Raw genomic sequence first — 144,179 nt, 5'->3', positions numbered from 1 at the left:
AGAAAGAAGAAAAAATATAAACTTGTTTGTATACACTTAATATTACTAAAACGAATGTATTATTAATTCCATTACATCTTGGAACAAACAGTTAACATGTGTAGTGTTATATCAATATTATGTAATTATATCTGGTAATTTGAATAAGATTTTTGAAGATAAGTATACAAAAAGTAAAATAATTTATGTTCATTCCACCTTGTTTTGAAACCCTGTTATTGTTTTGGTCACTTTAGTATGGTTATTTATCTGACTTTTGCTTATTTTGCTTAAACTTTACTGTTTGGATTCATTTTTCCCTCTAATACAAAAAGAATAGATGGACATATACAGGCTAACATGTACTTCAATTAGTGAGTTTACAATAATTGATTTTAGTATGTGTGATGGTATGTACAGCTATGATGAAGAAAATGAGACATCATGGTAGTCATTTCTGATTTCCTATCATTTGTTTTGAAGTCCAATAATGATTTTATTCTTGGTTTTGATTGGTTTTTGACTATTGTCAGCTACATGACTTAAATTTCTGTGAAGCTATGGACAGCTATTTGCAAGAAAACAAGAGATATCATGGTAACCATTATTGATTTGTTCGTGTCTGTTTTTGAAGACACATATGGTTCTCATTCTTTTGTTTTGATTGTTTTTATCCTATGCTGTTTTGTATTAACTTGCTGTGTGTGAAGGTATGAACAACTATTTTGAAGAAAAAAGAGACATTATGGTAGGCACTCTGGATTTCCTGTTGCTTTGCCTCAAAGCACTGCTTTACATTGCTTTATATTGATCTGTTTTATTTTGTTATTTTTAAAATAAAATTAAATATATAAAAATAATTGAAAACATTTTTGTCAAAATGAAAATTTGAATGTGTTAATAAAATGCCATCATCATTATCATGATACACCAATATGTATGGCTTCTTTATTCAATTTTTTGTATAACTATACAAATACAAACTTGTAACATTCGACAGGTACAAAACTACTAGTTTATCCAAGCTTTGTAGAAAAAATATTATGGTATATTATATTGCATGATGCTGCATTTTAAGATAAACTTATTACAGTTAACAGTTCTCATTACAAAGTAGTGGCAGAAACCTTCTCTTCTGCATAGTCAGCATCTGATTTAGAGACCAAAAGCTAGAAAGATAGATGGGGCAGGAGGATAGCCAGTATTCTGGCTCTAGTACTCGGAGGTCAGTGAGGATCCAATGCATGACAGAATCATGGTTGTGATATCATATACCTACATTCGACTCTGGTCTTCTGGCCAAGGAGATTGTTGAAACACCAAGGAAAAAAATTGAGGGTGCATTTTGTGCTTAAGAAGAGTTACTAGGAGCCAAATGTTTATCAAATGTGCAAAAAAATCAGGTTGGTCATGCAATGATTGTGACTCATCCAGATGGTTGACACTGACAGAAGATAAAAGAGGTGCTGTACGTGGTCCTGAAGTAAATTCTTTAGAGACTTAGCTGACGTTGATAACAAAAACTTAATTAATACAGTTTTCACTTTAATTTGATCTTGAACATTCAGCAGAAAAGTCTAACCATGAATGTGTAAAATAATGCCATTTTGGTATGTTAAAAGAAGAAGAAACTCAAATCATTAATACATTCTGACAATTACCAGCTATACTGATAAATGAATATTCTTGTGAGGCAACAGACTTTAAAGAGTTACACTGCTGAATGGAGGGTCCTATAGATTTTGGGCCTGGAATCTTTGGCCTAAACAAGTAAATGCACTCAGAATGAAAAGAGCTGAAAAGGAGAAGGTGTTCTGCAAGATTCTTGAAACATAGGTCTTCCAACTTCTATAAACCACCCACTATTTGAAGGCACAAAACAGGAAATGGAGAGAGTTAGGGAGTGGCTGAAGCTGGAAACTGATCACATGTGTGGTGCTAAATCAAACCTAGAGATAAAGACATAGAGTGTCAGAAGTGAGATGCATGAATAAGTTATTCCACCACCAAGAATGGGAAATGCACAAAGCAAGCTAACCAAAAAAGTTGCTAGGCAGATGGATTTCTGCTGACAGTAGCATTCTCACTGTATCCATAAGTGTGCTATTTTCAAAAAGTGGTTACTTCTCTCCACCAAGAGATGAGGCTTCACCTGGTCTCAGTTTTCTTCACCTTTTAATTTGTTCATTCTCCAACATCTCCACTCCAGAGTTGTAATTGCTAATACAGATGCTGGACCTCAGAGTTGGTATACCAAGACGAACAAAGGGTAGAATTATGTCACTTTGGATAAAGTGGTGCAATGAAAAATATCAACAGCATCAGACACAGCCCCAAAAATGACAAGTGAGGTAAACCCTAATTTGTCACTTTTAAATATGTGGAATAGATACTTTGTCATGCAACAAAATCGAAAATGAAAAAAAAATGCATGTAGTGAATAAGCCCTCAATTTACTGAATATATCATAAGGAGAGAAAATTCTTAAATGGTTTGTCATACAATAGAGAAATAGAAGAAGAGGAAGAAATCAGAAAAAAATGCTAAAGGATGAAGAAAAAACATGCAAAAATTGGTAAAGATGTTAAGAAGACAGGAGAGCAAGAGAGAGGAAAAAATATGAAGAAGAGCACATCAGGATAGAGACAAGTAATAGAAATAATGTTCATACTCATATAAAGACAAGAACAAATATAAGGCATCAAAAGCCAAAAAAGAAAGACAAAAAGAAAGAAAGAAAGAAAGAAAGAAAGGATTAAAGAAACTCTACTTCATGGTATGCTTCTATTGTCACATGGAAAGAATGTGGACTGACGTGCCCTGATCCAAGTTAGAAACATCTGCAAACAAACCGTAAATCAGTTGAATCATGTAAGTTTCCTTTCAGTTAAACATGACTATGTTAGTAACTTCTGTTGAGTATCTTACTGTCTGTTATTTATTTATTTATATTTTGAACGTGGTAAAACACAACAAAACAAGACAGGACAATACCAATCACGACAGTGCAATGAGATTGATATATAACTTCAGAGCAGTATACAGGGATAACAGTAATAGGTACCATAGTATATCTTGTTATTTTCATAATAGTTATACATTCAATTATGTATAACATAATAAAACCAAAAAAACCCTGCAAAACCTATCAAAACAGAATATTGAATAGAACAAAACAATTAATAAGAATGAAGCAAAATCAGTGTAACCAACATTTGCCTTCAAAGAAAAGACAGAAGGAAATCCCTCATAGTTGCTATATTTCATATAGTCATCCTCCCAAGAGATGCTCAAACCTCTGGCTCTAGGTCAGCATAATCAATGCAACAATACAAACATTTCGTTGCTTTATGTACCTTAGTTGCTATCAATTGCAGCTGTCCTGAACACCATCCAGTTGCTAAATGGGGGTGGTGGATGGAACATTTGATTCTGTGCTCATGCACACATAGGTTCACAGGAGATGCTGACTTGTTCTCTAACTGGCTCACCCACTGCTTTCTCATGCCATGGTTGCTTACCAGGATGGAAGGCATGTGGCTTTCTTGCTCAGATCACAAACTTCCCACATGCCTGGATCTCAGGAGATGCTGACTTGTTGTCTTCCTGCATCGCCCACTGCTGTTTGGGCCATGACTGCTTACAGGAAAGAGGACATGTTGATTTCTTGCTCAGCCCACTAAGTTCCAACATGGCTGGATCTTAGGAGACACTGACTTTTCTCTTCCTGGCTTGCTGGCTGTTTCCTCCTGCTTTGGCCACTTACCCTACTTTCTGTAATTTAAAGTAATAAGCACTAGGTTAATGACACAGATTCCCTGAATTTAGGAACCACGAAGTTGATCCACTGTCAAGCTCCTACTGAAATTCCTAATTGAGGGGATAGGTTGCAGAGAACTACTCTGAATTTTCCAAAGTGGTATATTGTGATTGTAATAGAAGTTTGAATTGTGATTATTACTTCATATTGAAATGATGTCAGGGCTTTCTGGTGAATTTAAGAGTTTCTGGATTCTGTTACTAGCAATTTTATATCAAATTAGTTCTAGTTCAATGACTATCCTGAGTACTTGTCATTTCATACATATAAGGAGCTGCAAATCTTGTGTGACAGGCACCTGGTTACTTGTGCAGAGAAAGTAGAAATGATTTTATGTCTTAATATTGGACATAATTTTCAAATGCTAATAAAGTAATACAGTTTCATACTATAAAATAAGATTAGGTTGGAGAATTAGGTTGGTAAATCTTCCCTCTTTCATATTTAGGTTTAAATTTCTAAGTTTTGTAGATGCTTTTGCTCCAGTGGGTCACTGGTCATCTAGATGGGGTAAAAAGTAATGTACATCTTCAGGATGGACAGAGAAAACCTCTCTGTAATAGTGACTGACCCTCTTAGCACATGTGGAGACCCCTCACCAACCCCATTCCTTTTCTGTGTGGTTGTCTTTTTCCACTTCTGTCCCCCATGAATTCTCGTTGTTGTGGCGATCCTAAGGTGAACAATCATCATATGCTTTTTGGCCTTCTTTTTTTTTTATAAAATGACATGGAAATTCGAGTAAATTTCACATCATTAGAGCCTGTTTTGTTTCTTCTGTGTCAAGGGTAATAGTTTCCAGTTTCTGAATATTGATCCTTCACATTTTTTTTTGCATTTCCTAAGGAGTTTAAGGCAGAAAGATAATTCTGCTTCCTAATACACAGCATGGATGAAAGCAGAAATCTGTATGCCCAGTTGTAGATAAATGAAATAAAGTTTCCAAACACAAAACTAAATTTTGAAAACATCAAATTATACTGAAAATTTTTCTCACTGTTTTTAAGGAAAACCGAGGACATTTTTACCCTGCACAATATGGAATAAATCTGTTGACAAATTTCTAAGTACCATTCCCCATGGTTTCTGTGTTAGTCTCTGGGCTTCATTGTTAATAAAGTATTATTTTTCAGTATTGTTTTTTACTTGATTATCTCTTCTTAGCTTAAAAGAAACTCCTCTATTATTTTTCTGATCAAATTTACACTTTGATTCTTTGGATTTTATTGCATTCCATGGCTTCACTGTGAAGAAAAAATAAGAACTTATACTTTTATTGTTCTTTATTTTCTCTTTCAGTTATTTTATCTTACATTGCTGCATTTAATAATTGAGAAATTATTTTGAAATGTATAGAAAAATTGAGCAAAATTTTTATAAACACCTATTAACTCACTGTACCTACAGAGTTTACTTTTCCTTTAATATTAATAATTGCCATTGATATAAATATTTTATGATTGATTAACCAACATTGATATATTATTATTAATTAAAGACCTTAAGATTCATATTTTCTGCAGGACTTTGATAAACATATGTAATATATCAACTAGTGCATAACTACACAGAATTGTTCCTCTGGGATATTCTTTATTCTACTTATTCAACTCTGTCTCAATACACCTGAATTCCTGACAACCTATAGTGTTTTCTAATAAATTAAGTTTTGATGTTTTAGAAATCTAACTTTTGGAGTCATATGTACTTCCTTTTTCATAATCACATATAAATTATTCTGTGTTTTCATAATATGAGAGCTCTTTTGATTTGTTGTTGTGCTATTGATTCAGTTTGCTTGTATTTTATTGGAGATTTTTCTATCAATTGTCAACCTAAATATTTGCCTGTATTTTACTTGGAATGAAGTTGTCTGACTGTGTGTCAACTTCTGGTTGAGCCCAAAAACAGTTTGAAATCAAAGCAATCGTTGCAAAATTTTGGCAGAGTTTGAGAGATATTGTAGTTGTTCTTTAAAGATAATATAGACTGAAAATGTCTCAAGTCCTTAATTTTCCTTAATTAGAGACTTTATTATTCACTCATTCATCTGGTTTTCTGGATTCCTTGCCTTGCCTTTCCATCTCATTTTCTCCCTTTTTTTTCCTTTCTTTTTCTTTTTTTTTTTTTTTTTTCAGACAAGGTCTTGCTAAAGAATTCAGGTTTCCCTAGATTCCACCATAAAGCAGAGGCTGGAATCTAACTCAGGATAATCCTCACCATTTCTGGAATTAATTCTCACAGCCTCACCAGTTCTGGAATTAAGGCATGAACTATGATGCCTGGATCAGCTTATTAAATTCCACTTCACAGTTGAAATTGAAGAATAAGTTAGACTAATTTTACAGATGAAGGATAATGACAGTACAGCATTCCTGAATTTATGGGACAAAATCAAAGCAGTCTTAAGAGGGAAATTTATAACACTAAATGCCCATATCAGGAAAACAGGACAAACACATATAAACAACTTAATGTGAAACCTCAAACTTCAAGAGAAAGAAAAGCAGGCTAAACCAAAATCTCATACAATGGAAAAATTATAAAGATCAAAACAAACACCCTGGAGACTAAAAAAGCAATAAAAAGAAAGAAAGAATCAAAGAGTTGGTTCTATTAAAGATTAAATAAAATTGACAAACCCTTTGTCAACCTTATCAAAAAAAGGAAAGAACAGACCCGTGTCCACACAATTATAAATGAAAAAGGCAAAATCAAAACTAACTCTGCAGAAATCCAGGAAGTATATAGATCTACTTTGAAAATTTACATTCTAATAAGGTGGAAAACACAAAAGAAATGGTCATACTCTAAGTTACATGTGGCGGGCTGGAGTTTTAGCTCAGCGGCATAAGCATCTGCCGTGCAAGCAGGCAGTCATGAGTTTGATCCCTGGTACCGATAAAAAGAGAAAAAAAAATTCTAAGTTACATATGAATTACCACAGCTGAATCAAGAAGATATAAAAATTAATATCAATAAATAAAATCAAAGATGTAATTAAAACCTATTAATAAAGAAAATCCCAAGCCTTGATGGATTCATTGCTGAATTGTACAAGAAATCTGTTAAAAACCTAAGACCAATACGTCTAAATTTTTTAATTAAATTGCTAAGGAATCAGGACTCCCAAATTCATTTAAGGAAGCAAGTATGATTCTACAACCACAAAAGGAATTAACTAAGAAAACAAATTATAGGCTAATCTTCCTTATGACCATTGATGCAAAAATACTCAATACTATACTGGAAAATGGACTGCAGTAAACCATCAAAAAGATTGTGCAACATGATCAAGTGGCATTCATCCCAGGGACACAGGGGTTATTTAACATACATAAATCCATAAATGTAATACATAATGTTAACAGAACCAAGCACAAAATTTATATGATCATCTTGATAGAAGCAGAAAAAACATTGAAAAGTCCAGCACCCATTCATGATAAAAACTCTACAGAAAAATTGCAATAGATGGTTGAAATCTCAATCTGATAAAGACTATCTATGACAAACCAGCAGCCAACATCATATTAAATGGACAAAAATGGAAAGCTTTCACTCTTAAAATCAGGAACAAGACAAGGATGTCCTCTATCTCCACTTTTATTCAATATAGTCTTGGAAAATTTAGTTGAAGGCATTACAAAAGAGAAAGAAATAAAATGAAGAATGATAAGGAAAGAAGCATATTTGTAGATGATGTGATACTCTACTTAGGGGATCCCCAAAACAACCAAAAGACATATAGATTTAACAAGCAAATTAAATACCATAGCTGCTTACAAAGTCAAGACTCAAAAATCAATAGCCTTCTTGTAAAGCAATAACACACCCACTGAGAGAGAAGTCAGAGATTCAATAACTTTTACTATAGCATCAAAAAAGACCAATACCTAGTAATCAGTCTAACAAAGGATGCAAAAGACCTTTATATTAAAAACCATAACACTCTGAAAAAGGGAACTGAACAGCATATTAGAAAATGGAGAGATATCACATGCTCTTATGTAGGAAGAACCAATATAGTGAAAATGGCCCTACTTCCAAAACTGATATACCAATTCAATGTAATCCCGATTAAAATTCCAAGAGCATGTCTCACAGAATTACAGAAAACAATCTTAAAACTCATCTGCAACCAGATGCCACCCAAAATAGCAAAGGCAGTCCTGGGCAACAAAGAAAAGACAGGGAACAACACAATCCTTTACTTAAAAATAAAAAAAAGGAGAGAACCAAAAATCAATGGAATAAACTAGAAGATGCAGAAACAACTTCAGACATGCTAAGCCACCACATCTTTGAGAAAGATGCCAAACACTTCCATGGGAAGAAAGCCTGTCTAATAAGTGTCTTTGGAAAACCTGGGTCTACACATGCCAAAGATTAAAACTGGACCCATACCTTTCACCATGTATTATGTTAGATAAAAGTGGATCAAAGAACTTAATATAAAACAGAAACAATAAATCTTATTGAAGATAGAGTAAGTAAAACTCTTGAAGGCATTCATGTGGTCAAAGATTTATAAACAAAACCCAGAGAGTACAGGAACTATCACAAAGAATTAACACATGGGGTCTCATCCTACTGAAAAGTTTTTGTACAGCCAGAGAAACCGTGAATAGAGTGAAGAGACAACACATAAATATGTGAAAAATTTTTCAACATCATGGATCATTCAAGAGATGCAAATAAAAACAACACTGAGACTTCACTTCATTTCAGAAAAAATGTCTATTATCAAGAAATCAACCAATAACAAATGCGGGAGGCACTGTGTGGAAATAGGAACTCTTTTGCACTCTTGGTGGGAAAGCAGATGGATACAACAGCTATGGAAATCTGTGTGGAATTTTCTCAAAAATTAAGTTTAGTGGTCCCATTCAAACCAACTATTCCCCTTCTGGCTATCTTTCCAAAAGAATGAAAAATATGTTTTCGGCATGACATGATATATGTGTACCCATTTTATAACAGCACAATTTGAAATAGCCAGACATTGGATCCAAACTACATGTCTATCTACTGAGTGATGGATAAAAATGATGCGGTATTTTTATGCAATGGAGTATGACTCAGCCATAAAAATGATAAAGAGGACACTTTTATAGGTAATTGTATGCACCTTAAGAATATAATTATTAGTGATATAAATAAGACATGCATATGCAGACATCATATTATTTCATTAGCACGGCAAGCTGAAAGTAAAAGCATATGTGTGTGTGTGTGTGTGTGTGTGTGTGTGTGTGTGTGTGTGTGTGTATGTAATCGTTATACTACTGATTTCACTGAGCTCACTGAATAGAAATATTTTTACTGGTATTTTTCAACAACAGAAGATAGATGTCTTGTTCCCTGAGTGAATGATTTGGGGATGACAATGCACTTTGTATGTACTGTTGTTATCCCTGACTGGACCCATATCTTTCACTTTAAAATTTATGTTGTGGTTTTCTTTTTTTACTTGTATCTTTGAATATAATGTATTTGGAAAGAAAGAGAAAGAAAGAAAGAAAGAAAGAAAGAAAGAAAGAAAGAAAGAAAGAAAGAAAGAAAGAAAGAAAGAGAGAGAGATGAAAGAAAGAAAGAAAGAGAGATAAAGAAAAGAAAGAGAAAGAAAGAGGAAAGAAAAGGAAGATTTTAAGTGGACAAAAACAAAGAGGTCACTGAGCAAAATGAATGGCAACTTTTTCCAGGACAAAATGACTTTATTGCTTAGTCCTTGGACCTTTATGTAACACAAGACCTACCTACTGTACTCATTTGGGAAAGACATTCACATGGTTGTTATTTCCTTGTGCAAAGACTTTGGGTTTTGTGTGATTTAGTGATGGCTCTTTGTGCAAATGGTGTCTGTAATAACATGACTTCCCAGCCTCTACAGCAACCAAGTATCTGAAAGGAACAGAGTTTGTCTTTTGAAGATATTGAGGCTGACTTTAGTGAACTAAAACACGTGGGTGGAAACAAAAGATACCTTCAAGACTTGGTCTTTACCTGCTTGGGTTAAGTAGAAGCAGTTCCCACAAGAGACTTCTAGAAACATTATTGGAGCTATGATGGACTTGATTACAGCCCAGTATTGGCCCTCCATAATAGTGAGTTCAGAAAAGTAACCCTGTTTTGAGGGTCTAGTAATGCAAGGACTTTCAAAGACCTTAGGGCTTGTCTAGAAGCTACTTATGGCCTATCAACCTCAGAGTTTAGTTCAGGTGCAGAGACAAAACTGGACTCTAAAGAACACTTGAAAAACTGCCAAGATACAGGAATTAATTGGGCATATTGATTTCTATTGCACTCCTATCAACACAGTGCACCCCATACAGGCATGGCTCACTGGTTTGAGATTAGGTGTGGGAAGCAAGCCCTTTTCACTGATGCCAGTGCTTGAAGGACTACAGGAGATTAGACATTTAAAGTTATGGCAGCAAAGAAAAGCCTTGCTTAAAACTTTAAAGGATTATAAGCAAAATGTGCTGCAGTGACACTCTATTATTTTACAATCTCCTGTCCATGTGTTCAAACGTGGCACCAAGGCCTTAGTTAAATCCTGGAAAGAGGAGTACTTTAACCATGGTGGGAGGTCCCTAATGATGTCAGAGTAATCACATCCACTCCTTTAAGACTTGCAGGTTGCTTGCAGTTGGTTTGGTTTAGCAGTGTGGGGTTAAAATGTGGACACCTGGAATACAGAAAATTACTGACTCACTATTGCCACTCAGAACATAGCCACCACTCATCCTGTCTACTGTGATGATCTCAGAGACTGCAGGACATGAAGAAGGGGATGTGCCCCACTAAAGAATGAAAAACCTATCACAATGTTATGGACTAAAAACTGATGGTAAATTTAATGCCAGATGAATTAAATAGCATTTTGCTGAGCATAGATGTTCCATGTACAGAAAGTTGCTAGCATAAATAGAGTTGGGGCAAGAGTAGTGAAGCATTTTCAATTCTCCTATTTGTTTCTGTTTGAGCCACTGGTTATCCTGGAGCACATCATCTTAACTGGCTTCTAGTGTGAGTTCAACCATCGTAATCAGAGGAGCTTGGGACCTTGTTGTTAATAGTGACTGTGGTTCCTTTTGGGGGAACTCTAGTCCTTACACCAAGAATGGCTTTCTTGCTCTGGAGGGAAAGAGATGTGCCATTTAATTTCCAGGACAAAATTGTCATGCTGCCTTTCTGGCATGTATTCAACTGTTCTTATCATCAGAGGATCTCAGAACCTCCATGTTGCTGAGGATGACTGTGGCACTTTTCAGGATAGTTCTGGTCTTTGTTTTCGGCATGACATCTTGGCTCCAGCACAGAACCTACCAACACAGTTCCTTGATACCACTGTCATAGTCTTTCCAGCTTCCAGCACTGACCTTTGGGCCTTACTAGTGAGGATCCATAAAAGAGATTAGTGTGAGTCCTTTGTGTGGGATCCAGACCTCCAGTTGTGTGAGGCACACAGACACATGGAAATCATTGTAATGATCTCATGCATGATATTGCTGTGGTATACAGGCCCTTGACTGAATATTCTGCATCATTAGTGTTGTGGATAGGTTTCTTGCACCTTTTTCTCTTAACTCTGGGTGATCCTATAAATAATATTATAAATCCCATGTTCTGATGATAATGGCTCTCCTTGAAATCCATTACTACAATACGCCGTGAAACAGATCCCCTAAAGAACACACTGAGGTGACAATATATCCAAAGTCCCACACTCGGCACCTCAGAAGCTGATGAGTCAATAAACAGATGAAGATTGAGCAGACACTGTACACTACACTGTAGTTATCTTCAAAGTCTTACTATCCAATTGGGTTCTTGATCCTTTTCCTCCTGGTAGCATGGTGTTTGATATTGACCTTGAAACTGAGTCCCCAAAGGAGTGAGGAATTGCAGAGGAGATTGCTTTTGTTCCTTTATATCTAGTTGTCTTTATTAAATATTCAACTGTTTAAAATGATTTTCCTAGTGCTAAATGATTAAGACTTATGGGATTACACTTGAGAAAACAAACCCAGGTTTCACCTGTCCTACTCTTTATCCTGAAAGAGAAGTTTCATGACATAATTTTACAGATAAAAACTGATGATTTTGGATACATCCCTGTGAATACAGCATTGTGTCCCGACAAGTAAACAATATTGGACTTAACCAGGCTATAAGAGCAGGATGCTTCTCTATTATGTTTGTTATGCCCAAGGGCTATATTTTGCATCCCAACCAAAGGCAGAGCAGAAGGTCTATAGAAGGCTTCCCTGCATGTAAGGTACCAAAAATACACTGAAGCATAATTTAGGTGACATAAACCTGGTGATTTATGGATTATATGTGAATCCTAAGATGAAGCAGAATTGTAAAAATGAAAGAAGAACATACTCTCCAAGCCTGGGTTGTAGGACCATAGGATTCTGGGTATTGCAGTATGGTAGGTCACACCTTACAATTAGAAAAAAAAAATGACTAAAATCCACTGACCCAGTGGTGGGCTCCGAATAACAAGTTCTATCATGTATATGGAGAAAAATGAGAATGTCGCAGAACTGGATAGTCAGACACGTTCTGTTTGCAGGTTTGAACCACACTCAAGGGTATTAAAAATCCAATTTGAGCAGGGATCATTCAAATGTATATGTAAATATAGGGGAGGGGACAGACCAATGAATTCTTACTTGCATACCAAGAACTGAAATATTATTCCTAAACCCTGCTGCCTTTATTCTGGCACTCTCCTGAAAGTTGCATGTTTGTGAAAGCCTGATGCCAAAAGTATTACCTAAGGCACCCTAAAAAGTCATACCATATCCCTGGTAGATATTCAGGTTGATCTAGAAAAAACAAATGCAAGATTTAGGATGTACTTATTTGGACTAATAAACGTCTAAAAATGTCACACCCACCAGAGTAAATAGCTGTTAGATATTTAGTGGACCAAGTTCACCCTTTTATGAAGCTATAGCTTCCTTAACCACAGTTTTACCCTTCTGTTCCCTAGAAGATTTAGAACCCATAATTTTAGTCATGATAGAGACTGTTTATGGACATGGGTTTTGTGTGGGACAGGGCAAGAACCAGGTTACATGAAACCAGACTAGGTCTCAGGATTCCATCTACTGGGAGCCTCAAGAGTTCTGGTTTTCTCTACTAACGGAATGTTCAAATGTGTCAGCCATAGACAAAACTTTACTATGACACTACCTTGCCTTTTAAGAAAGCTCATTCACAGAGTGACAGCTGTACATAGAGGAGCCCAGGACTGATGAGTTTTGGTTAACCACCAGACATGACAAAGGGACACTGCTATATTGCCAGTAATTGAAAGGGCAAGCATACTGGGACACTTGAAGGAAGGCAGGAGCATTAGCCCATTGTGAAACAAGACTCTGGAGGCTTCACTGAATAACCTACTGCACACAATAGAGCTTGGTGCGGGTGAGGTCAGTAGTTAAACTGCTTCATAACCAGGTGAACTACCTGGCAAATGCAGTTTTACGCAAATTTAGAAGAGGACTTAGGCTTCTTGTAATGGAACCAGCAGGGCTTTCTCCTTAATAAGAGAAACCACAGTTTCTATGCAAACAATTCATTGATAAATGTAGAAACTTTAGACAAATAGTAGAGAATCAAAGTGGAAAAATTGTACAATGACACTCATGGAAAATATGATAAACTGTTCAATTGAATTGTGTGGCTAGACTCAATCCTAGCAGGAATCACAGGGGCATTGTTTAATATGAAAGTTGTCCTCAAATTTTGGTCATGCCTAAATTTAACTGGATAACAGACAGGATTGAAAGTAGTATAAAATCAGGCACATATGATGATATTGGAAGACTGTCTTACCAGTCAGTCCAACTTGTAACCACACCTCATGAAGGACTTTGTATATCCAAGAAAAACATATCTTTGAGTGGAGAAGCTGAGGGCATTCACATCCCTCACTATTACTTACCTTTTTCTGCTTTTCCACTGGAAATATCACCAACCTTGGTCTTCAAAATTTCTGGTTTTTTTGTGTGTGGTTTATATAAATATCTAGTTAGCAGTTAGAACTCAAATACTTAGTGAACTTCAGCAAAATCCCCAGAACAGCTCCTCTGCATTAATTGGTCATAAAAGCATTGGTAAAGGAAAAACATGCATTCATCTCAAGCCACTGTATGGCCGATTGCCCACATTATGCATTGCTATTAACCAGATATTTAAAAAGCTCTTCTAAGATTCCAAAGCAAAGTTTGTGCTGCATAGGTGGGATTCATGGCAACCCTTTAAACTTGTGGACTTATATAGTGATTTATAACAGAAGTGAAAAAAGCAATCAGCATAGTCTGAAGTCTTAATGGCACATGAGCTGACCTCTGCAGTTAAAATTAAACCTCATCTGTTTCTGGAACTGAGTGTCATACGTGTTAATTTCTTGAAAAGATCACCACAATAAAACACATCCTGTGGAGTATGAAAAAAAGTGAAGCTCTTTTCCCAGAAGAAACTTGCAGAGCCTTATTTTTTTTTGTATCTTGAGTCAGCTGTGTGTTCCTTTTTGATCTGAGAGGCATATCGTACATAAAACAGTCTAAGGGACTTCAGATCTGTTATTTCCAAAAGCTTTTGAACTGCATGATCATATATAGCCACAGCAACAACCCAAATCTTCGGAGACCAAATGTAGGGTTGGGTATTTTCTCCCATGGGTGAGACAATACATCCAATATCTGAAGTAAGAAATCACTATATGCTACTTGCTCAGAGCTCTTAGATCTCCTCCTCACCCTGTTCACTCTTTGGGCCCAATCTGTGGAACTAGTGAGAATTCTGAGTTGCAGGGTGTGGTAGCACACATCTATAATCCCAGCACTCAGGAGACTGAGGTAGGAAAATGACCACATTTTCAAGGATTTGCACTACATAATAACCTGAATCAAAAAAACCTACAAAATGAAAGAGAGGAATGAAAGAAGGAAGGAAGTCCAGCAGAAGAAAGAAAGAAGAAAGGAAGAAAGGTAGAAAGAAAGGAAGGAAGGAAGGCAGGAAGGGAGGAAGGAAGGAAGGAAGGAAGGAAGGAAGGAAGGAAGGAAGGAAGGAAGGAAGGAAGTGAGGAAGGAAGGAAGGAAAGAAGGAAGGAAGGAAGGAAGGAATGATGAAAGGAAGGAAGGGAGGAAGGAGGGAAGAAGAAAGAAAGAAGAAAGTAAGAAAGAGGACCACTTCAGGGATAGATCTCACCTGCTTTCTTCCAAATCTTGTTTTCCGTCAACTTTCACATACTCACATGTGTGCTCCATTTGCTACCAGAGTCATTAGGGTTATATACACTCATGGTCCATTTCTGCTTTCCAATAGAATGCTAAGTCAATGGGGTCATTATGAGTCCATCATTATCGGCAACTACCCCTGTTTTACTGGGACACGTTTGTTTCATCAATTCAAGGCATGAGAACCTGCTAACTTATTCAAAACATTACATAATCCACTATTACTCTTAATCATTATTTTCTGAGTTCAAATTTTAATTTTTTATCTAATCCACATATGGAAATTCATCCACTTCTTATTACTTACATTGAAAACTTATTACTTATTGAAACGGATTACTTATATTGGAGTAGAAGTCATTCCAGTACTTTATACTTGATCGTTAAATAGAATAGTACAAGCAGTAGAAACTGCTTATCAACACCAGTATCTATTCTGCTTTTGGTTTCCTAGTTTAAGCATATAATGCCCAGAGAATTCATACTACCTAAACTTATTGGCCAGAGAGTTTATCATGAGATTATGTTTTATTTGGAGGTATGCAGATGAAAGTGATCGACACAATTTGTGTGGCCTTTCTTAGAGAAGAGTGTTTCCTCATTATCTATTTTTATTGTGGTTTTCAGACATAAGAAGACATCTCAGGGACATCTATCTTTTTTGCCTACCTTATATGTGGAAACAGTCATATACTCAAAGAGTCCTGGTATATTTGCACGTTTTGTGCTAAATACAAAGCTTTGTGAAGCAGTGTAGTTTATGAAGTGATTTTGTCAGCTCATTGCTTTACAGATTTAAGAGAATGGTACAGGCATGGATTGGGCTCTGAGGAGGATCTAGTGGTAGGTGGTATAACAATAGTTATTGCTACTGAATTATTAATGGCCTGGGTTAGCCTCAACTGTGGTGACTCCTTCTTGTGGAGACTAATCCATTTTCATGAAATTTGAAAGTTGCAACTTTCAATTTTCCTAGTATACAAATAGTGTGAACATGGGGAAAAAGCACAAGAGTCAGAGTACAGAAACCTGAGATGATTTGGAGCCTCTTTCCTATGGAAAGTACAATGAATCAGGAGTAGAGAAAGAAGGAGCTGGAAGAAATCACGTAAGGGTTCCATGGGATACAGCAAACATATTTATATAGCTGGGAGATTCAATATCATAAGAAAACTCTCCACCAAAGAGGTTATCCACATAACTTGTCTCAGGCACCCAGTGATTTTGAGATTAGAGCAGCTATCCCTGTGAATCGACTCAGGAAATCTCTGTTTTTCAAAATAGCCTTGCTTTGGCACCACATGTGATGCATTTTTAGCATCACCTGCTATGCTGAGTTACCCGCACTTGCTTTTTCCCTGAGTTTAGTGCTCCAATATCCTAATTAACTTCCAACAGTTTCTAACTCTTAAGGTTTCATTACTTTATCACTGCTACACTATGAACCCAGTTCCCAGAATAACAGTTCCATCCCAGAATAAGAGTTCAGATATGTAGGGGATTTAGCTCAGCAGCATAAAATCCTGCCTTACAAGAAAGTAGTTTTCATTTCCATCTCTGGTATAAAAGAAAAAGAGTTCAAACCATACCCAAATCATGGCAATCTGTAACACATTCAGGCAGCTTTGCAAAATACTGAGGCACTGGTCAGCATTTCCTTGTTGAGACAAACATACTTGACACACATAACCTAAAGCAGGAGAGGGGAAATTTGGTTTGTATACTCAGACTTTGGGTGGTTCCAAAGCACAAACATCATGGAAGAACTTCCTGGTTATGCAAATTTGTTCTTTTCATAGCAACAAGGAAATGATCAAAACAAACTGCAACAAGAGATACTCCCTCACCCCAAGCTCAACCACAACATGCAGGCTCCATGGGGCCCCAAATCTTAACATTACACTCAACTGTGAACATCCATGGATGATTACACTAAGGGTTGCAGTTCCCAAATTAGGAGACTCTTAATCTCATCAAGTTGATGATTTGGATTAAGTGGCACAGGAGTCATGTGACAAGTAATTCCAAAGGTACTTGAAGTGGCAGTGACAGATAAAAATTCTCTGCGGAGATTTTTGGTTTCAGAACTTTAATTCAGGTGTGGCTAAGTAATCCCAGCACCCTGGTAGACTGAGATGGTTTACCAAAAATCGGATTAAGCCTAGGCAACTCAGCAATGTAGTGATATCTTGTTTCCAACTAAACAATGGAAATTGCTGTGAAAGCCCTATTTAATACCCAAAACCATCCTCCTCTAAAAAAAAATACAGCCCTAAAGGATGGTATTATTAAAATCGCTAGGAATTGTTAAATTTTCTACATCTTTAAGTGTTATTGTGCTATTTTCAAACTTATGCTCAGAGCTTTCCTACCTGATATACTACTTTGTATTTAAGCTATATTTTTTATTAAAAATGTTCTTTTTTATCACCATAGGTGTTACTTTGTGTGCCTCCAATGTAGAGTAATTAAATTCTATTTCACAATCTTGCTTAAAATCATAATAACACTGCATTTCATTGAACTGTTTGATCTACTTCCTGTGTCTTGTTTAGGTGACATGCAGTGTGTGTTTGAAATCTGTGTGTGTGTGTGTGTGTGTGTGTGTGTGTAAATGGCTCCCAAATTTTCATACATGTGCAAGACCTTAAGCTATCACTGATATCACCACACCCCCAGTCCCTGAGATAATTATTTTCTACTAGAGGCAATTAGTAGAACAAAGGTAGTTGGACTCACCCAACAGTAAACACTTTTGATGACTTCATAGCATTTCTTCTTTATTTAGGACTGTAACTTCTGGTTCCTTGGCCCTTTCTGTTCCTGACCAGCTCAAGTAGGACTGTAGTTCCCCAGAAGTTTCTCCAAAATGGGGACTTTACACTACAAGCATGCTTTGGCAAAAAGAATTGAGTGTTCATAGGTTTCAGAGTACTCAATTTCTTGTGCTCTTAGTTGGGATTTCAAATCCACTAAGCTTCCTGCAGTGTTGCCTGTTGTTTTCCCATTTTCCTTGGGAGGATTTCTGAGAATTTGTGATGATATGAGATACTTTTTCCTCTCAAGCCTGTCTGAAGTCTTTCTGTGTTTCCTTCACTTCAACATGCATAATTTGATTAGTTTTGAGTCTTTTTTTGTCTTTTTCAGACAGGGTGTAGCTATGTGCTTCACATTGGTCATACACTGGTTAGGATCCTCCTTCCTCAGGCTCTGGATTTCCGAGATTAAAGGCATGTACTACTATGCCTGGATACTCTTGATTCCTGAATAATCAAATTTCAGAAACCTGCCTTAACTCTTTTTAAAATAGAAAATAGAAGAATTAGGCATAGTGGACTTGTCTGAAATTCCAGAATACAACAGTCTCAGGATCACAGAAGGTGTATGGCTGGCTTACACTACATAACAAGACCCTGTTTCAAAAATTTTAACTAAGTAAATGCATGAAAATAAAAAAGAAATTCAGCAGCAGCAAAAGAAATCCTTTTCCTTAAGAAGACAGAAGGTAGGTGGTGTAAGAATTAACTGAATCTGTTAATTTGAGTAAAACTTGCTGAGCTCAGGTAGATTAGAATACTTTGTAAAGATCCACCCTAAGGTGGATCCTTATCTAAGTGGTATAAAAAGGAAGCAAAGAAGGGTGTGTCACATCTGTTGGAGAAGAACTCATGGTGTTTTCAGCACGTCTCTAAGATTTGAACTGAGTTCTTTGTGCCTCCAGCATGCCAGCAGCCTTTCTGACTCTATTGTATGTGACTCTGGTTGCAGCAACCGTAAGTCAATCCTTTAAATATTGTAGATTTGATTACAATTACTAAATCTGTTTACCTAGTAAGCACGATTATTCATTTCATTTTTATGACATTTCTATTACAAAACAACAAGTATACCTATTAGATATCCCCAGCGGAATTAAGATAGCAAGTGAGCGCCAAGATTGGCATGATGTCATTAAGGAAAGTTTCCTTCACTTAGTTGTCCAGAAAATTTCTCCCTTGGCATGGGCAAGCTTGTAATCCCTTAGGCATATATTTTTTTTAGCTGCTAATCTTTCCTTGTGATGACAGACCTGTGTCAGCCAGGCCAAGGGCTAAATGAGGGCTTGATGTGCATTGGGCTGAGGAAAATACGAAACACTGTTTCCTCCCTCAGTGCTTTCATCTGTTCTTCCTGGTGCCCTATCTATTCTCAAATGCAACATGGTCAACTGCAGGGCCTGGAGTGGGGAAGATACCTATCTTGACCACGTTGTGCTCATGTAGGAGAGGAGGATGGTGATTTGATAACCTAGAATTCTGAAAAGAGTTGTGTGAGTCTATTGGCATGCAAGAGGGAGCAAAGGAGAGCAAGAGGGAAGGAGAGACATCTGCTTGCCAAATGAAAACCTCCTATGGCCAGGGAAAGGACAGAGAGGTAGTCACATTTTCAGTCTGATCCTCAGCAAGCTTTTTACCCCATCATACTCCAAACTCTATGTGAAGAAGAATATAGCGCCATAGGTAAAAAATTCAGATAAAAAAGTTGTTAAATTAGGTGTTATCACAACACCATCCATAAATTTTCAGAGAACACCATTTGTTTGAAGCACACTTCAGTTATCCGTGTCACAGCACTGGACTGCTTTGGAAGGTTAACAGAAATGAGAAGGTGTGTTAGACAAACAGGTGACAAAACAGGCATCCTGGTGCACTCTTCCAATCCCAGTATTCCTGGGGAATTAAGTATGAAGGCTCAGAAAGATGAATCCCATCTTTGTAATTCTAGTAAATAAATTGGGCCAAATGTTCTCCCCCAAATAAATAAATGGATGAGAGACATAAATCAGTGGCAAGTCTGTAGGCTCAATCTCCAGTAGCAACAAACAAAACAAAATTGACTGTGTCATAAAATACTACTAACTTAGATTTTTTAGTAAAATATTTGCTACTTGTGGGACTGAATCTGGCTGTGGAGTTCCAGCTTTCCTCGAATGTTTAGCAATTCTCCTTCCTTGGTCTCCAGAGTGGTTCAATTACAGACAAATACCATGAAAACAAACAAAAAGAAACTTCTTAAGTGAGCTTTTTCTTCCAGAAATCAATGAACAACTGAGTAGTGACTGATACACTAGCAAATCTTGGTAACCTAATTCTAATTAAATATTTGGAATCTACAAATTAGGCTGTCTACTTCATGACTGCCATATCTCTCTACTTCTCTAGGATCTGTTGACTGGAGTGACATTTTTAAATCTAGTAAAGAAAGAAATCATTTCTATTTGATGTGGGAAAGCTTGTTTCTCTTTCTTGCTGGTGATAGCATGGGTTCAAGAAATGTCAAGTGGGCCAGTAGCTGAGAAGCAGTACACCACAGAGATCAAAGTAGTGACACTCTCCTTCCTGTGGACCATCAGTAATTTAGCTTTTGCCTAAGGGAAATAGGTCATGACATTGAAAGTTCAACCCTTTCATCTGAATTAAATGATAAACTGAAATGTTGCTTACAAGTATATACAAGAGGGGCTGATGAGGAAAACAAAGATTATCTGTCCCTGTGCCTGTCACTGATCACCTTCCCAAGGAGAAAAGCTTGGGCAAAATTCACATTTTACATTGTGAATGACAAAGGACAGAAAAGCAAAGGTCTATCAAGTCAAGAAATTCATAAGTTTGAGCCAGGAACAGACTCTGGATTCAGAAAATTCATGCTGAGACAATTTCTTTCAGATGAAAGCAATGGGCTTCTCCCAGATGACAAGATGGCTCTCTGGTGTGAGGTGAAAGTGGCACAAGACTCCACCAACATCTGTAGCCAGAATAACTTGAATATGGATGTTCCTAAGTGCTCCCAGACAGATGATCTAGCAGAGCTGTGGAAGAGTTCCCTGATGGCAGACTGTTGCTTGCATGTGGCTGGGCAGGAATTCCATGTTCACAAAGCCATATTAGCAACTCACTCTCCAGTTTTTAGGGCCCTGTTTCAGTACGAAATGCAAGAGAGTAAACACGGTCCAGTTGAAATCAATGATATGGAGCCTGAAGTTTTCAATGAAATAATTGTGTTCTCCTACAATGGAAAGGCACCACACCTGGGCAGAATTGCTTCTGATCTGCTGGCAGCTGTAGATAGGTTTGGTCTGGATCACCTGAAACTCACGTGTGAAAACCAGCTGTGCAGCAACCTCTCTGTGGAGAATGCCCTGGAAATCCTCATCTTGCCTGACCTCCATGGTGCACATCAATTGAAAATTTGGACTCTGGATTTCATCAACTATCATTTTTCTGACATCCTGGAGAAATCCACATGGAAGTGCATGGAGGTGTCTCACCCTCACTTGTTTGCTGAAGCTTACCAGTCTCTGGCTTCCATGCAGTGTGCTTTCCTGGGTCCCCTATGCAAGCATCCAAGGCTGGCATAAGATATCACCTCTCCTTTTACCTTTCCAAACAGTGGTCATAGTTGTTTCCACTGAACCTTTGTTAGATGGGGCAATCTGTGGAGCTATCACTCTAGTAGGAGGAAATACTGAATTGTCCCTCTCTAGGGTTAGATGGAGCACCTTGTCAATTTTAAAGGAAAATAGATCCTTTTGAATTTGGGAGAAGAGTAACTTTTTCAAAGTTCTAAGTATGTAACTTAGAGAGGATAGGAAACCTTGCTTGTATAATGTCTTGTATCCTTATTGTTATAATGTGGATCCCAAACTAAAATCAAAATCTTCAGCGAGGAGACAGAAAATCCAACAGTGTGGAGCTGCCTTAGGAGGAGGGATCATGACCTCACTCCATGAAGGTAGGTTGCCAGGCCTTTTTCCCTATGATCCAGCTCTGGGTCTCACACTCTACAGAGTGTCTTTATATCTCACCCTCCATCTATTCTGTAAATAAAATTTAATCTGTTTTGCACAGTTGTTTGATTCCTCTTCTTTTTTCTACATCTGACTATCAAATGTTTGGCAAAATCTGATGATGATCTGGTGACTATCCCACGTACTGGATAACCCAGATTTATACTGGCGCTAAGCAATTTATTGTATTGTAGAAGAAAATTACCCAGAACGTAGGCATTTGGACCAAAATAATTCCCCGTGATGCTTCTCTTTGCTCCTTTTACCTTGACCGAGGGACACTGGCATGCATTCTAACCACTTGTCTGCACTTCCCAGCAGTGACAGTGCAGAAACTGCCTGCCTCTGAAGGAACAGACCAATCATCAGGCCCCTGCATTAAAGGTAAGGAAAATTGCACAGCTTTAAGAAAATGGAGGAGAAAAAGAAAAAAGAAAGTGCAAGGTCAATTTGTGTATTCCACAAGAATTAATGTTCCGGGAAGCAAATTTTAGTCTTTCCAACTGTTCTAGTAAAATAGTGTTAGTAAGAATGCCTCTTCATTGTACAACATTCAAGAGAGTCCCCACATTATTAGTAATTACTACCTGTAAGAATAGAATATACAGTGTTTTCCTCTCTTGAAAGTGAAGAATGATGGCAAAAAGGAGGAATAGAGAGATTTTTTTCCTGTAGGTGAGTGTTCTGACAAATTTACATTTTACAAAAATCACTATTGTTGCTTTAGAACCACTCTTAAAGTTTCAAAGCTCAAGGGCATGTAAGGACAGGAAACAGTGGGACCGCATTTGTGTTGCTCAGGTGCATAATGAGATAACTTTACTCAACCATGAGTCACTACATGTCCTTCAGTGGCACTCTATGAGAATGGAAATGTGAGATAACACCCTGTATAAATACTAAAGGGGGAAGAGGCTCTCTCTCAGGCTCTCCTGCTGTACTCTTTCCCATGCTTCCTGCAGTTACTGGGTATATACACATGTGTGTTCTTAAATGTGGCAACCTCACTCACACAAATATATCTAGGGCTCCACAAGCAGGATAACAGTGAGTAATACTGAAAAAAATATTTCACTCTGTGTTTGTTTTTCTTTACATGAACTATGGTACTTAAACATAGTGGGAAAAGTTTTGGGCGTTTCCCTGAATTTAGTTCTTTTCCATTTTTTCCCCTTTGCTTTAAACCAAGAAAACACAAAGAAAATCATAAAGAAGAAAAACAGAAATTTTATCACTAAAATATTTTGATAAAAAATAAGTCACTGCCAAGATTCTTCAACTGTCCATGCCTCAGAAGCTGGCTGTGGAGGAGCCAGCCTAGTTTCTCATTAGCCACTCTTCCTGTAAGGCAAAATATCCAAATGTTAATTGTGTTCTTTTTGGAAATATGAATGGTATATTGTAAAGAAAATATCTGCAAATTACAAATTGTAGGGTTCCATAGTTAAAGTTAACTAATAAATAAAATAATAGACAAATGGAAAATTCCCACTGGTGAAATACAGGCAGCAGGTAAGATTATCTAGGACCAGAGCAAGATTTCCCAGCTTTTTAGAGTAAAAATCATTGTCACAGTGACTTAGTTTCAAATGCTTTTGTATAAATGCAAATTAATCCAAAGGACAAAATCTCAAAAATACTTTCACTTCAAAGGTAAAGGGAAGCCAGGTAATGACTGTAGCTTAGATGGTGGGTGGGTGGTCATTGTGATTTGGGATCTAGATTGGCCCTCTTGGGAGAGATGGAGATCATCTGTTTAGGAAAGCGAGAAGCCTGGGTAGTGCTGACCAATTCCTTAGGCTACTGTCATGTTTCTGGAGTCTTTATGAATGAAGAATGGTCTAATAACAGGGAAATAATTGTCTCTGTGTAGTGAGCCTTGTCACATAGAATTCTGTACTTTAAAAGTAGAAAGCAGAAGGTAATATTGAAGGTACTAACTGTTTGATTGCTCATGAATAAAAAAATTCATGGCATAAGATGAACAAGCATTTCTAATCAATTTACATACAGTCTTTTTAAGGAAACAAACCACCAACTGTACTTTGCAAGCCTGTAGTCACAACATCAACCTATCTGTGTAATCCTAAGATGCCTGTCTACTGTCCTTGAGCTACAAGTGGACATATCCTGTTACATTTTTCAACATTTAAATGATTAAAACAAATAAATAAATAAGCTGTTTTCCCAGTATGCCCAAATGTTGTTAGTCTTAGCAGTACAGTGAAAAACAGTGAAGCTGAGGGACCCATTCTCTTTCCTTCATTCAGCTATAAACACAATATCTTGGTTATCTTTGTGTACGCTGAGACACTGAATCATTGACACTAGGGAGAGATGGTATGGGACACCAGAAAACTTAGAGGGGTCTGATTATAATAGGAGACACCTGGAGCCAGAAGCATCTGGCCAGCAGAGCAGGCATCTGGATTAGAGCTGTCTAACCACTATGGAAGCCACCTGAGAGTTTGATTCATTATGTATGTGAAGCCCGAAATATTGAAGGTTCCTGCTTGTCGTTCTCTTCCATTTTCCTGTTTACATTCTGCAGATTTCTGTTGCTATTATCCTATCCACAATAACTTTGAAATATTACTTTGTATGAGGTGTATGGTATGTAATTCTTTTTTAAATTTATTTGTGTTTTGCCCCAGTAACCTAGAATATTTTTGGCTGATTTAACTGTAACATCAGACCTGGTCGTGGGGTAGTTGCAGAAATAGCAGTTTGCCACCATTCATCTGTCATGCCAGAATCCTGACTTACCAAGTTTTCTGCAGACATGTATCACATGGAAAGCTGTTCAAGATTTCTTGCAAGCCTGACATGTACTGCCATGATTGGAGGAGCCTCTACATTGTACCAGATAAAGTCAGTTATTCAATTTTCTGGTTAGGGTACATTTTCCTCCGCTTTGTAATTGAAAATTGGAGGTAATGTGACACAATTTTTTTTAGCTTAACCACACTAAGTTTTATATTAGTTCCTGCGAGGGCACTGGTGCATTACTTAAAAGGAGCTGCACAAAAGAAAACATATTTCACATTATTCAGGATTATTTGTATTGTCCTTTAGCATAAGAAAGTATTTTTGGAGATTGGAAATATCAAGACTTAGAGAACTGAAGTGCAGCTAGTTGAGAAAATTTTAAAGAGTATTTATACCATATATCTAACAAAGGGCAGTAAATATGTAATCTGGGTATTGTACTGATATGGAAGTTACAGTTTATGTTAGTTTTGGATACTAAAACTATGAAAAAATAGGACTGAGGATTCAGTGGTGTAAATGGTTACCTGGCAAGTGTGAGGTTGTGAGTATCATCCAAGTTATAGATATACAAATATATCAGGCCTGCCCTAAGGAATAAACTCTCATGGTTTTCAAACCAACATTAACATAGCAGAGCACTTAAAGTATGCTGAGAACAATATTAGAGATTAATTCACTAGTGGTTGTCTCTGTGAATGAGCCTGTGTTATGTTTTGAGTCTGGAGGCCCACAGAGACTCCTTCAATCATGGAAGAGTGCTTCTACAGTTTGTGAATTACTCATGGTCCAGTGCTGTACCTGTAGATGTAAGTGCTATACCTAACTGTGTGTGGCCCTCTTACAATATAAGGAACACAAAGAATCTCTCTGTGATCTTGTCCTTTTGCTATTGTTGCTTGTGCTGCTTTGTGCTGCTGACATCTGATGTCATCTACCATGTGTCACTCTAACTTGCAGACAGCTGATTATAGAATTAAACTCCAAAGACTGTAAGATAATTAAATCTTTCCATCTCTAATTTTGAAGGTCAGGTGTTTTTTGTCAGAATTGAGAGAAAAGTAACCAACAGAGAATTTGTGACCAGAGAAATGGGTTCTTTGTTGTGACTGTACCTGACCATGTGGTTCAACATTCTTTAGGAATGGCTTGTTGGAAGGATTTGGAAAGATGTGGAGATGTCCTTTGAATGAATAAAACTGGATCACCTTATACTATTTACCATAGGAGATTCTGCTCAGAATACAGAAGACTGGAATATTGAAAAACTCCTGACATTAATGTCCAGGTTCAGGAGCTTGGGCCTCCATAATTGAGTGTTCATAGGATTCCGAGTACTCAATTCCTTCTGCTCTTTTTTTGGGATTTTGAATTTGCAAAGCTTGCACAGTTTTGTCATTTTTTCATTCTTTAATTTGCCTTTGGAAGAGGTACACCATGCAAACTCAATGTTTTCCAGCTAGCCCTGCCATCAAGGATGCAATAGAAGGAGTCCTGAAGCCCAACTCACTGCTTTCCAGATGGCACATTAGAGATGTACTGGAAGTTTTTATTGTATCTATTTCTTTTGCATTTGCTTTATTTTTTTATTTTCTTGTAATATATATTTTCAGGCATATTGTTCACATTCAACATAGAGAATGTGCACCGGTACATAAATGATCAAAATTATGCTTTATGCCCATGTTCCTCTATCTCCCTTCATTCACTCTTCCCCTCACCATTTACAATAATTTCCATTTTATAAATCAATCTTAGTTTCATTTCTTTTCCTCCTCTTATTTTCTTCTCTTTCCCATTTCAAAGAATACTTCTTAATTCTCAACATTTATCCTCAACTGCATTCCTTAATTATACTTGCATGCCTCTAACAAGAGAAATAATATATTTAATCTCTGGTCACCAGCTTCTCTCACTTAGGTGTATTTGTATTGAAAGAGATAAAGGAAGAAGAAAGTAAAATAGAAAAAAGTTCAATAGTAAGGAATTCCAAAAAATTAACACTAAGAAATATCTAGTTGATATGTTACATATTAGTCTATTAGAAATAGTCCTTCAATTTGCAAAATCAAAGCCTAAAATGTTGATAAACACACAAACATTGAGAGTGCAGACCATCTGTTCAATTTTCCAACCAAAATTTAGTAACATGTACACCTATCTTAAACATATGTGTGTATGTGTTTATATAAACAGTTATATCCTTTAGTGCACTTTGCTTCCCTTTCATTATTACAGTATTACAGGATCCATTATCCATTTTGAATCTATTACTTTTTCTTTGTTTTTTTACAATAGAAAGACAATGTGATAAATACTAATGATAGTTTTGTTTATTTCACTTATGAAGGTAGTATCAAGTTGCCTCCATTTGTCTATAAAGCCCTCAATATCATACTTTTATAGCTGAGTAGCATTCCATTGTTTAAAAATACGTCAGCTCTGTAGCTGATGAGCACTTTTGTTGTTTGCAAGATTTTGCTATTACAAATTACGCAGCTATAACCATGGGTTCAAATATATCATGGTGTCACAGTTTTTGATCCCCATGTGTATCCATTTTTCTACAGATGAATCAAGATTATCAGCCTTCCTGCCAGAGTACTATTCTATGGTATAAATATACTTTTTATTTTCTTTATGGAATGCTTATTTCTTCATTTCCTTTCATAAAAGAACCATTCAATGACTCCTAATAGTTTAATCACATTAAAATCTGAGAAGTCTCTATTAATTTTCTTCGTTTGTAAATTTTAATTTAAGATGATTAAGACAAATGGGGACACAACAAAGCAGATAAGAACAGAACAAAGTAAGTAACACAGGGTTTAGTGGACAATAGTGAGTTTATATTCTGCACCTCTGCCCAAGGCAAATGTGAGAATAACAGGCAAAACTACACCAGCTTTGCTTATTCAGGGTCCCAAGTAAGAGCAGAAGGAACTGAATATTCTGATCATTGTAATACTCAATTCTGGTAATCAAACCTCATGAACTGGTCTTTAATGTCAAGATTTCTATCAAAATTCTTGTCTTCTGTGCTCTAAGCAGAATCTCATGTGGAAAACACTATAATGTGATGTAGCTTTATCCATTAGGAGACATCTCCAAAACTTTCCAAAATCTACCAACAAAAAATTCTCAAAGACTCTTGAAATAAATGGACTGGTAGTCAGATCAAGGACTCCATTCATTTGGTGTCAATTTCTCTGTTGCTATTAATGTCTCATTGCTGAAACAAAATATTTGACCTTTAAATTAAGGATCCAAAGATTAATTCAACTTACCATCTTTGGAGTCTTCAGTCTATAATCCACAGTCTGCAAGTCATAGTGAAACATGGCTGATGACATCAGATCTCAGCAGCAGAAAGCAGCACAAGCAACAGCAACAGAAAGAGAGGATCACATAGTGAAGACTCCTTAAGTCACTTATATTTTATGTAGGCCACCCAAAAACTTGAGTGTAGCATTCAAACCTAAGATCCCAGAGTTGGAACATGAGTCATTCAGGCATACTATAAGCCCACCTCCACGATTACATGGGGCTTTGTGGGACCACCAGACTCAAGCCACAACACAGACTGACCCACAGAGACAACAGTTATTGCATTAATCTCTGATAGTCCTCTCAGCATAATCCATATGTACTGCTATATGAATATTGGCATGCAAACTATGACAGATTTGTTTCTTTAGGTACACCTAATATCTCTCTCTCTCTCTCTCTCTCTCTCTCTCTCTCTATATATATATATATATATATATGTATACAGTTACATACATATATATTTACATGCATATATATATATATATATATATATATATATATATATTAGCAGAAGGGTGTGAACTCATAGACCTCACACTTGCCAGGCAAACATGTATGCCAGTGAGTTAAATCAACAGTCCTATTTTTTCATAATTTTAATATCCAAAACTAACATAATTGTTATGTAGCACTAAAATAACAAAAATCAGTACAGTACAAAATTACATATTTTCTGCCCTCCCTTAGACATATTTATTTTCTCAATACTCTTTAAATTATGATGACTTATTCATACTTTAGTTCTGTAAATTTTGACGTTCCCAATCTCCACAGATACTTTCCTATGCCAAATGACACTATGAATACTCCTGAATAAGGTGAAATGAGTTTACTTCTGCCCTGATCTTTTTACACAAATGCACCACCACAATCATAGTCACCCATACACCCAATATGAGTGTTATTAAGCTAATAAAATTCTACCACATCAGCTATCTTTCACTTAAATGGTGGAGGAAATTTTATTCAGAAAATTGAATAAATTTCTTCATTAGGTACACTTGGGAGATTTCTCTTTAGTGGAAATATTTGTCAGTCTTGAAAGAAAAGCTTGAACAGGTTTCCATCTAATACCTTTGTGAAGAAATTCTGGGTAAGCCGGGCTTCCATAATGAGAGATCAATGGTGGGAAACTGTTGGTGCTGCCTCTAACCCACCAGTGGGGCAGCTGTTACAGTCAGTTGGCCCCCAAATTGACCAGGTACCTTTGGCTAAGCTATAAATAAACAAAAAAATTACATAGTATATCTCTCATAAAAATAATATTACTGTGTCTATTGAGACCACAGGATGAGAGTAACAGGAATTGTCAGAATGTAGACAGAAAAAGGAGGAAAAAGAGGAGCCAGAACCTCAATGATTCAGGCTTCATGAATTTTAGGAATCAGACTCAGGTGCCCTCCATAGTGGTCAGACAGCTGTAATCCAACTGCTTTCTCTGGTGACCAGATCCCTCTGGCTGAAGGTGACTCCCACTATGGTGAGACCCTTCTAACTCCTCTGGCATCCCACATCATCTCTCATTAATGTCGATGATTCACTGTCCCAGTTAATTTTACACTGATAATCAAAACATTTTTGTTTATATTTGAATGAAGGAAAGGAAATGGGTCCCTCAGTTTCACTGTTTCACTGTAAGGCCACCACAAACCACAATTAGCCTCCTGGAAAATTTGTTAATCTGTTTGCTTTAGTCATCAAAGTGTTGAAAAATTCAACAAGATGCCTTCTATTGTCCCTCAAGAATGGTAGCCAGGCATCTTTGGATGACACAGATAGGTTGATGAGGTTGCCAAGTGCAGTTGGGGCCTTGTTTCCTTAAAAGGACTGCAAATTGATAAGAAACACTTCATCAACTAGTTTTTATAGCATGAGAAATCAAACAGTTGGTATCTTCACTAAAATCTTTTGCTATTATTAAAACACAGAAATCTTTGTGACTGGGCTTATGATATAGAGAGACAATTCTTTCCTGGGGTACAAATCACTTTTTAGTCAAAAAGATTCTGCAAGAGTGACACCAGCCTAAGGAGTTGATCAGCCATCCCCCAGCCCACTTGCAAATTCTTAACAGCTGACCGCCCTCTCTTGCCCTACTGCCAAACAAACCTCAGATCACAATGACCCTGCCTCCAGCCAACTAAACTGTAGACCTTGCCTGGCTTGATTTACCTTTGCAATTAAAACTATTTCTGTATATTTGTGCTTTAGGTTTAATTTCCATCTCTCCAAAATCATTTGACACTAAGTCATTGTGACACATACTTGCAATCTAGGAATCTCAGAATGTGGCACTGGTCCTGCACAATTGTAGGCTCTAATGCACTCTGCTTCATTTCTTTCAACAAGAGGAACTTTCACTGTGTCAGTTATCTTCTTTGTTAGTTAATTTGAGTTAGAGATGTAACCCTGTAATTTTAATATGCAGATTTATTTCAAAAAATAGCAATAATTTATATTTCCAAAAAGAAAACACTTTGCATTTGGTTGTCCTGATTTGTAAGAAGAGGGTTAATGAGAACATACTAGGATAGCTCCTACACAGGAAGCTATTTTCATATGGGCAGCTGAAGAATCTTGATATTTTAAAATGCATTTAATAGTAAATGTTTATATTTCTTCTCAGTGGCTTTCCTTTGCATTTTCTTGTTTTAAAGAAAAGGGGAGGTGAGAATGTAGGAGAAATACATTCATCAAATTGCTTCAAATACATTTCTGACAATATTTAAAGACCATAGATCTTGTGAAGACAAATGAGTGAAACAGTATTTTAGCATTCATCAAAGTTATGTTGTTGGTGGAGCCCCAGAGAAGGAGAGATTTGTGTGAGTGAGGTTGCAAGGTTGAAGAACACACAGGTGTATGTAACAAACAAGAGCAGGAAGCATGGGAAAGTGCAGAGCAGAAGAGCCACAGGGAGAGCCTCCTGCCTCCTTAGTATTTATATAAGTTGCTATCTCACATTTACATTCTCATAGTGCATAAAAGTGAATGTGTAATTCACGGTTACACAATTTTATCTCACTATGTACCTGTTGAAGACAAGTGAGGTTCTACTCTCATGGTTCCTTAAATGCCCATGAAACTGAAATGTTCAGACTGGTTGCAAAACAACACTAACAATGATTTCTGTGAAAGGTAAAACTGTCAAAACACACATCTCCCAGACAAAACTCATAATTCCTCTTTTATCTTCCATCCCTCACTTTTCAGATAAAAAAAGAATGTTTACTATGTGATTGCAAGCAGTGAGTGTTAACAGTGTGAGGACTTTCTTGAATCTTGTACAATGAGGAGACATGTTTACTGCCACCTTTGTATTGACATAGTTGGATGGAATAAAATTTGCTCCCCTGAATGTGAATTCTTGTGTAATACACAAATTGACTCTACCATTATTTTTCTTTCTTTTTCTTTTTATTAAAATGGAGCACTTTCCCCTTCTTTTGCTCCAGGAACCTGATGTTTGTTCTGTTTCTTCAGAGGCAGGCAGTTCCTTACACTATCACTGCTGTGATGTGCAGACCAGTGCCTAGAATGGATGACAGTATCCCTCAGTCATGGCACGGGAAGCAAAGAGATGTTGCACACATAATTCCTTTGGTCCAAATGTTTAAGTCCTGGGTGTTGTTCTTCTCCCATTCCCTAAGTTGCTTAGTGCCAATATAAATCCGGGGTGTCCAGACATGGGTGCGCCTTGAGTCATCTGGCCACCCACAAATTTCCCCAGACTTTAACTCTCCAATGTAGAAAAAGGAAGAGAACTCACACAACTGTATAACATAAGATTAAACTTTATTCACGGGAAGCAAATGGGGGTGTAGGCCATTACCCTAACTTCTTAGGGCTGATCTACCTCACAGGTGTGTCTGTTTTGCTGCTGAATGCTTTGATTTTACTTTGGGATCAACATTGCAACAATCAGCATGCACTATAATTATAAAAGCCAGGATTCTGATTGCCCCTAAGTTACATTCTAAGGAGTTTTCAAAAGTTACTATTCTAAATTCTAAGTTCCTATCTCCTTGTTATTAAAATTGAAAAGTGGTGCCATCTACCCCTAGAATAAACACAATTCGGTGTTTCCTTGTAGAAGTGTGAAAGCTCCAGATTGTCCTCTCTAGCAAAGGCTGAGTGGTAACCACTGTGAGCACTGTTTAAATCCAATTGAGCTAGGCTTGCTGTACTCAAATTAATAGATTCGGTTAATACTTACACCAGCAGTCTTTTGTCTCCTTACAGAAAAGGATTTCTTGTTGCTACTTTTGAATTCCTTTTTTATTTGTCATTTAATTATTTGCTTGAAGTTTGAAACAGTGTCTTGCTTTATTTTCAAACAAGCCTTACATTTTCCATCATCCTACTGCCTGAGACTGTTGTGTTCTGGGACTGTAAACAAGGCCACTATGTCTTTTTCTTCTATTGCCTAATTTATAATGAGGTAGGGCAGGTTTCTGAAATTTGAGTATTCATGAATCAGGAGCAGCTAGGCGGGGTCTCAACATTTGGCTACACTAAAATTTATTCTGTACATAAATTAGTCTACCACCCTTAATTTCAGCCACAGACCAAGTAATCCAAATGCTAATCTTGAAACATCACTTGTTTTATGAACTATAAATTCTAGTGTAGATAACTAGTTAGCACTTAGATCTCAAGCAACATGTGAACTTTGAATATATCCTAAAAAAATCTTCTCCTCTCACTTAATTGGCCTTAAAAACTACGGAAGGGCAAACAATTGGGTTTATCTCAAGGTATCAAACTGATTGGTGCCCACATTCTGTGTATCAGGTAACAAGAGGTATAAACAGGTCTTGAAATGTTTCAAAGAAATGATAGTGCTACAAAGGTGATGTTCACAGAACCCCCCAAACTTGTAAACTGATACTTCAATTTACTACCAAAAGCAGACAAATGGGGCAGCCAGCATTAAAACTACTCTGTAGTTTTAATGATGCAATGATTGGCAAGTGCAGTTTGAATTAAATCTCACTTGCTTCTGGGACTCACTGACCTGTGGGGTAATTTGTTGTGAATGCTACAACAATAACACTTGTCATGTGCAGTTCAACAACCAATGCAGTCCTACTTTGCAGAAAAATCTTCTGGAGCCTGGTCATGTCTAGCAGGATTTCGATTAGCCATGTGTAATTTTGTGCTGTCATAAAAATCACTTTCAAAGGGTCTAAACTCTTTTACGTCGACTCCTTTAGATATTTCTGAACCCTTCCAAATTCTTCCCAAAAGTCAATTAGAATGATGTTTGAACCACATGATCAGTTATAGTCACAGAACCAAACCTACTCCTCTGCTAAGAAGGATTCTTTTAAATTGTAGAAACAGTGGAGGTTAACAGCAGAAACATTTATTGAGAGAAAGAAAGCTTCCAACTGAGAGAAAGACAGAAGGGGTCCCAAGTCGGTTGCCCAAGAAGTTTTCTCTTGGTTAACTTTCTCTTGTTGAAGAGACAAAAGACCAAAAACCTAAAGTTAAGAAAGTAAATGTTTATTTACCTCACAGTTTATGACTGATTGAGGCTGTAAATAATTCACTCCCAGGCAAAGTACCACATAGTAGAATGCAACATTTCTTGGCAGCAGAAAGCAGTACAAAGAACAAGAGCAAAATGGCTGGAGCATAGAGAGAAGATTCTTTCTGTTCCTTGTTCTGTGCGTGTGCCACACCCCTTGGTTTTAGCACTCACACCCATAATCCCACGATTGGACCATGACTCATTTAAAGCCTCTAGAAGCCTGCTTCTATGATTAGATGAGGATTTGGGGACTATTAAAACTCAAATGCAAGCCTGTCATTTTACGAAAGTTTTAGTATAATTTATTTTCAATTTCCATTCATTTTTCAGTAAAAACTTCTGACTGTAGCAGCTTTTTCAACAAAAAGGACCTGAGGATGTTTGGGCAGGTCATAAATACACTCCTACTTGTTCAGGAAACTGTTTGTGAGTCAAACTCAATTTCTCAGTTATTCTCTTTGCTCTTTTTCCTCTATGTATAATAGGACTTTAAAAAGGTACATTTTTTTTTAGAAACTAAGGTACAGCAGACCTCCATTTCTAGTGCCTGATCTTCAAAGAATGAAGAACAAATCAGAATATGAAGAGGTAATTGGGTAAAGACATATCTGAAAGGAGAACTTACTGTGATCTGTGTCCCTTGTGTGCCTTGTTAGCCATTTTGGAAGCCTATTTCATTCACATCATCACTTCCCCCATGTCCATGGAGGAATTTCACACATATAGCTGTCCACATAGGTTGATTGCTCATCTATCATCTGTCTTTCACTTGAGAGAAGATGAGAGGCAGGGGGAGCAGAAATGCCATCGTGTTGCTATCCTGAGTTGGACAGCACACACTATGTTTATTTTTTTCCTGTGAATTAGAGATGAGCAACCAGGGTACTTTAGGGGAAGAAGTTTCGCTTAGCAGGCACATAGTAAGTAAATACCTGTTGCACAGCGGTGATTTGAAGGTATAGATCTTAGGTTCCACAAGAAATAGGTAGGAAGGAGTATTGTAGGGGAAACTGTTACTGTGTCAAGAGCAAGGGGAAAGATCAAGAGCACGGATTTGGGGCAAGTACAAACACTGAACACTTACAGAAAATCTCTAAACATAAGGTCTAGAATAAGAAAGTTCCATGTGGTGTGTTCGCAAAGCCTTTATCTCTCCCCGGGAACCAGCTCACTCTTCAAGTCACACTTTTGGTACTTGTAACAACCTTGACTCCCTAGGTGTGGTGGAACCCACCTATAATCTCAGCAGTCTGGAGGATGAGGCAAGAATATTATTGCAGTTTTAAAACCACTCTGAGCTACCTAGTAAAATTCTTTCTCAAAACAAAACATAATGAAATAAGAAAAGAACAAAGAAAGGAATAAATATGGCAAAAGCTATAAACAAAGGTAGAAAGAAAGAAAGAAAACCAACCTCAGGGACAGATGTCACATGGATTCTTCCAAAACTGCTTCCGTATCTGCATTCACATATTCATCTCTGTGCTCCATATGCCAACAGGCCCCAAGTAGTAAAAGCCTGCTGGTCTAGCTCTGCTTTTTTGTATTCTTTCTGTTGTGACATTATTCAGCTCTATACTCTTGTTTTAAACATCATAACTCTGTATGAGACTGCAAAATATGACATAATTCTTTTCTACTGTTTAGGTCAGAGAAAGTTTGTGTTTGTGTATATTTGTGGGTATAAGTGGAGCCCAGAAATTCACTCATGTTTAACAATGAACAATACCACCTAACTACCCTCACACCAATTTTATGAGATGAGTATCTCTTTACTAGTGCAGAAATAGATAAATGATAATTGACCTCACTTTAAAGTTCTAGAATCTGCTCTACTGTATTTTTTTTTCATAATATTGTTTCTTTTGGACTGGAACTTTGATTCCTTGTCCCTTTCTGTTCCTAACTTGCTCAGTTAGGATTTTTATTTCACAGCAGTGGCACCTTAGTTGTTGGAATTTGGTGCTAAAAGCACATTGTTGCCAAAAAAATTGAGTGCCATAGGGATCAGAACGCTCTACTCCATCTGTACTTCCTTGGGAATTGCAGTGAGGAAAGCTTTCTCCTGTTGTGCCTGTTAATCTCCCATTTGACTTTAGAGCTTTTCTGAGTTCTGATGATCATATTGATTTAGGGGCCTGACCTACTATATATCCAGAATGAATTCATTTTCTGTAGAAACAAAGAATGAATTTTAGGAACAATAGAGGTTGTTCCTAAATTTTATTAAATTTATTAAATATCCTAAATATTTATAAGGGAAAGGAAGCTTCTATTTGTGAGTGAGACTGAAAGGATCTCATATGACTTACCAAAGATACTGTATTTATAGATTAAAATCATGAGGTGAGGTGGGTCTAAAATTGGGTTAAACTGCAAACTCAGTGTAGATGGAAATGAGGTGGAACAGAGCTATGGTCAACCAATAAGTTTAAACTGTTCAGGTAAAATTGACAAATTCAGGGACAAGTGGGGAAGTGAGTCACATAGCAAATGAACATTCTTTATGGATCAGTGATGGGATGATGGCTCGGCTTTTCAAAGAAATCCCAATTTAATGAATAAGGATTATGCTTAAGGGTGTAGTTGCATTTCTTTTGCCTTCTGTCTTGAGATCTGGCCCTACCTACAGGCCTGTGCCTCCTCCAAGGTCACCAATCAACTGGTCCCCTATGTTAGCTTCTTGGAGGGCCTAAACCTGGTTGACGTCATATAATATTTCTAACTATCACAGCTGGTTGTGACCATATGACTTTTTAAACTGTCCATGTTGCCAGAATCTTTTCTGAAATTTCACTGCTCTATCCTTCATACTTCTGTGCCTATTGATTCCTGTCTTTTCAAATTTCAGACACCTGCCTTGTCTCCTTAGAGACTCAGAAGTACAGGAGCCAGGCATAGTGACCATGTCTATAATCTCAACACACAAAGGCCTAAGGCAGGAGGGTCACTGAAATTTAAAGACTAGCTTGGACTAGATAGCAAGACACTGTATAAAAAAATGTAATAAATGACAAAAAAGTCATTCAGGCATAGCACAGAAGACTGTTTTCTCCAACTCCACAGAAACTACATGCAGTGTGAATATGAATGTGTGCATTTGAGTAAATCATGCCAGGTAAATGGGATTAGAATAGGTGGAAACACCCACCCTAGGGTGTGTCTTCACTTGAGAGCTATAAATGGAAATCCAAGAAGAAAGGATCAGTTTTGTCTCCTCCAGCACTCATCATTACCTGAATCTTGGACTTCATATCCTGGTTTCCAGCACAGACCCTTTGTCTTGAAAGGAACTCACATTGGACTCAACAAGATTTGGATATTTTTACTGGATTCTTTGTGTGCTGAGCTGCAAGACTACACTTTTGACTTTACCACAAGAGACTCTGTGGACAAATACTGTAAGTAAATCTTGTAAATTTTTGAAATTTGTTTGCTTTGCTTTAAATATGTTTCTCTCTTGAGCATTGAGATAGGCAGTTTGTAAAATTTCACCTGGGGAACATGAGACTAGACAATACAGAATCCTGGATTTAAGCTGATTCTATTGTTGGTCCCAATGATAGCTTTCATGACAATTCCCATATGATAGGAGAGTTCAGGATTTAGGAATAGCCAGCAGTCTTGAACAATGCTGCCGGGTGATTTATTAAGTAATTTAAACATCAGCTCCAGAAATCAGATGACCAGGCTCTGAGGATGCAGCTGTAATGTGGCGTGCACAGATCATTTGGGGACAGATGGGGAGATAGGGGATGATAGCAAAGGTGGAGTTAACCCCCTGAGTGGAAAAACCCTTGGGTGGCAAGGCAAGCACACTGAGGGAGCCAGTAAATTTTGGATGGATCAGAGTACTTCTTGGTTTTCTCTGGATGGTATAGAGCAAACCAGGGTCCCACCAACTGACAATAGTGGTGAGTATCCTAAGTTTTCCCCTTTCAAGAGGAATCTCCAATTGCTTAGAACAAAATAAAATGTAGCCTTTATGAGAGTCATATCTAGCTGACAGATTAGGTTCAAGGTTTATTCAGGGGAATAATGTTCCACAAGCTCAAACAGTTTGGTGACAATAATAATAATGGCACAGGCTTGACTTACAGCTAGTTTAGCATCTGTCCATTTAGAGTTCTCTAGACACAAATAGAAGGGAATATTTGGGTCCAACAGGAAAAACCAAGCTGATCTCCATCTTTTAATGGCCCAGACTGGGGGAATTCATGTGTTAAGAAAAGAGCAGTGAATTTAGTGATGTTTTTGGCTGCTCACCCCATAATTAAACAGACAGTGATATTAAGGATGAGATCACCAAGGCTTCTGGTTGAGTTTAGGATTACTCCATCTGAAGTTCTAGTCATAATCCATGTATAAGCTACAGGGTGATGTTCTTTCATGGGAAAGGGATAAGGAATATTATACATATAAGTAGCCTTAGGGTCCACATCATGGGAACTTGACTTGTAAAGGATCTGAAGAATTTATAATACTCACTGAACAGGAGTCTCTTGTCCTTCAGGCTTGAGGTGGGAGTGATGAATTAAATGGCTCTTTCGAGTGACACTGACAGCTGTGGTAGGATTAAAGGTGAATGTATAGAGTCCTTCCCAGTGAGCATGAAGGGATGTGTGCTCTCCCCTTTTCATGTAGATTTGATTGCGAGGTTGAGGTGCCAGTGGGTCATTCGGTGTTTCAGGAAAAGTCTAGCGGCCATGGACCAAGCCGTGGTTGAGTAGAGAAAGAGCTGGGGCACCAGTAAGAACTTAAGTTCCCCCATTACCTACAGTGACAGCTTTTCATCTTGAACACGGGAAATCAAATGGATGGTCATCTGTGCATGAATTCAAAAGGAGTAGTGCCCTGGAGGTAGGGGGTGTATTGTGCACACAGAAAGGCAAGAGGAAGGAGACTTACCCAGTTTTCATCAGTCTCAAGAGCCAGTGTTGAAATAGTTGCCTTTATGGTTCTGTTCATTCTCTCTACTTCCCTTGACCTTTGAGGCCAGCAGGCACAATGTAATTTCCAATTGATTTCTAAAGCTGCAGATAAATTCTCAGTAATCTGAGCTACGAAAGCTGGGTCGTTGTTGGATCCCAGTGAGGTGAGCAAATCAAATTGAGGCACTTATCTCATAAAGGAGTTTCTTAGCTATGATGACAGCTGATTCTTTTCTAGTGGTGAATTCCTCAGTTCACCTGGTGAATGTGTCTATGAGAACTAAGAGATATTTGTTCCTCCATCCACCTGGGCCCATTTCAGTAAAGTCTTTCTCCCATTGGTCTCTAGGGATAAGTACTCTTTGTTTCATTTGAGTATCTGTGGAAGCCAGCAATGTGGGACTTTTGGCTAACCTCTTTAGCCAGGCAATATAATTTGGGGATGAAGTATAGAATAACTTGGATAATTAGGTTTCTCCTAAGTGAGAAGCCTGATAGGTTTCCTGGATGAGTTAAGGTCCTAACAACCATGGGATGAGAATTCACCCATCTGGTGAAGTCTGCCAGCCTTCCGGACAGAGTTGGGCTTCTAAGATCTTGGCTAGTCTCAAGTCTGAATCTGAATAAGATGGCTTGGGTAGCACAGGTGGCAGGAGAGCTGAGAGGAGCATTATAGGCCTCACTGATTTTAGTGCAATGTCTTTGCTTATCTTATTGGTGAGGGTATTTCCTTCAGCTTTTGTGGTGTCTTCTCTTGATGTCCTAAACAGTGAACAATGGCAAACTTTTGTGGCATCCACGTGGCAGCCATGAGGTCTTAGATCTCAGTAACATTCTTGATCTTTGTTTGTGCTGAGGTTAACAGTCCTATTTCTTGATAAATGTCTCTATGAACATGTATGGTAGCAAAAACAAACCAATAATCTGTATAATAATTTGTAGATTTATTTTATCAATGTCTTCAGGCTTGAGTAAGTCTATTGGTTCTGCCTGCTGAGTTGAAATTTCCAACCCTCCAGTTTGGGACCGTATCACCTCAGTTTCAGTGGTCAGCAGCACAGCTCTTGCCTCTTGACTGCCTTGGTGGAGGTAACTGCTACCATCTGTGGAAAGGGTGACTTCAGGCTGGGCAAGCAGACATCTGTCAGGTCAGCTCACAGGCTTGAGACTGAGTCAATAATGTCCACACAATTGCGTGTCAGCATGGAGTGATCATTGTCTGGCAGGAGAGTCACTAAATTGAGGGCAGAAGTAGACAGGAACTCGATGCAGTCAGGATCCAGTAAAAGGGCTTGATATTGGACTGAGTTTTGGAAAGCCATCTTCCAGTGTCCTAGGTACTGGGTTAAGACCCCTTTTGTGATCCCATGACTGTCAGTGACATCCACAAGGGAAGATTTGGCTAAGTCAGAGAGAGCAAGGGCTTGGACATTCAGGAGATCCAATTTTAATTTATTAAAAGCTTTTTCCTCTAGCTTAGTACAGGTTAAAGTCCAGATGGATCCCCTGCAGTAGTGGTGTAGAGTGTGATTCAGTCTAGCAAAACCCCAGATACACATCCATCAGTAAACCAAGGCACCTAGAAATTCTTTAATTTGATGCTTGGTCTTTGAGGAAGGGAATTTTAAGACAGCCTCAGTCCATTTGTCTGACAGTTCATTTTTCACCTTGGAATACATATCCCAGATAAATGATTTTGAACAGGCAGAGCTGTGCCTTTTCGGTAAGGACTGAATAATGCAGTTTGTCTCAGTCTTTCAAGAGGGGTTCTGTGGATCCAGACAAGAGGGCAAACATTCAGGGGCCAGTAGTAAATCATCAACATATTGAAGCACTGTGATGGATGTGTGTTCTTACTGAAAATATTAGAGGTCCCTGCTCAGAGTCTCACTGAATAGAGTTGGTGCAAATTTGCACCCCTGGAGTAAACATGTCCAGGTCCATTGTCCTGATTCTCCAATCTTAATGTCTGTGCATTCAAAGGCAAAGAGGGTTTGGCTCACCAGAATCAGTGGTAGGGAGAAGAAGCCATCCTTCCTGTCCAATGAAGAGTAATAAGTATGCATAGGAGGCAGCAAACAGAGCAAAGTATATGGATTAGGAACAGTGGGGTGCAGAGTCATGAATTTTATTTACCTCTTGGAGGTTTTGGACAAGCCTTTTGTTGGAAGTCTGAGGCTTCTGGATGGGTAGCAAAGGCATGTCCCAGACTGACTTACAACTTATTGGGATATTTGTCTCTTTCAGCTTTTAGTTTTGCATGGAAAATTCTTCCTTGGCCTGCAAGCTGAGTGAATATTGGGGGACAACTATTGAGGTGTTCCCAGGATTAAGGGTGACTACAGTCAGAGTTTGGTTGATTATGAGAACCAGTGCATTGCATTCTTCCCAGACCCTAGGGATCTCCTTTTCCAAGTTTTGTAGGAACAAACTTGGAGGAGTGTCTAGCAGAAGAGAGTCCATCAGGACAAAAATCATCCTTCGACCAGGGGGAAAATAAACAGTATAGCAGGAAGAGGAGAGATAGTCACCTCTGAGCTCACTTCTTTTTGATCTATGCTTTTTCCATGAAACTCAAGAGTCAATGAGATGTCCCTCATAAGTGATTTGAGTCTGCAACTTGCAGGGCAAGTCTTGTCTGATCAGGGAGTAAGGACATTCTGGCATAACAAGAAAAACATGGGTTAGAAACCCTCTGATCAAGTCCATAATACTGGTATGAGTCTATGGGTAAGCCTTTATTTTTCCAGTTGCTCCTTAAATGCTTGTACTGGTCTAGGACAGGGAACACACAGGCTGTTGCAGGACTGAATAACTCATTCAGTGTCAAACAAAAGTTGATCATTTGTCCCCCGCAGTGAAACTGAAGAACGGTTCTTTGGGGCCAAAGGAACACTGATTGACTCAGTCTTGAATTGAGACTTTTGTAGTGGAGGTGGTCTTTTTCTGGAGCTCTGGACAGTGCTTTACCCAGTGGCCCTCTTTCTTATAAAAGGCACGCTGGTTTTTGGCTAGTGGAGCCCTTTTAGACTTAGGATGCTCCCCCTGCTCACATTGAGTCTTGTGATTTTCCTTTTCTCCTAGGGCAGGAAGGACTTGTGCTGCCATTGTTTTCTTTAAGTTCCACGAATCTTCTCAGTTGTTAAAGACATTTGGTCTATCTCCACTATCTCTGAGAGTGACTAACATTCTAAATCTTTCGGGACTTTGAAGATTTTTTCTAATATCTGGGGCCAAGTGGGAGACAAATGTGATATTTAGGGTGTATTTATATCTATGTGCCTCTGGATCAATAGGTGTATAAATATAATACGTCCCTAGGATGCTCTCCAAGAACACAGATGAAGCCTCCTAGGATCCCTATCTTACCTCTGGAAACCTTGACAAATTAATTGGCTTCTGAGCAGCTCCTTTTAAAGGACCAGGAAAGTCTGGCAATGCCATGCATTACTTTGTTCATTGTTAGGTTTCCAAAAGGGATGAGTGAGGAGAAACATGAGGTCCAATCAAGCTGAGTGGAAATTAGAGTGGCCATCTCGTCCTGGGACCAGGCTGCATTCCAGGTTGCAGATGCATTTTCATTCCGCAGAAGTGAAAATAATCTGGAGTAGATGTTGGCAATTGTGTCAAGCGGGCTGATGTATCAAAATGCACAATGAGGGAGATGAGTCCTTGCTGGTTTTGAGAGAATAAGAAATTTTTAGTGTTTCCAGCTCTAAAGATCACTGGTGGAGAAGGAGACACAGAAAAGGTCTGCAGAACCCTCCCCAGAGACAGCCTCACATAGCAGAAATAGAGGAGCCAGGTGTTCAGAAGAGGAGTCTGGAGAAGAGGGTCCTAGGGTGGAAACCCTAGAAAAGGGGTGCCACTATGGATCTGTGATGGACTCAGTAGGTAAGGGGAGTTGAATTCTGCAAAGGCAGAGTGGTAAGGAGAGTGTGCAGAGCAGAAAGAGATTGGGGTGAGGAGTAGGGAGAAGGGGGAATAACTTTGTAAAATTTGGAAAAGGCATGTATTGTGACTGCAACCTTAGCATGGTGTTTGTGATGGTAGAAGGGGACCCACTTGGGATGTCCAGAACCAAGTCAATCCAGGTTTGTATATAAACAAGTTGAGATGTTCAGGTGTCCTAAGATAACCTGATGCAACTGCTGACACAAAGAGAGGTTAAAAGTGCCTTCTGGGGGCCAAGAGAATGGAAAGCAGGCCATTCAAATTCACAAAGAGTTTACCGTAAGAAGAGGTTTTCTGGCCAAATTCCAGAAAACAGGTTAAGTATATATTGCAGGATACAGAAAGCAGAAGCAGACTGACCCACTGACTCATATAACAAACACTAAATCAGTGACAAACAATATTAATGAAACAAAGAGAGAGACTAAGACACTCTGTAAACTGGCACCAGTAACTAATTTGACCCTATGGCTGAAAATTTCCAGACCAATGTCTTGATCTGGGAATGAATCCTGGAGATTTCAATGTTGCATCCAGCAACTCCAAAGATTCCCATGGGGCATCCCAATAATCTTTAACAATTACTGGCAGGCATTTGAATGGCTTGTTCCAAATTTAGCATCCAGGATTTTGGTTTCTCTTTGACACAGATTCCTCAGTGGTGGGGAACTTCCCTCTGCAGGCACCCTGAGGAGTAATTGCAACAAGAGACACTTGGATCATATAAATTCTTAAATTGGAAACCTGAGTGATGCCCAAATTATGTGGCTTTGTGCATAATTCAGGAATCCAAGCAGCCTAATTCACGCATTTGGAATTTTATTAGGTGAGCTCAGCAACAACACACATATAGATTCTGTTTCAGAATCCCATGTAGTGCTGCTGAACGGGAAGGTTACAAAGCTGTTAAAACGAAAAGAACATCCTATTGGAAAGAGCTTAGTTAGAATCCTAAATTAATTTTTGGTTGACATCTTTATCCTACTTCTTGTTGAGCAGTTAATTTTTCTCTTATGGGTGTAGTACATTTGCTTTTCTCATATGATTGTACTCAAAGTAATTATTCCAAGTCTGGAGCAAATAGAGCACACTAATCAAATAAAGGGCACAAGATTGCATCAGTCATGCCAAGCTACGACAATATTCTAGCAAATATTGACAAATAAATTTATAAATAATTGCTTTTTTAATCTATATAACAGGCTCTCCACTTTGTGACTGAAAAACTGCCCTACTCCTCTTGGAGTTGTTGACAGGTGTGAAAACTCTACCATCTGGGGAAGAAAGAAATCTTTGCCTTGTGACTTGTGAAACTTCCTTTCACTTTCACACGACTAATTTCAACGGTTGTTCAGACTCCAGCCCCAGCAGAAATGTCGAGTGGGCCAGTAGTGGACAGCAGACACACCACAGACATCAAAGTAGTGAACTTCTCCTATCAGTGGACCATCAGTAACTTTAGCTTTTGCACAAAGCAAATAGGTAAATGCATTGAAAGTTCAACTTTTTCATCACAGCAAAATGATAAACTGAAATGGGGCTTACGACTGTACCCAAAAGGGATCGATGAAGAAAGCAAAGATTACCTTTCCCTATATCTCAAATTGATCCAAAGTCCAACGAGAGAAGTGCTGGCAAAATTTAAATTTTACATTCTGAATGCCAACGGAGAGAAAACCAAAGAGAAGGCTAGTCACCAACCATATCGATTTGTGCAAGGCAGGTACTGGGGATTCAAACATTTCATTCTTAGGCATTTTATTTTCAATGCAACCACTGACCTTCTCCCTGATGACAGGCTTACTTTCTTTTGTGAGGTTAAAGTGGCACAATATTCCAGCAATATTTCCTGCCAAAATACCATGAATACTCTGAAGGTTCCAGAGTGCTGTTTGGCAGAGGACCTAGGAAGTCTGTGGAAGAGTTCCTGGTTCACAGATTGTTGTGTGTGTGTGGCTGGCCAGGAATTCCAGGCTCACAAAGCCATCTTAGCAGCTCGTTCTCAAGTTTTCCATGCCATGTTTCAACATGAAATGCAAGAGAGCAAAACTAATCGAATAGAAATCAAGGATATGGAACCTGAAGTTTTTAAGGAACTGATGTTCTTCATCTATACTGGAAAGGCACCAAACCTCAGTGCAATGGCACCTGATCTGCTGGCAGCTGCAGACAAGTATGGCCTACATCTCCTGAAGCTCCTATGTGAGATCGACCTCTGCAAAAACTTTCCCAAAGAGAATGCGGTGGAAATCCTCATTTTTGCAGACCTCTATAGTGCACATCTGTTGAAAACCTTTGCAATGCATTTCATTAACTATCATATTTCAGACATCCGGGAGACCTCCAAGTGGAAGGCAATGGTTCAGTCACACCCTCACTTGGTTGCTGAAGTGGATCGCTCTAGGACTTCCATGCAGTGTAATTGCATACACCCCAATGCAATTGTCTGAGGCAGTATTAAGATGCCACCTCGCCCAAGGCTCCATGTATCTTCCCAAACCTGTGGCTTCCTTTGCTAGCTCTTAACCCTGATTACGCCGGGCAATCTGCTGAACTTTCACCTGCTATGAAGAAACACTGAAGTATCCCTCTCTAGGGACAGATGGAACCCCCTCTTATGCTCATCAAAAGGGGGTAAGGCTTTTACATTTTAAGAGAAGTTTAATTTGGCAATGTCCTGAGAGTATAATTTATAGACCATCAGAAATATGTCTTTTATAATACCGTACCCACTGAATGTTTCAATGCTAAATTCAAATTAACACCAAAACACCTAGCAGGCAGATATACAAACATATGGAGTGAAGCTGCACTCAGGGAAGGGATCATAGATACACTCAGAATCAGCTACCGCTGGGCCCTCACTGCTCAAAGTGGCTTTTATCTTTTTGTCTTTTTTCCTAAATAAAATTTCATCTTAGTTTGCACAATTGTTTGACTCCTTGCCCTTTTTCTACATCAGATATTCAAAAGCCTGAGTAGTTTTGGAGGTGGGCTTATGACTCCAATGCCACCCAGGGTTAGAGCACCTTAGGTTTATAATGGCACTAAGCAATTTTTGGGATGGGAGTAAAGAGGACCCAGAACTTGGTCATTGTGACCTTAGGAAAACAGTGATGAATCCCTTTGCTCACTGGCCTGGAACTGGCCTGCCTTTTAAGCACTAGTCTCTACAGCCCAGCAGGGGTAGTGCAAAATACTCTGTCTTAGATGCAGCACAGTAATCATGAAGCTCCTGGAGCAAGAAATAGGGAAAAATGTTCAGATTTAATAAAATGAAAAACAAAGGTGGAAAATGCAGAATCAATGTGTGTATTCCAGGGGATTTCATGTTGAGGGAATCAAATCTCCATCCTTACAACTGTGGTAAATCATGCAAATTTGCAAAGATGCTTCATCGCTTTACAGGTCTCAAAAAAAGCTCTCTCATTGCTTGCACTTACTGTTTGTAAGAACACAAGACACCATAAAATCCTCTCCTGAAAGTTAGGAGTAGAGGAAAAAAGAGGCAGGAGGAGATTGCATTGAAAAGGCTTCACTTCCGAAAATCACTCTTGGTGTTCGTTTGGAGCCACTCAGACACTTTCAAAGATAAGAGGCATCTAAGAGCACCAAGGATATGAATTCACTTGTCCAGACCAAGTGCACAGTGGGATATAGTTATTTAATTCTGACTTAGCACAAGTGAACACTCATTGCTTGGTTATGGCACTGTGTAAGAATGAAAATATGAAAAAAACACCTGTGTAAGAATTATACAGTAAAAATGCAGGAGGTTTTAAGTATCTCTAATGATTTTTGTTTATGCTTTTGTTATTGTAGGACAGGGTTTTGCAGTACCAAGGGCTTGCCAGGTAAGCTTTTGTGCAGCTGAACTAAATTACTGGCTGTTGCCAAGCTTTTACCTACATGTGTCTCTGATCCTTGCAACCTCACTCATGAAAATTTCTGTACAGCCACTCAAGCAGCTTGAAAGTTTTTAAAATGAAAAAATACTTCACTCAGAGTTCATATATCTTGAAAGGAACTATAGTTTTACGTATTGTGGGGAAAAAGTGTTATGTTACTTTCCCCCTTTAGGCTGTATTTTTTTGTACCAGGAATGGAACTCAACAACATGTGTTTTCAAGGTAGGTGCTTATTCTGCTGAGCTAAATCCCTGCCCCCCCCCCTTTAGTTTTATTTCACTTCCATTCTCTCCTCCCCTTAAACAAAACAAAACAAAACAAAAAGTGCAAAATTGGAAATTCTTTATTACATTCTGTGTGAAAAGTAGTACAACACATATTTCTCAGCTCTCCATACCTGACTTACTGCTTGTGGAGGTTCATCCCAGTTTCTTCTGATTAGCTCATCTTCCTACATGAGAAAACACCCAAATTTATTATTTTTCCTTTTTGAAAACATAAATAATAAATATTTTGTAAGAAATGAATCTATAATTTTGAAATTACACATTTCTTCACTAAATCAAATATAAAATAATATTCAAAGTGCAATAAGAAATGTAGCAGAGTGGATTAAAGGCTAAAATATTGCAGAACAAGGATCTAATGCCACAGCTTCTCAGAGTACAAATCTGTCTCACAGTGATTTAGTGTAGGTGAATTTTTGAGATGGAGTTTATATTGAAAGTATAAATTTACAAAAAAACAAAAGTATGTTCGTTAAATTCTAGACAGAAACCAGGCAAGGACAGAAGGTTACGTGGTTGAAGGGTCACATTCAGATATGGGGGCTAAATGGACTCTCTTACAATAATGGGAGGCAAGCTGTTGAGCATCAGCAGATGGGCTGGTGTATATTTGGTCATACACCAGGTCATCAGCCTGATGTCATAGTTCTGGAATGTTTATGGCTGAGGGGCAGACCCATCCCCAGGGAAAAAATACTTCTCTCTGTGTAGTGGTCCCAATCTTAAAAGGATTAATGCCTGTAAAACATTAAGAGAAAATTATTTTGAAAACAACACCTGTTTGTTTGCTCATGTATAACTAACAATATGACAGAAGATGAACAGGCATTTCTCATAATTTATAGTCCTTTAAAGCAAGGAAGTTACCAACTGCACTTGGGAAGCCTCTAATGATCTGATCAAATCCCCTGGAAGTTCCCCTAAAGCCCCAACTTATCTGTGTCATCAAAAGATGCATGCTGCAAATCCTCAAACTCCTAATGAAGACATTCTGTCATATTTTCAACATCTATGTGAATAAGACTATCATATAAACAAATGAACTATGCAGGAGGTCCATGTGTTAGAAGCATTAGCAGTATATTTAGAAACAGACAGATTAAGTGATCCATTCTCTTTCCTTTATCCAACTAAAAACACTACTTGTGTGATTATGTTTATCATTAGTTCATATTTAGTTTACAGTTATAGTCACTGTAAGGTGGCACTTTATTGACAACAATAAGGCATGGTATAGGATCACCCTGGAGTTAGAGGTGTCTGACCACCGTGGGAGACACCTGTGATCAAATGTATCTGGCAACCACAGCAGGCATGTGAATGAGAGGGATCTGACCCTTATGGGAGACAGCTGGATCTGAATTCTTATGTACTGTATGCTGGATACAATGAAGGTTCCATTCCTCTTCCTTCTCCCTTGCACTTTCAATTCAGCCTATTCTTGGTGCTGACATTGTGTGTTCTCAATAAACAACAACTTATTACTAAGCATGTGCATATGCCTGGAAATTCTACACAAGAATCTGAACTTTTTTGGGCCCATTCAAATGAAATACAACCCTAGGTCTGTGTTAGAGGCAAAAGAAATTTCCCACCTTCCATCAGTCATGCCAGAAGCCTGGCTTTCCAGCCATTTCTGCACAAACAGAGTTACATGGAAAACTGTTCAAATTCACCTTCAAGATTGACATTTATTCATTTTTCTGGGTAGTGTAAATTTCCTTCCAACATTAAATTCAACTTTAAATGCAGTGGTTCATTACTGTAAAAAGAGCTATACGGAAGAAACATTTCATGTTGTACATGGTTTCTATTTGTATTTGCCTTGCACAAAAAATTACCTTTGGAATGTTGAAATATCAAAATCTATAGAACCGAAGTATATCTAATAGCTCATATTTGAAGGACTGTCCCAGATCTAAAAATAACTAAGGGCAGGTGGAAAATATGCAACTTGGAGATTGTATTGATATGAAAGTTGAAGATGATGCTGATTGGTGCTATTACAATTATGAAATAAGGTGTTAAGTCTGCTAAAAGAGAACAATTTGGACAGATTTTTTTGTTCTTTCTCTCTCTCTCTCTTTTTTTTTTTTTTTTTTTTTTTTTTTTTTTTGTCTTTTCATTTTCATCGGTACCAGGGATTGAACTCACCACTGCCCGCCTGCAAGGCCGGCGCTTATGGTGCTGAGCTAAATACCCAGCCCCTGGACAGATTTCTTATCATGTCCACATAAATATATCAGGTTTCATGGAATTTGATGAGAACACTGCTGGTGTTTAATATACTGGTCATTATCTCAGTGATAGAGCCTGTAAGATGTCATTATGGTGTGATTTAGAAATATTGACCCATATATCTCTGTGACTCAGAAATAAAGACACTAAACATGCAAATGAAAATGAGATTAAAATACTTGGGGAGCAGTTTTGCATTCACACATATTTATACATTGTGTGTAGGACACTACCATACTTGTCTTTCTGAGCTGAAAATGTAGTCAACTAAGCATTTTCTCCAAAAAAGAGAAAATCCTTCTCTATGCCAGTGCACTCCAGGAGCCCACGCAAGATTTTCAAGGGTGAGGTCACAAGGATAAAGAATTCACATGTGCAGTCTATCTGAAATAAATGTAAGCTGCATGGAACAAAGAAGAGGGCCATAGCAAAAGTCTGCTTTGCATCTTTACAATCTTTATTGTATGACTCTTATAGAGCTTATTATCTTATATTTACATTCTTAATTGTATGATTCTTATACAGCTTCTTATCTTATATTTACATTCTTGCATGCTGCATTAACCAGTGCATGTGTCTTATTCTGTACTATCATTGTTATGTAACTGTATCCCTCTTATCCTGGGCTGCACATCGGAGTTCAAATCCTCAGGTGTCCTTAGATCTCCCCAGCCTTAAAGCAAACTTAGTGGATTCCCCAATCCTTCTCCTCTAAGGTCTGGGTCATATGTATGTAACTTTTGATTTTTAACTGGGCACAATGACCTCCTCATGTTTTCATTAACCAACAAAGAACTATATGGTTTTATGAAACCCCTTCTTTCATTTGAACAGGTACATCCAGAAGCAACAACCTAGGCTGGCACTTAGCATTCAAAAATTGAGCTATATTTTGAGTGAGGACTTCAACCTGGAGGGCTAAGTTTATGGTCCTTGCCCCTGGACAGATGCTTATATCTTCAGAAGTCAGTATTTTTCCTCAGGCATCCCACCACTGTAATGCCTTTGTCCAGGCAACTGTTAAGACCCTTCCCAATGAGAGGCAGGGTTTATGTCTTGATTCTCAATAGCCTAGCCTCAGCTTTTTGGCCATGCTGTCATATGTCTTGCCATATCTTGGCACAACACAAGAGATCATGCCCCATCTATTACTCCTGAGCTTCTGAAGTGTCAGACCACTGCAAATAAAACAAATATATGTGCACAAATGTAGGGAAACTCCTTCATGAATCTCACATGGCCACACTGCCTGAAACTCTTCCCATGGGTTTGAAGTGAGTTTTTTGTTTTTAACTGGAGTGCCTCTGTAATGAACTACACAGTGGCTTCTGCTGGCTGTGGGACTGGGACATGTCTACACCCATTAGGAAATCCTACATTAGCTTTAAGTCTCTCATTCCCTTTTGAATACAGATCAGAAGTCATGTCCTGTAATTCATCGTCCCAGATGAATTCCTGGGCCATGTAAGTTAGAGGGCCCAACACGGTTGACTGTTCAGTTGCCAAGCCACATACCACCCATTTAAGAAGGAGGTGAAGGTCTTTTTCTTTTAAGTCTTTTAAAGTTTTGCATGCCAATCCCAGTCTCCAAAGGGAATCTTTCCCAGTGCTGCAGGGCCCTGCAACCTTCCAAGGAATTGGCTCCAGGTAGCCATAGAAAGCCTGGTGTCACATTTGAAATTAAAGATGGAAAGGTTTATTTAGCTCATAGGTGGTGGAGATTTCAGCCAATCATTAACTATCTCCAAGGCAAAGGGTCAAAGTGTAGAGATCAATGGTAGTGGAAAAGAACACAAGGAACAAGAGCAAAGGAGAGGATCATAGAGAGAAGACCCTTTCTCTCTCTTAATTTTTATATGGCCCACACCCACTTCAGTTTACTCCACACACCCATAAGCCCAGCATTGAACCCTGAGACATTCACAAACTCTGGAAGCTCACATCCATTTGTCTTCACACCCAATTTGTCTTCCAATAGATTTAGTGTTTCTGTTTTAATATTTAGATCTTTGACCCATTTAGATTTATTTTACTACATGGTGATAGGCATGGGTCTAGTTTTAGTTTTCGGCATATGGCGAGCCAGTTTTTCCAGCACCGTTTATTAAAGAGACTGTCGTTCTTCCAGTGAACATGTTCGGCCCCGTTAGCAAAGATAAGGTGGTTGAATGTGTTTGTAGTTGTGGTTGTATCTTCTAATCTATTCCACTTATCTTTGGATCTGTTTTGGTTCCAGTACCATGTTGATTTTTACTACAGTTGCCATGTAGTATAACTTCAAGTCAGGGATTTTGATAACTCCTGTCTTGCCTTTGCTGCTTAGAACTGTCCTTGCTATTGTAAGGCTCTTCTCACTCCAGATGAATTTTAGGAGTGATTTCTCGAGTTCTATGAGCCATTTTGATGGTAATTTTATCGGGATTGCATTGAATCTGTATAAAAGTTCTGGGAGAATGTCAATTTTTCCAATATTTATTCTTCCTACCCATGAGCAAGGGATGTCTTTCCATTTTCTGAGACCATCTTCAATTTCATTTTTCAGTGTATTGTAATTTTCCCTGTATAGGTCATTTACTTATTTTGTGAGAGTAATTCCTGAATATTTCATCTTTTTTTGGTTGCTAGTGTGAAGGTTGTTGCCTCACTTATTTCTCTCTCTGTGACTTTGTTGTTAGTGTATAGGAATGCTATTGATTTTTGAGTATTGATTCTGTATCCAGCTACATTACTGAATTTATTTATTATACCTAGGAGTCTTTTAATGCAGTTTTGGGGATCTTCTATATAGAGGACCATGTCATTTGCAAATAATGATAATTTAACTTCTTCTTTTCCTATCTTTATGCCTTTTATTTCTCTCTCTGTCTAATTGCTCTGGCCAGTATTTCCAGTACTATATTAAATAGGAGTGGTGATAAGGGACATCCTTGACTTGTACCTGATTTTAAAGTAAAGGACTTCAATTTTTGGCCATTTAGTATGATTTTGGCTGTTGGTTTCTCATAGATGGCCTTTATTATATTGAGGCAAAGACCATCTATTCCAATTTTCTGCAAGGTTCTTATCAAAAATGAATGTTGGACCTTATCAAAAGCTTTTTCCACATCTATAGAAATGATCATGTGATTCTTACTTTTGGCTTTATTGATATGGTGGATTACATTTATTGATTTATGTATGTTGAACCATCCCTGCATGCCCGGGATGAATCCCACTTGGTCATGGTGTATAATCTTTTTGATGATTTGCTGCATCCTTTTTGCCAATATTTTATTGAGGATTTTTGCATCTGTGTTCATTAGGGAGATTGGTCTATAGTTCTCTTTTTCAGTTGGGCCCGTCTCTGGTTTTGATGCTAGAGTAATATTTGCTTCTAGGAATGGATTAGGAAAGAGTGCTTCCCTTTCAATTTCATTGAAGAGTTTGAGGAGTGTTGGCCTTAGGTCATCTTTGTATTTCTTGTATTTTTCTGCAGTGAATCTGTCTGGGCCTGGGCTCTTCTATGTATGTAAAGATTTAATTACATTTTCAATTTCATTAATACAAATTAGGTTATTCAGTAGTTCTACATCTTCATGACCTAGCTTTGGTATTTCATATGCTTTTAGGAATCTGTCTATTTCTTCTGTGTTATCAAACCTTTGAGAGTAGAAGTTTTTGAAATACGTGTTGATGATCTTCTGTATTTCTTTTTTTTTTATTTAAGAGGAAAAAGAGAAAAACACAAAATAAAACAAAGCGGTGTAAGGGTACACGTAATACAGAACTACAAAAAAAAAAAAACAGTAAGAAATCACCCATTAATAGATGACATATTATCATCTTAGAAATAGTTGCTCAAATCACGGTATCAAAGAATACAAAGTGGACATCCAAACAGAGAGACTGCAAACAGCTGTGTTCAATGATCCAAAAACATTAATATAGTCAGCTATTTAACACCCCTAAACACACTTGCTGTTATATCCGTTAGAGCTCTTTTTTACAATAAAATTTACACATTTTGGATTTTATTACTCCTTAGTTCTTATTACTTTTTTGGGGGGGAGAGAATACAGTCAAATATGGCAAAAAAAAGCTGTCAGTCAAAACCAAGGATAGACATAGCACATGATGTAGAACAGAGTACAAGGTTATCAACAATGGTTATCAATGTTGTCTCTCGTTTCCTGAAAAAGAATTGTCTATCTCATTAGATATTATAAAGTTGGACAAAACAGGAGAGAACAAGACTAATAAAACTTAGGCATTGTAAACATTACAGGACTTCCAAAGGAGACAATAGTCAAACCAGAATGGGCATCTTAGTGAATCTTATTGCCTTCAAAGTAGTTGCCTATACCCTCAAACTTGATACTATCATACAGAATGGAACAGAGTCTAATCAGTCAAAACAAGATAGTGGGAGTATTACAGGACTTCAAAACAAGTTAATTGGAAATCAAAAAGAGTTACTATTATATATCCTAATTTTTTTAATTTTTCCCCTTTTTAAAACAAGCATAAGAAATGACTACATAATTTTTTTAAAAGAATAAGGGGGAGGTTGAGATAAAACAGGACATAACAATATAAAAATAGAGGTCAAAGCATGATTGTTTCAGCAACCTAGTACTTCACCACCATATAACCCGACTTAATAGTAGTTACCATAGTGTCTGTCTTTTTCCTTGAAATATTTGGATAAAACTTCATATACTCTAGCTTCAAATATTTCCATATCAAGAAGCCCAGAATAAAGCCTTTCTAATTAATGAGTGAAACCTTTATAAGGCTTCAAGTCCACCTAATGGGGAATCATGATTACCACATATTTTTATATATTTGAATCATTACTTACATTAGGGAAACTATTCGGTATTCACACATGCAAGATTGATTTATTTCACTTATGAGTATGGTCTCAAGCTGCGCCCATTTATTGATAAATATCTCAATGTGATCCTTCTTTATAGCTGAATAATACTCCATTGTATAGACATACCACCACTTTTTTATCCATTCCTCAGTTGATGGACACTTGGGTTGTTTCCAAGATCTGGCGATTACAAATTGTGCTGCTATAAACATAGGTGCACATATATCACTGTGGTATGATGCTTTCAGTTCTTCTGGGAATATGCCTAGAAGTGGAATAGCTGGAATAAATGGGACTTCCAATCCCAGCTTTTTGAGAAATCTCCAGACAGATCTCCACAAAGGCTGTACCAGTCTACACTCCCACCAGCAGTGCAGGAGAGTTCCTTTCCCCCCACAGCCTCTCCAGCATTTGTTGTTGTTGGTTTTCTTGATCCTGGCCATTCTTTCAGGAGTGAGATGGTATCTCAGTGTGGTTTTAATTTGCATTTCTCTAATGACCAATGATGATGAGCATTTTTTCATGTATTTATTTGCCATTTGCATTTCTTCATCTGAGAATTGCGTATTCATCTCAGATGCCCATTTTTGGATTGGATCTTTGAATTTTGGAGGTCTGAGTTTCTTTAATTCTTTATATGTTTTAGACAAGAGGCTCTTGTCTGAGAAAGAGTTCACTAAAATCTTTTCCCAGTTTGTGGGTTTTCTTTTCACTATGCTGGAGATTTCTTTTGACATGCAGAAACTTTTTAATAAGAAGTGGTCCCAATTATTGATTCTGGGAAGTATTTCCCATGCGGTTTGAGTCCTGTTCATGAATTCTTTACCTACTCCTATGTCTCCAAGGTTTCTACCTAATTTGTCTTCCAATAGATTTAGTGTTTCTGTTTTAATATTCAGATCTTTGACCCATTTAGATTTTAATTTAGTACATGGTGATAGACATGGGTCTAGCTTTAGTTTTCGGCAAATGGAGAGCCAGTTTTTCCAGCACCATTTATTAAAGAGACTGTCATTCTTCCAGTGAAACTGCTTGGCTCCTTTATCAAAGATAAGGTGGTTGAGTGTGTTTGTAGTTGTGGTTGTATCTTCTAATCTATTCCACTGATCTTTGGCTCTGTTTTGATTCCAATACCATGTTGATTTTACTACTGTTGCTTTGTAGTATAACTTCAAGTCAGGGATTGTGATGCCTCCTGCTTTGTCTTTGCTGCTTAGAATTGCCTTTGCGATTCTAGGTCTCTTCTGGTTCCAGATGAAATTTAGGAGTGATTTCTCTAGATCTATAAGGTATGTTGATGGTATTTCTATTGGGATTGCATTGAATCTATATAACAGTTTTGGGAGAATGGCCATTTTCACAATGTTTGTTCTTCCTATCCATGAGCAAGGTATGTCTTTCCATTTTCTGAGATCATCTTCAATTTCCTTTTTCAGTGTATTATAATTTTCACTGTATAAGTCTTTCACTTCTTTCGTAAGAGTAATTCCTAAATATTTCATTTTTTTGCTTGCTAATGTGAATAGTCCAGTTTCTCTTATTTCCCTCTCTGTAATTTTGTTGTTTGTGTATAGGAATGCTATTGATTTCTGAGTATTGATTTTGTATCCAGCCACATTACTGAATTTATTTATTGTATCTAAGAGTCTTTCAATGGAGTTTAGGGGGTCTTCTATGTAGAGTATCATGTCATCTGCAAACAATGATAATTTAACTTCTTCTTTTCCTATCTTTACCCCTTTTATTTCTCTTTCTTGCCTAATTGCTCTGGCTAGCACTTCCAGTATTATATTAAATAGGAGTGGTGATAAAGGACATCCTTGTCTTGTGCCCGATTTTAAAGTAAAGGCTTTCAATTTTTGGCCATTTAGTATGATGCTGGCTGTTGGTTTCTCATAAATGGCCTTTATTATATTGAAGTAAAGACCATTTATTCCAATTATCTGTAAAGTTCTTATCATGAATAAGTGTTGGACCTTATCGAAGGCTTTTTCTGCATCTATAGAAATGATCATGTGATTCTTATTTTTGGCTTTATTGATATGGTGGATTACATTATTGATTTGTGTATGTTGAACCATCCTTGCATTCCTGGGATGAATCCCACTTGGTCATGGTGTATAATCTTCTTGATGATTTGCTGGATCCTATTTGCCAATATTTTATTGAGGATTTTTGCATCTGTGTTCATTAGGGAGATCGGTCTATAATTCTCTTTTATAGTTGGGTCTTTCTCAGGTTTTGGTACTAGAGTAATATTTGCTTCCAGGAATGACTTAGAAAGGATTGCTTCCCTTTCAATTTGATTGAATAGTTTGAGGAGTGTCGGCATTAGGTCTTCTTTATATTTCTTGTAGAATTCTGCAGTGAATCCATCTGGGCCTGGGATCTTATAGGTGGGTAAGAACTTAATTACATTTTCAATGTCATTAGCAGAGATTGGGTTATTCAACAGTTTTATATCCTCTTGATCTAGCTTTGGTACTTCATATGCTTCTAAGAATCTGTCTATTTCTTCTGTGTTATCATACTTTTGAGAGTAGAGTTTTTCAAAATAGGTGTTGATGATCCTCTGTATTTCTATTGGGTCTGTAGTGATTTCTCCTTTTTCATTTCTTATTGCATGAATTTGAGCTTTTTCTTCCCTTTTTAAAATAAGGTTGGCTAGGGGCTTATCGATTTTATTTATTCTTTCAAAGAACCAACTCTTTGATTCGTTGATTCTTTGGATTGTTTTCTTAGTCTCTATTGCATTGATTTCTGCTCTGATTTTTATAATTTCCTCTCTTCTTTTGGCTTTGGGCTTGACTTGCTCTTCTTTTTCTAGCTGTTTGAGGTGTAGCATCAAGTTATTTATTTGTATTCATTCTGTTTTCCTGATGTGGGAACTCAGTGAAATAAATTTTCCTCTCAGGACGGCTTTCATTGCATCCCACAGATTCCGGTAAGTTGTATCTGCATTTTCATTTTCTTTTAGGTATTAATTTCTTCTTTAATTTCTTCTGTGACCCACTGATTACTCAAGAGTGTGTTATTCAGTTTCCATGTGTTTGTGGAATTTTTGCAGTATCTTTTATCATTAATTTCTAATTTCAGAGCACTATGATCCGATAATATGCAAGGGATGATTTCAACTCTTTTGCATTTGTTTAAATATGTTCTGTGAGCTAATATATGGTCTATTTTAGAAAATGATCCATGTACTGCTGAGAAGAATGTGTATTCTGATGTTGTTGGGTGGAACATTCTGTATATGTCTATCAAGTCCATTTGTTCACAGGTGTGATTCAGTTCTGTTATTTCTTTGCTCATTTTCTGTCTGGTTGATCTGTCCCTTGGTGTCAGTGGTGTATTAAGGTCTCCTGTTACAATTGTGTTACTGATAATTTGAGTTTTCATTTCTGTTAATAATTGTTTTATATAACTGGGTGCTCTGGAGTTTGGTGTGTATATATTTAAGATAGTTATCTCTTCCTCTTGGAGTTTTCCCCTTACGAGTATGTAGTGACCTTCTTTGTCCTTTATGGTCATTGTTGGTTTAAAGTTCACGTTGTCTGCAAACAGAATGGCTACTCCTGCCTTTTTTTGGATTCCTTCTGCATGAAGAATTGTTTTCCATCCTTTGACTTTCAGTTTTGTGAGTATCCTTCTGGGTTAGATGGGTTTCCTGTAAACAGCATATGGTTGGATTTTGTTTCTTGATCCATTCTGCTAGTCTGTTTCTTTTGATTGGTGCATTGAGACCATTTACATTAATGGTTATTACTGTTAAATGCTGGTTAATTGTAGGAATGTTATCACTCTGCTGTTGCATCTTTATCTTTCTGTTCTGTTTAATTACTTGCTTTGCTTAGTGGTTTTTTCCTTTGTGTATCTAAACTGTCTTTCAATATTTTTTGCAGGGTTGGTTTCGTGTTCCTGAAGTTTTTCAGCTGTTCTTTGTCATGGAAGTATCGTATTGCACCATCTATTTTGAATGATAGTTTTGCAGGATATATCAGTCTTGGTTGGAAATCATTTTGCTTTAGGATCTGGAATAATTCACTCCATGCTCTTCTTGACTTTATCGTTTGTGCTGAGAAGTCTGCTGTGATTCTGATAGGTTTTCCTTTATAAGTGATCTGTCTTTTCTCTCTGACAGCTTTTAATAATCTATTCTTGTGTTGGATTTCTGGGATGGTGATTATTATATGTCTGGGTGTAGTTTTATTTTGGTTATGACTGTTTGGAGTTCTATATGCTTCACTGATCCTGATGTCAGTTTCTGATCTCATGCTTGGGAAATTTTCAGCTATTACTTCTCTAAATATCCTCCTGACATCCTTCATGTTGTCTCCCTCTCTTTCATTAATGCCTATCATTCTTATGTTATTCTTCTTTGCATCGTCTTGCAGTTGTTGAATTGTTGCTTCCTGATTCCTTGTTATTTTCAAAAGATCTTTCCTTTCCTGTTCACTAGCTGCAATCCTGTCTTCAAGGTCTGAAATTCTATCTTCACTTTCATTAAGGCGGTTTTTACAACTTTCAGTGGAGTTTTTTTATTTCCTGTATATCTCTGTGCATCTGCATTATGTATTCTGTTTGTTTCTTATATTGCTTGTCTAGGGATTCTATCTTTTTGTTTAGTTCCTCCAATTTTTTATCTGTGTTTTCTTTAGATATATTTAGAATTTCTTGCATTTCTTTTATCATTTCTTCTTTTATCTGGGAGATTATTTCGAGTTTGAATTTCTTTAAAGCTTCCTGGAGTTGCTTGTCAATTTCAGTAGCTATTGTGTCCGATATATGAGGTGGATGGGATATATTTTCTTCTATATACATCGCTCCTAGGGTTTCTTGAGATGGGCTGGGGGTTTGAGGTTGTAATTTGGTCTTTCGTTTTGTCATTTTCCTATATTTCTGTGTTTCAAGTGTTATTTTAAAGCTTCCTCAGGATCTGTTGAAAATCCCCTTCTATGTTTGGAGCTACTGAGACTCTGGCACTGCACTATCCCAAGCCATTGGGCCTACAGAACCAGTGGCCCTCCTCTGCCTGCTCAGAACTCCACAGTTCCAGACAAGCTGGGCCTCAGGGACACTGTGCGCCCACCTGCCCCTTGGAAGGTCCACAGTTCTTCAATCGCAGCCGTGTTAGGGTACTCACCACAGGCTGCGGTGTCTCAGGAACCTGTGGACCCTCCCTGGTTGCAGAGATATCCACAGTTCTCCAGACACATGAAGAGGCCGATGCAGGCACCCCAGATCCGCCCAGCTCCTCCTCTGTACACTGATGGCTAGGCGTGGCCGCAAAACAGCCTGGGCTCGGCTGATAGTGTGGGCCGGCCCACCGGGAGTTCAGCACTTCTCCAAGTGTAACCGGAATGGGGAGGCTGATGTGGAAGCCTCAAACCCACCTCTCCCCTTCACTGCACCTGGAAGCCTGGGGGGACTCCAACAGTCTGGGCGGAGATTGCCAGAGTCCTCCAGACACGCAGAGAGGCCGGTGAGGGTACCCCAGATCTGCCCAGCTCCTCCTCTGCAGACCAATGGCCAGGCATAGCAGCTAAACAGGCTGAGCTAGGCTGATAGTGTGGGCCCGCCCACCTGTCGGGAGCTCAGCAGTTCTCCAAGTGTAACCGGAATGGGGAGGCTGATGTGCATCCACATTTATAACAGCACAATATGTAGTAGTCAAATCTTGGAAACAAGCCAAAAAGCCATCAACTGAAGAATGGATAAAAATCATATTGTATTTGTATACAATGAAGTACTAATCAGCTATAGAGAAGAATCACATTGATGTTTTTATAGGTAAATGAATATGATGAGACAATGCACCAAAGTGAAAAAAATAAATTCACATTTGTAAATACAGTGTTGTCCCTAGTGTAAGACAGTCGGAATAAACAAGATCCAAAATTTTCAAAAACTATTCTGAAAGTGTAAGAACCTGATCAAAGAGGAAACTTAACTTGAATAGCGAAATAGGAAAAGAAGGTAAAGAAAAGGAAAAAAGATATAAATTTGAAAACATACTTAAGACAGCTGACATGATTATACTACTAATTCTATTAATTCTTGGAACAAAACAGTTAACACTGACAGTATTATCAGTTTTTGGGGTATACATATGGTAATCTGAGTAACTCTTTTGAAGATAACTTTACAAAATAACAACCTTTGTGAAGTACTTACCACCTTGTTTTGAAAGCCTATATTGTTATTGCTCTGCAGATTTTTGTTACTGTTGATTATTTGTATCTTTTGTTCCCTGTTTTTCTTTTTTTGTTTCTTCCTTCTAATTAAAATAAAAGCAAAAAGAAAACAGGAAAACAATGAGAAAAAGGCTTGTGCCTGTGAAGTTAGGAGAAGGAACATTCTGTGACTTAACTATCCAGCTTTAGTGGGAAAGTCTAGATATTATTGGCATTCAGAAGGTGAGTAGGCTTTGTTTATTACAGAAAGGATAAAATATTGTCCCTTAGAATCAGGGAAGTGGAGATTGGCTACCTCTTTAGAGGCATGGTTTCCAAAGGCATATCCAGTAGATGTGGAGAAAGTCTCTGACGTTCCCTGCAGGGAAGGACTCAGGCCCTTGTTAGCAATAGGGCAGTCTGAACAAGGACTTTAATGAGGAGGGTATTAATTATTGGTGATCCTCAGAAATTGAGAAATCTCCTTTGTGCCCAAGTGGCAGTGTGGTTATGCAGTATATGGAATGCACATTTTGAATCTATATATATCTTAAATGATAAGTTCTTGGTTAGCATAAAGGGGTGGGTCAGAACATTTAGTTCAGCCTGTTAAGAAGTGGTGGTTGAAGGAGGCCTACAGTTTCTATGATAGTCTTGGAAAACCATTGCAAATACTTGGCAAGGGAGTTGGCAGTACTCTATATGAACTTCCAATGATGAACGTGATGTGATCAAGGTTTGGAAGGATAAAGTATAGACGTGTGGAAGTTGAGATGATGTTAAGTGGCTTAGGGATATATAGTCGTGTGGCTCTGGTCTTTTAATGGGAGGTGGATTAAAGAGTTGAGTGGTCAATTTAAAGGCAGGGCCCAGGGCAATATTAACTGTGGGAGTTTGTATAAAAAGCACACAGAGCTGAAGAAGGCGGAGGAAGATGTGAAAATATAAGAGCTAGAGTGAAGTCATGAGTCCCTGTAGATTACAGGGATAATAAAGATTGAAAGGATCATATATAGTGATCTTCCATACCTTTAAGAACATTAGGGCTGCCACAGCAGCAGCGACATGTGTGAACAGTAGCCAGCCTAAGACAGTGGAGTCAAGCAGATTGGACAGGAATATGATGGGGTGTAGTCTTAGACTCTGTGGCAGAACTTCTACTGCACATTCTATGTTTGGGTCTATGGAGAATGAAGAGTTGAGTGTGATCTGAGAAATGTGAATAAGGGACTGATTTTAGGGCTTAAGATCTCAAAGAAAAGTTCTCATGACCAAAGGACTCAGCAGTACCTGCCTTCCTAATATAAGGCTTTAGTGAGAAGGGTAAATCTGGGAACCCACAAGAAAAAATATTTATTGTGTAAAGAAAGGAGAGGAGCAGTTGTCTGTTACAGCTGGAATTAGTAAGAAAAGTCAAAAAGTTGAGATGTTTGTTTCCAGCATATTTGGAGAGAATGATGCACAAATAAGTGACTGACAGGGAAGAGACTTGGGTCTAAGGAAGGGAGATTTGGTATCCTTTGGAATGTAGTTGCTGCTCTAGTAAGAGGATATCCATACAGTAGGACTAGTACAAAAGTATACAGAGAAGCAGATCATCTACACACTGTATAAGGTGAGAAGAGAGGAGATGAAAGTGAAGTAAATCACAGCTTGGACCTGACTAGAGCAGTGTGAGTCTCTCCCAGAAATCCGGAGACAAAACAGTCCAGGGTAACTGCTAGAACCGGTGAATGTCGGTATCTGTTCAGGTGAATTTATAGAGAAGCTGTAAAAAGGAATGAAAGGCAATAGCAAAGTACCATCTTTCAAATATGAAATAGAGTAACAATTGGTAGATCAGGGGCTAGAAAATAATATGGCATAGGGATTTGGCACCGTAGCAGGTATAGGAAAGACAATCTGGTGGTGTGGAGATTTCGTATTAGCCTAGAAGAACCATGTACCTTTCATACTGGGAGAATTCTGGTGTTAAAAAAGAGCAGTTGACAGGAATTAAAAGACCAAGAGGTAGTAAGCAAGAAATAACAGCCTGTAATATCACAGATCTGGATCAGAAATGTGGTACTGCTTTTGAGCAGGATGGCAGAGGTTGGGCTTGAGAGAGATAGTAAGTGGTTGTTGGAATGAAGCCAGGGTTAGGGTTAGGGTTAGGGTTAGGGTTAGGGTTAGGGTTAGGGTTAGGGAGTTGAGATGAGGAGAAATGATGGCAGTCTCAAGGGTGGGGAGGGAAGCAGAAATTTGGGTTATACTGGGAATTTTGTCCCAGTAATAGTCAGAGTACCTGCCAACTTGGTTAACCTGTCTCCCCCTAAAAGCAGAATGGGACAGTTAGGCAGGATTAAAAATGAGGTGCCATTAAGAGAGCTTTTAAGGGGTTTGAATCTTTAACAATAAAATGCACAATAGAAATGGGCGTATGGGAAGTTAGTGAAATGGAAGGAAAGGCAAAGTGAAATGACAAGGACCTATATTTATAAAGAATGACATAAACTTGCCCTCTTCAGTAAGAGTCACCTGGAGTCTGATGTTTGAAATGTTACTGGGACCTCCATAGGTTTGGGGCCTATTTAGTCTTCAGGGGCTATTATAGATTAAAACTGTTGGTCAACTTAATGCCACAAGAATTAAATTACCATAGTGCTAAGCATAGATGTTTCACTTGAGGATGGTTGCTAGCATAGAGACATGGAGGAGAAGAGAGGCACTGAGGTGTTGAGGCAATGCAAATTCTCCTACCTGCTGCTGTTTTATCCATTGTTTCTCCTGGAGTTCTGTTTCTTGTGTCCAGTATTGCTTCATAGCTCTAGAGGGGAAGATGTGTGCTGCTCAATCTCTAGGATGATCTCATCAAGCTGACTTACTGGTATGTACTTATTGTTAAGGGAGTTCGGGTCTTCTGTGTTGCTGAAGATGACTGTGATTCATTTCAGGACAGCCCTGTTCTTTATTTTGAGTGTGACTTCTTAGCTCCATCATAGAACACTCAACGACCAAAACAGCTCTTCAGTCTGCTGGCATAGACCTTATAGCTTCCACCACTGACCTCTGGACCTTCCCAACACAGATCCATAAAAGAGAGGGGCATGAGTCCTTCTGCTAGGTTCTAGACTTCCAGCTGCACTTGTGGGAGTCATTGTCGTGAATTCTGGACCTTCCTCTGGACTCCTGTAGGACCTTGATGTGGTATTAAGACCCTTGCACAACTATTTTACATCATTAATCTTGTGGATAGATTTCCTACAATTTTGTGTATTAACTCTGGGTGAACATCATAAAATACCATTATGAATTCCATGTCCTGATTTTAATTGTTCTCTTCCCAACCCCTGACCTCAGCAGGGGTCAAGCCAAGAAGATCTGGGAACCAGTTGGAGCAGGAGAGTACCGACTCATCCAGAGACAGCAGGGGTGCTGCCAGCATTGGAAAATCTATCATCCAGAGTGGGTACCCACAAGAAGGACACACCTTACGGGTAATCACAGACTATGGGCATGTCCTAGCCTAGTCACCATTGTTGCAGCACGTGAAACATGGTTCTGAGGGGCAGAAAATGCTTAGAAACACTTTTAGCTCTCAGCTGTGGTTCTGGTATAATCTGAGAGTTTCTAACACTGGAGGCTAACATCAGCAGCTCAGAAATGCAGATTTGAGCACTTTCATATCTATTATTAAAAACTTTGAAAGCCAAATTAATAACTTCCAGGGCTAGGTCTCAGTTTCTGTATCACTGTATTTTTTATACAATTCTCTGGTGCTGATATAATAGTAAAATTCATTTTAGGATAAGTTGTCCCTCTTATCTTTCTTTATGTAAAACAGTACCTTGTCTAAGGGCAGCAATCAAGCCAGTTATAAGCTGAGCTGTGTAGTCATCATTGTTTTATGTGGTTTCATTTGGTTTATTAAAATTACCTTCCTTATCAGTTACCTTGTGAAGTCCTTCTACTAAGAAATGTGATTTTGGATGACTACTTCATGAGGTTCTAACTGTTAGTTTGACTTAGCGTTTTCCCAAGGAACAGCTATAGGAAGATTGGCCTGACGAAGGTGTCATTTATCCAAATGGGACTGAACCAAGATCACTCATTTCTGCTCTTCTAAAGAGTAGAACCAAGGATGTCCTTTAATCACTCCAGATTAGATTATATGATTCAGTTAGGTGTTCAAACTCTTGTATGTATTGGATGGAATCTGAGAAGAAGGAGTTCGTATGCTGTTTCTTTGGGAGAGATCTGTCAAAGAGAAAGTAAAGAGAACTCTCAGAACTCCCTTTGTGTGTGGTAATTTTAGAAGTGAGCCCTAGAGGGCAGGGGGCAAGAATTTGGAGCAAAACTGCAACTGAGGTAAGGTATACTGGTACAAGGTGAAGTTTAGTGGGTGTAGGTTATCAAGCAGGATTACATTCAACAACAACAACAATAAAAAATGCCAGACAAATAGAGAGAAGAAGCACCTGATTGACAGGAGACATCAAAGGACAGAATGGCTGTAGATGACATGGGAAGCTCTTAGTGGGTGGAAAAGCAGTTATAGCATCAGGTGTCCATAAAGGAGGACAGAGGACTGCAGCTGCAGCTGCAGGACTGTGTAACATCCATTAGATGTGTAGTTAGAGAGAAGTCCACATCTCATGAAGATGGTGTAGAGCAGGGGAAAGAAAGATTTTGGAGAGGTCAGATGAGGTGAACAAAATTGGAAAATTAACGGTGTAAACAATGCTTCAATGGAGGGGAATATGAAACATATTTTAGCCCTGAGCAATAATTGTCCCCAAGAATGAAGGGATGAGAGGTATCATTTTTCTGGGTACATTAAATTATTTCCCAGTTTGTACCTGGCCTTGTCGTTTTGCACAGAAAACATTAGAGGTATTGCTTCAGTCTGGGTTGGAGTTGAAGATGTTTTAGATATTCTGAGATAGACTAAAGGGGAGGAAGTAATAGCATGATGGCTTCTCATCAGGAACAGAAGGAGGTTACTGTCACATTTATTTTGGCAAAATAAGAATAGCAACAGGGCATTTAGTGGACATCTTCACTTGTACCCAAGGGCAAAAAGGAGAGTGGGTGAGTAAGCAAAACTGTTGACAAATCAGTTTATCAATTGCTAGTGGAAAGTAGTCTCCCCAGGAAGTGTCTATGACCAGAGCTAGGTTTCAAGGAATGGAGAAGTGGGGCTTTCCTGTGTCCCAAAGGGGTGAGGGGAGAGTCAGAACTAGATAGTAGCTGGCAGCAGAGAGGTCAGGCATACAAATGGTTAAATATGTAGTGGTATTGTGGCATAGGAGGGTGCCAGTGGTGGTAGGATCTTTAACCCATAAGTGAGTGTTACAGGGCCGAAAAGGGATAGAAGTCTGAAGTTGTCAGTGTGCTAGATACTGGGAGCTCCCTCTAGCACCAGAGCAATGTCTGCATACAAGGTCCCCATATGGATTCTGTGGAAAAAGCTTATAGATAGGGTATAGTACCCTCTAAAGAGGGATGCTCTTTATTATCTCATGTTTTGCATATAAAGTTAATTAATGGCATGTGAAGAAATACCCAGTAACTGAGATTATGGCAAACAGTGAATTGAATTCTTAGTTCAGGCAGGCTGAAATTAGAGTTATATTAGCAAGTATGTAAGGAGGCTACATATGGTAGTATTTGGGTTTGGTATGGATACTCCCAAAGAATTTGGATGAAATGTTTGAGGTCAAACCTCCCCGGATGATTAGCATAGGTTTGTGTATAACCCTGTATCATTCATCATCAGGAGGACTGCAGGTCCACTCCCAAATTTCTTCATGGTCTCCAATTCAAATTTGGGGATAGAAGCCTGCATTCCAGTGCTTGTAGAAGGCAGCATGAAAGTCTCTGTCCTTCAGGTCTAACAAAGACAGCAAAAGCAAGCAAGTGAAGACTGCAACTCTTTTTACCCATTAGGTATCATTAAGTTACACAGGACAGGCAACACTGCCTTATTCCTAGTATCCTTGGGCCTAGAATGAATCAATCCTAGCCTCAATCAACCTAAATCCAGCCACCTCTGACAAGGCTCCACCTATGACTTACTGAGGCTCTCAGAGGACATCTAGACAAAAACCATAACATGATGCATGAAATGCCTTCCATTTTTCAATTTTTATTCTATGAATTTCTCTTTGAATTGGGTGAGCTTTTGAATGTAACACATTTCTTAATTTTGCTTTTTCTTTTAGTTAAGTCTGTCACTTTCAGTCTTTTAAGTGGAGGGTTCAGGGTGTTCACATTGAGTGATACTAATATTTTTGTTATCTACTTTCATTGAATTCTTTATCTGTTGGTTTGTGCTTTGGAATTTTTTTTCATGATTTTTTGTTGCTGTATACCTATTGACTTATTAGTATCTTATGTGTGCTTTAGTTACATCTGATTTATTGTTTCTTTCAAAAATATGCTTATTTTCTCTACAGCTGGTTTAGCATGCATATATCTTGTGAGCTGAACATTTTCATGAAAATACCTTATTCCTCCACTTGTTTTAAAGACTAGCTTTTATTGAAAAGCTAACCAGGGGCTAGGGATTTAGCTCAGTACCATAAGTGCCTGCCTTGCAAGTACATGGTCATGAGTTCAATCCCCCTTACAAAAAAAAAAAAAAAAAAAGAAGAAGAAGAGCAGAAAAGCTAACCTAGGTTGGAAGTTTTTGCTATTTTGACTTGAAATAACTCACACAAAGGTCTTCTGGACTTTATGGTTTATGGTAGGCAGTTTGCTGTCCTTCTATTTGGTTCACATTTATATGTAAGTTTTATTTCTCTCTGATTGCTTTTCAAATTCTGTCTTTTGACTTAATATCTGATAATTTAAAAAGGATATACCTTGGTGAGATGCTTTTCTCATCATAATGATTTAACATTCTACCAGATTTGCTAACTTGCATTTTAAACTCATTTCTCATGTTTTGAAATATTCCTTCGAGGATTAATATAAGAATGTTAGTGGACTGAACTGGGTGCTAACCATCTAACATTTAAACCTCCTGCAATTACCGCAAAATTTTTATTCCTTTTATCTAGGAGGTACTGAATCGTCTTCTCACCTTGCTTATTCAAGCATTTAATAATAACTCAATATGTGTTGTCAAAATGAGACAATCTGCCTTTACACTGGTTTTTCTGCAATGTATACATTTTGTGTAATTTTTATTTTCAGGTATTTCTCTTAGTAAAGTAAGATTATTAGTAAAATTTAGTGACATGCAGTAATCACATTCTGAATTGGCTTCAGCTAGGTATTTAATTAGCTGAGCTCACTAATCACCCACATGAACCCATTTCCAAGTGTTACCAAGTGGTCCTGAACTGGAAAATTACAAAGCTTTTAAACACAAAACACACATAAAAACATCCTGTTGGAAACAATTGAGCTTCAATCTCTCATTAACATTTTTTTTGACACCTGTGTCCTGCTTCTTTTGCTGAGCAGGTTAACTTTTTTTCTTATGGGTACAACTCATTTTCCTTTTCTCATGGGATTTATACGCTGAGTAATTTTCCATTTTCCTGTGTCAAATACAGGCACTAGATAAATGCAAGGCTCAAGATGGTATCAGTTACACTTCTTCTCATTATGTACACAGTTATGTTTCCATTGTATAATTTTTCTCATTTATTCTTTCTCTTCCATAACCCTCCAATTTAATTTGCACATTTTTACCAATTTCACAATATCAACAATATATTGTTATTTACTGACTTTCAATTTCTCATAGCACAAAAACAGTTTGAAGTTGACACGTAAGTGTCTGATTTATTTTAATTAAGAATATGGTTTCAAGGTGCATCCTTTTACCCCTAAAAGTCTCAGGGTTTTCCTTCCTTATGGCCAAGAAGTACTGCATCATGAAATAACTGTTTTTAACTCATATCTTGTTTGACGGACTTTTGGGTCATTTCCAAGATTTCACTATTCCAAAACCTGCTGCTATATTTATGTGGTATGTTGTTTTAAATTCACAATATGTACTCAGAAAGGAAATAGCTATGTTTAAAAAGCCTTTAATCCTAGGCCTTTGAGGAATCTTCATGCAGATTTCCAAAATCCCTGCCCTAGTTTACACTACCGCCAACATTGGAGAAGGGTTCTATTTCCCTCACAGTCCCAATAGCTCTTATTATTGAATGATGTGCTGATAAGAGCTCCATTTTCTGTAGATGAAATATCAGTGTTTTAGTTTTCATCTGTTTAATGATCAGTCATTGAACATCCTTTCACATCTTGATTTGTATGTATGTTTCTTTTCAGAAATATCTATTCATTGCAGATGCCAATTTTTATTGCCTGAGTCTTTAAATTTTGGGGCATCTAACTTAATTATTGATTCTTTATGTGAGTTTTGTATTACTTCTTCAGCTGCATCTCAACTGGCTAGGACATTTTCCCACTTTGGTATGTCTTTTCACTCTGTTGGTGACTTCTTTTGCTGTACAGAAGCTTTTAATTAAGGCAAGATCCAAAATGTTAGTTCTTTATATTTTCATATAATCAGGACTAGTTGTCTTGAAGTGTTTGTCTACAACTATATCTCCAGTGGGTCTACCTAGACTCTCTTCCAGCAGACTGAGTGTTTATGCCTTAACATTTAGATTATTGAACCATTATAACATTGGATTAGTCCATAGTGATCGATACAGGTTTGGTTTTAGCCTTTGATATGTGGAAAGCCAGGTTTTACTGATCTATTTATTGTTGTACTCTAACTAAAAAGTGCTGCCATATGTTCAGTATGTGCCATCACCCTGATAACCTGTTTGCTGTGTTAACCTTTGTTCCCTTTGTGAGGGACAATTGTTCCTGCAGTCAACCTCGAGTTACCTATATTCTGTCTCAACATTTGTCCCTCATTGTAAAGGACAGTTGTTTCTGGAATTAGTTGAACACAAGTTGTCAAGTTCCCCTAAAGTAGGAACTAGGTGATCACCTGTGGCAAAGCTTCCCAAAAAGGCAAGTGATTAAGCAAAGAACTCTGTCCCCAGGCCAAATAAGAAAACAAAAGGCTTCTCCACCCTTATCCCTCTCCTACCACTGCTTTGCAGTTTTTCCTTTTATAAGCCTCTCCAAAATCTAATCTAGTTGCACAGCTTTGGAAGTTCCAATGCACTGTGTGTTTTAGGCATAGGGTAATACTTCCAGGACTTACTTTAGTAATATTGCTTTTCTTTCAATTTCATTAAAGAGTTTGGCAGGTAATGGCATTAAATATTTTTCTAAATTTCTTGGGAAGTTCAAAAGTGAATCCATCTGGACCTGGGCTTTTCTTCATGGGCAAGTTTTTAATTGCATTGTGAACTTTCAGCCAGGCCTGGAAGCACATGTCTGTAATCTCAGAACTCTTGGTTCTGAGGCAGGATGATCAATGTTTGAGTACAGGTCAAACACAGCCTGGATTTATCAGACCCTATCTTAAAAAATAAAAACAGAGAAATAGATTGCAATTTCATTGATTAATAGTGTGTCACTCAGCATCTTGATTTTGCTGTGATTGTAAAATTGACAGTATGTTCTCTAGTACATTATATTCCATAAAGTACATAATATAGTTATGAAACAGATTTAATTTTAGATGATTCTACAAAACTGACAATTATTTTGTCTATTCCTAATTAAGACTTAGGCAAGCTGTAGTGTTGATTGCATTATGGGTATCTAATGCATTGTTTACTTATATTTTACTATCATAGGCTTGTAACAACACAATCCTATCAGACTTTAAGCAGCCTTTGTAATAGAAAACACAGTATAAAATACCTCAAAAATATTTCCACATTAAAAGAATTGTAAAAAGTAGGAATACGAAACCAACTGCAACACATGAATACACCTTGCTCAAAATATGTTTGAAAGCATTTGCTATCAACCATACATTAAATATAAAAACACTAAACACTACAGGATGGGGAACCTAGAGTGTGTGGGAGGTGAAACTCAGCACACATGGAAACCTTGGAATGTCGATGCCAGGTGGAAAGACCATGCCCCATATCAAAATCCCCTAAGGAAATACAAGTGGCCCAGGGAGGCCTAATTGGGCAATGCCTAGTGAACTTCAAGCAGCTGGCAGGGGCCCAAATTGAATCCCGGGCCCAGAGCATGTGTAGGTTGAAACCCAGCAGAGGGAGGAAGCCTTAGAACTTCACTTCCAGGTGGTAAGACGATGTCTTCATCTGAAATCACCCAAGGAAGACTGAAACATCCAAGGGGGCCTAACTGGGCCACACCCAGCAAGCTCCAAGCAGCTGGTAAGGGCCCAAATTGAGTCCTAGGCACAGAGCTTACATGGGTTGAAACCCAGCACATGGGGAAGCCTTGGAACTTCGTACTGAGGTGGCAAGACCATGTCCCATGCCTGAAATCACCCAAGGAAACTCAGGAGGTGCAAGGGGCCTAACTGGGCACTGCGCAGCGAAATTCAAGCAGCTGGCAGGGGCCGAAATTGAGTCCCAGGCGCAGAGCTCGCACTGATTGAAACTCAGGACACAAGGAACCCTTGGAACTTTACTCACAGGTGGTAAGACCCACCCCACATCTGAAATCACAGGAGGTCACATGGGAGTCCCCACAGGCCTAATTTGCCCAAGCCCAGTGAACTCCACTACTAGTTGTTGCCTACTGTCGACCCTGGGAGGCAAAATTGGGCCGGATGATTCTCAGCATATGGAGAAACTTTTGAAACATTGCTCAAAACCCAGAAATCCAGGAAAAATGATGAAAGAGCAAAATGCAATCTCAATCTTCCAGCCCAACCCAAGCAAGCCTAGGAGACATGGACACAGATGAAAATACAACCCATACACCCGAAATGCCAGAAATGCTATCACCTGAAATAAGAAAAATCTCAGGGAAGCCATAAAAGAACTCGAATCTAAATAGTCTCCTAAGTAAAAGAAGAAATGATAAACATCATGAAAGAAATCCTGAACACATCTAAAGAAGACATAGTTAAGAAATAAAGCAACAATGCAAAAAGAGAGAAACTTTGAATGAAGAATATAAGAAGCAAACAGAATGCATGAAGCAGACTCAAAGAGATATACAGGAAACCAAAAATTCCATTGAAAGTGAGCAAAATTACCTCAGTGAAAAAGATTTAACTTCAGACCTCAAAGACATGATTGCACATAGCGAACAGAAAAGGAAAGATCCTTTACAAGTAAGAAGGAACCAGGAAATAGCAATTCAACAGCTGCAAGATGATGCAAAAAAACAAACAAACAAAAAAACATAAGATAAGCAGAAAAGAAGGTGACAACACAAATGATATCAAGAGGCTGTTTACAGAAGGAATAGCTGAAAATTTCCCAAAAATGAGAATGGAAACTGACATGCAGATCAATGAAGCTTACAGAACTCCAAATAACCATAACCAAAATAAAACTATGCCTAAACATATAATAATCAACATCCCAGAAATCCAATATAAGAACACAATATTAAAAGATGCTAGAGAGAAGAGACAGATCACCTATAATGGAAAGCCTATTAGAATCACAACAGACTTCTCAACAAAAACAATGAAGTCAAGATGAGCATGTAGTGAAGTATTCCACATCTAAAAGGAAAATGATTTTCAACCTAGAGTGATGTATCCTGAAAAACTGTCCTTCAAAATGGATGGAGAAATAAGATAATTTGATGACAAACAACAGTGGAAGAATTTCATGACAACCAAACCAACCCTGCAAAGAATGCTGAAAGACATTCTAGACAGACATAGGAAATAACCTCTAAGCGAGGTAAACAATTAAACAGAGTGGAAATGTACACAATCAACAGCAGAAAGAGAAAATGTGAGAAGTAAACTAATCTGTATCAGTTATAACCATTAACGTAAATGGCCTAAATTCACCAATTGAAAGATACAGACTGGCAGAATGGATCATGAATCAACATCCAACCATATGCTGCATAAAGGAAATCCATCTGACCCAAAAGGAAGCTCATAGACTGAAAGAAATGGACAGATTACTAGAAACATATGAAATACCAAAGCTGACTCAACAAGAAGTAAAACTTCTGAATAACCCAATTTCAATTAATGATATTGAAAATGTAATTAAATCTTTACCAAAAAAGAAAAGCCTAGTTACACAGACATTCACTGTGGAATTCTACAAGAAATCCAAAGATTTAATGTCAATAACCTTGAAACTCTTCAATGACACTGAAAGGGAAGCAGTGCTCCCTAACTCATTCCTGGAAGAAAACATTATTCTAATTATAAAACCTATGAAAGATCCAAACAAAAAAGAGAACTACAGGCCAATTTCCCTAATGAACATAGATGCAAAAATCCTCATTAAATTTGGCTAAAAGAAGGCAGTAAATCAACAAGAATATTATAAACCATGACCAAGTGAGATTCATGCCAGGAATGAAGGAATTGTTCAACATATTCAAATCAAAAAATCTAATCCACCATATCAAAAGAGTCAAACATAATAACTACATAATAATTTCTACAGATGGAGAAAAAGCTTTTGATATGGTCCAAAACTTATTTATGATAAAACCTTACAGAAAGATGGAAGATAGTCTTTATCTCAATATGATGAAAGCCATATATGACAACCCAACAGCCAGCATCGTATTACATGGCTAGATACTAAAAGCCTTTATCCTAACATCATGAACAAGTCAAGGATGTCCATTAACACCACTGTATTCCATATAGTGCTGGTTATACCAGTGAGAGCAATTAGACAGGAGAGAGAAATAAAAGGACTAAGGATATTAACAGAAGAAGTTAATTTATCACTATTTGTAGATGACATGACAGAAGACCCCTAAAACTCCATTCAAAAATTCCTAGGTATAATAAATAAATTCAGTAATGTAGCTGGATAAAAAGTAAACAACCAAAAATCAATAGCATTTCTATACACTAACAACAAACCTACAGAGAGAGAAATAAGAGAAGCCACACCCTTTATAATAGCATCCAACAAAATAAAATGAAATAGGGAAAAGACCTATTCAGGAAAATTATCATACCCTGGAAAAAGAAATCAAAAAGGACCTCCAAAAATGGAAAGAAATTCCTGTTCATGGATAGGAAGAATAAACATTGTGAAAATGTCCATTCTCCAAAAATTATTACACAAATTTAATGCAATTCCAATCAAAATTCCACTAGTATACTGCAGAGATTTACAGAAATCACTCCTAAACTTCATCTGGAACCAGATGAGAACTAAACAAGCTAAGACATTTCTAAGCAACAAAGACAAGGCAGGAGACATCACAAACCCTGACCTGAAATTATACTATAAAGGTACTGTAATAAAATCAGTATGGTACTAGAATAAAAAGACCTGAAGATCAATGGAACAGAGTAAAAGATACAACTACAATAACATTCATATTCAGCCACATTTTCTTTGATAAAGTGGCCAAACATATCCACTGGAAGATAGACTCTTTAATAAATGTTGATGGAAAATGGGCTCTCCATATGAGTAAAACTAAAATTAGAACCATACCTATCACCGTGTACTAAAGTCAAAATGGATCAAAGATCTAAATATTAAAACAGATACATTAAATTTGTTGGAAGACAAATTAGGTAGAAATCTTAAAGACACAGGGATATGTAGTGAATTCATAAACAAGAATCAAACTGCACACAGAATACTTCACAAAATCATTAATGGGGATTTCATACTGAAAGAAATCTCCACATGGCCAAAAGAAAACCCACAAATTGGAAAATCCTAGTGAATGATCCCTCAGACAAAGGACCTCTGTCTAGAACATATAAAGAATTTTTTAAAAATGAGATCCCCAAAATTCAAAGACCCATTTCAAAAATGGGCATCTGAAATGAATACACAGTTCTCAGATGAAGAAATTCAAATGACAAATTAATACATAAGAAATGTCAAGCATCACTGTTCCTTAAAAAAACACAAAGGTTCCATCTCACTGCAGAAAGAATGGCCAGGATTAAGAAAACTACGAACAAAAACTGCTGGAGAGGTTGAGTGTAAAAAGGAACTCCTCCGCACTGTTTTTGCGAGTGTACAGTGGTGCAACTACTGTGGAGGTCAGTTTGGAGGTTCCTCAAAAAGTTGGGTTAGGAAGTCCCATTTGACCCAGCTCTCCCACTTCTGGGCCTATTCCCAGAACAACTGACAACATTATACCACAATTGTATATGTGCATCCAAGTTTATAACAACACAATTTGTAATAGCCATATCTTGGAAATAATCTAAATGCCCATCAACTGAGGAATGGATTAATGATGTGAAATTTTATAAAATGGAGTACTACTCTGCTATAAAGAATGATAACATTGAAAAGTTCATAAGTAAACAGATGCAAGTAGAGACCATACTCATAAGAGAAATAAATCAAAGTCACATATCTAAATACCTTAGTCTCCCTAGTGTAAGAAATGTTAAGAGTATATAAAATACAAAAATCGGAATGATTACAATGAAAGGAAAACAATATGCTTAAAGGGGAAAATAATGAAAAAGTAAAAAGAAACACACTTAGGATAGCTTACATGACTGCGCTGCAAACACCATAAGTTCTTGGAACAAAATAGTTAACATTCATAGGAATTGGAGATTTGTACATATTATTGTGTAGCTATCTGAGGAACTCTTGAAGATCATCATGTAAAATAAAACCCCTAGTTTTGCCCGTAACACCTTGTTTTTAAGGCCTATACTTGTCAGTGTTCTGGGCTCTTTCCTATTGTTTATGTCTTTTTCATTTCACGTTATTTTGTGAATTTGTTTTGTAGTGTCTGGGTTTGTTTTGCTTTCCCTGTAATACAGAAAAGATAGGTATATGTGTAGAGACTCATGCGTGCATATAACTTCTAAAAAGCTGATGAAAATCTGTAATATAATGCACAATGAAATGAAAGAGCTACTTTGAAGAGACACTAAGACACCCAGTGCTGATTCCATAGCATCATGATGTGAAATCCAGCAATACTATTACCCTTTGTTCAGACTGATTTTATTCTGTTTTATTTCATTTAATTTCAACATACATGAAAGTATGGACATCTATTTTGAAAAGAATGAGAGACATTATGGCAGCCATTGTTGACTTCCTGATTTTTTGGTCTTGAAGACCTAAAATACTTTCATCATCGGGTTCTGATCAGTTCCATACTATTTTGTTTTGTATGAATTCATTCTATGTGAAAATCTGGACAAATATTTGGAAGAATATAAGAGACAATATTATAGACAGTGAAGATCTCCAATTGTCCTGCTTTGGAATCTGTGTTTCTTACATTGTTACTTTGTGATCTGTTTTGTTCTGTTTAATTTTACCCTCTTTAAAAATAAAAAAAAAAAACTATATGATTGACCTTAACAATCGATGAAAAATATCATCATAGAAATGTATCCTAAAATGGTCAAGAACACAGGATAAATAAAAATTTCAGACATTTCTGTTTTTAATGAGTTGATTGATGTATGTGAGGAGTTTCATTTTTCTTGGTGCCAGTATTTTAGCTTCCTATGTAAAAACAATAATTACCAAAAATATTTTGGCATCAGTGCATTACGGAATAGAATAAAGGCATTAATCTCATAATATTCAGTAGTGACCATGCTCCTGAGAAAAGTTCCACAGATGATGAGCATTCCATTCAAAGTGTTGTCATGGTTGATACATCATAATATACATATTCTGGACAGATGACTGTAAATAATGATTTCCTATAAAGACAAGTTATGGTCATGTGGTGAAATGGGACATTGAGATGAATCTTGCTAAAGTTCCCCCCTCTTCTCCTGTAGCTATATGTTGCTGTTTTGCTAGAGGTAAGATTTACAACTATGTACTGTGAAGAATTTGTGTCATCTTGTTCTTACAGGATTCATAAGTTCTGTCTCCTTTCAAGGTTGTTATAAACTGCTCTGATTGTTTCCATGTCCTTGATTGCCCCAGTCAGTTTTCAAAGTCCAATCCCTTAGGTCTGATATCTTGAATTCTCCAACAGTGGGGTTCTGGCAATGAAAAATACTGGGCAGTATGGTTTATGTTTGGTATCTATGTTTAAGAAACTACCAGTGAAACAAATTAAGCCATTGCAATGTAAACAGAAATTTTACAGGAAAAAATAAAACTTCATGGAAATGAATGCATTGAAATAAAAGTACGCAATATATGTACATGATGCAATATACAGTGCTGATGGTATACAAGAAGGAATCTTGTCATTTAAAAAACAAAATTTGCTAATCTACAAGTTGTGTGAACATAATTAACTGTGTCAAAAACTCACGTTGACAAGTCTTTGAAAATAGATATCAATAGAAAATATAGCATCAAAATAAAAATATCATTTTTACATAGAATATAGAAAACCCACACAGTAATTGAAAAGCAAAATAGTGCAAAACTCTAATAGCAAAAGTTATAAAATTAAGATATTTAATAGCCTATTCTTCCCAAACTTAAGGATAAAATGAAAACAGCACAAATCCTAATGGTACTTGACAGTAAAAAAATACAGTTTCATCAACCATGCTTAATTAAGACATTATGGATTAAGCACAGACACTCAGATAAAAATTTCTCATTGTGGCAACTCAATATTTTTAAACACTGTACATTAATAATGTACATATGTGATGCATTATAAACCACATAATGTATGTATTTGGTCATATACTCATCTGGAATTTGATTTATTTGGAACATATCTAAGGCAACACTGACATAAAATACTATGGTATTATTTCTACAGAATTATACCAACTGAAACATCTTAACAGGGTTTTAAAATAGTCTTACACATATAGTTTCTTCCTAGTGATCCTTTTTGATTTGATATAAAATATATATAGCAATGGACTTGTGTGCACTGAATCTTTTTCCACATTGTTTATGGACATAGGGTTTCTCCCTAATGAGTTTTAATGTCTGTTTAATGAAAAAATCATTTTATACACTGCTTGCATCCATAGGGTTTTTACACTGTGGCTTCTTTCATTTATTTTACAATAATTATGTGTACTGAAAGACTTAAAAAATTGCACACGTGTAGTTTCTTTTCATTTTGAGTTTTTTTGTGTCTCTGACAATGACTCTTTCTGCTGAAACCTTCCCCACATTCCTTACATACATAGGATTTCTCTGCAGTATGAGTTCTTTCATATTAATATTTATGTGTGATCAATGGTTTTCTACACTGCTTACATACATAATCTTTCTCACCAGTATAACATCTTTCATGTAGTTTACAATTTCTGTGTACTGAAAGCTTTCCCACATTGCTTACATACATAAAGATTCTCTCTAGTGTGAGATCTTTCATGTATTTACAATAACTCTGTACTGAAAACTTTTCCATATTGCTTACATACATAAGCTTTCTCACCAGCAAGATCTTTCATGTAGTTTATAATACTCCTGTGTATGAAAACTTTCCCTCAATGCTTACGTATATAAGGTTTGTCACCAGTGTGTGTTCTTTCATGTCTTTTACAATTCTTCTGTCTATTGAAAGCTTTCCCACATTGATTACATACATATGGTTTCTCTCCAGTGTGAGATGTTTCATGTAGTTTACAACACCCCTGTGTACTGAAAGCTTTCCCACATTGCTTACATACATAAGGTTTCTCACCAGTGTGACATCTGTCATGTGCTTTACAATTTGACTTTGTAGAGAAAGCTTTCCCACATTGCTTACATACATAAGGTTTCTCTCCAGTGTGAGAGATTTCATGTACTTTACAATACGCCTGTGTACTGAAAGCTTTTCCACATTGCTTACATACATAAGGTTTCTGTTCAGTGTGAGATCTTTCATGTAGTTTACAATACCACTGTGTACTGAAAGCTTTTCCACATTGCTTACATACATATGATTTATCACCAGTGTGAGATGTTTCATGTCTTTTATAACTCCTGTGTGTACTGAAAGCTTTCCCACATTGCTTACATACATAAGGTTTCTCACCAGTGTGACATCTGTCATGTACTTTAAAATTTGCCTGTGTAGTGAAAGCTTTCCCACATTGCTTACATACATAAGGTTTCTCTCCAGTGTGAGTTCTTTCATGTAGTTTACAATGACTCTGTGTGCTGAAACCTTTCCCACATTGCATACATACATAAGGTCTCCCACCAGTGTGAGTTATTTCATGTCTTTTACAACTGCTCTTTATACTGAAAGCTTTTCCACATTGCTTACATATGTAAGGTTTCTCACCAGTGTGAGAGCTTTCATGTAGTTTAAAATAATACTGTGTACTGAAAGCTTTCCCACACTGCTTACATATATAAGGATTCTCACCAGTATGAGATCTTTCGTGTAGTTTACAATAATACTGTGTAGTGAAAGCTTTCCCACATTGCTTACATATATAAGGATTCACACCAGTGTGAGTTCTTTCATGCTTTTGATAATAACAACTTTTCCTGAACCCTTTCCCACATTGCTTACATACATACTTTTTCTCTTCTATATCAATTCTTTCATGTTGTTGAGAAATAGTATGTGTGCTGACAGCTTTCCCATATTGCTTACATGCAGAGGGTGCACCCCAACTGTGATTTGTTTGATAGATCTGAACATCACTGGGCTTCCTGGAGGCATTCATAATTTTTGGACATGCAAATATCTTGTCTCTAAGATGAGTTCTTTCACTAAGACCAGAGGAGGATTTCTCACACTGATCATGTTCACGTGGTTTCTTGCCAGCTTCTGTTCTTGCAGGATTCTGAAAGGACTGCAAATCATCACAGTATTTTCTACTTTCATTACATTTAAACAGCTTCCCTTTGAGTTCAAAATATTCGTCTGTCTTTACTGAGGTGTGAGCTATGATGGGCATGTTTAGTGAAAAAGGCCCAATCAGAAGCTTTCTACAAGTAAGACTTTCAACTGGTTTTAAACCACATGGTTTCATATGCACATTAGCATCCTGAGAGCAAAGAAAGCATTCTTTATGCTGATTCCAACCTTTATATAGATGGTATTTCTCAACATCTTCATATCTGTAAAAATAAAAAAAAAACAAATAAAACACCTTTCCATATCAATGATTTAACAGATAAGAATTTTGATAATGAATTAAAAGAATACATATGAGGGATCTTTGGAGAAAGCTTTTCCCTAAAGACTGTTATATTTTTGGAAATTTTTCAGTTGGTATATTTTATAAGAGTAATTTTAGTTTTATTTTGAGTTACATATATATGCATAACACATGTTTATTAATTTTAACACCATTTCCTATTTACTCTTTCTGCTCTACTTTTATCCCATTTGTCTTTCCCATCTCTAAAATATCACTTTCCTTTATCTATTACCTCTCATCCACAGCTACACAAAACACCTAATAACAACGTCATACATGTTCATGATGTTGACGATAAAGCAACATTTTTTTGTATTACACATGAGACAGTGTCACTTGTATGATTTCACTTATAAATCCATTTCTTATGTTGGAATATTTTTGTGTTTACTTTTCAGACTATACATACTCAAGTTGCATATAGTTTTGGAGAGTATTTGTGAAATTAAAGAAATTTAAAGATGGTGTTGGTTTTTTGATTTTAGTCCTTTTCCTTATGTGGTGTCTTAAGGCTTATACATTTTTCTTGAAAGGACAAATTACCTTAGATTTCTACAGAGGTTACTGCACTCTTCTTCCACTTTCTTGTTACCCAAGAGTCTTCCTGAATTATAGACACAGAAGTATAAGTGGTCACTACATTATTACATAAAAATTAACACATGCCAATTAGATTCATGATATAATATAAGCAGGCCATTTAATTTTTCTAATTGTTTTCACATTCTATTTAATGAAACTGCACTGAAGAGCAAAAAGCCATCTCCTCTAAGTGTATCAATAAGAACAAGGTTTCATTCTTACCTATAGTCATGATGCTCTGAAAGGTTTCCTCCATCACATCTCTGTAGAGCTGCTTTTGGGATGCATTCAGCAAAGTCCACTCCTCACTGGTGAAGGTCACAGTCACATCCTCAAACGTCACTAATTCCTAGAGGATCATAAATATATTTGAGCAAAGTGTGGTGATACACGTCTGTAATCCCAGCACTCAGGAGGCTGAGGCAAAAAGACCATCATTACTACAAAACCATTGTGAGCTACAGAGTGAGTTCAACATCTGCATGATTTACACTGTGAGACTCTGACTGAAAAGAAATGAAATAGAGTAACAAAAAAAGCTGCTTCATGGTCGCTTTTGACAAAAAGGAGTGTATATAACTGCAGTTTGTGCAGTTATCATAGTGTTAGATTCTGCACTCCAATAAAAGCTATATATCACACAACTTATCTCTAATTCAGATACTTATTGAGAGAAAGAAGCCAGCAAGCATGCCTTTCAAAATGGTCACTGCCTATTCCCAACAGTAAAAATTACAAGATTTTGGACACAAAATGTATAATATATTATGCTGAGCAGTATTATAATCATATATTTTTATAAACAACAGGCATTTTTCATAGGGAAATTTCTTGCTCAGAAAATGTTATTGCCTATCACCACCATCCACTGCTTTCCCATGCTGTATGTACTTTCACGTGCTCTTCTAATAACAGAACACCATTCTCCACTTAATTACTGATATGTCTGCAGACCTACAATTGGCTCTTTTCACCTGCTTTTATACTGCTTCTACACTTTGTCCTACCTCATTCAGTGTGTCAGGTTTGTATTTTTGAATCAGGTTTTTCCCTTGTAGATAAGACTGGGCTTGAACTGATAGTGTAGCCCAGGGTAAAACTTTAACATCCAAGAATCCTCTGATATCAACCTCCTGAGTACTAGCAATGCACTCATGTGGCACCACACCCAGCTAGAATTTTCATTTTTTGAAATAATATCTACAAACCATTCATGCACCATCGCAATTATGCAAGAGAACTTGCTTTTTCTACCTTTCCATGCATACACAAAGCATATGCAGATGCCCTACCTCAAGGAGATTCAGTTTGTATTTATATTAACCCCTAATGAAGGTTGTGCTTTTGACATTTTTTTCACCCTTCTTTTTTCCAGTGAAAACGTTATTCCAAATTCATGTCAGATTCTAGGGTGAAAAAATGAGATAACATCTCAGCTGATGCTATGAGACTCAAAAGTAATTATAGCTTTGTAGCAGTAAATGTGCCAGCCTTTCCTACATCAAGTTAGCTCTTGCACCACTAATTGGGGAGCCTCTGTGCCTGGTGCAAGCCATGCCTGTAAAGGTTTCCTTCCATGCACTCTGCTATAATTCATGCTTACCTCTCCAATTAGTACTGATACAACTCTAGGGCATTCAGATTCATGGGCTATTTTCCAGTAAGAACTACTGGTAATCCCAGATCTCTGGGAATGCAGATCTTTCTGTCTTTTTATTTAAATCTCTGGGATAAATTGCTGGATGGGAGAGAGAACACCATTGACAGTTTTCAGTAGGACCCTAAATCTAAACTTTTATAAAATTTAGCATACTATAACTTGGTGGCCTAGTTTCCACACTTTTACTGAGACAAAGTATTAAATACACTCTGAGGAATTTATATTGCCCTACAAGTTCAAAACCTTGTCTGCTGGATCTAAGGACCAAACTAGCTGGCAAAATAGAAAGGTGAAAGCAAAGTATTTAAGTCATGGCAGTGTTCATAGAGGGAAAGTTGGTACGATCTGCAAACAAGAGTATAAACTTTTTTCATGCCCTGTTCTTTGTGATAGGACTCCAAAAATTCCCCATTTCCTAACACCACATTCTAATACTGAAATCAACAGTGAGTGAATTCACTGAAGAGGAGAGGGCCCATTCAAACCAATCAACTTGCAAGGTCATGTGATATTTAGAAGGCATTGTAGATATGAAACACAGTAACTGGTCTGCTGCTGGGAGAAAAATCAAGGCACAAAATGCAGCAGTATCACCCCCACTGAAACCTCGCACATGCATCATGAGTCTCAATCACTGCACTCACTGCATGATGAGGAATGGGACTTTACATGCACAACCCTTGTTTATTGTTTCTCATTTGCTATCATCTGCATATATAGTGTGTTTGAGACCCAACTGATCTTTTATGGTCTATAGAAAGAAAGGCTAACAAGCTAACTGGCCTGGAGTGCACCAACCAGCAAAAGTTATTTTTAGAAACATTACCCAAATCAGAAAACCATTTGGCAATGAGACAAAGATTGCCGTCGTACAATCCAGTTTGTTGCTAAGACAGCATTTGTCCTGCATTCGGCATACAATAAATAAACTTTGACACACATTACTTTAATCCTAACTTTCTGATATTCTACTAGATGCATTGGTGTTGAGACAAGGGCAGTGCTTCTGCCTCATTTCTTCATTTCTTCACTGCAGAGAGAATAAAGGATCCAGAGAAAGGCAGGAGAACCAACAATAGTACAGCAAGATGAACCAGTTTGTGTGTCCCTTGGATTACTACCTGAGTTAGAAGGAAAATTAGAATGGCTCTGATTCATGCAGCATTACTCTTCCCTCTCTTATCACACTATTGGTACTACATAGCCTGTAGTCCAACACTCCAAGTTAATTATAGTCTTTTCATCAGACAAGAATTCATAACTCTTCTGCACTTGGCCATTTAATTTCTCCTTAACCTTCCTAGTGAAAAAGCCCACTGGAAATGTTTTTCTTATCAGCAATGGTTCAAGCAGGTTTTTCAGATAGACAAGAAAATATATTCTCACATATGGTCAACTTTTGGGGCAAGAGTTTAGAATCTATGCCTCAGTCTGCTGACTAGTTCCAATGGTAGAGCTTTTAGGGTGAAGAATTCTCAGTTCAGGGAATAGGGGACACATCATATTATTGATAGCTTAACTTCTACTTATCAATTGCAGGTCCAGAAAAATCTTTATTTGTGTGTTTATTAACTTTGAATTTGGTACTGTCACTAGCTTCTCTCCTGATTTACTTCCAAGACACTCACCCTAAACACTAACACCTTTATTAGGAGTTTCAGGACACCCCTTAGAACACTTCTGTAAGCCTATGACCTGTTCCTGTGTTGAAGTACATTTCAGCCACACATTTCTTAGAATTCCTGAAATCTCTACTGCACTTTTGTGGAGACATTCTTGTGCAAGCCCTGGAGAACTCCTGTTCTCACTAGAACAGAGGCTATCTAATGTTTCCCTTGTTAGGATTAGAAATCCTAGAGAGATGATTTGGAACAGGACTGTCATTCCTAACTGGATTTATTGAAAAATCCTTCCCACTTCTTATCTTCATCATCAAGAGCTTCAAGATGGACTAAGAAATGTTATCCAGAGACCTGTAATAATGAGGCCTCTTAGCAAAAAATATCAGTTTTTATACCAATTATATTATTAGGGTAACAAAAGTTCCAAGCCTAAGGTAATTGGTACAGGACTTCCATCATTAATATAATGTTATAACTTATTCATCCTAATCCCAGCTTCTTACAAAAGGTTCTCTATCACAGATATCAAAGACCCAAAATCCTTTTAAGTTTAGGGAAGTTAAATTGTACTCTAGGAGGATATCTGCTGTCTTTCAGCAGTCGACCCTTCAGATGGCAGCCAAAACAAAGACACAGGAAAACACAAGGACAACTAAAGAGTGAGGAAATCTGATACACAGTGTGGAACATTTCTTTTCATTACAATTCAACCTTAATTTCTTTTTTGATTTTTTTATTTTAAAGAGAGCACAAAAAGCAGAATGAATCAAAGCAAACAGAACAGGAAAATGCAAGCCACACAGCACTTCACAACAAGACAACTGGACATCAATAGTAGCTAACATAAGGTCTCTTTTTTTTGAAATAGTGATTCAACCTTAATTTCAAATTGTGGCAGAGATGCAATCTTCAGCTGCATTTAGATTCACATAAGTCCACATGAACCACTACTAGTGTCATCAAGATGCTATAACTGAAAAATTGTATCTCCAACAACTTTATCAGTATTGCTAGACAATTCACAATGCCCACAATTTAAAAGGGAATAAGGTGCTTTGCTCCAAATTTTATAGAACTTTCAGTCCAGAGGGTCTGGGAAGATGGAGGGACAGTGAGCAGCAGAGTAAACAATCTTACTGACAGAAACAGTACAGATGCTGGTATAAAGCATTGTTGGGGAAGCAAGAAGGAAGGAAGTAGGTCCCCTTGACCCAGGAAGACCCTAAAGTCAAAATTGAAGCCCAAAGAGAGAATAAAAAAAGAAAAACTTAAAGAGCAGAAGGCCATAGGTGGGAGCACACTCACCGGGAGCCAGAACCACCATGTGAGAAAAGCTATTGAAACCAGAGGATGCACAGTCACAGTTAGTGTGATGGTTCACAAACAAAAGCAGCACTACATGGAGATGTGACTACAGAGGGGAGCAGCAGACTGGAGAATTGCACTGGCTGGCACTGAGTGTTGGGTCTCAGTTCTCTTGCACAAGTTGGCAATCCACCAGGGACCATTTAGAAGTTTGGCAGGGAAAGTCTGGAGCCAGAATGGCAGCTGGTTTCATTCAGACACTCTTAGCTCAGAGCAGACTGGTGGAAATTGCGTGGAATTGAGTCCTATCCATGTATACAAATTTCAACAGCCATCACTAGGGTTTCCTAAAATTATCTGCAACTAGCTCTGCATACCTATGTGTACTATGTGTAGTGAGGACTTCCGGCTGTAACCAGCCTGGGAGGAAGGAACAGACTTCCCCACCTTGTTTGCTCTCCAGCAGCCACTTGTAAGCCACAGCATTTTCGTAAAAATAGCAAACAGACCTAAAGATACTAGCATACCCAATGGTCACCATCAATACACCTAGCCTTCATGGGCTGGAAAAAGCAAATAGCCTTGCTTCAGAGAAATTGTACACAACACAGGAAGAGCCAGGGACCCTACTACCCACTTTTACAGAAGAAACCAGGAACATGAGAAAAGGAAGAAACAAAAGGCAGCCTCTGGCCTCCCACCCAAGCAGTACTGGTCAAGGAGATGTAAACACAGAAGAGACAGGGAGTAACACTCCTAAAGTTTCTGAAGTAGCAATAACTGAATAAACAATCAACTTCAAGAGACTACAAAATAAATTAGAACAGAAATACTATCTCAAGGAAAGAAAAAAGGAGAAATGTAATAAAAGAAATGCTAAACACATCTAAAGAAGACACAGATGCAAGAGTAGAGGAGAATAGGAAAATGAGGGAAAACTTCAATAAAGAATATAAAAAAGACAGGATACATGAAACAGATTCAAAGAGCTAATCAGAAAATTAAAAGCTGGCAAATTGCCTGAAAGTAACTAAAAATAGACTATCAAACCCTGAAGACAGATTTTCAGCTTGTGATCTTGAAAGGAAAGATCTTTTCAAAATAACAAAGAATCAGAAAGTAGCAATACAAAGGCTACAGGATGACACAAAGATGTATAATTTAAGAAAAAATGTGAAGGAAAATGCAGGTGTACACACAAATGAAATACAAATCCTTTTTACACCAATAATTAAAGGAAACTACTAAAGTATAGGAAAAGGAAATGATATTCAAATAAGTGAGACATACAAAACTCCAGCAAACTATAATCTAAAGAAATCTATAGCCAGATATACAATAATCAAGATTCCAGAAATTCAACACAAGAACACAATATTAAAGACCATCAGAAAAAAAGAAACAGATCATATAAAAAGGAAAACCCATAGGATTTATGACAGACTTCTCAACACATACCATCAAAGCAAGAAGAGCTGGGAATAAAGTATTCTAAGTCCTGAAAGAAAATAATGTCCAACACAGGTGGATGTACCCTGCAAAATTATCTTTCAAAATTAATGGAGAAACAAGATACTCCCACAACAAAGAATAACTAAAAGAATTCATGACCAGCAAACCAACCCTACAAAAAATAATGAAGGACATTCATTCTAGAGAGAGAAAAAATAGGCCAGGAATTCAGGAACAGTGATGAGGGTACTCACTGAATGGACAGACAGTGGAATATTTGGAAAAAGTAGACAACCATTGGCAGAAAAACAGCATGCCAGAGATGAGGCAAAAAAGGTTGGCCTTAATTACTAATATAGATGGCCTCAATTCACCAATAAAAACAAACCCAGGCATAGCAGATCTGGAGACATGACACATCGATGTGCTTTATATAAGAAATACACTTATCAAAAAAGGGAGTTTATAGACTGAAAGTTGAAGATGAGAAATGTTTATACAATGGGAAACTATTCAGCCATAAAGAAAGACAACCTTGTGGCTCTTGTAAGTAAATGGATACAACTTGGGATCATGATCAGTGGTAAAAAGTTTTGTAATCACTTAGGTGAATAGTAGGTTACACCCCTCATACAAAAATTAAAGGTGTTAGTGGAATCCAAAATGAATAATACACCCTGTGAAATTGGAAGGGAAGGAATTGTCTAAAAAGGGAAGGCAGTGGCCACTGTTAATCTATTATCATGATCTGAAACATATTGTTTTCATTGCTCAGTTTAATTTGGTTTTATTTTGTTTCAGTTTGCTACTTTTATTAGATTTGATAGCATGGATAGTTGTTCCATAGATAGCAGGATAGATTATGATAACCATTTTTGATTTCCTATCAGCTTCATTTGAAAACCTGAATTGCTTTCATTTTTTTGCGTTGATTGATTTTACTCTATTCTGTTTTATTTGATAGTACCAAGCATAGGCAACTACTTTGAAGACAAGATACACTATGATACCATCTTTATTTGACTATCTTCTGTTGAAGTCCTATAATGTCTCCTTTGTTTTGTTTTAATTGGTTTTGTTCTGTATTGTTTTGTTTATTATGCTTGATGATACAGGCAATTCTTTGAAAGACAAAAAGAGGCATTACAGTAGCCATTATAGATAAGCTTGTTTTTCATTTTTAAGTCATGTACTATGTCCATTCTACTGTTTTGATTGACCCTATTTTATTTTGTCTCATTTCCTTTTATTCTCTTCAAAAGAAAAATGAAGAATTTTCAGTCCATAGCTTGCTAAATCCAAGGAAGGGTGGCTGGGTAGAAGGGAATGGAAAACAGGATACTTGTGCATGGCATGGCACAGGGAAGGAAAAGGTCATCAAAGGAGCAGGAGAGATATACGTACACTCATATAGTTCATATCCACAGTGACTCACCTCTTTCTGTTACCTCCTAAAATCATACACAGCTATGGAATAATCAAACATCATATATCCATGACATCCAAGAGTTGGTCACCTCCCAAAATTCCCATCTGTGAGTGCATGGGATTTTCATAGAACGGCTATATGCCAGTATAAAGACACAATACAATCATGATTACAAGTGCAAGGGCACAGACTTTAACACAGGGAATGCAAAGTTAAAGACAGTGGGCTGAATCCATAACCATCAATACAGTTGACTGTATGAAAATGTGCAGAATATGCAATTAGTGTATGCCACACATGTGACACAGTTGTAGGAGCAGAGCAGGTTGAAAGTGTTTCATTATCACATTGAACACAATTTCTGAGGTACAAAAACTATACAGTAGGCACAAAATGTGTGTAGCATACATTTACTCTACACAGTGCCTTCATTAGCAGTGTGAACATGAACATCAGAAGTGTAGCACCAGGAACACTGGCTGGAGCTGCCACAAGAAAGCCAAAGAAAATTAACTGTGGTTGGGTATAGTATGTCTAAACAAGTGTGACTGTGGTGGTTGCTGAGATCTAAAATGGAATGAAGAAGCACAAGTGAGAACTTTGGCTGCTGGGTCAGCTCGAATGGCATCCTAGCATAAGGTGTTACAACTTAAGAGTCTTTCAAAACATCTATTTACAAATAAATTTCCTAACATTTCCCATGGCAATAGAGGATATTAAAACTGAAGCCTACATTTAGCAACTAGGTGCATTTTATTAATAGGGAAATGAAGTTTTAGAGTCATTCCCAATAGGAATTGATGAACAGGGATGATAAATACCACAGTGCACATATTCCAGGAATATTTGAAAACATTTATAAAATGCATTGCAAAAAAGTCTGTCTTATCTCAGTAATTTAGAATGCAGACATTTACATTTTTAAATTCTCATTTTTTGTTACTCACAAAAAACAGCAAGCTTCTTATAGTGTAGGAAATGTAAACATCTAGGAAAGATACTACACATTTGCAAATGTTGTTCATCAAAGATAAGCATGTCTCACTATTAGAAACTTATCTTAATATTAATTACAAAAAACAACAAACAAAACCCTCATCTGATTATTTGAATATGAGTATAAATGTTATTTTCTATAATTCAATTTCTATTCATTATTTCTGCAAGGTTTCTACAGAAGAGAATTTAAATGAAATGTCCTAATCAGATAAAGTACAAAGATCCTATAACAAACACATGGTCTCCAAATCTGAAATGAGGACCTTCTCCGGAATGGGAACCCAGAAACTCAGCTGGTGGCTGTGGTGAGTCCCTGTGCCATCCAGAGCCCGGGAGACTGTGTTAAGATCATCGCTTCCCAGAGCTCAAGGGCCTGTCCAGAGTCCAGACACACTAGGCTGCGCTCACCTGGCAGGTTTCAGGCCTGAACAGGATACGCCCAGCAACCTTTCTCTGGAACCAGGAACTGGGAAACTCAGCTGTTGGCTGGGGTGAGTCCACGTGCCATCCCGAGCCCAGGACACTGTGTTAAGATTGCTGCTCCGAGAGCTCAAGGATTTGCCCATAGCCCACCCACACTAGACTGGCCTTGGGAGGTTTTGTAGCCTGAGTAGATTACCCCCAGTGGCCTTCTTCAATTACAGGAGATGAGAACAGGTGAAGTGAGCTTCAGGGAATTGGTCTTTGCCCAGGGAGAGCTTTAGCCCATCATCCACAATGGGTAGGTGCCTGACCAGCTACCTGGAACACTGAAGGTAGCACAGGAGGGCATGAGGGCCTGACCGGACCATGCACAGCAACCTCCTTTCAGTCCTAGGGCCTAGGGCATAGGAGACAACGTCCAGCACATCCAGGGGAAGCCTTAGAAAAACACTTGAAACACAGAAATATAGGAAAATGGCAAAACAGAAGTCCAAAATGCAATTGAAAACCTCCAGCCCATCCCAAGAAAGCCTACTAGCCATGTACATAGAAGAAAATATATGCCATATGCCTGAAATGCCTGTAATAGCAACTGAAATAAAGCAACTCCAGGAATCTTTAAAGGAATTCAAACTAGAAATAATCTCCCAGTTAGAAGAAGAAATGATAAAAGTAATGAAAGAGATGCTGAACACATCTAAAGACACAGTTAAAAAATTAGAGGAACACAACAAAAAGATAGAATCCTTAGATGAACAATTTAAGAAACAAACCCAATACATGAAGCAGATTCAAAGTCATACACAGGAAATCAAAAATTCCATCGAAAGTTTTCAAAAACCAACTGAAAGAAAGTAAAGAAAGAATTTCAGACCTCAAAGACAAGATGGCAGCTAGTGAGCAGGAAAGGCAAGATCTTTTAAAAATAACAAGAAATCAGGAAATAATTTGACAGCTGTAAGATGCTGCAAAGAAAAACAACGTAAGATTAACAGGAATAAATGAAAAAGAAGGAAACAACACAAATGATATCAAAAGGCTATTCAAAGAATTCATAGCTGAAAATTTCTCAAACATGAGAATAGAAACTGAAATTAAGATTAGTGAAGCATGTAGAACTCCAAATAGGCATAACAAAAATAAAACTACACCCAGCCATTTAAAAATCACCATCCCAAAAATCCAACATAAGAATAAAATACTAAAAGCTATCAGAGACAAAAGACAGATCACATATAAAGAAAAGTCTATCAGAATCACAGCAGACTTTTCAACACAAACAATGAAGTCAAGAAGAGTATGGAGTGAAGTATTCCAGATCTAAAGGAAAATCATTTCCAACCTAGACTGATGTACCCTAAAAAACTGTCCTTCAAAATTGATGGAGAAATAAGATACTTCTATGACAAAGAACAGCTGAAGAACGGAATGATTAGTAAGCCAACCCCGCAAATAATACTGAAAGACAGTTTAGATATACATAGGATAAAACACTAAGCAAGGCACACAGTTAAACAGAATGGAAAGATAAAGATGCAGCAGCAGAAGGATAAAACGTAAACAATAAACCAATATATAACAGTTAAAACCATTAATGTAAAAGGTATCAATTCACCAATTAAAAGAAACAGACTGGCAGAATAGATCAAGAAACAACATCCAACCATATGCTGTCTGCAAGAAACCTATTTAACCCAAAAGGAAACTCACACACTAAAAGTCAAAGGATGGAAAACAATATTTCATGCAACGGGAACTGAAAAAAAAGTGGGGATAGCTATTTTGCTTGCAGATAATATGAACTTCAAACCAAGAATGATCCTAAGAGAAAAAGATGGTCACTGCATACTGGTTAGGGGGAAACTTCAAGAGGAAGAGATAACAAACTTAACTATGTATGCACCAAATTCCAGAGCAAGCAGCTATACAAAGCAAGTATTAATAGAAATGAAAAATCAAATTATCAATAACACAATTGTAAGTGGAGACATTAACACACCACTGACACTAAAGGATAGATCAACCATACAGAAAATCAGCCAAGAAATAACAGAACTGAATCACACCTGTGAACAAATAGACTTGGTAGACATATACAGAGTGTTCCATCTAACAACATCAGAATATACATTTTCCTTAGCAGCACATGGGACATTCATTAAAACAGACCATCTACCAGCTCACAGAATATATCTAAATCAATGCAAAAGAATTCAAAATATCCCATGCCATGTTATCAGTTCATAGTGCCACAAAACTAGAAATTGATGATAAAAGAAACTGCAAAAACCCCACAGACACATGGAAAATGAATAATACACACTTGAGCAATCAGTGGTTCACAGAGGAAATTAAAGAAGAAATTAAACAATACCAACAAGCAAATGAAAATACAAATACAACTTACCTGAATATGTGGGATACAATGAAAGCAGTCCTCAGAGGAAACTTTACTGCACTAAGTTCCCACATCAGGAAAACAGAATGAATACAAATAAACAACCTGTTGCTACACCTCAAGCATCCAGAAAAACAAGAGCAAGTCAAGCCCAAAGCCAAAAGAAGGGAGGAAATTATAAAAATAAGAGCAGAAATTAATACAACAGAGACTAAGAAAACAATCCAAAAATATCAATGAATCAGAGTTAGTTCTTTAAAAGAATAAATAAAATTGATAAGCCCATACCCAATCTTATTAAAAAGAGGAAAGAAACAGCTCAAATTCATGCAATAAGGAATAGTAAAGACAAAATCACTGCAGACTCTGTGGAAATACAGAAGATCATCAACACCTATTTCAAAAACTTCTACTCTCATAGGTTCACTAACAGAAAAAAATGGACAACTTTCTAGAAACATACAACGTACCAAAGCTTGTTCAAGATGTAAAACTGCTGAATAACCCAACTTCTGTTTATGAACTTGACAATGTAATGAAGTCCTTACCTACTAAGAGCCCAGGCAAGACGAATTCACTGCATTATTCTACAAGGAATACAAAGAAGACTTACTGCCGACACACCTCAAAATCTTTAATGAAATTGAAAGGGAAGCAATACTTCCTAAGACATTCCTGGAAGCAAATATTACTTTAGTACCAAAACCTGAGAAACACCCAACAAAAAAGAGAAGTACAGACGAATCTCCCTAATTAACATAGATGCAAAAATCCTCAATAAAATATTGGCAAACAGTATGTAGCAAATCATCAAGAATATTATACACTATGACCAAGTGGGATCCATCCCAGGAATGCAGGGATGATTCAACCATGTAAGTCAATAAATGTAATCTACCATATCAATAAAGCCAAAAGTAAGCATCACATGATCATCTCTATAAATGCAGAAAAAGTTTTTGATAAGGCCCAATACTCATTTGTAATAAGAATCTTATAGAAAATTGGAACAGATGGTCTTTACCTCAATATGATGAAGGCCATCTATGAAGCTATGCTTAACTATTTCAAAGAAAGAGACACTATGGTAGTTAAATATGGGTTGTCTTGTGGTGAAAGGCTGTGTTACTTGCATTGTTCTGATCTGATCTGCTTTGTTATGCTGTCTTTTGTCTTCACCTCTTTAAAATTTAAAAATTTAAAAAATTAAACTTTGAAATGTGTGTATTCATTGTCTCCACAGTTGAGTCACATTAAACCAACAGTTATATGACTTGTTGCACAGATAATCATACAAATTAATGACATGACTGTCAAGGTGAAAGTGACAAAATCACCTCTAAAAAAGGAAAACCAAAGTTTGCATTTTGACATTTATCACACGAAACAAATCAAATGTATACTCATGAGAAATAATACATGAGAAGAGGAAATGATGAATCTTAAAGGAAAAAGTGCATTGAACAAAGTAGAATTCAAATAGGCAGTACATAACTACACAAAGCCAACCAGGCCATTATTTTAATAATGCAAATGTGGTGGAAATAACTACAGAGAAAGATCTTAAAGGCAAACATTTCTATATAATCATATCTGCAAAGATGTAAACATTAAAAGGCAATACCAAGGCTATCCAACCCCAGGGAAAAGTACAAGAATCAATCTTTTGGCACAGATTCTATTGTGAAAAAAGGAAACTATCCTCAAACTGATGTTTACCATGGGTGACATAAACAGTACGTAAGTTGTGAATCTACTAACATACAAAACTATCTCTGAAGCAATAGGACATTTGAAACAGGCTTGAGATTAGTGTAACATCTATGGCTAACACTCTTATGAAAGAGCTACCACACAAAGCATGTCATTGCTCCAAAACTTTCTACACACTCACCAACAATGTAATGATAATGTGAGACACGGCACCCATGTCTCTTTAAAAACATAGTCAAATAACACAATTGTGTCTATTTCCTTGTGGATATTTACATTTACTTGAAAGAGAGCATCAGTTACCACCTAATATGCAGTTCCTTTTGGAAAGCTGCCATTTGCAAGATTATTTCCTTTCTTTCTTCCTAACACAGTAATTCTTCCAAATTTCATGGCATTCTAAACATTGGATCTAAACATTCTAATGGAAAGTTTTTTTAGTTTTACTTCTTTCAGTATTGTTGATTTCACCACGAAATTTTACAAGCTTAGAAATTGCTCAAAAGCTAAGACATATTGCTATTGGTATTTCTAAAGTTTTTCAGAGATCATAGATGTTATCAACATCACACAGGGATTTTAAAGTGTAAAAAAAGACCCCATACACTTATGCCCTGATGATCTTGCTGGGGCATTAGGGGCTTAACAGAGACTGGTTGAGCTGCCCTGTGCTAACGTAGTCACTTTGCTACTCATGGTTGCCAAGTGATTGAACTAAAGTTAGTAGTCTGCACTGAGAAGTGTTGCATGTGTAAAATATAGTACACACCAGCTTTACAAGTTCATCTAGGTAAGTGTACAACAGCTCAGTAAAACTTGCTGCCTGAGATTCTCAAGAAGATGGAATAGTGGCAAACAACAGAGAAAGAACATCTCTGAGAGTGGCTGTCCACACACTGGAACAAAGCAAACAAGGAAGACAAGAAAAGGGAAGTGGGTTGCCGCCACTCTGGAAGGATATGAAGTTAGAAATGGAGCCCACAGATAAGAGTGAAAAGAGAAACTTCAGTCAGCAATGCTCCATACTGTAAGGCCATTCTCCAGCCAGCTCTCCTGTCAATATGGGTGGCTGAGGTTTATTTTAAAGGACACCAGGATTTTCAGATCCCATAGGCAGTAGAAACAGCTTTGCAGATAAAACCACCAAGGAGGCGGCTGATCTCTCCTCCCACACTACAAAAGGCATACACTTTGCCCTTCTCTGCTTCACTCTAGCCTGCTCACCTTCTGGTCATCAATAACACCAAAAGAACTCCCAAAAGACAACTGATTCCTAGCTCAGGGAAGATCCCTGTTCCCTGCCTCACATACCTACTCTATCTCTTCATCTGTCTATGAGATTTTTCATTATCATAAAATGGTTTATGATGATGATCGCCCCCTTCTGAATATTACAGCTCAATGCTTTGTCTGAAAGGTAACTGTGATTCAGAGTTCCCTGAGTACCTCTTCTTTTCCCACACTTCAAGCACAAGACCTTTCCCAACCCAACATTGCCAGACTGATTTCATCCACATGCCCTGGAATCAAACTTGATATAACTTTGGGGTTGACATCTTTCCTGATTTGTTAGAGGCTTTCCTTACAGTTCAAAGGAAGATTCAGCACTCATGGATTGTCTCCCAGCTGATATACTCTCCTGACTTGCTCTCCTCACCTGCATTCAATCACAAACTGGCCTGCTTGCTTTAGTCAGATTATCAGATGTGTCACTTGACATACAAAAGATACTTAACACTCCCTAACTGCCTCAATAATCTTGAGAGTTAAAAAGAACTAACTGCCACCTCAAATTGGCACAAGGATTTGTTCCCTCTGCCCAATAAATTTTCTCAGAATTCAAGCCGCTCCTGCAAGATCCTCTTGGTAAAATCTATTTGAGCTTGTGACTAGACCAGAATTCAGCAATTACGTCTGTGCTGTTAGAGATTATCTCCCAAGTTTATATTAGATCAAAAAAGAAATGCAATGTGCTGTTAATCTTTTCCTGCCTTCTGACACTTGCCTTACCATGATAACCAGGCTAATAAACTGACTTTGATTAACTCCTGATCTCTGCAGGCAAACAGGTAGGGACCTTTCAGAGTCTTCTGTTATAGTCCAATGGTAGGTTGGACTGCCTGCAGTGCAACACTGCCTGCAGTGTATTCACCATTGCAGATTAAAACTGTGTCCAGCTAAAAACCCCCCGATCTCTCCCCTTCATGGAAGGTGCAAGTAATTTCCCCAACAATTTTCAAACTGACCAAAATTCCAGAAAACACCTTCCTGCCCTATGCCTGAAAATTGTGCTATCTGATTTATTGTTTGGTCAGTTTATTCTGGTTTGATTTGGTTTCCCCATCAATCTCTGACTCTCCACTCTTTGTAAACCTAGATAGATGATAGCCTTTTCCAGGTTACAATGTGTCATTTCTCTTCACAGGAAGTCACATTATTTTTCTCTTTTTTCCCCTTCTCCTGTTTGCTACTCTAGGTGGGGCCCATGACAAATAAGACAGAACCCAGACACTCTCTGTTCTTACTAGGCCTCTTCCTGTGAGTTCTCCTTACTATTCTGTTAGTACTGTAACTCAGTTGCTTCTTGTCTACAGGATGGAATCACGTCCTATATACACAATCATATTCAACAGTGTAATCCTCCTATTCCCCACAGATGCTTCACTGGGTGTGTTCTCCCCAAGCAAGTACAATTATTTCCATATCTAATTAGCACAAATCCAACAGTGATCAAAAAACCTGATGCACTAGAAAAGGGAAAGTTGCTATGGAACATGAAAAAAAGTAGCTCGAAACTAATCACTACAACAAAAAGATGACATTTTTTTCTTCAGAAGTGCTTGAGATAGACAATCAAATTCCCCAGGCAAAGTTAAAAGCAACACTGATAGCAGCTAAATCAGTTTGAAACAAAGGAATGTGGAAATCCTAAGCTTGGAGAGAACCCTCCATTAAATACTGTCTGAATGTAGACCATAATGGGGCAGAAAGTCTCTGAGAAATTTAATCCATTTTTGCCTCTACGAGCCCTGTACATGGTTTCAGCATCATTTAGAGGTTGATGGAAGATTCTAGGTGGAATAAGCAGAGATTTTACTTCAAGAATTGTAAATTTCAGATACTTCTATACCACTCTGCTAATGAATTTTTGATGAAATAAACAGAGTCTCAAGTATATATCCGGACAGAAGCAAAAATCTGTCAAAGACTCAAAAGTGAGTCGCAAACTATTGGTTAATAAAAACCAAGATTGCTTCAATGAGCTCACACTTTACTGATAATCCAGGTGCAGAGGCTGGACTGCAAAAGCATCAGTCTTTCAGGCTCTGGTATGGAGTTCAGGTGGTATTAGGCCCATATCATTGTGGCTCCTTGTATATCTAATTCTTTCCTCCATGAAAACCAGAGTATAATGATTTGCTATTGATGGAGAATTTCAACAATCTTCTAAATCAACTTCTTTTTGTTTTTCATAGGCTTCACTATATGAAAAGTAAGTGATAACATTAGGCTGCAGAAAAAACTTGATTAGGTCTCAAGAGAGACACAACATTTATTTTTGCAACAAAGTATCAGTTTGGTTCTTCAGAAACTTTGATCGAAAGAAAGACCTAATATCATCTTATATCAAACAGTAGTTATTTGGTCAACCTCACACAACTGTAGAAAAACCTGAGGCTTATTAACAGGATATGATCGGACACAAGAGACAATACAGTTCTCACATTTTCCTGGACAGCAACTCTGATTTGAAAGAAATACGTGAGCATTTTTTTTTAAATGTTGCATGCCACAGTGTCCTCATTTATGGGCATCAGCATCAATCAGGAGACACTTGTGCATTTGGAAAGCAACACATATGCTATGCATCACTTCTGACATGGTAAAATATTCAGAACGTGAACACATCAAGCAGGGTTACATACAGGACAAAAATCTCTCAAGAGAAATCATTTTTCTCTCCATGACTGTCCATTTCCACTAACTTTGATACAACATTCAAGCATTTATTTTACAACATTTACTGTTGGTATTACCTCAGAAAGCTTTCATGGGTTACAGAAAGAAGCTAGAGAGTTGTCTTACTTTTAACATTTTAATGAAAAGACACAAGGATACAGTCAAAGGTGCCACATAATGGCTGCCAGAATAAAGGTATGAATAAATGGTAAACATAATAAAATCAAAATATACATACAATTAGATCATGATTGTAGGATACAATATGGTTTGAAAACAATGACCTCAATTAAATATACATGTTGAAAAAATGTAATTAAGAAGACGTCTTATCAAAAGAATTCAAAAAAGAATTAATAAAATAAAACAGTGTATTGGAAAAGATAAAAACAGTAACAACACAGGAACAATTATGAAAGTATAGATATATTAATATTAGCGATATGGGCTTGCTATGTGAAACACACTGGCCATCAGTATTTGATCCTCAGGGCCCAGTGAAACAACTCAGTGGCACAGTGCCTGCTAGCAAGTGCAGGTACTGAGGTCCATTCCAAGTGCAAAAACAAAAACAAAAACAAAATATTTTGATTCTCTTGGATCAGCTACGTGAATGGTGCATTACAGATGTTTTTGGATCAGCTACCTGAATGGTAGATACAGATGTCTAACACTATGCCTGGATAATTGAGGTTATTTTAAAAGAAATAAGAATTATAACAGAATTGTCATCTCATAATTTTAGATAGCAGATAAATACAAATACACAAAATTAAAAATATGAAAATAGAATTGGCAGCTGAGGGGGTTAAGAAATAAACTATCAAGCAACTCAACTGGAAATGAGAATTTTTTTCTTATAAATGGGTAGATCAGTAAAAACCTACTTTGAAACTTTTGGGACACAGATGAAGATGCCATTTGTGTATGTACTCATTACCCAGGATGAATATATTTATTATGTGTAGCAAATATATACAAATAAGAATGTTGGAATGAGAAATTATAGACTCATCTGGCCACAATCTGAAATGTAGTCTTGGTAATACAAAAATGGGTAAGAAATCTCTGCAGTTTACCTCACCAGGTTGTTGCAATCTTTACCTAAGTCCAGACAACATGTCTTTAACCAAAGTCAAATATATGGACATAGAGAGTTTCAAAGCCAGGATAGAACGTTGCTTAGCAAAACCTCATCTTTTCATGTAACACACTGGTAGCATGGTTTCCAGGCTTGAAATTCCCGAGCTCAACCTAAACACCACACACCACAAAAATGTGACAATATTATAATTAAGCTGTTTGTTCATTATTGCAATTTATCAAAGCAGTTTGTTCAATTCTTCAATTTATCAGACCACAGATAATACGATTTACCATAAAAGAAAAATTCATGTATCATATTAAAAAGCAAGACAAACAAAAAGTGAAGAGAGAATGAAAATGACAGTGATAAAATTTCTGTGCATAAATGATAAGAAACAAGAGGTAAAAACTGAGAAAAAAGACAGGGGCACATATGTTGCCAAAGACAAGATTCACTGGAAAATAGTGTTTTGCATAATTTTATTGCTAATTAAAATCAACTCAATATAATAAAGCTACATTATATCAAACAAGAATAGAAACAGTAAATAGCACTCAAGGTCAGCACACACAAAATGTATGAAGAAAGCTGCGTATGTATTATAAAGTAATTTGCAGAAGAACTGGAAAAAATGAATGCCTAAAACTGGAGGCTTAAAATAGCAATTAAGAGCAACTATCTCTAAGACGATAATGTGTAATCTATTAACTGGTGATTTCTTACTGGTTTTTTTGGTAGTTCTGTATTACTTGTACCCTTACACCGCTTTGTTTTGTTTTTTCTCTTTTTCCTTTTAAATAAAATTTAAAAAGAATAAACAAATAAAATAAAATAGCAATTAAATTTCATTATGAATCCATGAAACTTGTTAAATTAGAAAAGATCCAGTTTGACTGTGATAAGAAATAGAAACTAAGGCCCACTGGCAGTGGTAGTGTGGATAGTGCATAGTAAGATTTTAAACAATATAATCTTATGCACCAGTAAGGAGGCTTCTGAGCATTCAGGACATTTTCTCAAATCTTGCTTCCATGGAAGCAAGTCTGAGAATGTTCTTTGTGGCACCTGTAACAGTGACATCAGTGGAGAAAGCTGCACTCCCATAACTGTGCAAAGGCAAGTAAAATGTTATGGAAACAAACAGGGGAGTCTCTGTGATGAATTACATCTACACACAGCAGTGTGAAAATGCAAAAAGTAATATTCAAAGAATTAAAATACAAGATGAACAATCTAAAACATTCTAATTTGACCACTAAAATATATACATGAGATTGGAGTGCAACTCAATAGTAGAGCACATGTAGAGGGCTTATTCGTATCTATGGTCTACAGCCAGGACAAAAATGTGCATGAATCTATGGGGTATATTTTAATCAAGATGATAAGTGGTACAATATGGAAAGAAAATTTTTCTGCAGCAGGTTCCCCAAGCACAGCACTAGTGATACTTAAGCCCAAGATTTCCTTCGAAAAAGGTCTATATTTCTTCTGTGACACAGTTCAGCATGTTTGACTGCCACTCCTAAGATGCTTCCAAATATCCCTCATGACCTATGTCATGATTACAAGAAAAAAGTTGAGACATATTTATAGGTTTTCTCAGGTGCAGAATTAGCAATGATGAAAATGACTGATGCAGATGCATTGGACATAGCTCCTGAATGACTAGTTACAAGAATGACCAAAGAGACAAGACCTAACACATTTCTACTTCTGCACCCCAAAAATACGCTCAATGAGTCTGTCCAAAGTACGCTCTGCTTTTTCTTGCATGCCCTCCTCTTGTCCTTATCATCTGCACTACACATCAGATGTCACTAGTGTGAAAAGCTACAACAGCCTCCACTGTTTCATGCTTTACGATAACACCCACAGGAATTTTCAGAAAGACTAAACTCTGCCATGAACTGAAACTGGTGCTGTATCTCAGCTGTGTGACACATCCTTCCTATAGCCACGTACAGTATACCCATATAGGGTGGGCAGGCAAGAGAATTCAGGGGAATTTCAGAGACTGCAGTCTCTTTTGACTTATGGAACATGTAACTAGGGCTCCTGGTCATCTTTTCCCCTAGACATTTATGTCACTGCTCAGGGGAGAGAGCCTTGGATGTCATGGGACTGGACAGACATGCCTTCAGCCCATGAATGTTATAGAAACGAAAGTGGGCTAACATGAACAGGTAAACTGGCATGGCAAGGCAGTTTACCCAAAGTTAAAACACTTAGAAATGTTTCCAAAACCAGCATGACTTAGAACTCATAAAGTGTTTATCTTCAGCCAGACACATGGTTGGTGGTTTCTGTTCAAACTGCTCAGGCTCATGTCTGATCACTGAAAATCTCTACTCTGTCCCCTTGTTAGGGTCATGTAAGCCAGACAGTGTGAAAAGAGTGGGGAATCTCATAAGGATCAATATCATGAAAACCACTCAAAGCAAAGAAAACAACCAAAATTCACAATGTTACTTTTTCCAAATACTACTCATGTTATTCTTCTGATTCAGTTGCTTTTGGAGAGCCCAATTAACACAGCACTCAAAGACAGAAACCACAAGTTAAGTATCATGTTCTACAGAGGACTTTAAGAGGAATTCAAAGTATAAATCTAGTGACAGTACTGGAGTTAGAAAGAATGTGATGTTAGAAAGAAATGATATTTAAAATGAAATGTGTTGAATGTGCAAGAATATACCCAATTGAGCAAACAGTACTTCTATACACTGGATGCTTTAAATCTGCTCAACACATATGCTTAATCTGAGTTTGGGGATATATAGATAACTTTATCCAAATTTCATAATAAAATACTAAATTCTCACCAACTTTACTGAATATAGCCCACTGCCATCACTAGTTGTTCAGCATCAGTATCCTGTTGCTGAAGAGCAGTGATTCATCATTGCTGTCCTCCATCATGAGCAAGTATTATACCATGCATCACTAGTGCACAAAAACAATAAAACTGAAACAAAGTAAAATTTCCATTAAATAATTTTCCTTATTTTTCAGAAAAGTTTTTAGTGGGCCTAGGAGATATTAAACAAGTTACTATCTATTGGAAATAAATCTCAATATTCATATTTTGTATTGAAAGAGGGTAACTGGCTTCATTCTGAAAATTTTTGTGCTCTTCCCATCTGTTAATTTTCAGCTAAGAAAATGAATATTTGCCCCCCAAAAGGAAAACAATACATTAGCATTAAATCATAGCAATAGTTTCTTAAAGAGAAACAATGAAAAAAAGCAAACATTTCACCTCCTCCATACAAAGTTGCTGCTCATCCAGAGTCTACGCCCACCCCATTTATTTCTGAAAATAAGCATATTGGACACTTGAGAGTTAGAAGTGCAGTTGCACTGCTCATCCACTGAACTATATCATTGTGGTGAGCAGGAAAAAATAAGAACATACGACTGTAATTTTCTCATGCTCTGTAGTGTTCTCCTCACAAATTAAAATTTGTCTCTTTCAAGAAATTAATATTCTTAGAAGGAACATATTCCCTGGAGTCATGTGATAGTTTTGTTAACTCATTTAGCTTAAGAGATGCATAGAATATTAAAAGAGCACACTTTTATGTGTGTCTGTTGAGGTAATGTGAGTTTGGTATGACCCACTAACTCTGGGCCCTGGATCCCTTTTCTTTTTTTTTTTTTTTTTTTTTTGGCTCCATCTATAGTTTGGCTCCTGAGGCTCATAAAGTAGGTTCCAATTTTTGTTTCTATTTGGCAAGATGTTTCTACATTGGAAACAGCCTAAAACAAATTGCTTCCTGAAATAAGGAGACAAAATGAACCTCTAAATCTTAAATTCTGAGTCTCATGTAGTTCATCCCTGTAGGTAAGTAACTAAGTATGTAAATAAAAATAAAATTCAGTTTGGTGCTGCTAAATAACCTTCCAAAGGCATCAGTTACTTTGATAACTTAGTTGAGTGACTGATGCCTTCTAACATATCATCAATATAAAAAAGACATCATGGGAGGTATGCTCTAGCACAGGGGGTACCATTTATAACCCTGTGCTTGTCACTGCTACCCATGTCATGAAGTACCCAGCTTGCTACTAGTCCAACATTGTGTAATTTCAATTTTAGGTAACTCAATTTTAATTCAGTTCAAATACTTTTAATTATTTCAGTCTTTCCTTTTTGCTTACTTTTTCTTGGTTTTTGGCACATGGACTCAGATACCATTAGGTTTCACTGAATCCTACTTTGTAGACTCTTCTACAAAATATTCAGGAATAGAAAAAAACCTTGCAAAACATTGAAATGTACAATAATATTAGCAAACAGCATTGTAGATGATCTAAATACAGAATGAATAATAACCCTTGCATGTGATGATATATGAAATAATATGAATACTTCAATTTATATATTCAGTATGCACAGCCCTTCTGAAGAGAGTAAGATATTATGGCAGCCGATGTTGATTTTCCTATTATCTGGCTTTGAAGGATTGTAATGCTTTCATTATCCTGTTTTGATCAGTTTTCTACTATTTCGCTTTGTTTGAATTCATTGTGTGTGAGGACATGGATAACTATTCAAAGTAAAGAAGAGACATTATGGTAGCCACTGTTGAGCACCTACTTGGTTTGAAATTCGGTGTCACTTGCATCGTTTTCTTTTGATCTGCTTTATTCTGTTAATTATGTTTTGTTTTACCCTCTTTAAAATTATATAATCAATATAATTTTGTTTCTTAAGAATAAATCCATTGAAATTGGACAAAAATTCTTCTAAGTTCTTAGTGATAAACAGAGGATAATACTATATTACAAAAACTTTAGATAAAAGAAGTAAGGAAAGGAGACATTTCCTCTGCCTAATTCCTAGCTCCCATTAAGAATCAGTTATTTAAATTGTAATCTGGAGCAATAGGCATGTATATTAAACTTAAAAGAAGAATTGAGAAATACTTCTGCTATATTCAAAACCAAACGTTGATAAGACTGCTAATACAAATGCGAAGAAACAGACTATTAATTATTTCATTATGGGTAAAAAGAACTGCTTATTCTTAGGACAAGTACATTTCATTTCTAATGTACATACAAGGAAATAATCAATGCAGGCAGATTCAGGGCAAAATATGAAATATAAATCTGGTAACTATATAAAATATATCAGGGAAACAACTTTCTAATCTACAATTAAGAAAATTTTCAAATACAATGTTGCAAATCTACAAAACATAAGGTGGTTTTAAATATATATACATATAGGCTTTATGCACACCAAACATTATAATATTTGAAATTTGCTTTCATGGGGAAAATGTCCTAGAGTAAAGATGGCATATCTAGAGCAGGTCAAAAATCAGTTTTGTCAAAAAATAAAAATCTTCACTACAAAAACCAACAGAAGATATGAGAAAATTTTTTAGGAATGTTGATGCATGAAAATAACAAGCAAAAGATTAAGGAAGACAGGTACATGAAAATGAGCAATGGAATTTAATTTTCTATTTAGAGGTCATCAGATTAGAAAACAGTCAGGGTATCTAGGCTACAAATAGACATTATCACTCACTACCAGCAAAGAGTAGGAGTGTGAATTAAAAATACCATGTTGGATACTTTTATCACACACCTGTAATGTGAGCTGTTGAGAAACCCGCGGGCATGAGGATCACATGTTCCAGCTGAGTCTGAGCCATGTAGTGACATCTTGTTTTGAAAAAAATACACATATATTTAAGTTTTTAATTGCATACACACTCTGTAGACCTGTACACATATTCAAAAATGTTTGTGAAATTTTTTCATATCATCTAGGTTGCCACAAAAAAGATGTCTGCAGAATTTATTTAAATGAGAGAACAGGAAAAGGCTGCTTTCTCATTGCTGGGGAGGATACATAAAAGATATCATGAAGACAACAAGTAGTAACCTTGGCAAGAGTGATGTTTACAGAGAGTAAAGCAAATAAAGAGGTAAATGAAATGAATTGAGAAAAGGCTTCACTACTTCAATTTGGATGGATTAAAAATTTGAAACTGGATTTCTCAGTAAAAGCACACCTCAGCACACCTCATTGCAACAGCTTCTTCTCCATGTCTCTATTTAGTCTCAAAATTTTCCTCAGGTGGAACATCTATGCTAAGCACCATAGTTATATAATCCAGCTGGCATTAAGTTGATCGCAGTTTTTAATCCACAGCACCACTTCTCTGAATTCTCTAGGTTCAATAGGCAACATGATAAAACTACATGAAGCAATGGCCTATAATCTGATAATGATGAAATGGGGTTGATCACAGAATGAAGACTCTCATGCAACAGTGTTCCTAGTGACATGGGGGCCAATATTTATTTAGAATAGAGGTATGCAATCTTTGCACAATACTGAGCATCATACATAACCCCACCACCACCATAAGATGCTATGGGGAATCAGGCCAAGAGTCCCAATTGTCAATATCTGAAACCAAGCAAAGAGTCTCAGTTGTCAGTCTCAAGAATGAGGTGAGGAAAATAAAGTAAAATACAGAGAAAATCATATTGTTCCAACAATGGCTGGCAAGTCAATATCTCTGGATCCACCTTCCTCACTCCCAAAGAAGCCACATTAATTTGGTGTATCCAGTAACAGGTGGGGCTCATAAAGGATCACAATTCATCCTAAAAGTCAGACTCAAGAATGTGTAGATACAGAAATATCTTGAGCATAAATTTAATCCTGAGATGACTTGTGGACGTTGAGATGATTTTTCGCTCAGAAGAGTCAATGGGAAATCTCAGATGGGTGGCACCAATAATCCAAATTCTTATCCCATAGCAAAATAGGTAAAATTTGCCATTCTGAATTTGTGATCCCGAACACGATGCCAGTAAAATTCACTCATAATCTGACATCACAGCAAAAAATACTGAAAAATGAACATGGTTTCTAAGATTATGACTAGTCACTTGTTGTAGTTAGGGTTGTTTAGAGAACAATTAGAATCAGAATACAGAACATATAATATTGTTTTATGATAGTCAGCCACAGTTAACACAATGAAATGCAGAAAATTTTCCATATCACCAAATACATAGAATATTTAGCCAAGGTCGTGAATCCCACAGCAGTGTCCCACATGAGTCCAGATAAAGACCCAGAGCTCATGACAATGCCTCCCATGAGTCCAACTAGAGGTCTAGATCCCACAAGAAGGATTTATGCCAGTATCTTTTATGGATCTGTTATGGGAAGATCCAAAAATCAGCAGCGGAAGCTAGAAAGTCTATGCCAGGAGGGTGACGAGCTGTGCTGGTAGGTTGAGGGAGCTGAGAAGTCACACTCACAACAAAGATCAGGGTTGGCCTGAAAAGTACCACAGTCATTGTCAACAACACACAGGCCCCGAGCGTCTTGAACAACAAGCACAGTCGAGTACATGTCAAGAAGCCAGCATGAGGAGTTCATCCTAGAGACCAAGGGGCTTATGTCTTCCCCTTTAGAGCAAGGAAGCAATGGTCGATGTGAGGACCAAAGCTTCTCCAGGAGAACCTAATGGCTCAAGCAGCAACATGTAGAAGAACCCACAAACACACCTCAGCACACCTCATTGCAACAGCTTCTTCTCCATGTCTCTATTTAGTCTCGAAATTTTCCTCAGGTGGAACATCTATGCTCAGCACCATAGTTATATAATCCAGCTGGCATTAAGTTGATCACAGTTTTTAATCCACAGCACCACTGAAATTCACTGACTTACCAATCTTTCTGGAAAATTAACCTGTCTATTGAACAGTTATTTGACAAGGGCAAACTAAGACCTCTGAGTTCTGCCTTCCTGTGAGAAGCTCTGCAACTGAATTACAAGGTATAAGAGCCTGCCACTTTGTCTTGCACCCTCTCTTTCCTAGTTCCTCACCTTCTGGGCTGCCCAACATTAGCAAAGTAAAAGAGGCTTCACTGAGTAATACTGGGAGTTGAGACATGTTGCAAGCTGTGCAGGGATTTCTAAGAGGTTCCTTAAACTGAAGATTCATCATTTATTCCTGATATCCCTTTCTGTATAAAATACTGCCATTGTTTCTACCAAGGTACCAACAGGGCAGGGATCTCCTCAGACTATGGTAAATACAGGAGGTCTCTGTTATTATATAACACATTGAAAAGCTTTATGCATAACTCTTTACTGTACTGTCTTAGATCCTGTTCTCTTATTGCTGCAACAAAATACATGAAATGCAAAATTAAAGAAGGAAAGCTTTATTTAGCTCAGAGTTTGTGGAGATTTCAGTGCATAATCAGTTGTATTAATGCAGGATGGAATGACATGCAAAAACACCTCGTTGGCAGAAGACAAATGCAACAAGAGTAAAATATTGGATGGGGGATTCAAACTTCATTTCATCCTGTATATGGTAAGAAGGCCAGCCCTCCCTATGGTGAGTGTAGCTTTCACACAATGTCCATGCCTTCCTGCTGTACAGGATGAGGATGCGTACATACTAAGGACCCCTCATTTCTAGGTTGCTTAGCTAAACTTTTAAACTTCTCAAATTGACACAATATATCAACAATTACAGCAATTCTCCAGCAGAAAATTGAGGCAAAAATTTTAATTCATACACAGGAGTTATACAGTGCTAAGAAGTTCAGAGCCCAGTTGTAGTACTGTACTGTTTGAAGCATGGGCTGTGGTTTTTCATTACCATCCTAAAGATCTCAAGGAGTGGCACACCAAATCACCCAATTAACAACAATAAATATGCTGCCTCCTTAATAGCCGATGGTGAGAAGGAATGGCCTTTCCCGCTGCTGAGGAAATTAAGATCATCTGAGAAACTGTTCAAAACCCAAGGGGAAAGAAGTACATTTCAAAAACTGCAAGCCACAAATAAATAATCTCAAATTTATAAATACTTATGTAACACAGAAGAATCCAAGAATGCCTTTCAGGATCGCCCGCATGCATTCTTAAAAGACACAAATTTTAAAATTTCTTGACATGTAAACCATTCATGAAGTTGAATTTGTGAACATTGAGTATAAGAATGAGTATAAAATCCTCACCCTATCTTGGCTTGGAAATCCGTATCTCTGATCTCATCACTCTGACCGGCAGAGGCAATAGGCTCTCAATTTCCATGAGCTCCAATGTTAACATTTAAAATAACAAAAGTGAATGTCTGTTTCTGTTGCCAGTACAAATAATACACAGGATTTCAAAACAGGAGAGGAGGAAATCAATAGTGGCTACCATATTTTCTCTTGTTTTCTTTGAAAACAGTCATAAAAAGCCCTGAAATCTAAAGTCAAACATATAACCAGACATAGGGAGCAGACTAGATGCCAAAAGCCCCATACTTGATCCATTTAGTCACTATCCAGTGATGCAACAGAGACACATAAGGACTTGAAATGGTAAGCTCTGCATTCCTAAAAGACTTTTCCTCAGTCACTGGAATTCTCTGGATTCAACACAAGTATTCCTGAAGGAAAAATAATGTGGAGTCATTTGATACTATCATTTACAATGGGTAATGTAAAAAAATGTATTGGATATTTATTTTTATTTTTATTTTGAAGGTAGTAAAATACAAAGAAAAAGACAGAATAAAGCCAACTGAGACAGTGTAATGAAATTGGTACAGAACTTCACAGCAGGTTACTGGGATAACAGTAATAGGCATCACAGGGTATCTTGTTATCTTTACAATAGTTGTTCTTTCATTATGTGTATCAAAATAAAATGGCATACAGAACATTGAAGAACTTATCAAAACAGAATGTTGAATAGACCAGTATCATTAATCAGAATAAAGCAAACCAGTAATAAAAATATTTGCCTCCAAACAGATGGAGTGAAATCCCCCTTATTTGCCATGGTCAACCTCCCAAGAGATGCTCAGATCTTTGGTTCCCATTTGCTAATGGGAGGCAGGGGAAGAGGGTTAGGAGAAGTGGGATGTTTGACTCACAGCCCATGCACCAGGAGGATCACTATTGCTTTGCATGAAGGCAGGCTGGTTGCTTGGTTTCCCAGCATCCTAAGATCCAACATGGCACAGATTTCAGGAGACTGGTGGTTCTCCCCCTGGAGAGGCCACAGCCTGCCACACCCCAGCCACTTACCAGGGAGGGGAACTGCTTGCTTGGTTTTCCAGGGTCCTAAGTTCCAACATGTGGTGGATCTCAGGAGACACTGGTGGTGCCTGCCCAGAGGTGACCACAGTCTGCCACACTACAGCCATTTACCAGGGAGGCGAGCTGCTTGCTTGGTTTCCAGGGTCCTAAGTTCCAACATGGTGCAGACCTCAGGAGAAGCAGGTGCTTCTCCCCCGGAGGGGCTGCAGCCTGAACAGGATAACTGTTAAATCCACTTACAAATGTGGGGTTGAGTCATGCTAATGTGACCTCAAAAATGAAATTTGTCCCCTTCCTTTCATGCTGCTTCTCTAAACTTTCCAATTCCTGCTTCTCATAAATTAGATACTCTTTTCCTTGAATGTACCATGTTTCTGCATTAGGAAAAAAAAATGTACTTCAATGCTTTTTCAGAATAAAAGCCCTAGTATTAATGAATGTGTTTACATGACAAAAAAAAATCATGACAGATTCCTCTGCATGCACATAAAAATTCATGCAGTCTCTTTTATCTGGAAAGTATTTTTCTACGTTTTTTCTTCACCTGCATGAAAAATATACATGTTTCAGATCTCATTTAAGCATTCCACTTCTACACACCTCAAATATTACTGAACATCTAAGGACACCTGGCTTATATTTATCACACTTTAACGTGTCACATTCAATATGGCAGAATTTCTCTGCTAAAGGCAGAGAAGAGCTTTGTTCATAATCATAGAGAGCTAGGCAGAAACAATATTTCCATTCAATTGAGCACAAAACTCACAGTAGTCAAAAATGATGACTAGAAAAGGAGAAGTTGTGGGTACATGAAAGAAAGAAGTGAAAAATAACAGCTTCAAAGAAAGGGTGGCATTGTGTTCAGAAGTGCTTGAAACACACAGGAATTCCCAAGGCAGTGTTAAAACCAACACCATTCACAAAGAAATCTGTTTAAAACAAAGGCATGAGGGAATCCTGAGCATGGAAAGAAGCCATCATTAAATACTGCATGAATGTTGACCATGAAGGAGCAGAAAGTCTCAGAAATTTAAACCTTTTGTGCCTGTAGGAGCCCTGTAAAAGTTATCAACACCATTTAGGTGGAGGGGACATTACAGGTGGAATAACGTGAATTTTACTTCAATTCTTACAAATTTGTGATACTTCTATACTGCTCTGCTAATGCATGTTTGGTGAAACAAAATGTGTCTCATGAATACTTCCTGACAGAAGCAAAACGTGTTAAGGACACTAGAGTCAGTTGCAAACTGGTGGTCAGGAACAACAAGTAATATACATGAGCTCACACTTTATTGACAATCCAGGTGTAGAGACCAGACTGCAAAAGCATCAGTGTTTCAGGCTCTAGAATAGAGTTCAGATAGTATGAGGCCATATCATGGAGCCTCGCAGGATACCTAAATCTTTTCCTCTATAAAAAACAGAGTGTAATGATTTTTTATTGATGCAGAATCTAAAAAATCTTCAAAATCAACATTTTTTGTTTTCCTTAGTCTTCACTCTATGTGAAAAGTAATTGGTAGCATTAGGCTGGATATAAAATTTGGTCAGATCTTAAGACAACTTGTCTTTTTCCATCAAACTAGGAGTTTAGTTCTTTGAACACTTAAAATCCAAAAAAAGACCTAAAATCATCTCATACCTGATAGTAGTACTTTGGTCAACCTCACACAACACTATAAAAATCTGAGGCTAATTAGCAACGAAGGATGAGACACGAGATGTAATACAGTCCTCACATTTTCTGGGACAGCACCTCTGACTAGGAAGAACTATGAGAGCTTTCTTTCATCTGCATGCCATAGTGACCTCATGTATAGGCATAAACATGAATCAGGAGACAGCTTTGTGCACTGGAAAGCAATGTATATGGTAGGCATCAATTTTGACATTGTAAAATATTCAGAACATGAATACATCAAGCGGGGTTGTATACAGGCCAAGAGGAAAGTATCACATCACTGCTCTACCAAAAGAAACCATTTTTCCCCAGTATTGTTCATTTCTATTAACTTTGATATAACACTCCTGCATTCATTCTACAATATTTACGATGATCCTATCTCAGACAGCTTTCATTGTTTACGGAAATAAGATAGAAATTACTCTTAAGCTTTCAATGCAAAGACAGAAGACTATACAAAGGTACCTTATAGTAGGTACCTTTAATTTAGGTTTGAGTAGACTGTCAACATAAAAAAATCAAACAATAAATGGTTTTTCTCTAGGAAATAACTAGAGCTATAGTGAAAGATCAAACCACAAAGGAGTGATTCAAGTGATGGGATCCTAGCCTGTAAAAGGTCAAACAGGGGCCAAAGATAGTAGAATTACAGGCAAATGCTTCAGTAAAAAGAATATTGAGAGACACTGAATACAATGCACACTACACTTCCTGAAATATTGTTCTACAAAATATTTTATCCTACCAAAGGGTTAATAAAGATGCAACAACTGAAACTGCAGTGTATTCATATTCCATGAGAGTGCACTTCAGAATGTTTAAAGCTCTTTGTAGTCACTCATTAAAGTAGACTTTTTGATAATGCGGAAAGCACTGTTACCTGGTGTATACTGGCTCTTTCATTCAAGCATTCCTAGGAGCAATTCTCAGTAGTGAAAGACTCTCACTCCATCACTTTAAGGTGAGCATTAAACATTTTATAAATGGAAAATCATGAGCCTAAAATTTCATTTTTGCACCACTGAGAATTACCAGGTAGGTCAAATTCAGTGCCAAGTACAAATAAGCTAACCAAAGTGTAGATTGCAGGTGAAATCATGTGCTGTAGTGTTTCTCATGAGTCATCATCTTGAAGGAATTTAGGAATAACACACTGACTCACACTATTAATCAAAATGAAGATATAGCCCTGAGCAGAATCATGATAAGAGGATTGACATTGTTAGTACTCAGAAAATTAAAAGTCTTAAATCACTGTTCCAGAATTTGCAAGAAAAATGTTTCAAAAATAAATTATGTGATACACAAATAAATTTCAAATGTACATAATCATATCTATAGCAAAATGATTCCAAGTACAGCTTTCAGAATGGCCCTATCATATATGCAATACAAACCAATTGCAACTTTCTTGATATGAAAACTAACAGTTGATTTTTAATTTAATTAAAATATCCCCATTCTGTTGGATTTGTTGACCCATACCTGTAATAATAACATTCTGAATGCCTGGGGCAAGCAGATTCCCAAGATCTATACCAGTCTGGGCATCAGAGTGGAACCAAGTCTCCACATGTAATAAACATAAGCATTTTGTAAAGTTCTCATATAACTGAGAAAGAATATCCTGGTTTCAGTAACCAACACAACATACAGACACAAAGATATACATCTGTGATCTTTTCTGAAGTTTGATCTGTTAAATCCTGTGTTTCAAGGTGCCAATCACCTGAAGTGATGGACACATTAGGGACTAATCAGATCATAAGTTCAAGGCCATCAGTATGATATGATTGCAATTACAAGAAATGAAAACACTTCCTACCTTTAGGGACCATAATGAGAACACACCAAGTCTAAACCATGTCTTCCTGCACAATGAAGCTGTGAGTGCTTTGATCTTGAATTTACAAGTCTTCACAACTCTGAAAACTCATAGTTTGTAATAAGTGAATAAAACACTGTCAATTAAGGACACCAGAAATGCACTGATATAGTGACTACAATTATTTGCTTACTTAGTCCATGATATACTGGTACACTATGATACTGGTACACTGGCCAGATAGTCAAAATAAAAGGTGCACTTGCTCTTTCAACCTGAGTAATATTAATAGCCAGGTGAAGATGTTTTCCAACTTTCTCCCTTCACTAAATCACATAATTACTGGCAGGAGTAATCAATTAAATTTCAATGGATTCCTCTTTCTCTTCACCAGGGTCAAAATATTTAGATGAAGGCTGTCACAAAAACAAGTCCAAAAAAGCAATTCCAAACTAAAGTACCAAGAGACACACAGGTATCTCTATATAATAGTGTGAAAATGTCTGTATAAAAATCTTTAGTAAATTGAAAAGAGCTTACAATACTTCCCTAAATGAAAATACTTAAACCTCAAACTTTGTAGAACATTGTCTATACTGACTGTCATGGATGGAAAGCCCTGATGACATAATGTCAATTATTTCCCAAGTTATATCCTGCAAGCAATTCTTTTACATTTCTAATAAATGAATTATAAATTTTAGTAACATATCCTAATATTTGTCAGAAATTAAAATAGGGAAGAACTATTCTCTCTGAAGTAAAGTGCTGAATTAGACATATCATGTTACCATGGTCATTTTAACTTTAACTTGATAACTTTTATTTCACTTGATTGAAACATAATGGTAAGTGCAACTGCATATATTTCAAAAGTACAATTAGATGTTTCAAAATATGTCTATGTGGGCAACGATTCCTACAATCTCTTTATTGTGTATATATTTCATATAACAAAATTAATTACCTTGAGAATGTGAAAACTCAATTTCAACCCTATTTGTGATGCTGTAACATTTAGCACAGTCGTCAAGGAATTGCTACATTCTGTTTGTACTATAAAGAGAAAAATCAACAGTTTTCATTAACATCTCCCTTTTCACAACCCCAACATCAACTATCATTAAATTTTCTATTTTATCAAATTACCGCAGATGCTAAGTATGAATGTGCTCATGCAATATTTTTTTCTGACAGAATATTCCTCTTTATGATCTTCAGGTTAGTTCAAGCTGGAATGAATGGCAGGCAAGGTATCCATTTTTGAGACCATACACTATTCCAGTCACATAATCCTATTCTTGGACACTTAAACACTGCTACGGAGGCAAAGGCCCTCTAAGTGCCATATTCTGTACATTTTCTTACTGGGTGATTTGCTATCCGAAGATCATCATGCCGATTCTCTTAAGGAGATCAACATTGATGTTTAGAAGAAGGTCACTGGGACATACTCTAGAATGATATATACACTGGCACATAATCTAGAATGATACATTCCTCTTTGTTTTCTCTCACTCTCTGTCTCTCATTCTCGAATGGGTGAAATGAAAGTGACAAGAGTTCTTCATGATATGCACATGTAGTATTTCTTCCTTGCAGCAAGATGACCTCTGAAACTGATATATATTAAAATTTTTTCCTTTTACATTCTGTCAGTTATTTTGTACTGCAATGAAAATCTCTGTAACCAAGCCATTACAGTGGATTTATGTTGTTTCCACAAAAATCTCTGATTTTTAAATTTTGTGTTTTAAAAATATTAAGATTAAAAAAAAGAGGACATAACAGAGCAGGTCAGAACAGAACAATTTAAGCAACACAGTATTTCAGCACAAGACAACCCGATATAATAGTAGCTACCACAGTGTTTCTTTACTTGAAATAGTTGAGTATGCCTACATACACAATAGTATCAAACATAACAAAATAGTATAAAACCATTCTAGAGAAAGAAAGTATTACAGGGCATTCAGAACCAAAAAACAGAAAGTGTACAATGGTTACTGTATTATCTCACTATCCATAAACAATTTGTTTATACTGTCACACATAATACAGTCCAATAAGATACAACATGATAGAATCAATGGAAACAGAAGAACAAATCATGGTAGGACTTCAGAGTAAGATGATATTACATCAGCACTGGCTATTATAATATCTTGTTTTCTTCAAAATAATTCTTCATACCATCACAGATAATAAAATCAAACAATCCAAGTTACAATCATTTCAACTAATGAATGGAAACATTACAAAGCTTCAAAGCATTGTAATGGAGAATCATGATTACCACAAACTTTTGTATACTCTTACCATTTCTTACACTAGGGGGACTATATGGTATTTATTCAAGTGAGTTTCATATATTTCGCTTATGAATATGGTCTCAAGTTGCAACCACTTATTTATAAATATGTCAAGGTGATCATTCTTTAGAGATGAGTAGTATTTCATTGTATAAAAATACCACAAATTTTTTTATCCATTCCTCAATTGATGGACACTTAGGTTGTTTCCAAGATCTGGCTATTACAAATTGTGCTGCTATAAACATGGTTGCACATATATCATGGTTGTATGATGTTTTCAGTTCTTCTGGGAACATGCCTAGAAGTGAAATAGCTGGGTCAAACGGGACTTCCAATCCCAAGGTTTTTGAGGAATCTCCAGACTGACCTCTACAGTGGTTGCACCAGACTACACCCACCAACAGTGCAGGAGAGTTCCTTTTTCCCCATAGTCTCTCCAGCATTTGTTATTGGTAGTTTTCTTGATCCTGGCCATTCTTTCTGGAGTGAGACAGAATCTCAGTGTGGTTTTAAGTTGCATTTCTCTAATGATTAATAATGAACATTTTTTCATGCATTTATTTGCCATTTGTATTAATTCATCTGAGAATTGTGTATTCATCTCAGATGCCCAATTTTGGATTGATTCCTTGAATTTCATGGGTCTGATCTTTTTTAAATTCTTTATATGTTTTAAACAGAAGTCCTTTGTCTGAGGGACAGTTCACTAAGGTTTTTTCCCAGTTTGTGGGTTTTCTTTTCACTATGCTGGAGATTTCTTTTGACATGCAGAAACTTTTTAATAAGATGAGATGTCAGCTATTGATTCTAGGAAGAAGTTTGGGTGTAGTCTGATTCCTGTTCATGAATTCTCTACCTACACCTAAGTCGTCAAGATTTTTATCTGCTTTGTCTTACAACAGATTTCATGTTTTGTTTTAGTATTCAGATCTTTGATCCATTTACATTTTAGTTTAGTATATGGTGATAGGTATGGGTCTAGTTTTAGTTTTTGGCATATGGAGAGCCAGTTTTTCCAACACCATTTATTAAAGAGACTGTCATTCTTCCAGTGAACATGTTTGGCCCCTTTATCGAAGGAGGTTGAGTGTATTATGTAGTTGTGGTTGTATCTTTTTTTTTTTTTTAAGGCTGCCTTATTGTTTTTTTAATTATTATTTAAAGAGAAAAAAAGGAAATAAAATAAAAAACAAACAAAGCAGTAAAAGGCTATCTTCTAATCCATTCCATTGATCTTCAGATCTGTTTTTCTTCCAGTACCATGTTCATTTTATTACAGTAGCTTTGTAGTATAACTTCAAGTCAGGGATTGTGATGCCCTGCTGCCTTGCTTTGCTGCTTAGAATTGCCTTTGCTTTCTAGGTCTCTTCTGGTTCCAGGAAGAATTTTAGGAGTGATTTCTCTAGATCTATGAGGTATGTTGGTATTTTCATTGGGGTTGCATTGAATCTGTATAACAGTTTTGGCAAAATGGCCATTTTCACAATATTTATCCTTCCTATCCATGAGCAAGGGATGTCTTTCCATTTTCTGAGATCCTCTTCAATTTCCTTTTTCAGGGTATTATAATTTTCCCTGTATACATCTTTTACTTTTGTGAGATTAATTCCTAAGTATTTCACTTTTTTTTTGCATGCTAGTGTGAAGATTGTTGCTTCTCTTATTTCTCTCTCAGTGATTTTTTGGTTAGTGTATAGGAATCTATTGATTTTTGAGCATTGATTTTGTATCCAGCTACACTCCTGAATTTACTTATTATATCTAGGAGTATTTCAAGGGAGTTAGGGGGGCTTCTATATAGAGTATCATCTCATCTGCAAATAATGATAACAACTTCCTGTTTTCCTATTTTTATCCCTTTTATTTCTCTGTCTTGTATAATTTTTCTAGCTAGTATTTCCAGTACTATAATGAATAAGGGTGGTGATAAGAGATATCCTTATCTTGTGCCTGATTTTAAGGTAAAGGCCTTCAGTTTTTGGCCACTGAATGTGATGCTGGCTGTTGGCTTGTCATAGACGTTCTTTATCATACTGAAGTAAAGACCATGTATTCTAATTTTCTATAAGGTTCTTATCATGAATGAATGTTGGACCTTATCAAAAGCTTTTTCTGCATCTATGGAAATGATCACGTGATTCTCACTTTTGGATTTATTGATATGATAGATTACATTAATTGATTTATGTATGTTGAATCACTCCTGTATACCTGGGATGAATCCAACTTGGTCCTGGTGTATAGTATTCTTGATGATTTGCTGCATCTTATTTGCCGGTATTTTATTGAGGATTTTTCATCTGTGTTCATTAGGGCAATTGGCCTGTAGTTCTCTTTTTTAGTTGGGTCTTTCTCAAGTTTCGGTACTAGAGTAATATTTGCTTCCAATAGTGCCAAACATATTCACTGGAAAGAAAACCTGTTGAATAAATGGTGCTGGAAAAACTGGCTTTGCACAAGCCAGGGATAAAATTGGACACATATTTCTCATCAAACACTAATGTAAATTTGAGGTGGATTAAAGATCTAAATAGTAAAACAGAAACACTGAATCTGCTGGAATATACAAATGGTAAATTTCTTGAAGACAATGCTATAGGTAAAGACTTTAAGAATAAAACTGATTGCAGAACTATCACAAAGAATCCAAAAACTAGGATTTTATTTTTGTAAAAAGCTTTTTCACAGCAAGAGAAACAATTAACCTAGGTTGCCAAAAGATAACCCAGAATCTGTGAAAAAAAAAAAAAAAATTTCCAAGCTGTTCCTTAGACAAAGGATTACTAGTGAGGATATACAAAGAACTGAAAAGCCAGACTTCTAGATTTGAGTGATCCAATCTAAAACTGGGGATTTGAAATGATTACACACTTCTCAGAAGAGCAAATACAAAGAGCAACCAATTACAAATGGCCTGCCAATCTCTGGGTACTCAAGAGATAAGAATTAAAACAATACTGAGATCCCATCTCAGCACAGAAATATTGCCTATTAAAATAAGTCATTTAACTATCAATGCTGGAATGGCTGTGTGGTAAAAGGAATCCTTATTCACTGTTGGTGAAACTGTAGACAAGTGCAACCATTGTGTTAATCAGAATGGAGATATTTCAAAAAAGTAGTGTTAGTGGTCCCGTTTTACCCAATTATTCCTCTTATGGATATTTCCCCAGAACAATTAATAACATCTTTCCATAGTGAAACATGTGTACTCATGCTTGCAGCAGCACAGTTCGTAATAGTAGAATCTGGAAATAAGTCAAATGCCCATCAACTAACTAATGGATAAAGAAGGTTGTTTTTTAACAATGAAATATTATTAAGCCATGAAATAGGGTAAATTGCAAATTTTTGTGAATTACTAGATGCAACTCTATTCCACAGATATAAGTGAAATAAAGCTTTCTGATATGCTTTTTAATGATATATCCTGAATCTTCTTTCCAATTATGACAATCTTTTTGAAGGTGTGTTTTGAGTTCTTTCTTTCAGCCTTAGAGATCAGGAGATCCAGCTCATGACACATTTCTTGATGAGCCATCAGGGGAAAGTAAAGAGGACACATCATTTGAGGTTCAAAGGCGAGGTCTTCAAGGTGTGAAATGCACCTTTCTGGAGCATGTGTGGCTTGGAGTCTTTCCCCAAAGCATAACCTTTAGGATGTATTATGGGCAATTGGGACCATTTTAAAGGGGAGGATTTAAGGATCAGAAATGGATGATTGTTCTTTGCAGCTCACAGTGAGGTAAGTATGAGTTAGAATGTGGAAAGACATGGGATCTGAATGGCAACATGGCTTCGCTACAGTATTTGAGCTTGATCTATTTTGTAAGATGAAGGAAGTAAGAACAGAAATACCATGTGTCTAGATCTTTGGGGCTTTAGGTCAAGACACAGAATTACATGGACCTTGTACAATAAGTTGTGCGCATGTATAAATGGTGCCAGATAAAAACAACCAGACCCTAATAGATTCATGGATCAATTTCAGGCTTTTGTTATAATATGGGCTCTATCTTAAATACATCATCTTTTTTTTTTTTTTTTGTCTTTTTCTTTTTCTTTTTTATCAGTACCAGGGATCGAACTCACAACTGCCTGTTTGCAAGACAGGTGCTTATGTCACTGAGCTAAATCTCCAGCCCAAACAGATCTTCTTGTACTGTTTTCTAATGGCTGCAGCCCTAAAAAGATGGCCTCCATATGAGGCACAACACATACTATGGCCACCAAAATGCATGTGTGAAATAATGCCAGGAATAAGGGTAAAGTAGCAGTGCATCATAGGGAACATGATTGACAATATCAGACTGGAGATAAGAACAATGAAACACAAGGAAGTGATTATTCATTTAATTGATGGAAGCAGAAGGCATATCAGTGGGTCAATCAATTGGAAAAAGATTATAGAGAAATTTAACAGGACAAGAAGAAAGTCAGTCTTTATTTCTGCAGTGCTTAACTGAGGCCCTCCACAGATATACTAAAGTTAAGCCCAATGCACAGACCAAAGATGTTTTATTAGGAAAGAACTTTGTTGGCCAGTATGCCTCAGCTATTCACAGACAACTGCAAGGGCTTTTCCCCTCTTATGGGCCCTCAATCAGCAATACCCTATATTTTAAGGCCATCCTCCAAACAGCTCTTCTGCCAACAAGAATGGCTGTGCTTAACTGTCGAGGTCACCAAGGACTTTCAGATCCCATAGCCATTGGAAATGTCTTTGCAGATAAAACCACCAAGGTCCAACTAATCTCTCCTAGCAAACTATGAAAGGCAAACACTTGGCCCTTTCCTGCTTCACTCTAGCCTGCTCACCCTCTGATCATCAACAATACCAAAACAACCCAGCAAGGAACAAGTGGTTCACAGCTCAAGGAAGATCCTCCTTTCTTCCCTCACAGATCTACTCTATCTCTTCATCTCTCCTTGATAGTTTTCATTATCATAAAATTAGGTTACAAACCTAGAGTCTGTCTACTTTAGCCACTGATTTCCTTCCCTTCCTGGAAGACCTCCATTATGACTGCTTGTCTGCAAGGTAACTATGACTTAAGAGTTCCCAAAGGCCTATTCCTTTTTCCACACTCATTTCTCCTTTTTCCACAACGTTTCTCCAAACCTAGAACTGGCAGATCGATTTCACCTATATGCCCTTGTCCAAAAGTTGAGATATAATTTCCTGTTGGTTGACATCTTCCGTGGGTGGGTACAAACTTTTCTACAAGTTCCAAAAAAAAAAAAAAAAAAAAAAAAAAAAAAAAAGCTTTAGCACTCACTGATTGTTTCCTAACTAATATACTCCTCTGACTTGGTCTCCCACCTCCATTCAATCAGACAGTGGCCCAGCTTGCATTAGTCAGATTACACAGAAAGAGTACAGATCACTTGGTACACAAAGGATATTTCACACTCCATGTCTCCCTCAGTCATCTGAAAATGTAGAAAGAAGTATTGGCTTCATTACAGCTTCAAAAGGACTGGTATCCTCTGCCCAATAACTTTCCTCAGAATTCAAGCTACTACTTTAGGATCTACTGGGCATGACTCATTGGAGCTTTTATACTCTGCAGTTTTCTGATTGGGCAGGATCTCAGACCAGAGGTCTACGCTATTGGAGATTATCTCTCAGGTTTACAAGAAATCCAAAAAGAATTAAAATGTGCTTCAAACCTTCTCCTGCCCTCTGACACTTGCCTTACCCTGATAACCTTGCTAACAAACTAACTTTGATTAAACACCTGATCCCTGCAAGCAAACAGAAAGAGACCTTTCAGAGTCCTCTATAGCACTCCAATGTTGGTCCAGGTGCAATAGTACCTACAGTGGATTCACCATTCCAGAATAAAACTGTGTCCAGCTGAAAACTGACCTGACTTCTCCCCTTTATGGAAGGTGCAAGTAATCTCCCCAACATCCATCATGCTGGCCAAAATTCCAGAAAACTTTTAATTCCCTGTTCTTGTACATCATTGCATTTCATCAAATTTTGTTTGATCAGTTAATACTGGTTAGACATGGTTTCAACATCAGGCTCCTACTCTCCCATCTTTACACAGTAGACAAAGGATCTCCTTTGCCAGGATACACTGTGTGATTTCTCCTCAGAGGAAGTAACATTACTTTTCTCCTTTCTTTCCCTTCTCCTTTTTGATACTCTATGTGAAGGCCCATGACAAATAAGACACAGCCCAGACACCCTCTGTTCTTCCAAGGCCTCTTCCTGTGGGTTCTCCCTTCCCATTCTCTTAGTACTGTAACTCAGTTGCTTCTTGCCTGCAGGATGGAATCACTCCCTATGTATACAATCATATTCACCGGTATCATCCCCATATTCTCCACAGATGCTCACAGACCAGTCTCCCCACCAAAGTCCAAATGTTTGTACACAAGAGAACATCTTGCTCACACCTTACTCCACTGGTCTAGCCCATCTCTGCCTAAGGATTGTTGGCTTGGGGTCTGTACATGTGCTATCTCTTGTGGGACCACATGTATTTTGTCTCAGGTATGAGCAAGCAAAAAGCTCATCAGCACTGCTTACAATAGGGTTCTCTAATTATACATAATAGCATTTGGGAGATTTGACCCTCCTTTTATCCTTGTGATATACCCTCATGATGCAGTTCAAAGAGTTAACACACCGGCTGAACAATCTAGCTATTACAAACTTACTTGTCATGTCTCATTCCTTATAAGGACTCAAATAAAACTACAGATAGCTTAATAACCAATAAATCTGATCTAACTTTTCAAACCCCCCTTTTACTCAGTGCAATGTCTTCCAGATCTTTATTTGGACACCTTCCCTCTAACAGTGTAATTTTATGCTAATCTTGTTAGCTTCCACTATTAATGTTAATCACTGAACAACCTAAAAACTCTCATTCACTCAACTCCTTTGCTTCTCAGCCTCTCCCCAGATTGTCACTGCTTCACTGATTAACAAACACTCTGATGTCTGCAATGGCTGTCATTTCCCCTATGCAGAGATGCATCAAGGGAAGGCCTTCACTCAGACTCTTATCCACTCTCACTACCTCTTTGTGCTCAGTTTCAATCATTCCTCTGAGTAGCTGATAGGCATCAAGAGGATTTTCCTCCACTGGAAAAAGCAAACCACAGCTGACCCTCAGAATCCTCTAACCAGAAGGCATATTCAATCACTTACAGGTGCTGTATTGTCAGGTAAATGAAACATTTGAATAACTAAGGAGATTTAAATATCTTTTTATCATTCATAATTAATTTTGATCACCAAGTCATAGAACCTTCTTCTGTTGTGTGACCTCCACCACTCTGTGCCTTCCCACCAACAGGACTTAGCCATATACACTGGTATATGATACAGCACATTTAGGTATAGATCTGGGAAACCAGAGCCTGCCTGTTACAGTAAAGGCCCAGGTTCAACAGTGCAATGTGATTTAGCTAATCTCTTTTCCTCCTGGCATGAGAAACACTGCTGGAATCAGAACAGGAATAGCTGCACTGGCAACATGTCTCTGGTCTATCACTCCTTATTTAAAGATCTATCAGAACCTTAAGGAGATAATCCAAACCACTGTGAGTCTACAGTCACAAACTGATTCTTTAGAATCAGTCACTGCAAAACCAAAGAAGCTTACACCTCTTTACATTAGAAAAATGTGGCCTATTCATCGTCCAAGAAAAGTGTGCCATTTTTACACAAACCAATTTGGCATAGTACAAGATGCAACCAAAAGGCTTAATGGAAGGGCCTGAGTAATCAGACAATATTAAAAAAATTTAGACAATATATGCTTGTCTCCTGGACTAATGTCTGGGGATGGATCTCATGGCTTCGTCTGTTGGTCTGTATAATCCACCTCTTCTCTTGGCTGCTGTGTTTCCAGATACGTGTTACAATTCATACAACGCCACATCAGGCAATCAGTGATTAGCAGCTATTGTGCTTCCCCTCCATCCAGTATGAAATGGTTCCCCAAGGCTTTCCTTCCCCCTGGGATGCCCACTAAGACCATGTGCCATGCAGAAAACTGTCATGAGAAACAGCATCCATCTATCTTTTACTTCTTCTTTTTCCTTTTTGTTTATAAGAACTAAAAGGCAGGAATATAAGGCTCCATTTGTACATGACTCTTTCATAGACAACCTGTCTGCTAGCAGAGGCATGGTTCTCATTGCAGAACCAGTGCTGCCAGCAAACACAGGATGATAAAAATGATGAGATGGAATGCAAGCAGCTGGATATCCGAAGACACCCAAGTACTCACACAAGATGCCTTAAGGACTCTGTCTAATGAAGGATGAAACGGCCAGAGAACTTTGCCCACTGACATTTACTGAGCTCTTCAACCGAATGTCCCTTACCTTCTTTGAAGCCCTGTAAAGAAGACCCATTTATTCTGTTTCCTGCAGTTGGCATTTTTTACCCTAAGTCTACCTGTGTCCAGGTGCCAAACCATATGTTTCCTTGCTTTCACACACACTGCTGAGTTGACCCTTACACTTTGAATATTATCTGGCAAGAAAATGGGTTTCAGTGCCTGAGATCTAAATGATCATTTTAAATATATGGAGTAACTTGAGGCAGGTGATATTAAGCAATGGAGCAATTATTGTGCCCTGGTTATCTGTAATCAGCTCTAGCTTGAATAGCCACATGGTCACTCACTCATTATGGTTCCAAGGAATTGGAGAGTAGTATTCGTGTTTCCTTTAATAAAACTTTCCTAATATTCTCCTTTCATTTGTGAACTAATCCCAAATTATTGTGAGGAAACAATCTCCACTTTTCTTACTGTAAGTAGAAGTAGGACAGAAATCGTTAAGGTGACAATATTTTGGTTTGCTGAGTATGGAATGCAGGAGGAGTTCACTGAATAATTGAGAAAAGCACCTCATTCAAGTCAGATGACCTAAGATGTTAAAGCTGTCTTTGAATTCTCATTGTACTTTTATAAGTTTAAAAATGGGGCAACATGTTGGAAACTTGGGAATTCACCATGAGTATAAAAAGGCAGAGTTTTGAGAGGAGTTGTGGATGGAAGACCCTGCACTGCAGACATTTATCAATGTCAGAGACTCCATGTCTGCTGCTGAAAGGAAGCAGACCAGGGTTATAGCACAAGCTCCTACACACACCTGAGTTAGAGTTAGTACCACCACTCTCACTACACTGGTATACATAGCTTGGTGGGTTGGTAGTGAGTGTCACAGCTGGGACAGGATGCAGGAAACTCAGAACACTGACACAGACAAAGGAACAGGGGACAGAAGGAAGAAAAGCAGGAGAACTTCAGAGTCTGACCCTAGCAAGGGAGGCTGTATATCCCTGTAAATAGTTCTGGTTACTTCATATCAGACCTCATTTCAATGCCATACCACTCTGCTTTTGTCACACAACATCACCACTGCATGACCAGGGTCTCCCAGAGTCCTCTCAAAGCAGGCAAAAGTAAACAGAAGTCACAGAAATGTCACAGGGACAGTGGTGGCTCTCAGCAATGTGCTAAGGACACTAGCTTTGGTGCAGAGATAGCGGGAACAACCTTCGTACTTTAGCTCACCTGTGTGGACAGTTCATGCAGCCTGACTGTTTATTGCTGATTGATGCCTGCTCCCTCGCTCTCCCTCAGAGAGAAGAGTGACAAGAGAAACAAACCCCTAATTGCAAGAGTGATGCTCAAATAAAAGATTGTAAGCAAAAGACTTCTGGGTCACATTCTCCTCCATGATGTTGACCTTGCCTGACCTGGGATGCATTTTAGAGCTTTGATCCTGGCTTTTCAGATCTGCCCCTGTTTTCTTTAAGATCTTAGTGGGCACTTCCTGAAAATGGGTTGAAAATGTATTTAGGAGACTCCACAGGGAGTATGCTAGCAATCAATCAATCTAACGTTAGAAAATATCCTGAGTCCAGGCCAGGCTAAGACCCCATAGAAGAGAGTGGGCAGGCAATTTGAAAAGGTAATATTTGAGAATGAGGCAAGCTCCACTATCAAGATTTTCATACTATCTCAAAGTCTTCATTTGATGTCAAGAAGATGAATATGTGCCCCTCCAAAAGAAACAGAAATATTTCATAAAGAATAAAGTTAAAGTATAGTAATATTCTACAAAAGACTAAAGATGAAAGAAAGCCATACAATGCAACTCTCTTAATACAAGGTACATACTTCATTCAGGGTCATAAAAAGCCCTGAAATCTGAAGCTAAACTTCTAACTATACATAGGAACCCGACTAGATGCTACAATGGAGCCCCATGCTGGATCCACTTGGTCACCATTCAGTGATGTGACAGGGACACCTAAGGACTTAAGATTGTAAACTCTACATGTATAAAGTTCTTTCCTCACACTTTGAAATTCTCTGCTATTCAACACAAATATTAATGAAGGAAAAATAATGTGGAATCATGTGACACTCTCATTTATAGTTCATTGGGTCAAAAGATGTACAGGATACTTGTAAAGCCTACTTCTCAATGTCTGGTTGAGTCATGGTAATATGTCCTCAAAAACCAAATCTTTCCCTTTCCTTTGAAGCTCCTTCTCTAAACTATCCAAGTCCTGATTCTCATAAATTACTCTATTCCTTGTATTTGCTATGTTTCTGCATTAGAGAAAAATATATGTTAATGCTTTCTCAGAAAAAAAAACCCTTAATATACCTGAATGTGCTAACATGATACAACATCATGACACATTCTTCTGTGTGTATGTATGTATGTACATACATAGTCTTTTCTATCTGGAAATTAATTCCCTAGGTCCCTAGTTCACCTCATCATAAACATGTTTCAGATTGTACTTAAACATTACCACTTCCAGACACCTCAAATATTACTGAATGCCTAAGGACACCTGGCTTACCTCACCACATTTTTCTCTAACCTGTCATGTTCAATGTAAGAGAATTTCTCTGTAGAACTGAAATCAGAAAAGAGCTTTGTTTATAGTCATAGGAAAGCTAGGCAGGTACAATATTTTCATATCAAAGGAGCACAAAACTTGCAGTTGTCAAGAAAACTGATGAACTAGAAAAGGAATAGTTGCTGTGGGGACAAGAAAGAAAGGAGTAAGAAACTAACCATTTCAAACAAAGGGTGGCATTTTTTTGAGAAGTGCTTGAGATACACAAAGGAATTACCCAGGCAATGTTAAAAGCAACACTGTTGGCAGACAAATCAGTTTGAAACAAAGGCATGTAGGAATCCTGAGCATGGAGAATGACATCATCAAGTATTTGCTGATGTAGATCATGAAGGAGCAGAAAGTCTCTGAGAAATTTAATCCTTTTGGGTCTCTAGGAGCCCTGTAAAATGTTTCAGCATAGAGCTTGATGGGAGATTCTAGGTAGAATAAGAGGGATTTTACTTCAATTCTTATAAATTGCAGATATTTCAATACTGCTCTGTTATTGAATTTTTGGTGAAACAAACTGCATCTCATGTATATTTCCTGACAGAGGTAAAAATCTCTCAAAGACTCTAGAGTGAGCTACAAACTGTTGATCAATAATAACAAGTATTGACTGTCCATGAGTTCACACTTTACTGAGAATCCAGAAGCCAAAGCCAGGCTGCAAAAGCATCAGTGTATGGAGTTCAGGTGATGTTTTAGTTACTTTTTACTTGTTGCTGACACAAAATACCTAAAGCCCCAAATTGGGGAAGGAGAGGTTCATTTCTTACAGTTTCTGGAGGTTTCAGTCCATACTCAGTTGACTCCAAGGTAGGGTGGCATGGTTGAGCCGCAGTTCATGGCGGCTGCAAACAGCAAGGAGGATACAGGCGAAAGAGAGTTAGACACACCTTCTTTCTGCCATTACATCACATCCTGGCTCCACCCCTATGTGGGTGTAGCACTGACACTATCAATCCAAGCACTACACAGTGAACCAAATCACAGATGCATGGTACAAATGAATGAGGCCTGGGGGCCACTGACATAAACCATGACAGGTGGTATTAGGCCATTTTTATGGAGGCTCTCAGAATACCTAATATTTTTCCTCCATGAAAACCACATTATAATGATTTATTATTGATGCAGAATCTACATAATCTTTAAAATCAACTTCCATTTGCTTTTCATAGGCTTTACACTATGTGAAAAGTAAGTGATAACATTAGGCTGGATATAAAACTTGGTCATGTATAGGGAGAGACACAACTTATCTTTTCCCTCCAAAGTAGGAATTTGGTTCTTTTAACACTTAAAATCCAAAGAAAGACCTAAAATTATCTCTTACATAACAGTAATTACACAGTCAATCACTCACAACAGTAGAAAAGGCTCATTAATAGGAAATGATCAGACACAAGACACTTAATATGATCCTCACATTCTCCTGGGAAGCACCTCGGACTAGGAAGAACTATGAGAGCTTTTTTGTTTTAGTCTACGGCTGTTGTGTCCTCATCTATGGGCATCAGCATAAATCAGGAGACAGCTTTGTGCTTTTAGACAGCAATGTATATGCTATGCATCACTTTTAACACTGTAAAATATTCAGGACATGAATACATCAAGCAGGGTTGTATACAGGCCAAGTAGAATGTATCATATCACTGCTCTACCAAAAGAAACCATTTTTCTCCCCAGAACTTTGCACTCCTATTAACTTTAAGACAACACTGAAGCAATTATTCTGCAATATTTACTGTGATACTATCTCAGAAAGCTTTCATAGGTTACAGGAACAGGTCTCTTACTTTTACTATTTCAGTGCAAAGACAGAATATAGACAAAGGCACATCAAAATCGCAGCCATAATGAAGGTGTGAGTAGATTTTACACATAATAAATCAAATGATAAATGATTTTTCACCAGGAAATAACTGGATGTAGAGAGAAAGACCAAACCACAACAAGTGATTCAAGTGATGAGATCCCAGACTGAAAAAGGGCAAAAAGAGGCAAAAAGAGGGTAGAATTACAGGGAAATGCTGCAGTAAAAGGAATATTGAGAGACACATTAAAGCATATTACTGAATTCAATGCACAATACACTTCCTGAAATATTATTCTGCAAAATATTTTGTCCTACCAAAGGCTTAATAAAGATGCAACAAAGAACAAAACTGATAGTGTAGTCTGTTCATATTCCATGAGAGTACACTTCAGAGTGTTTAAAGCTCTTTGGAGTTACTCATTAAAGAAGACCTTTTGATAATAAGTAAAGCACTGTTACCTGGTGTATCCTGGCTCTTTCACTGAACCATTCCTAGGAGCAATTCTCAGTAGTGACATAGTCTCACCCCATCATTTTAAGGTTGAACTGCATCTTTTCCCAATTTTTTTTTGAACACAGATGTGTGTTGTTTGCTGAACATTAAACATTTCTCAAATGGGAAATTGTGGGCTTAAAATTAATCCTCACATTACTCAGAATTACCACATTTATGTCAAATTCAGTGCCAACTACAATTAAACTCCCCCAAGTATAGTCTGCAGTTGAAATCATGTGCTGTTGTGTTTGTCATGTATCATCATCTGAAAGAATCAAGAAATAGCACAATGACTCACCCTATTAACCAAAATGAAAATGCAGTCCTAAACCAAAACATAAGAGGGTTGACATTGTTTGTGCTTTTAGACAGCATAAAATTGCAACTGTCTTTGGTCACTGTTCCAGAATTTGCAAGAAACAGCCATGTTTCAAAAATAAATTACATGACATACAATTAATCTCATGTGTACATAAACATATCTAGAGCAGAAAGATTCCAAGGACTGCTTTCAGAATGGCCCTATCATATAAGCAGTAGAATTAAATTATAGCTTTCTTGATATGAAAATTAAGTTGATTATTAATTTAATTTAAACATCTACATCATGTTGGATTTGGTGATCCACACCTGTATTAACACTATTGTGGGTAGCTTAGACAAGAAGATTCCCAAGATCTGTAACAGTCTGAGTATCAGAGTGAAACCAAGTCTCAGCACATAAAAAATTCATACCCATTTGTAAAGGCCTCATATACCTCAGAAAGAATGTCCTTGATTCAGTAACCAGTAGAACACAATCATATACACATGGGATTTTTCTGCATTTTTATCTATTTAATCCTATGTTCCAAGGTGATAACATCGGAAGTGATGGAGGCATTATAGACTAATTAGATCATGACGTTAGAACCCTCCATAATGATATGATTGCAATTATAAGTAATGAAAACTCTTCCTGAGAGGACATAATGAGAATGCACCAAGTCTAAATCATGTCTTACTACACAATGAAGCTGTGTGTTTGGTCATTGAATTTACAAGCATTCACAACTCTGAAAATTCACTGTTTGTAATAAGCAACAAAACATTGATATTCTATTAAGGGCAACAGAAATACACAAAAAGAGTGGCTGTAATTATGTTCTTAGTCAGTGATACACTGGTGCACATGGTATGACCAGATAGTCAAAAACAATATGTCCAACTTTCTCTCCTTCACTAAATCACATAATTACTGGCAGGGATAATCAATTAAAGTTCAATGGATTGCCGCTTTACTCAATCAGTGTCACAATATTTAGATGAAGGCTCTCACAAAAATAAATCTGTACAGGCAATTTCAAACTAAAGTACCAAGACAAACACAGGTATCTCTACATAATATTGTGAAAAGTTCTGTAAGAAAATCTTCAGTAAATGGAAAAGAGCTTTCAATTTTTACTTCCCTAAATGAAAAGACTTAAACCTCAAAATTTGTAGAACATTTTCTATACTGACTGTCATGACTGGAAAGCACTGATGACATAATGTCAATTATTTCCCAAATTATATCCTGTAAGTAGTTCTTTGATATTTCTAATTAATGAAGTATAAATTTTATTAATATACCCTAATATTTGTCAGAAACTAAAGTAGGGCAGAACTATACTCTCTGCAGGAAGATGGTGAATTAGACAAATCATGTGTCCATGGTCATTTTAACTTTAACTTGATAAATTTTATTTCACTTGATTCAAACATAATGGTACATAAAACTGCATATATTTCAAAAGTAAAATTAAATCTTTCAATAATGACTAACATAATGTTTCTCAGTCTCTTCATAGTAGCTGTCTTTATCTTTACCTATGTTGAAATTGAACATAAGAGTCTAGACTAATCACTCTGAACAGTGAATGATAGTATTACTAGATTTTATATCATAATGCTGCAGAATTAGCATTGGGTTTCTTAGCATCTCTTCTTCTTCAGAATATCTGTTCAGTACATTGTATACTATATAATCTGTTCCCCTAAAAAGTTTAGAAATTCTTACTATGTGTGAATCTCTACATGTATATCTATCCTTTCTGTATTACAGGGAAAACCAGATCAAAACAGGACAACAAAATAAAATCCTAGAAAAACATGAAATGAAAAAGACAGAGGACCACAATATTAGGTGATCTACAGTACTTACTATGCTTTCTCTTGTTATTTTCAATAGAATTGTCCACATCATCATGCACAATATAATTGAACATAACATTACATAGCTCTTTTAATAAAAACACAACTTTGAAGACATTGTAAGACTTGCAAGCAGTTAATAATCAAAACCAGAATGGGTATCTTTTACATCTTGTCATCTTCAGAGTAGTTGCCTCTACTCTTAGACTTGATACTACCAAGCATACCAAATTCGAATAAAATCAGTCAAGGCTAAACAGCAGTCTTACAAATCAGCTTCAAATACGATCAGTCATAGTAAGACAACGTAATATAGGGTTTCAGTGTTACGTTAATAGGAAATTAAGGATAGTTACCATGGTATAAGCTGCTATTTTTGGGTTAGCTGTCTGTGCCCTCAACTCTGAGTAGACAGGCCGGAACAAAATATAATCCAACTAAACAGAGCGATAAGACTATCATGACTCTTAATTTCATTTTATTCTCTTCAAAAAAAAGTAGTAAGAACTGTGGGAGTAATAAAACCCAAGATGTGTGGAATTGTTATTGTAAAAAAAGAGAGGAAAAGAAAGTGCTCTAAAGGATATAACTGCATGTATATTTAAGTGTGTAAGATAGAAAACCGTATTACAAGTTTTTGTTGGATCACTGAACAGAACTGTTTGCAATCTCACTGTATGAGTGTTCACTTTGTATGATTTAATTTTGTAATTTGAACAACTATTTCTAAGATAACAATATGTAATCTATTAACTAGTCATTTCTTACTGTTTCTTTTTTTGAAATTCTGTATTACTTGTACCTCTTTACTGTTTTGTTGTTTTGTTTCTCTTTAAATAAAAAAAAATTTTAAAAAAGACTACTGTGACTTTTAAAACTTGATATACCATTAGCAGTATTCTCTGCCTTCCTTTTTTAGACAATTCCTCCCCTTTCCCTTTCTCAGGGTGCTCTGTAAATTTTGGGTCCCACTAGCTCTTTTAGTTTTTAGATTAGGGGCCAACCTGTTATCTATCTGAGTGTTGCTAAATCTTTTTACCCCTGAGCTTGTTCTTGAGCTGTATTCCTTTACTTACTAAAGCCACAAAGTTTTCCTTCCTTCTAGCTTTGTGGTTCTGCACTGCACAAAAGTGTCATAACTTTCCAACCTATCTGCGGCTGCTGGACGAGTTGTCCCTATTTCTCTCTGTCTCTTCCCTGGTCTGGTTCCCTGCCTCTTAAACCTTTGTTTTCTCATCTTTGACTTTCAGTTTATTAAACTCTTTCAGGTTGAGTGTATTTCCTCTTCAGAGCATCTTTACGGATTCTGCCTCCTAATCTATTCTGCCTGTGTTTCTTTTTTGTTAGTGTATCAGGGCTATCTATATTAAAGATTATAGCTTACCATCTCTGCCTCATTTCTGCTATATTTCTCTTTATGATCTTTAGTTACTTCAAGTTTCTATGAATGGCAGGCACAGTGTCCATTTTTGAGACTACACTATTCCAATCTATAACAAATGATCCTATTCTTGTGCATGGAGACACTGTGATGGAATCAAAGGTACTCTAAATTCTGCATTCTGTACATTTTGACACAATGAGATTTGTTGTCTCAAAGAACAGCACATAGAATTTCTTAAGGACAGTAACATCTTGATGTTTTAGAAGAAGATCCCTGGAAAATACTCTAGAATGATACATTCCATTCTTCTTTCTTCTCTTTTGTCTGTCTCTCTCTTTAAGGGGTTAAATGAGAGTGACAAGAGTTCTTCATGCTGTGCATATGTAATATGTCTTCCTTTTTGCAGGATGACCTCTGAAACTGATCTATATTAAAGTTTTCTTCCTTTTACATTCTGTCAGCTATTTCTGGTGTAATTAAAATCTCACTAACAGAGCCATAACAGTGGATTTATGTTGTTTCCACAACATGCCTATGGAACGTATTTTTTTTCAATGCAAATAGGAATACACATATCTAATTCTAGATTATGATTTTACTCCAATACAGTTACAAATAATTTCAAATATTTTTTCTCAAAAAATTGAGGTAATGAGGTTCAATTCAGTTTACTACAATGCTTGGCAAGTATTCTCATTATTTCATCTGTTCTAGCACAACTTTTTGTGTGTAATCCTATTAATATTGAAAGGATGACACTCTTTGTAACTTGCGGCACTTGTGGAAACAAAAACTGATGTATTATTATATTTGTTTTCCTAAACACAAGTGTTCAGATTCAGGAAATGATAAAGAAAAGAGATTCCCTTTGGCTCAGTTAATAATGGGAGCCAATTTCACTGGGGCTCTCCTTAGTTTTTTCACACTGGCATTTCCCCCTCATGCTTTAAAAGATAATATTCACAGTGCTGACTCAATGCATTGACACTGACCAACATTTGAATTTTATATCTATTCATGCCTTCCCAACTTTCAGGTAAACAATGCCTTCTGCAGAAAACTATGCTTCTCTCCACTCATTTTACATATCATGACAGATTATTTGTTCATTTTTCTCTTTCACTCTAATTTTTAAAAAAGACAAAATAAGTTAACACCCCATCTTACAACTGATACTTCTTTTTTTTAACTTTTATTTTTTTATTATTATTTAAAGAGAAAAAAAAGAAAGGAAATAAAATAAAAAACAAAGCAGTAAAAGGGTACAAATAATACAGAATTCTAAGGGAAAAAATACAGTAAGATATCACTAGTTAATCGGTTACATATTGTCATCTTTGAAATAGTTGTCCAAATTATAAAAGTTTTCTATTTTCCTCAGGATGAATTGATGCATGCATTTGTAGCTAGTATTAATACCACACTTGTCACTAGGCATAAGGCAAATATTTTTTATATGAAAACAAAATGCCACTAAGCAGACTATAGTCAGAAAACTACACAATAAGAACTGTTGGTGAAGTTGTGAAGAAAACTCCCAAGTGGTAACTGAGAGTGTCAGGTGGGCTGTCATGTTGGAACACACACTGACAGTTCCTAAAATTATGAAAGCTATGGACACTCTCTCTTTTTCTTCATGCTTCTAAATTAAATGCTTGGCACTAGGTACATAATGAAGGAGCTTTATTTTGGCTTACTGCTTTGCAAAATTTGCATCTCACAATGTTCTTCTAAGAGAGGGAACTGAAGTCATACAGCATCACATGGAGTGTCTTAAGAGTGCAAGTGTGAGGGGCTGGGGATTTAGCTCAGAGGCATAAGTGCCTGCCTTGCAACCAGGAAGTCCTGAGTTTGATCCCCAGCACAGATAAAAAGGGAAAAAAAAAAAAGAGTGCAGGTGTGTCTCTGCCTCTCTGCCACTGTCTCTCTCTTCTCTTTTCTAGTATTGAATAATGACACCAGAAAAACTCTTTACTTTCATTGGGGCCTCTCTTGTAAACATCATATAACAGACAGACCCAGCGACCATGCTGAATTATGTTCTTAAAAAAATGACTTACAGAAAATGAAGATCCTACTGTACACAGTTCACAGGTCTTGGGAAAATAGAATTAAGAAGTGAGAAGTTATTTAGAAGGGAAAGAAAGTATTATTGTAAATAGACTATGTTGTTCAGTATGTATATTTTTAGATGAATAAAATAAGGGAGTAAATTTTAGCAAAACTGAAAAAGTCAACTCCTAATTGATGATAAATACTCAAATAATTTGGAGAGATATTCTGAGTTCAATTGATAAGGTGAGGGACTGCTTTGAGAATGAGGAAAATGAAAACTAACCCTTTATTACATATTAAAGCTAAGTCAAGCTACATTATTCCCAAGCAGCATGGAAACTGTAAATACCTCTCAAGCAGTTTTATCCAAAGGTCAGCACACACAAAATGTACAGAGAAATCTAAATATTTATTAAACAGTAATTTGTGGAGGAAATGGAAAAATGATTGCCTAACACTGGAGGCATAAAATAGAGCAAAAACTATACAGAAGCAATTAAATTTCATAATGAAACCATGAAATTTGTCAAATTAAAAAGGTCCAGTGTTGATGGTGATAAGAGATAGAAACTAGAGGCCAGAACAGAAACTAGCTGTGGAACTGTGGTTACTGCATTTTAAGACTTTAAATAATATACTCTCTATGTACCATCAAGCAGGCTCCTGAGCATTCATGGCATGTTCTCAAATCTTGCTTCCAGGGAAGCAGGGAGGATCCTGTTCTTTGTGGCACCTATAACAGTGACAGCACTAGAGAAGCCTGCTCTCCCATAACTGTGCAAAGGCCAGTAAAATAATATGGAGACAAACAGTGGAGTCAGGAATTACACCTACATGCAGCAGTGCAAAGAAATCTAGAAAATAATATTGAAAGAATTAAAATGCAGAATGAACAAGCTAAAACGTTCCCATTTTAGCACAAAAATATACATACATGGGGTTGGAGTGTAGAGCAGTGTAGAGCACATATAGAGTGTGCTTATTCATATCTAGGGTCTACAGCCAGCATATAAAATGTACATGAAGCCATGGGGTATAATCTAATCATGATGATAAGTGGTACAATATGGAAATAAAATACACCTGCAACAGGTTTCTCAAGCACAGCGCTAGTGATATTTAGGCCCAAGATTTCCTTCTAAAAAGGTCTGCCCCATTTTTTTCTATGACATTATTCAACATCCTTGATCTCCACTCTCAAGATATTTCTAAATCTTTCTCATGATCTATATTATGATTGAAAGTAAAAAGGTTGAGACACATTCCAGGGTTTTTCATGTGCAGAATTACTATTGCTGGAAAGGACTCACAGAAGATGCAGTGGACACAGATCTCAAATGACAAGGTACAAAAATAGGCAAAGACCCCCAAGAGCTTCCAAATTGCTACCGCTGCACTTCAAGTTCAGCAAGTCTTTCCAAAGTACTCTGCTATTATCCTTGCGACCCTTTCCTTGTCCTTAAAATCTGTGATACATTTCAGATGTCAGTGTGAAAAGCTAGAACAGCCTCCACAATTTCATGCTTCAAGATGACACCCACAGGAAGCTACCAACAGACTAAACTGTGCCTTAAACTGAAGCTGGTGCTGAATCTCAGCTATGGCATAGGCCATCCTCATGCCAATCTGCAGTACAGCCACACAGAATTCACAGGCCAAGAGAACTCAAATTCCCCAAGAGAGGAATTTCAGGGATTGCAGGCTCTTTTGATTTATGGGACATGTAACAATGGTTCATGGTATTCTCTTTTCCCACAGAGATATGTATCACTGTCAAGGGGAAAGAGCCTTGGAATTCATAGTACTGGACAGACATGCGTTCAGCCCATTAATGTTACAGAAATGAAAGTGGGCTTCTATGAGAAGGCAAACTGGCATGGCAAGGCAGTTTACTCAAGATAAAACAGTTAGAAAGTTTCCCAAAACCAGCATGAATTAGAACTACAAATGGAAGTGCTTTATCTTCAGCCAGACACATGGTTGGTGGTTTGTGTTCAAAATGCTCATGCTCAGTCTGATCATTGAAAATCTCTACCCTATCCCCTTGTTAGGGTCATGCAAACCAGACACTGTGAACAAAGTAGGGACATTTCATAAGGATCATCATCATCCAAACTAGTCAAAGCAAAAGAAGAAACACAAAATTCATAGTGTTCCTTTTCCAAATACTATTCATGTAATTCTCCTGATTCAGTTGTTTTGGAAAACCTGACTAATACAGCACTCAAAAGAAGAAACAGTAAGTTAAGTAACATGTTCTATAGAGAACTTTAAGACGATTTCAAGGTATTCTAGTGACATTGCTGAAGTTAGCAAAAATATGGTCAACTTAAAGGAAGTTCAAAAAGAAATGTGTTGAAAGTGCACAGAATATACCTACTCAAGTCAACATTACTTGTACACCTTGGAACTTTTAAACCTGCTCAACAATTTGCTTAATTTGTGTTTGGGGAAACATATATAACATCTTCCAAATTTCATAATGAATTACTAATATCTCTTGAACTTTACTGAATGTAGTCCACTGTAATCACTAATTGCTCAGCACCAATGTCCTGCTGCTGACAGAGCAGTGATTCATGATTGCTGTCCTCCATCATGCACAAGTAGTGTACCACATATCACTAGTGCACAAAATGAATAGAAAAATATAAAATAAAAAGTAAAAAATTAAATAGAAAAGATTTCCACTAGAATGTTTTACTGTATTTTTGAGAAGATTTTTTTACAGGGCCCAGGGAATGTTAAAATTACTGTTCACTAGAGATAAATCCTAGAATTTAGATTTTATATTGAAAGAGTCCCAATTCTTTAGGCCATTGTTATAAGACTTCTGGTTTCAGTTCCTCAAGCAACTGAGAATAAAGACTTGAAGTATTATACCTCACCAATATTTACTTTACCCAAGCATTTAAATCTTGGTACATCACAATAGATATAAACACCCCAACCTTAAACTGGCATGGTGACACATATGTATTATCCCCACAGTCAGAGACTTAAAAACACTATTAAAAATTCACACCTCCTGGAGGGCAACTTAGTAAGTCCTGGCCTCCAAGATTTTAGAAAATTAAAAACTTAGCTCAGAGCAAAACTCCAGAGTTCAGTCCCTGTACACACACACACACAGCACGCTGAGTGTGGTGCTGTATACCTATGGTACCAGCTCTTGGGATGCTGAGGCAAGATGACTGCCATGAGTTAGAGGCCTGCCTGCATTACAAAGTGAGATCCTGTCTCAAAAATTAATAAACAAACTAAAATTATCAAGAACACCTTGAAATCTCTGATCTGTTGGGGATACCCCCATCATTCTACTTCAGCTATGGTGTCCACATTAATTTTAAATCTAAAACTAAGCCAGATAGTTTACTAATTTCAGATTTTGCCTTGAAAATCATTAGATGAACTTATCAGTGGTAGCAGAAGGCATAGTTACCTACTATTAAGCTCCCATCTTTTCTTTAAATCTGTGACCTTTGCCCAATTCACAGAGCAAGCAAGCACACAAGTCTTCCTTCATGCTTACCCTCAGGACAATCTGAGTTTCAGAATCTTCTATATTTTAGACACTACTATTGGCTAAACAAAAATCCTTAATTACTAACCATTAATACGCTGCACAACTACTACTTCCAGCTTCTCCCCTGCTCTAGTACTCCTTGGAAACTAACACAAGCAGCCTTTTTCTATTTAAAAATATGAACAATTAGGCCAAGAACTATAGCCCTTAATACAGAGATGATGTCCTGGCTGCTTTCCACTCCTACACATATCACAAATGTATGCCCAGGTAAATACCCCAATTCAAGGTTTCTCTCAATGTGTGCTTAATAGGCAGCCCCATCTGGAAGTTTTCTCTGCAAGGTACACTTTCCATTTCTTTGCTAAGGCTTTACCAACCACTATGTTTTCCTTGGCGTTCTAACTCTGTGGCAGAACTCATTTGAACTGTCTAATTGTGAGTGGACCTATCATCTAAATAAATTTTTAAATTTTTTTTCCATTGCTCTGCATGGAACTCAGGAGTCCACTGGGATTTTGGCAGGTACTCTTCCACTGGAGCACATCACCACACTGTTACCAATTCTCAGCTTCTTAATACCTAACATGGTTCTAGAAATGTAGGAAGGTAGTGTAAATTTAGAGGATCACTACAAAGATTAAAAAGCAAAAATTTGAGGTGGAATTGTGAGTATGAATTCCTGCAACACAGATATTTATAACTTTCAGATATTTCAGCTGTGCTGCTGATAGAAATGAAACCAGGGACCTAGTTCATCACCAGCGGATCCACCTACAGTTTGCATCTTGGATCTTCCTGAGGGCCCTGCTCTGCCCAGAATGGTGCACATGCAAATGTAGCAGTGGGTTTCTCAAGAGGGCACTCAGGCTGTCAGTGTCATAGCGGACAAAATGTCCTGAGAACTCAGTACTGGTCTTGCGCTAGCAATGTTATAGGCAGCTGAGTTAAGTAGAAATATTATATGCAGTCAGAGAGGGCTAGGCCCTCAGTGGAGCCAGTGCAAAAGACCAGACACCTTGCAACTATGGGGGTAACAATCACCTCCCTCTGTGGTCCAGGTCTCAAGACAAATGAGAAAACAAACAAAACCACAATTTCAGTGTAAACATCAGGGATTAATAGTCTCAACAGATATTCATCACCTTGAGGAAGCCAGAAGAAGCACTAATCTGTCTCCTTAGGGCAAAGAACCTGCTCCTCCATGCTGCTATCCCTCTTGGATCCCAATTTAATCCCAATTTAATCATTTACCTGAGCAAATAACTCATAATCTTGACTGACCACAATTTTGTCCAACCTCATCCTTCTGCACTGTGAGTTTCCATTTTTGCCCACTTTGGACCCCCCTCAACTTGTGGTTTTGTTCTGTAAAAATCCCTAGAAAACCAGGGTCCTAGGAAACCCATAGAGGACCCATTCTCTCTGTCTTTTTATTTCTGGATTCCATCTTTCTCGATGTCCCTCTCTCTCTTTCAGACACGGTAGATTGCTCCAGCGTGGGGCTTAGCTATGCCTAACAAGACCTTCTTCCAACTTGGAACTGGGCTCAGAGAAGCAACTTGTCTCTCCAAGAGTAACTCCTATGCTTCTTTGTCTCTATCGTGCTAAAATCTTATTGGGACACAGCTTTCTTTCTATCAATAAATACATAGTTCTCTCTTAAACTCCAGTGACCCTAAAATTCATTCTTTGATTTTAGAGAACACAAACTCATACCGGACGTTTAGTAGGTTGTGAGTTTGTTTTTTTGTTTTTTTGTTTTTTTCCTTTATATCAGCAAAGGTCAAAAGGAACAAGGAATGACTCAACTCACATCTGAAACTACATCAGGATCCGGAGCTACGGCTGGGGGAGGAGGGGGATGGGCCTAGTCACTACAGTTAGGGGTTTTTTTCTCCCCTTTGGTACCAGGATTCAAACTCACGATGTCGCACTTTTCCGACAAGCGCTGTGTCTCTGAGCTACATCCCGGCCCCTAGGCCACCATACATAGTTCAGACCAATTCTAACACGACCTCTTCCAGATCCCACTCCATTTCAAAGCTCCCGTCCCACAGCGTTACCATTATGCAGCTTGAAGGTCTCCTGGAGTCTTTTCTATGCAGCCTATAACTTGTATAAATCACAGAAAGCAGCCGATCCAGCTGGAATGCTCTCAGTAACAAGCTCCAGACACTTTGACGCCATGACACCGGAAGAACACGCCCTCTTGGCCTTTTCTGATTGGACAGTTTATACAGTTGGCTTCCTTTTCATTGATTGACTTCCGCAATATTGCCCGCCCTCTGAGCTAGCGGCAAAAGAAAAACAAACAAAACCTGCAAGAGTGCAGCCCAGGTGCAAGACTGTAATGCAGAAGGGGCTGGGGATTTAGCTCAGCGGCATAAGCGCCTGCCTTGAAGGCAGACAGTCGTGAGTTCGATCCCCGGTACCGATAGAAAAAGAAAAAGACCAAAAAAAAAAAAAAAAAAAAAATCTTGTGCAGGAAAGATTCTGTACCACCGTTATGTCACGTTAGTGCTTGGTAGTGGCTCTTTCTACTTAATATTAGAAACAATTGTAAGTTGCTTTTGGGGCTGGGGATTTAGCTCAGCGGCATAAGCACCTGCCTTGCAAGCAGGCGGTCGTGAGTTCGATTCCCGGTACCGATAATAATGAAAAAGACAAAAAAAAAAAAAAAAAAAAAAAAAAAAAAAAAAAACACTGTAATGCAGAGACTTCTGGACCAGGTTCTCTTATAAAATGTTAATCTCATCTCGCCTGCCTAATAGTACTTGCATTTAAAGGCTTTATCCTGAGGTCTCAGAATTAACCCAATTTTCTTATAAGACTCAGTGGACTCTAACTAAAAACGGGCCACGAATATGTTCAAGAGGTTCCAGGGTCAGTATTCTAGTAAAGACTCACTAGTCTTATGTCAGAAAACAACCTGGGTCCAGGCCAGCCCAGGACACAATGCAATAGAGGGAGAACTGACTATTTGAGAGATCAGTATCCAAGAATGAAGAATCTGGCTTCAATCTGAAGATTTTCACATTATGTCTATCAATCTATTAATTTTTCAGCTTTAAAATGAATTTCTGTCCCTGAAAAGGAACACAAAGCGTTATAGTTAACATTAAAATTTTCTGCAGATATTCATGGCTTTAATAAAAGCCACCTAGTGCCTACACAGTTCAGAAGTTCAAACTTTATTGTTATTAGAATAAATACCACGGATTTCCAGAAAAATTGCATGTTTCAGATTATATACTCTATATAGTTTTAAAATTATTAGTTGTCATTCATTTTTACATCAATGGGACAAAAGATGCAAAACCTAAAATGCGAAGTTTTATTTGTCTCCCAGTATCAGCCACATGGTCTACTAATTGCAAGGCAGAAATACAATGGCAGAGTCACATGGTGAAGAAAAATGCTCTCCAAAGGTGCCAGCCAGGAAGCCGAAAAAGATAGGTAAGCTGCCGACAGAACACGTTTGCAGAACTTGCTGCAAGTGGCTCATCTGTAACAAGACCCATCCTCCTCACAGCATTTTCATACACTGAAATCATCAATAGATTAATGATGAATACTGATTCCACACAATGCAGTCAACTTTGAAACTTACAAAACATTTCAGATAAAACCATGACACTGATGTTGGAAGGAATAACAAGACATGCAACAGCACAGAAACCTCACACAGGATCCAGGACACTCCCCTTGACTGTGCATATGCACTTCACAGTATGGTGAGGAGTGAATTTAGGATTAGTGTTAGGCTCAAGCATTGAGATGCCAAAGGTCAGTCTCTGGCCATGGTGGTTACCTCAACTTGACAGTATACTTATATCCTGGAAGCAATCTCAATCCAAAGTACAGGGCCAAAAGAAACAAATGGGCACCACTATAGTTTCACCTAGGACCAAATATTCCAACTGATGCCGATAGAACTAGTTCCTGACAAGGATGTTTCTGTTCACTTTCAACCATGAATCATGTCTTAACCACAACCCCCACTCTGATCTTGGATCATTGGGCAGTGCACAAGCATTATTTTTGGATTAATTCTCTCCCAGTGTTTTTCCCATGCAGGTACTATCATTAGATCCCACAAACAAGTCAAGTTTAGCAGGTAGGAAGGTACTCAGCAACACACTGGGAGCTTCTGCCTTGGATGCCTGACAGAGGAGAACCCACTTCTCTGGCCAGTGTATGTGACTGGATGATTCACATAGTACAAACTCTTCTTCGCTGATGCCAGGCTGCTCAGTTTCGTGTACGATGACTCAATAGGCACAAGAGTAACAGTGTACTACCTGCATGTATGACATCGAAATACTACACTCTAATCAAATTCTTCTCTGTCTAGTCTCACTCCATCTTTGATCACTTCTTTCCTTGATGTTGCCATCACCAGCCTGAAGGATTATAGCCCTGAAGCAGGATTTACTTCTAGCCTTTTAAAGCTGCTTGTATCTTCTTACTATTCCCAGTGGGACCTTCCTATTTTTTGTTCCTAAAAATTTGATCCTGAAATTACTCCAGAATTTCTAAATTCAAAGCCAAATGGAAAAAATCCCCAGACCCAATAATGTGTCTCCAGGCAAGAGTAGGACAAGATGGAATAGAAGGAAAGCACTAATTCTTTTTGAAAGAAGAGAGGCATTCTTAAATTAAAATCCATGAAATAAAATTCCAATAGCTTTGGAACTGAACAATGTGTATACAAAATAAAAATTTTGAGGGTTTTTAAAGTGCTTTTTAATGTGTAACTCAACAATTTTCTATTTTAAAATGATAGTAGAAATCAAAAATAAAAACTATAATGCAGAAATTCAAAACATGATAACAAGAAATTAACAATGGCTAATATATTGTGATTTGTTGGGAAGACCCAATATTTATAAAAGGTGGCTTCCTAGCACAGATTTTCTCAAAGCCTATCTCTCCATCTAGACATTTTCAGCCAAGGAAAGAAAACCATGTGAGAAAGAGAATATAATTCTCCAATAAGTGAAAAATTCATGTATAATATGATAACAGTACCATGCAAAGAAACCAATGTGAAAGGAAAGAAAATATCTTGGCTACCACAGACAGGCAAGTTCTATATCCAGAGTCATGAAGAAAGCCAGAATTCTGAAGACTAATTGTATGAGGAGGGCCAGAATGAGAGGCACAGTGTAGCCCCATCTTTGTTCTCTTATCAATGAAATCTGTCTCCCTGGGAGATGTCTCCATATCTCTAGCTCTGCAACTGAATCACAAGTTTTCGAAGTCTGTCACCCTCTCTTGCACCCTCTCTTTCCTAGCTTCTCACAATCTGGGCTGCCCTACATTAACAAGGTAAAAGAGGCTTCACTGAGTAATGATGAGAGTTGAGACAAGCTGCAAGTTGTGCAGGGATTTTGAATAGATTCCTTAAACTGAAAACTCATCATTTATTCCTAATGAGCATTTCTGTATAAGCCATTTCCACTGGCCTACCAAGATGACAACAGGGAAGAGTTCACCTCAGACTAAGGTAAATCCAGGAGGTATATAAGGATATTCCAGATACTACAGTCCCTAAGTCATTATATAACAAATTGAAAAGCTTTAAGCACAATTCTTCACTGTACTGTCTTAGATACTATTCTCTCATTGTTGGGATAAAATACATGATATGCAAAATTAAAGAAGGAAAGGTTTATTTAGCTAAGAGTTCACAGAGATTTCAGCCCGTAATCAGTTAGCTCTAATGCAGGCTGGAATGGCACAGAGGAAAGAGATCAAGGTGTCACAAGGACAGAAAAAGCAACAAGAGCAAAAAGTCGGGTGGGGAATTCAAATTTCCTTTCCTTCCTTCTACGGTAAGCAGGACAGCCCTTTCTATCGTAGGTGTAGCATTCACACAGTGGACATGCCCTCCTGTTGCACAGGATGAGGATGTTTACATACTAAGGACAACAACTCCCTGAGTGGCTTTGTTAAACTTATAAACTTACCCATGAGTTATCATAGTGCTGACCACTTCAGAGTCCAATCCTACTACTGTACACTACTGCAAGTGCAGATGACTGTTCAAAGTATGGGCTATTGTCATTCATTATGAGTCACCACTCTAATGTTCTCAAGGGGTGGTGCATCAAGTCATCCAATTAACAATAATAAATGTACTGCCTCCAAGGAGCTTCTGATGAGAAAGAATAGTGTTTCCTGATGCTAAAGAAATTAAGATCATCTGAGAGGCTGTGTTCAAAAACTAACCTACAAATAGCTAATCTCAAATTTATACACACTTAGTTTTACAGAAGAATCCAAGGGTGTCTGTCAGGCTTGCCTTCATGCATTCTCAGTGGACACGAATTTACAAATTTCTTGACATGCAAACCAATAGTATTATTGAATTTGTAAACTTTGAGTATATGAGTAAAGATAAAACCCTCACACTATCTTGGTTGGGTGATCCACAACTTTGGTCTCATTATCAAATAGGCAGAGGCAAGAAGCTCACAATTTCCATCTTTGCCTGGGCAACATACTGAAACCCAGTGTTAGCATTTAAAATAACCAAAGTGAATATCCCAGTTTCTATTCCCATTACAAGAAATATACAGGATTTCAAAACAAGAAAACAGAAAATCAACAGTGGCAACCATAGTGTCTCTTGTTTTCTTTGAAATAGTTGTTCATATCTGAACATGCAATGAATTCAAACAATATAAAATAGTATAACACTGATCAAAATAGAAGAATGAAAGAAATATAGGCCTTCAAAACCAGACAATAGGAAAAATCAACAGTAGCGACTGTGATGGCTCTTGTTCCTTTCAAAACAGCTCTCTAATTGCTCACATATATTAATATCAAATAATGGAAAAGACACTAAAACAAATCAAAAGAAAGAATAAAAGCACTATAGGATTTCAAAACAAGATGGTGGGAAAACATCAGTGACTACCATAATGTCTTATTTGCTTCAAAATGGCTACTCACACCATCACATACAATAAAATTGGTTCCTCAAACACTTTAGGAGAAATTCTAGGCATGTATAACCCTATACATGTACATCTATCCTTTTTATATTAGAGGGGAAAAGAAAACAGAAAGTACAAAAGATGAAACAAAAGAAACAAACATATACAAAGAATTCATGAATTATTTGAAACAAAAGAGACAATTATATAACAATATCAGAGTCCAAAGCAACAATGTAGGCTTTCAAAACAAGGTTGTAGGAGTTTAACAAAGGTTGTTTTTTTGCACAGTTATCTTCAAATGAGTTACTAAGATTACCAGATATAGACATGCAAAATTGACCTATGAATGTTGTTTTGTATGAAGAATAAAATTACTAGTACAATCATCTAACCTATCTTAAGTGTATACACTCAAATTTGTATCTTTTTGCTTTGCCTTCATTCTTTTCCTCTTTTCCATGAGATATTTTCCCCCATGAGCAGTTTCTTACTCTTTCACAAGGTTTATTGAAGATTTTATTTATATAGAGAAAAAAACAAAACAGAGGAAGGGTAGAAATAATACAGAATTTTTCTCAAACAAACAGTAAGAAATGACTAGTTGATAAATTACATACTGTTACCTTAGAAGTAATTAATCAAGTTATGAAATCAAAGCATAAAATATGGACAGAAAATCAAATGACAGTACAACTTAATCTGTTTGATGAACGTAAAAAGGTTTAGTAGTTTAATTATCTATCTTGCATGGTTAAACACACATACAGTTATATCCTGTAGAGCACCTTCTTTCCTTTTCAATTTACAGTATCTACTATACATTTTGGATCTTATTACTCTTTCAGCTTTTTATTTTTATTTTTTCTAGAGAGACAATATGATATTTACAAATGTGAATCTGATTTATCTCACTTCTGAGGGTAGTCTCAAGTTGTCTCCATTTACCCACAAAAGTTTCAAGATAATGCTTTTTATAGCTGAGTAATATTCCATTGTATAAAAATATCACATAATTTTCACCCATTCTGAGCAGTGATACCCATTTTGGAGAGGGTCTTTGAATTTGAGGGCTTGATGCTTTTTAATTCTTTGTGTTCTGGATAGAAGTGCAGTGTCTGAAGGACGGATGGTTACAATTCTTTCTCATTCTGTGGATTTTCTTTTCACTTTGTTGGTGATTTCTTATGAAGTGCTCTAACTGTTTAATAATATGAGATCCCAGTTGTTGATTCTTTGATGTATTTCCAAGTGGTTTGCCTTTAGTTCATGAATTTCTTGCCTACCCCTATGTCTCCAAGATTTCTACCTACCTTTTCTTCCACTACATTTAGTGTTTCTGTTTTAATATT

General features: G+C 37.3%; 2 protein-coding genes across 2 annotated transcripts; one reads left to right on the top strand and one right to left on the bottom strand.

Moving 5' to 3' along the window:
• Positions 1 to 43,617: 43,617 nt before the first annotated feature.
• On the top strand, positions 43,618 to 45,322 carry LOC134472320 (speckle-type POZ protein-like). The gene has a single exon (XM_063233637.1). It carries the CDS (start codon positions 43,783 to 43,785, stop codon positions 44,857 to 44,859), a length of 1,077 nt encoding a protein of 358 aa, XP_063089707.1. The 5' UTR covers positions 43,618 to 43,782; the 3' UTR covers positions 44,860 to 45,322.
• Positions 45,323 to 68,719: 23,397 nt separating this feature from the next.
• Positions 68,720 to 138,084, bottom strand: LOC134472447 (zinc finger protein 14-like). Its single transcript, XM_063233845.1, has 4 exons — positions 137,944 to 138,084; positions 79,768 to 79,894; positions 79,507 to 79,567; positions 68,720 to 78,880 (listed from the first exon to the last, which is right to left on the bottom strand). Exons 1-4 carry the CDS (start codon positions 137,944 to 137,946, stop codon positions 77,308 to 77,310), a joined length of 1,764 nt encoding a protein of 587 aa, XP_063089915.1. The 5' UTR covers positions 137,947 to 138,084; the 3' UTR covers positions 68,720 to 77,307.
• Positions 138,085 to 144,179: the final 6,095 nt, after the last annotated feature.

The sequence above is a fragment of the Cavia porcellus genome, unplaced genomic scaffold (assembly GCF_034190915.1).
Source record: "Cavia porcellus strain 051 isolate PalLab524CR breed Dunkin Hartley unplaced genomic scaffold, mCavPor4.1 scaffold_23, whole genome shotgun sequence".
Lineage (NCBI taxonomy): Eukaryota > Metazoa > Chordata > Mammalia > Rodentia > Caviidae > Cavia > Cavia porcellus.
The sequence above is the reverse complement of the archived record's forward strand: the minus strand, read 5'-3'. Positions and strand labels throughout refer to the sequence as shown.

Excerpts from the sequence above, each read along its gene's own strand:
- LOC134472447 (XM_063233845.1), bottom strand. Across the intron at positions 79,568-79,767 it reads TCAGAGCATCATGACTATAG|GAAGACTCTTGGGTAACAAG; the intron begins GTAAGAATGAAA and ends TCTATAATTCAG. Across the intron at positions 78,881-79,506 it reads AACCTCTGTAGAAATCTAAG|ATATGAAGATGTTGAGAAAT; the intron begins GTAATTTGTCCT and ends TTATTTTTACAG.
- LOC134472320 (XM_063233637.1), top strand. The coding sequence starts at position 43,783 with ATGTCGAGTGGGCCAGTAGTGGACAGCAGACACACCACAGACATCAAA.